General features: G+C 43.1%; 6 protein-coding genes and 1 pseudogene across 16 annotated transcripts; 5 read left to right on the forward strand and 2 right to left on the reverse strand.

The window, feature by feature from the left end:
- Positions 1-237: 237 nt before the first annotated feature.
- LOC115108225 (retinal homeobox protein Rx1-like) lies at positions 238-11,028 on the forward strand. The gene is made up of 4 exons (XM_029632321.2): positions 238-558; positions 2,460-2,852; positions 5,938-6,191; positions 7,422-11,028. The coding sequence occupies exons 2-4, from the start codon at positions 2,579-2,581 to the stop codon at positions 7,860-7,862; spliced, it is 969 nt and encodes a 322-aa protein (XP_029488181.1). The 5' UTR covers positions 238-558; positions 2,460-2,578; the 3' UTR covers positions 7,863-11,028.
- A 9,183-nt stretch (positions 11,029-20,211) lies between these two features.
- Positions 20,212-34,693, forward strand: LOC115108226 (calcium homeostasis endoplasmic reticulum protein-like). Its single transcript, XM_029632323.2, is given in 20 exon segments — positions 20,212-20,390; positions 24,270-24,443; positions 24,713-24,751; positions 25,449-25,612; positions 25,868-26,005; positions 26,230-26,381; positions 26,574-26,685; positions 28,674-28,763; positions 28,997-29,183; positions 29,452-29,612; positions 31,382-31,459; positions 31,462-31,837; positions 32,051-32,115; positions 32,118-32,300; positions 32,424-32,557; positions 32,685-32,771; positions 33,011-33,148; positions 33,351-33,506; positions 33,734-34,014; positions 34,148-34,693. Coding segments are annotated over 20 exon segments (2,778 nt in total). The 5' UTR covers positions 20,212-20,365; the 3' UTR covers positions 34,186-34,693.
- A 913-nt stretch (positions 34,694-35,606) lies between these two features.
- On the reverse strand, positions 35,607-44,073 carry LOC115107382 (uncharacterized; annotated as a pseudogene).
- A 1,059-nt stretch (positions 44,074-45,132) lies between these two features.
- LOC115108229 (calreticulin-like) lies at positions 45,133-49,416 on the forward strand. The gene is made up of 9 exons (XM_029632326.2): positions 45,133-45,332; positions 46,077-46,178; positions 46,471-46,674; positions 46,907-47,001; positions 47,103-47,312; positions 47,652-47,765; positions 48,009-48,152; positions 48,232-48,324; positions 48,468-49,416. The coding sequence occupies exons 1-9, from the start codon at positions 45,146-45,148 to the stop codon at positions 48,645-48,647; spliced, it is 1,329 nt and encodes a 442-aa protein (XP_029488186.1). The 5' UTR covers positions 45,133-45,145; the 3' UTR covers positions 48,648-49,416.
- A 96-nt stretch (positions 49,417-49,512) lies between these two features.
- LOC115108227 (UV excision repair protein RAD23 homolog B-like) lies at positions 49,513-62,293 on the forward strand. Its single transcript, XM_029632325.2, has 10 exons — positions 49,513-50,267; positions 51,790-51,871; positions 51,995-52,074; positions 52,329-52,720; positions 52,812-52,858; positions 52,962-53,089; positions 53,417-53,594; positions 58,991-59,220; positions 59,432-59,578; positions 59,707-62,293. The coding sequence occupies exons 1-10, from the start codon at positions 50,199-50,201 to the stop codon at positions 59,818-59,820; spliced, it is 1,467 nt and encodes a 488-aa protein (XP_029488185.1). The 5' UTR covers positions 49,513-50,198; the 3' UTR covers positions 59,821-62,293.
- A 165-nt stretch (positions 62,294-62,458) lies between these two features.
- LOC115108230 (epidermal growth factor receptor substrate 15-like 1) lies at positions 62,459-98,844 on the forward strand. Of its 11 annotated transcripts, none has more exons than XM_029632333.2 (27): positions 62,459-62,521; positions 63,631-63,672; positions 63,854-63,943; positions 64,624-64,671; positions 64,791-64,886; positions 65,103-65,168; positions 65,354-65,539; positions 65,702-65,947; positions 66,062-66,219; positions 66,291-66,468; positions 67,027-67,089; positions 68,104-68,192; positions 70,421-70,453; positions 70,630-70,702; positions 70,892-71,053; positions 72,672-72,869; positions 74,235-74,399; positions 76,516-76,621; positions 77,405-77,461; positions 78,085-78,242; positions 78,354-78,426; positions 80,062-80,216; positions 80,432-80,525; positions 85,812-85,832; positions 92,495-92,703; positions 94,689-94,705; positions 95,128-98,844. In XM_029632333.2, exons 1-27 carry the CDS (start codon positions 62,495-62,497, stop codon positions 95,195-95,197), a joined length of 2,880 nt encoding a protein of 959 aa, XP_029488193.1. In that variant the 5' UTR covers positions 62,459-62,494; the 3' UTR covers positions 95,198-98,844. The 11 variants fall into 11 exon arrangements, with proteins under 11 accessions (XP_029488193.1, XP_029488191.1, XP_029488187.1 ...); XM_029632331.2 differs by having other exon boundaries at positions 92,495-92,656; XM_029632327.2 differs by lacking the exon at positions 94,689-94,705.
- An 11,370-nt stretch (positions 98,845-110,214) lies between these two features.
- On the reverse strand, positions 110,215-112,138 carry klf2a (Kruppel like factor 2a). The gene is made up of 3 exons (XM_029632338.2): positions 111,762-112,138; positions 110,620-111,544; positions 110,215-110,493 (listed from the first exon to the last, which is right to left on the reverse strand). The coding sequence occupies exons 1-3, from the start codon at positions 111,837-111,839 to the stop codon at positions 110,318-110,320; spliced, it is 1,179 nt and encodes a 392-aa protein (XP_029488198.1). The 5' UTR covers positions 111,840-112,138; the 3' UTR covers positions 110,215-110,317.
- Between the last annotated feature and the right edge of the window lie 32,041 nt (positions 112,139-144,179).

Here is a 144,179-nt window from a genome sequence, read left to right on the forward strand (position 1 = left end):
TATGTAGTCTTTCTCTGGAATAATGAGGGGATTAGTGAAAACTTTCAGTCAGACCTTTGTCTTTAAAACAATAGATTTCTGAAAGAAAGTCTTGTCATGGCTTCATTAGCCCCAGCCTCCTCCTGTGGGGTGAATGTAAGCTACATTTACTGCAATTACTTGACTAGAAAACAACTGTCAATCATTCTTAAAGGGGAAGGATTCCAATTAATAACCTCTTTAATCCGCTCATTTTATTTCCATTCAGCAGCACTAGGCTACTCTCTCTCTGCACTTTGAAAAGACTATAGCCTGCAACAAAACCACATTAGTTGTCAAGCTTGTTTTGTGCACACACGTTTTGTTGTGTTTTTCAGCGTATTATGCACATTGTTTTTGAAGAAAGGCTAGAGAGGATGCAAGGTAAAATAGACAAGAGCTTGAGATTTGCGCGGTTTTGGTGTGCAGCAGCCGGACAAGGGGCGTGAACTACCTCAGTAGTTGAAGTGAAGTGTTGGAGGAAACAGGTGGAATATTGACAGTTCAACTTCATGCGCTCAGCACGTCATTTCTTCAAAGGTAGGTTCAAACCGCTATTACTATTACCACCGCAAATGTTTGTGACATTTAGGCAACTATAAAAGAAAGGTTAACGTTTTATTAGTCTAACATAATGTGTCTATATGACATTTAAATCTGAGGAGATGGACACTGAAAGTGAGAATGTTGTTAGTATTGGAAAACATTTTTGTTTTCCACAAAGTATAGAATTACAGTATCAGTTAAATATAAAATACAAAGATTCTGCATTTTAAGGACTATGCATTGTACTTTGTATATTTTAATACAATAATGATATGCCTAGTGCTTAAACATGTGCTCTTGAATATCATTCAACTATATTATATTGAATATTATAGAATACAACGCAACAGAATACAATACAATACAACTATGCAAATGTATAATATGTAGGGCATAATTGCATTTTGTTAATTTCACATTTGGTCCTTTTAAGTTTATGTATATTTATTCAGTAAAGGGTTTCTTACCTCTACTGTATAAAGCTACGTATTACAATTTCATGGTTAATATTTTATAAATTCATGTTAACCAAGATTTTGCTCCAAAGCAAAGTTTTTTTTTCTGTCAAATGTAACTTTTGCCCTAAACTTCAAGCTGTGGGCCTGTCTATGTCATTATAAACATCTTAAATATAGCTATGTAAATAAGATATTTCAGAAAGCAATTTATCAACTTGTCTTTGATTAACAACAATATCAACAAGGCAGGTCCTACAGGCCCTAGTTTTGTCACACCTGGACTACTGACCAGTCATGTGGTCAGGTCCCACAAAGAGGGACTTGGGAAAATTACAACTGGCCCAGAACAGGGCAGCACGGCTGGCCCTTAAATGTACACGTAGAGCTAACATTAATAATATGCATGTCAATCTCGCAAGGCTCAAGGTGGAGGAGAGATTGACATCATCACTAATTGTTTTTGTGAGAGGTATTGACATGTTGAATGCACCAAGATGTCTGTTTAAACTACTATCACACAGCTTGGACACCCATGCATACCCCACAAGACATGCCACCAGAGGTCTCTTCACAGTCCCCAAGTCCAGAACAGACTTTGGGAGGCACACAGTACTACATAGAGTCATGACTACAAGGAACTCTATTCCACATCAAGTAACTCACGCCAGCAGTAAAACCAGATAAAACAAAACGGATACAAATACACCTTATGGAACAGCAAACACACACATACAAACTCACATACCATACACACTCTACACACACGTACACCTGTATTGTGTATTGTAGTAGAGTAGTGGCTTGAGGGCACACTTAATGGATTGTGAAATCTGTTTTAAAATCTATTTTAACGTTTAACATTTTTATTCTAATGTATTATGCCTTAATTTTTGCTGGCTCCAGGAGCAGCTAATGGTGATCCATAATAAATACAAATACAGCTTGATTTTATGTTAATGCTGTACAATATACTAAAGTCTATCACGTCTATCAATTTCATTGCACTCACTCAATGTGCTTGGTAATGAGTTTATGCAATAGAATAAAGAGGCTCTGTCTTTTATCATCCGCTTTATAATTATATCATGGCTCATTAAAAGATAAACCTCAGTGACAGATCCATGTTCTGATAGACAACACATATACCATAAAACCATTTAACTATTGCTGTATAGCACATTGTGACATCGGCTGATGTAAAAAGGGCTTTAGAAATACATTTGATTGATTGATTGATTTAGCCCCCCAAAATGTTTGCTGATATTTTGTTGATATTGAATAGATGATGTTAATACAATTATTGATGGTATGTTATAGTGGTGGTAGGTAGTACTAGTAGTATATGAGAGTGTTTGAGAATTTTGACGTGGCACTACTAAATGGCAAAGACTCAAGACTGGCTGCTGATCATGTGATGACTGTGACTTTGTTTTGCAGGTGCACAGAACTTGTGGAGGACATCTCTTTAAAACTCATCCTTGGACCTGTTCCTTCACGAAGCCGAGCCAAGTCTACTTTCCCCCGCTAAAGGATAGAGAGAGCGTCCAAACGTTCAAATGCATTTATCACTGGATACCATGAGCATGGTGGACGACAGCTGCCTCTCACCCAGTAACTTCCACGAGATGGTGAAAGGAGGGGGGGCGGCGATGGGGGGCCGCGTCCACAGCATTGATGTCATCCTGGGCTTCAGCAAAGACCAGGACCCCCTGCTCAGCCCATCTGGGGGCCCAGGGCTTCACAAAGTGGGCGTGGATGGCCTGGGAGACCCTGGGAAGCAGGACCCAGCACACCCCTACGGGCACCTCTCAGAGCAGCAGTCCTACCATGGTGAGTCTCTTAGGTGTGAGATAAACACTCCACTGGGCACACTGTAAATCACTGTTCTGATTCTGGGGCATTTATGGCCAGCCCACTCTCTACATGTACAGTATATGTTTGAGGCCAAAACACATTAAGACACGTCGACTAGCGCTTCGCTGGTGTTCATAAGTTATCAATCAAGCCCTCTCACTTCAAGCTTTGCTGCATTTGATAGGAACATACTGCATGTAGGAAGCAGCTAAGATGAGATCAAGGAGACAGAAGATTGATTGTATTAAATTTATTGTATTGATTACCAAGGGGGACATTTTATTGTCACAGTCATACAATAAGGCACATTACAGACTTAAAGTGTGGCATTAAAACACACACAATCACATGGAATCTAGATGGCAGGGGAAGACACCAAACAAATACATGATAATGTGTATTTTTCATTTAATTCTAATTTTGATACCAACATTTAATTTAAGTGGACCACAAAGTGTGTCGGAGGATCCTGTCTATGATGCCTGAACTTGCACACTTCCCTTTGTCTTTATGTGATGTAATGATTAGCAGCTTTACTTAAGTCATTAAGACTTGATTATTTCCATTGCATCAATGCGTTGAGGCGACGATGACCTCAATGGCTGCATTGGTTGTAGCCTTGCAGAGAGTCCGGGTCGTTTCTCAACAGCTCACAGAATGAAATAGAACATTATATTGTATCTCTAGGGGGGGGGCAGTAGATGACATGTGTCTGTACCTTGTAAATACTGTGAAATCATGCTGAGATTGAGAGATAAATCACAAAACAAGACGGTGAGGGGGTTTCATCCCAAATCCCATCCCCTTGTGGAATTCCCCTAATCTTCTCTTGGACACAGATGAGATTTTACAGTGGTGCAGTTTCATTTCATTAACATTTCAACTCTGCATAAAATGTGACGTTTTTTAATCTATGGTAGTTTTCACATTCTGGTTACTATCTATGGGGTCATAAAAACAAAAGGTTTAGTGAAACACATAGCACAAACCAGCATTGGATGACTCATGAAATTACAACGTAATTGGAAGTGTCTTATGACAGTGTTGGTTATTATAAAATATGATCATAAGCACTGTTCAACCAGTGCAACAGCAATGGCTAAATTCTTGTTTGTTTCCACTTAATATTCAGCACTAATTTACATGTCCTTAACACATAACTGACTTGTTAGTCATCCCTGTTCCGTCTGAATGGGCATTTTGTACTACATCGCATCACTTTGTCCCTTCCACATTGAGGTTTTCTGCTGGACTGTAAACATGACAAGGTCTTTAGACGGGCGGTTCCGACAGGCAGGGAGCTGGTCACTGAACCCAGCCTGACCCCTCCATTGTGCCACTATGGGCATTGTCGTAGGCTGTTAATGAGAGATAGATCAATGGACCCCAAAATCCTCCTAGCTGCCCCTGTCTGGGAATTGAAGGTTTTTCTTGGCTTTCTGTCCTGATTCTATCAAGCACTGGTTTGATATAAAGATCCATTTAGCAAGGTTTGGGTTTGTTAGTTCCTACTCGTCATGGGTTGGAACTGGGTTGGGCTAGCCATATTTAGTTTGGTGATTGTGCAATAAGGTTTCTTTCATCAAGTTTTTGCTAAACACTAAAGTAATGGTATCCATAGTTGGGGTCGCGACCTGGTCGCCAAAATTTAAATAATATTTTATTTATTTATAATATAACAAAGAGTACAGATTATTGTATGGGACGATGTACAAACGTTTTTCAGAAAAATAATTTGAAGAAAAAACATGAACAAATCTGAAAATGTAATGAATTGAAAGGTTATTTGTTGATGTAAAAATTGAAATGTACAGATTTTTTAAGATTGTGCTTGGTTGGGGTGAGGTCTCGAGAAATTATTGGGGGAAAAAATGAAATTCTGAAATTCTGGCGAAAAAGTTTGAATACCACTGCTGTAAAGTGAAACACCCAAAGAGTCCCTATCTCTCCATGTGCTATACAGTTATGTGGTCATTGGGAACTGGTCATGAATATCACCCACAATACCAACCCAAACTGGACAACCTTTTACTTTTATGTGAGGGACAAATTACAGAATTGACAAGAGAGTAATGTTACCATTATGAAGTAATATTTCAAATGTGTCAATAAAGGCTGTCCCAATAAAGTGTCCCGATAGATAATGTGTTTACCAACAATGAATTATACCGTACAGGACTAGTGCACAGATCACTGCTATGATGGCAGAAGCGTAGACAACTGATCTGATGGTCATCTTTGTGCCCAATATAATTTGATGACCCTTTTGATAATTCCAATTCAACAACCACGTTGACAGCGTTTTATGGCTTTACCTTGTAATGTTTACAGTATTTTCCTGATTATGGGACTGATACAAATGAAGGTCCTACGTAGATTACAGTTAAGAATACATGGAAGCTATCAGAGGAATTAACAGGCTGCATCTGTTTCCCTCTGAGGATTAGTGGAAACCTGCAGTGAAAGCCTTAGCGAGTCAGCGCTGTGTATGCTGTTCATGTATGCTGCTCATGTATGCTTCGTTACAAGGCAGGAGGACAATCTACATGTCTTTCTACATGCGTAGAGTAAGGCACAACTTCAGCTTTATTTGGCCTACAGTAGCCTATTGTTGCAGGTGTCAAATGTGTCCTGGGACGTTTTCAGAACAAACAAGTTATTAAGGGGTTGTGGAGCTCATTTGAATATTCCATGTTTTCAGCTTTTGTCAACCCCTACAACTCTACAACAGCTAGACCTTTCTTCACTGTCTTTTTCCTCTTTTCCCATTTCAATGATTTTTCATTCACATTGGCCTTTTAATTGTGAAGAATCCCTGTCTAGCGAAGACAGACATGTTGATTAGACATAACATATGGCTATTGATGATAGGAGAGCCTGAAACCAACATTTGTCTCACAAGCTAACGATACTTAACTACGCAAAGCTTGAGAATGAACGACTTACCTTTGCAAAGAAAGCCAAAGAAGCTTGTTTGGTTAAATCAAAATGAGTCCAAGTCACTTTGTTGATGGTTTCATCTAATGTGAATCTCTTCCCTCTCTCGCTATGGGCTCTACAGATTCAGGACTGTACTCGGACAAGTGTGACGGGGAAATTAGTGATCTGAGGAAGAGTGTGGATAGCAATGGAGGGAAAAGTCCGGAGCCCTGCGAGGAAGAGCAGCCCAAGAAGAAGCACCGACGCAACCGCACCACCTTCACCACGTACCAGCTGCACGAGCTGGAGCGTGCCTTCGAGAAGTCTCACTACCCCGACGTGTACAGCCGTGAGGAGCTGGCTATGAAGGTTAACCTGCCTGAAGTCAGAGTTCAGGTAGGTTTGTCCACCACCACTTTTACTGGTACTGTGCTCTGTCCTGGTCAACTCCTCTGACTTTCTTGCCAATCATTGTGACTAGGAGTGGACTCAAATACTAACATCTCTGATCAGGTGCAACCTTGACCCAATGTGAATTCAGCCCCCAGGTAAATTGATTGAAGCTGAATATCAATCATCAATCAAATTTATTTATGAAGCCCTTTTTACATCAGCAGGTGAGTTAAATGGTTAAAGGGCTTGTGTTTTCTAATGAAAAACCTCAGTGGGTCAGAAATACCTTCTCTGAATCTTTAGATGATAATGGTGAGTGACGATAGGACATCTTTACTGTTGGGCCGATTTCTAGATCCTCAGGAGCTTCAAGGTCACTCACAGCAGGCGTTACACTATAAATACAGACAAGTAACAAAGCAAGCTGTGTCCTGCCCACACAAGCTCAGGTCTCTGGTTGTCTGAGGGCAGACATAAGAAGGTTGTCTTAGCAGGGCATAGTGCAGAAAAAAGGGCAAGGTCTTATAGCAGAATCTAAGGGCAAAGTCTTAAAGCACGACAAAATGACACAGTAGGTATGGATGAAGGTCGAAATGATTAAGATTGGTCAATACAACTATAGCTGTTGTTCACGAAGCGCCCAGGGCAATTGATTGGAGTGCATTACAATTGGCAAATTGCTTATTTTTCCAATCCAACAAAATGTAGAAATCCAAAATACTAACCATTCAAGAATACCACTGTTCAATTAGTTGATGATTATTTATTTAGATGGTTTACTTGAATAGAGACGGATGCAGCTAAAACATTGACATTATGGATTTGACCTGCTGAGGGATGACGTTTTACTGTAGGGCCTGAACATGCTCCACATCAGCAGATTATGCCCATAGGTGCTCTGAGACTCCAGTAGGTACCAAACTTTAAATTAAGACAAGTGTCACTGTCCAAACCTAGCTGACAATGGCTCAGGTCCCAGGTTCTCTAGGGACATCCCAACAATTGTGCAAGACAGCAGTGCAAAGGGGGCTAAGTCTTAGAGCAGGTCAAAACACGGACAACACTGAAGGTCTCGGAACAATTCAATTCAATGATTCTTTATTTAGTAGGATACTAAGAAACCAAAATAGGTAGCTTGATCAAGCACGATTCTAAACCCATTTGGTACCAATTGGAACGATCGGTGCTGTAAATACTCTGGACTATAAATCCAAACCCTCTGCCTTCCTCTAGGTGTGGTTCCAGAACCGCAGAGCCAAATGGAGACGCCAGGAGAAGATGGACGCCAGCACCATGAAGCTGCATGACTCGCCCATGCTCTCCTTCAACCGGCCACCCATGCACAGCAACATGGGGCCCATGAGCAACGCCCTCCCCCTGGACCCCTGGCTGACCTCCCCTCTGTCCAGCGCCACCCCAGTCCACAGCATCCCGGGTTTCATGGGCCCAGGACAGGGCCTGCAGGGTGGCTACCCCAGCCACAGCTTCCTCAACAGCCCACCCATGGGCCAGGGGATGCAGTCCATGGCACCACCCCCATACCAGTGTTCCGGTCCTTTCACCGACAAATACCCAATGGAGGACGTGGACCAGAGGAGCTCCAGCATCGCCGCACTGAGGATGAAAGCCAAGGAACACATCCAGTCCATGGACAAAACCTGGCAGCCCATGTGATGGTCTGAGGAGGGCTATTGAAACTGTTTCCAGTCATGATTGGGGTTTTGGGCCATGATAATGGCATTTTTCACACAACAGGATTGCAGTGATGGCACCAACAAATGCTCAGTTACAACTGATGATATTTCTAAGATTTCCAACACCAGTGACATTTTTACCCTTTGTCAGCACTAGAATGGTTCTTGGTCTCTTTTTTGATTTCCATACTAGTGATGTGAAGGATTGGAAGTTGATGCATATTTTGTGTGCCACTATTCAGAAAGGTTTTTAATCTGGATCCTATGACACAGAATGTCAAGAAAGGCCTCGCAAAGGTAACTACACAAACATCCATTTTCCAAAAGGACTGCAAAGACTGCTCAAATTAACAGGTTTATGATAGAATACTTTTTTGTTTTTATGAACTTTTATGAAGCAACTGGAACAAGGATTCCACTGGACACAAATTGCCCTTGATGGCAACTTTTAGATTTTTGATCCTTATCTAATAGTTTGGATTTCATATAAAAGGCAACAAATACTTCCTTCTCAGTAATTCTATAAAAATGCAAACACTGTACACTCTAGTCAGGTTTTGGGCCAGGCCTAATTGTGGCATTAGCTAAAGATCTATAACCATTCTTGCTTATGACAAAGCACAATGCAATGTCTATATAGCTCAGACCACATCTTGTCCAGCCACTGAGCTAATTGACACAGAAAATCCCAAAGAGTATTGGGTATTTTAAGTTTGTAAATGCAGATCACACAGCCTGTCCATGTGTTCATTTTGTTACTCAATAGTCTTTTATTTTTTGCAAGAGTAGTTTGAATGTTTTTGTTCTTTGCTGTTAACCATGAATCTAATAATAAGTATACACCAACTCATGTCCCCTCCAAATCCTTTCATAAAATACATTCTGTAGAGTGCTCACACACGGTCACATTTAACTCTGCAAATTAAGGTTTGTGTATTTTCCTAATTAATCCAATTGTCTAATTTATCATGAATTTTACAGGTCAATTAACCAGTAATTCTCTCAGTATTTGTGAATGGCCATGCCATGTCTCCCATAATAGTAGTTGAAGGTTGCGGCAGTATGAATCGCTATGTCTATGACCCTGAAACACAGAATCATTCATCCAGTTATGATGGTCAGGTTATTTCAACACCTGGAGAAGAAGGATACCACCGCCACCTCGGATGAAGGGGAAACACTACATTTCTGTCTGTCTCGACTGCACTTATAGTGGAGAGCCTCTGTCCACACCGTGGGTTGTGGGGTCATGGTTGAGATATCCTGGCTCAGGCTTTCAGGGAGCTTTCAGCTGGGGATGCGTACAACAATCTGTCATGCTATTTCATTTGAGAAGACATGAACACCTTTTAACACCCAATTAACATCTATGAAAGTGATTTACTCCTAGTCGTCATTGACTTGAGGAAGATTGATGGTTGCCCTGAGGCTAACTTCAGACTGCAAACACACATGTCGATATACACACCATAGACTGCACACACACTGATATCAACACCTTCTTTCACGATCTGGTAGGCCAAACAATGTAAGGCTCTTCTTTCTTGAGAATTGTTCTTGAGGAGTGCTACACATTAAAAGCCAATCTCTGAATTTGATGGCATCCTCAGTGTGTGACATCTGGATTCTCTGAGGAAGCAATAACTGTTTTAGTAATTATTTTGGAGAGCTGCTAAACATGTTTGGGTCAGTCGAAAAGAGTGATCTATGGCGTAAGCCTCCTACAGTGAGAAGGGAAGCCAGGAGACCTCCCTAATCACACGGAAGGGGTGGGAATAGGACAGGGGGACAGAGCGAAAGAGGCCACTGAAGTAACTTTTTTTTTTTTGCCTCAGTGGCTGTTGGAGAAGAAAACGTGTTGGCAGCTTGGCCTTCCGTCACTGTGTGTACGTGCAGAGCAGCAGAAGGAGAACGGTCTGATGTGTCACCCTACATAGTTTCCTCTTTGTTCGGCACAATTGATCCAAGCCATCTTCTTTGTCTAAAGTCCGAGGGGGAAAACGGTCACAGACTGCACTAAATAGGCCTCTGTAGAGAGACCCCGGGAATGAAAAAAAGAGCATGAATAGTCTATTCTGGCATATGTCGAAGAGATACTACATGGGGTGTACGGGTCCATTGTGGCATAATGTTTTGATAATGACTATATGCATATTTCATATGGTTTATGTATGGTAAAAAAGACAATCTTCAACCACGTTGTTAACGTGTCATATCAAGGGCTACATAGGATTCAACATTTCTGATGTAAAATAATTTAGCATTTTGATTTTGACAATACTTTTACCAGGTAAATATTATTCATCCTATTGCAATGTGCAAGGGGTAACATTTAATTACTATTATTTCAGTGATAGTGTGTAGACTATCACAATATGGAGGAAAGAAATTCCATGACACAAAAGTGGAAATGTTGTAGCATTTGTTTTGAAAGAAAACTGAAAATGTCTCTGCTGCCGGACATATGATTAGTTCAGAGTAACAGAGTAGAACGGTTTAAAAAAAGTTTCCACAGAATTGTCAGTTCATCCAACTTACTGTTTGACTGGAGTTTACAAAGTATTAGTTCTGTGTTACTGCAGATATAAATATGTTTCTTTGTCATAGACAGTAAAAGCCCCCATTGGTCAATACACAAAGTAATATTCAGTTGTTTTACTGATGTATTATGGGGATTCTATGCTCACCTCTCACGCTCAACATTGCTGATTTGCTAATTACGTGGGCTGTTCTTTTTTTTCTAATTGAATTGCAGTTGTCTAGTTTTTATGTTATCAGTGCATACTCTTTAGCTGTTAACTCTAGTCAGGTATTTTCAGGACCTCACACCCAACATAGAGACAGGGTTAGTTTGAACATTAAACAATATGTTTAGAAATGTTTGTTCCTCATGTGATACTGGGACCAAGATTAAGCCAAAGTTTAGATATAAAAAAATATTTTAAAAATGCACTAGAAACTTGGGAAGTTTATTTTAGGTTTATATCTGAAAATATACAGGACACTTTTTATATCCCCATATAGACGTCCTATTTGTTATATGTTCTAGTTCTGTTACTGTTTACTTTTATTTTGTCTGAAATGTTGATGTCCATGTTCTAGAAAACTTTAATATCTACTTTAAAAAAATAAACAAATATAGTTTGATAGAATTGTTGTCTTCTGTCTCCTTTATCCTATCTACTCTATAAATCCACTGACTGTGAATATCTATCTACTGTAAATCTCTGAATATAAATGGATGGCTATAGGACGGTATCTGAAGTATATTATTAGGCCTACTGTAGTATGTGAGGAATAGAGATAGGATCTGACACATTGGAGAAGTAGCCTCTCTTCGTCCCAGCCCCTCCTCTCCTCTCCCCTGGTCCCTGGCTGGTGGCATGGTGCCAGCCCGTTAGGAAGATGAGGCTCCAATCAATCAGGCTCCCAGAGGGGGGGCCCGGCCACAGGGCCCGCTGCTCGCTAATTGCCCCTGGGCGCTGCCGCTGCAGCACATGTTCACAGTGGGCTGTACCTGCCGCGCTTGCCTCTCCAGCATGTGAACCACACTCCCGGACAGATGGAAGCCCGGGAGGACCTCTCACCAGGGGCCATCTGGGGCCAAAACGTGAACAGTGAACACAACAGTGTGGGGAATGTAAAAACAAAAACATGATTTTTTAATCTGAATATTATTTTTGGATCTGTGTGTGTTTGTAACTACCTGGTGTTTTTGTGTGGAGGTCATTTAATGACAGATTATAAACTAAACTGTGTTGGAGAAAAGGTTTTGGCAGACAAACAATTAAGCAATCAGCCTTTAACCTTCAGAAAATATTTTCTCTCATCAGTAAAGCACACGTGCTGCTATATTGTTATTGGAGATCCAATCTAAACAGTGTTCTCCCAGAGCCAAACAAACAGCACTCTGTGTGGATTGCCATGGGAGGACATGGACATCCTAATCATGAGGGTGTAGGTGGGTGGGTGGGGGGGGGCAAGAGAGAGGGAGTGTTAGCAATAGAGAGAGAGAGAGAGAGAGAGAGACACAGAGACTAAATGTTAGTGTGGAAGAGAGAGAGAGAGAGAGAGCAAGAGAGAGAGCGAGAGCAGGGTGGGAGTAGTGAGGGTGGGATGGCTGCTCATCAGGGTTAATGATGTAGAAAATCCCCCAATTAGAGCCTTTTCCTGCGGGCCAGGATGAGTTCAGAGCAGGGTCCTCTGACAGCTCAGGGATTAGTGCCTGGGCCAGGCCGGGCCTGAGCAGACACTGACTGCTGGACATCTTGGCCAGGGCCGGGGTAGGCATGCGTTGCGCTGGAGTGAGTGGCACAAAGAAAAGCATGGGAAAAGAGCAGCAGATCAACATAGAAGCTTTTGTTGGGCTCGCTGTGCGAAATCCAACCATCTCCTCCAATTCCATTCTCATTCTGAATCAGGGCCAACACAGTGTGTTTGTGATTTATAGTCAGCATGCTATGTTGTCCACACACGGTGTTGGGAATGCTTCACAAATTGACCCCCAGCAACCCATAAAAACATTGTTTTCATTCTTATTGTCGGCGACAAAACATTTATGAGTTAATGGATTCTTGATAATAGTCTAGTGTAGTCATCAATGTCTAGTATCTTATATATTGACATCGGAAATCTAAAAATGTCTGTCAAAATTATTCTGTCTTTTTCCCAGGATACGGTTTTCTCCAGTCTGCAATATTGATGGTGAATTCTACATTGAATCAGTACATAAAGAATCCTCAAACATCTGGATTTCTTTAAAAAAAAACATCTTGTCCACATGCTTCGCAATGAACAATGAATAAAAAAAGATGTCACGAATGCTTAGAGTCCTGCATCTATCAAGACACACTAACCTGAGATTAATCCTTGACCCTAGTCTCAGCCAGCTGCTAAGAAGATTGAAGCTGAGCATCCCACTGTCTTCTCATGCTAGAGTACACAGTGTTATAATTTTCACCTCCCTTTATCAGGGAAGGGGTTTCATTTGTCAGTGAATAAGCAAAGAAATGGAACCGTAGTCCAATAAGCAGAGACAATGAAAGGACGGCTAGAGATTATTTGTTAAATATGTTAAAGGTCCAATGCAGCCATTTGTTTCTCAATATCAAATCATTTTTGGGTAACAATTAAGTATTTTATTTTTATTAAAATGGTCAACAACAACATAAAATGCTTCTTAGCAAATGTCAATTTCTCAAGCAAGAATTTTACTAGGGCTGTCTGGGAGGGGTCCGAGTGGGGAGGGGAAAACTGAAAATTAGCTGCTATTGGCAGAGAGGTTTGGAACTCTCTTTCTTATTAGTCTATTAACTAATTTAACACCTGGTGATGTAACCATCGAAGGCCAAAACTCCATTCCACCAAAACAGGTTGAAATTTCAGGTGGTCTTTTCAAACAGCTCTTACACTAAAAGGACATTATCATAATTTTCACAATTTCACAGTATTATTTCAACCTCATTGTGTGGAAATATATAGTAAACACAGGAACATCAGATGTTTGACTACACTGGGCCTTTAACAGAGAGGTACTGTATAACAAAGTTGTTTTGTGTGTTTTGGATCCCCTCTCCCTTCACCCTAGTTTTCTCCATCTCTTATGCTCTGTAAACACAAAACAAAACATTTATTTAAAAGGTCAGAGCTACTGCAATGAAATAAAGATGGGAAACCCGAAGGTGGCTGACCAGCAAGATTAGTAGAGCGCAAAAAATAAAAATGGCTTACTCCATGAATCACTCACTCAATTGTCAATTAATACAATAAGTTTGTAAGTAGCAACAACAAAGTCTCTAACGACTAATTCATTGCATAATCTATTATTTTGTTCCCTATTCCGGTGCCTCTAAAGGGGCCGGGCTGGAGTTAACAGGCTGATTGGGAGGACGCGTTCCTCAGTGGGGATAGTAAGGGAAAGGAGCGGAATTAATTGGGTTTGATTAAGAGAGCCTTTCAATGGGACACAGCTTTTTCGCATGACATAATTGGAGGTCAGTGAGAGAGGGGGGTGTGAGTGGAGGATTTGTAGGCTGGCGCCAGTGTTTGGTGTCCTCCCCCCTCACACTTGTAGAGAAATATGGTGTGTGTCTCGTGTTGTAAACCTCCATAGGCTCAATCACCAGAAAAAAATCATTGGGATAGCGTGTCCGAGGGCCTGCTATGCATTCAGTGCACAGGAGGCTGCTGAGGGGAGGACGGCTCATAATAATTGCTGGAACGGAGTGAATGGAAGGATATCAAACACACGGAAACAATATATATATAATATATATATATATATATACACACACACACATACAGTTGAAGTCGGAAGTTTATATACACCTTAGCCAAATACATTTAAACTCAGTTTCACAATTCCTGACATTTAATCCTACAAAAAATTCCCTGTCTTAGGTCAGTTAGGATCACCACTTTATTTTAAGAATGTGAAATGTCAGAATAATACTAGAGAGAATGATTTATTTCAGCTTTTATTTCTTTCATCACATTCCCAGTGGGTCAGAAGTTTACATACACTCATTTAGTATTTGGTAGCATTGCCTATAAATTGTTTAAATTCGGTCAAATGTTTCAGGTAGCCTTCCACAAGCTTCCCACAATAAGTTGGGTGAATTTTGGCCCATTCCTCCTGTCAGAGTTGGTGTAACTGTGTCAGGTGTGTAGGCCTCCTTGCTCACGCACGCTTTTTCAGTTCTGCCTACAACCTTTCTATAGGATTGAGGTCAGGGCTTTGTGATGGCCACTCCAATTCCTTGACTTTGTTGTCCTTAAGCCATTATGCCACAACTTTGGAAGTATGCTTGGGGTTGTCCATTTGGAAAACCCATTTGCGACCAAGCTTTAACTTCCTGACTGATGTCTTGAGAAGTTGCTTCAATATATCTAAATAATTTTCCATCCTCATGATGCCATCTATTTTGTGACATGCACCAGTCCCTCCTGCAGCAAAGCACCTCCACAACATGATGCTGCCACCCCCGTGCTTCACGGTTGGAATGGTGTTCTTCGGCTTGCAAGCCTCCCCCTTTTTCCTCCAAACATAACAATGGTCATTATGGCCAAACAGTTCTATTTTTGTTTAATCCGACCAGAGGACGTTTCTCCAAAATATATGATCTTTGTCCCCATGTGCAGTTGCAAACCGTAGCCTGGATTTTTATATGGCGGTTTTGGAGCAGTGGCTTCTTCCTTGCTGAGCGGCCTTTCAGGTTATGTGGATATAGGACTCGTTTTACTGTGGATTTAGATACTTTGTACCTGTTTCCTCCAGCATCTTCACAAGGTCCTTTGCTGTTGTTCTGGGATTGATTTGCACTTTTCGCACCAAAGTACGTTCATCTCTAGGAGATAGAACGCGTCTCCTTCCTGAGCGATATGACGGCTGTGTGGTTCCATGGTGTTTATACTTGCGTACTATTGTTTGTACAGATGAATGTGGTACCTTCAGGTGTTTAGAAATTACTCCCAAGGATGAACCAGACTTGTGGTCATCTACAATTGTTTTTCTGGGGTCTTGGCTGATTTCTTTTGATTTTCCCATGATGTCAAGCAAAGAGGCACTGAGTTTGAAGGTAGGCCTTGAAATACATCCACAGGTACACCTCCAATTGACTCAAATTATGTAAATTAGCCTAACAGAAGCTAAAGCCATGACATCACTTTCTGGAATATTCCAAGCTGTTTAAAGGCACAGTCAACTTAGTGTATGTAAACTTCTGACCCACTGGAATTGTGATACAGTGAATTATAAGTGAAATAATCTGTCTGTAAACAATTGTTGGAAATATTACTTGTGTCGTGCACAAAGTAGATGTCCCAACCGACTTGCCAAAACTATAGTTTGTTAACAAGAAATTTGTGGAGTGGTTGAAAAATTTGTTTTAATGACTCCAACCTAAGTATATGTAAACTTCCGACTTCATCTGTATATATACACATTATATATATTTACCAAAAATATTTATGGGGGATTGGAAATGATGCAGACAATTACATTGACGGAAGCCAAAATCTATCAGCAATATTAAAGCTAATCTACCCCCCCAAAATAAAAACTGTGTTTGATGAGTTCAATACCATTCCATTCCAGCCATTACTATGAGGGCGGCAGGTAGTCTAAAAGACGCTAGTTCGAATCCCGAGCAGACAAGGTGAAACATCTGTCGATGTGCCCTTGAACAAGGCACTTAACCCTAATTGCTCCGTTGATAATGGCAGACCCTGACTGTGACCCTACTGTCCAAGGGTCTCTCAGGGGAAGTTGGGATATGCAAAAAAAACCATTTCCAATTCACACATGTGTATAATACATACTTGTACATGTGTGAAATAGGACAAATACAAGCACCCACCCAATTATTATTATGATGAGCTTTTCCTCCCCAATTAAGGTGCCACCAACCTCCTGAGATTAGTGACTTCTGTTCTGCTACTTTAAAACCATTATTATAGTGCGTGGACAACACCCTCGATAATCCCAGATCGTTACTAATGTAGATGACGTACACACACGTAAACAATACTTTTCGTGGACATGTCAGCCACACACCGCCATGCAGGAGCTGTTAGGGGAGACACACCTGGTATAATCAGTCTGCTCATTGTGTTTGTATAATCTTGTTACACTATAATCTATCACGGGGTAGGAGCGAGACAAGCCATCCCTACAGTAAATCCCAAAATATAATCCACATGCATTGTCCTCACGTCACATAACTAGATTATCAAAGACCTTATCCTAAATCTGTGCATTTTCCACTTTATCTCCACTTGAATGATTAACATTTGTGAACTATGGCAATTGGCAAGGGTACTTGCTCTGGCCCCAAAAGACTCCTAACGCCACCTATCGTTGGCATTTGAAAACGCATCTCCTACATTCAACTAATTTCCTGAGATTCCCAATATCAATGTATGGACTACAACTAGTCAATACAGACACAAAATGTGCTTACTGTACATTTCTGAAATTGCTTATTCCAGTTACTAATAAGCATGGACCCATTAAGGAAATGACTGTACAAACTTAAATCCCCTTGGATTTCTGAGGAATTTAAACGTTTTATGGTTGTGTGGGATGAGGCAAAATGTATGGCAAATACGTTTGGCAGCACAACCGATTGGAACACATACTGCAAATTGAGAAATCATTTGACTTAACTGAATAAAAATAAGTAGAAACTGTACTATGAAACAAAGATAAATAATATAAAGAATGATAGTAAAAAGCTTTGGAGCACCTTAAATGACATTTTGGGAAAAAAGACAAACTCAGCTCCATCATTCATTGAATCACATGGCTCATTCATCACAAAAGCCACTGATATTGCCAACTACTTCAATAATTTTTTCATTGGCAAGATTAGCAAATTTAGGCATGACATGCCAGCAACAAACACTGACACTACACATCTAAGTATATCCGACTAATTTTAATGTAGAATTCCGTAAAGTGAGTGTGGAAGAGGTGAAAAAATTATGACAATCCACTGGGGTCTGACAACTTGGATGGAAAATTACTGAGGAAAATAGAGACGATATTTCCACTCATATTTGCCATATTTTCAATTAAAGCCGACTAGAAAGTGTGTGCCCCTAGGCTTGGAGGGAAGCAAACGTCTTTCCACTACCTAAGAATAGTAAAATCCCCCTTACTGGCTCAAATAGCCGAACAATCAACCTATTACCAACCCTTAACTAACTTTTGGGAAAAATGACCAGATACAATGCTATTTTACAGTAAACAAATTGACAACAGACTTTCAGCACGCTTATAGGGAAAGACATTCAACAAGCCCACACATACACAAATGACAGAGAGAAATTGATAATAAAAAGATTGTGGGGTCTGTTTTGTTAGACTTCAGTGCGGCTTTTGACATTATCGATCATAGTCTGCTGTTGGAAAAACGTATAGGTTATGGCTTTTACACCCCCTGCTATATTGTGTATAAAGGGTTACCTGTCTAACAGAAAACAGAGTGTGTTCTTAATGGAAGCCTCTCCAACATAATCCAGGTAGAATCAGGAATCCCCCAGAGCAGCTGTCTAGGCCCTTCACATTTGTTTATATTTACTAACAACATGCCACTGGCTTTGAGTAATGTTAGTGTGTTTATGTATGCAGATGACTCAACACTATAGACGTCAGCTACTACAGCGACTGAAACGACAGCAACACTTAACAAAGAGCTGCAGTTAGTTTGAGAATGGGTGGCACGGAATAAGTAAGTCCTATATATTTAAAAAACATAAAGCATTGTATTTGGGACACATCATTCACTAAACCCTTAACCTCAACTAAAACTTGTAATGAATAATGTGGAAATGTAGCAAGTTGAGGTGACTAAACTGCTTGGAGTAACCCTGGATTGTAAACTGTCATGGTAAAAACATATTGATGCAACAGCAGCTAAGATTGGGAGAAGTCTGTCCATAATAAGCGCTGCTCTGCCTTCTTAACAACACTATCAACAAGGCTCTACGGGCCCGTGTGGTCAGGTGCCACAAAGAGGGACTTAGGAAAATTACAATTGGCTCACAACAGGGCAGCATGGCTGGCCCTTAAATGTACACAGGGAGCTAACATATTAAAATATATATATATTTAACCTTTATTTAATTAGGCAAGTCAGTTAAGAACAAATTCTTATTTACAATGACAGCCTACACCGGCCAAACCCGGCCGAAGCAAGGCCAATTGTGCGCCGCCCTAATGGACTCCCAATCACGGCTGGTTGTGATACAGCCTGGATTCAAACCACCATGCCTTAGACCGCTGCGCCACTCGGGAGCCCGAGTATGCATGTCAATCTCGCAAGGCTCAAAGTGGAAGAGATTGACATCATCACTAATTGTTTTTGTAAGAAGTATTGACATGCTGAATGCACAGAGCTGTCTGTTTAAACTACTATCACACAGCTTGGACACCCATACATACCCCACAAGACATGACACCAGAGGTCTCTTCACAATCCCCAAGTCCAAAACAGACTATGGGAGGCGCACAGTACTACATAGAGCAAATCCACAGGATAGTGTGGTAGACTAGTTCCAATCAAATCAAATTGTATTCGTCACATGCGCCGAATACAACACATGTAGACTTTACTGTGAAACGCTTATCAGCCCTTTCCCAAATAATGCCGTTAAAAAGTTAAAAAAATTGAGGCTATACACAAGACTTACCGGTACCGAGTCAATGCACGAGATAGTTATATAATATGTACATGTAGGTAATATCTACATGTAGGTAAAAGTGACTAGGCAATCAGGATAGATAATAAACAGAGTAGCAGCAACATAGGTGAAGAGTGTGAAAGAGTGTGAAAGTGTGTCTATGTGTGAGTGGTGTCAAAATGTATGTGTGAGTGTATGGGTAGAGTACAGTGTGTGCATAGACCCAGTGCAAGAGAGTCAGTACAACCAAAAAAAAGGGGGTCAATGCAAATAGTCCAGGTAGCCATTTGATGAATTGTTCAGCAGTCTAATGGCTTGGGTGTAGAAGCTGTTTAGGAGCCTTTTGGTCACAGACTTGGCGCTCCGGTACTGCTTGCCGTGGGGTAGCAGAGAGAACAATTTATGACTTGGGTGGCTGGAGTCTTTGACAATTTTATTGCCTTCCTCTGACACCGCCCGATATAGAGGTCCTGGATGGTAGGGAGCTCAGTCCCAGTGATGTATTGGGCCATACACACTACCCTCTGTAGTGCTTTATGGTCAGATGCCAAGCAGTTGCCATACCAAGTGGTGATGCAGTAGTTAAGGTGCTCTCAATGGTGCAGCTGTAGAACTTTTTGAGGATCTGAGGGCCCATGTCAAATATTTTAAGCCTCTTGAGGGGGAAGAGGTGTTGTCGCACTCTCTTCATGACTGTGTTGCTGTGTTTGGACCATGATAGGTCCTTAGTGATGTGGACACCGAGGAACTTGAAGCTCTTGACCCACTCCACTTCAGTCCCTTCAATGTGAAATGGTGGCGTGCTCGACCCTCTGTTTCCTGTAGTCCACAATAAGCTACTTTGTCTTGCTGACGTTGAGGGAGAGGTTGTTGTCCTGGCACCACACTGCTAGGTCTCTGACCTCCTCCCTATAGGCATTATCATTATCATCATCTCATTATCATTAGGCTATGCAAGAAATAGTTAAATGTAAATAGGAGTCATCATATTTTGGGAGGGTGAAAAGTAGTGAATCATCATACCTAGTTTTAATGACGCTGAGGTTGGACTTACCTGTGTACTCTTTCAGTCCTCCCAGTTCTTGTTAAGACACTGGGGGACGCTGTAGCATGGTAGCTGCTTTCCTCTGGACAGTGGCGCCCTAAAGTCCTCGAAGTACTTCCGGTACCAAAGTATCTAACATTTTGTAATGCTGCTGTATTTTTTAACCACACAGCTAGGTAGAATTTTCACAAATTAATTCCCTCCGTGGGTCTTTAAGGTTTTTCGGTCTCGCTGTTACTTGATTGAAGACAAACATGGATATTCCTACAGCTCCTGAGGGTTTGTATCTTTCATTTTGATTAGCTATTAATGCTAACGTTACCTTGCTAAATTAGTTAGCATGCAAAAGCCAGCTAGGCATATGATTGCCGTGACTGATTTAGAGTAGTTTTTATTAGTAGCTAGCTTCTTTTATTAACTAATGAATGATTTTAAAATTAGCTCCCTAACCTTCATGGACAGTGTTTTTTTTTTAACTACATAGCTAGGCTGGCGTCTGTAGTATAGTCGCGCATGCGTCGATTTAGCCTGGAGAATCCGACATTGAATTGCATATAATACAGCGTTCAAACCAACTGGGAACTCGGAAATATACGAGGTCAAATCAGGACGTCGGTGATTTTCAGGTCGGAGTTTCCAGTTGTTTTGAATGCGGCATTATTACATTGGATTCAACGTTGTACATGAATTAGCGTTTGTATCAGGAAATATTCCTCTTACGAGATCTTACAAGCCAGAATGTTGAATATAATAAAACATGTGGGCTCCCGAGTGGCGCAGCAGTCTAAGGCACTGCATCTCAGTGCTAGAGGCGTCACTAGTTCGATTCCCGACGGTATCACAACCGGCCGTGTTTGGGAGTCCCATAGGGCAGAGCACAATTGGCCCAGCGTCATCCGGGTTTGGCCAGGTGTGCCTTTATTGTAAATAATAATTGTTCTTAACTGACTTGTTAAATAAAAAAATACACACTTTATTATTTTTTATTAACTTATTCAGGGCAGCCAAATTGAGACCAGGTTCTCATTCCCAATGGTGCCTTGTGGTACAAACGTTTTCTCAAACTGGGAGAAAAAATTACATTACAAATAAAATAAGAAAATGATTTAACACAACAGTTTCAACAAATAAACCACTACAATCAATCGAAGCAACTGCAATCATCAATTAATTAATTCAACACCAGAGTCCTAAACTGTCCTAGCGGCACCAGGGAATCAAGATGCAAGGAATTTTGTAGGTTAAGGAGGATTTACCTAAATTCGTCGAGACCAGAGTGACCAATCCTGTGAGTAGGTTTGGTAGCTCATTCTGTTCTACGTTAGCAACGAAGTTTGATAAGTTGGTAGCTTGTGTAGTAGAGCTTTGTAAACAAAACGGGAATAATGAAGTGATCTATTGGACTTTAATGAGGACCAGCCAACCTTGTGATACATGATGCAGTGATGAGTATTAAAACTTTCACCTGTGATAAAGCGAAGTGCGGCTTCCAAAAGTTTAAGAGTACTTGCTGCTGCAATCTGGTCAAAAGTGTCACCATATTCAAGAACTGGCAGGAAAGTTGGCTGTACAATCTGCTTCCTGCTATTTAGGGAGAGGCAAGATCTATTTCAAAAAAAGAATTCCACTTTATATCTTAGCTTTTTAACAAGCTCATCTATACAAGCTCACACATGCATACATACATACATGAATACATGCATACATGAATACATACATGAATACATACATGAATACATACATGAATACATACATACATACATACATGAATACATACATGCATACATACATGCATGCATGCATACATACAGAAGAGTCAACAGATCATTCTCGAACCACTTGCGAGATGCAGGTTTATTTCAGTCAACCTTTACTGATTGTCTGGGCGGCTGGTCCTTTTGCGTGTAGTAATCTGAGACGATATATCCACAGGAAAGTATAAATACATCAACTTTTCAAAGCGCTGGTAGTGCGTTCAGATTCCCATCACCTGAAACGTGTGCAGAACTGTGTAAACTCGAGCTTGGCAAGTATGCGTGCGTCTCGTGCATGTATTTTCATCTTGTGCACATGCCTCAGGTGATCTACCAGAACGGTCTACCCGTGCTTTGAAAAGTTGATGTAATTATACTTTACTCTAGATATACTGATGGGAGTCTATTAAGCTGGCCCTGTTATGCATAGTTTGCACCGAATGAAGCCATTTGTATTTAACTAGGCAAGTCAGTTAAGAACAAATTCTTATTTACGATGACGGCCTACCCTGGCCAAACCCTAACCCGGACGACACTGGGCCAATTGTGCGACACCCTATGGGACTCCCAATCATGGCCGGTTGTGATACAGCCTGTAATCGAACCAGGGTCTGTAGTGACGCCTCTAGCACTGAGATGCAGTGCCTTAAGACCGACGGGCGCCACTCAGGAGCCCTGAAATTCATGACTAATTATTGACCTTAATTCATCCACCAAGTACAAGGGTGGAGCGGAAACTCGGCCATTTGTGGAATGAGTTCGACATGTGGGGTAGAGGAGTTTAATATATAAACAAATCACAACGCAATGGTGAGGTGAACAGTGTGATGGAATATTTTAAATAAAGGGTTCATTAATCATCGGCTTCCAAATTCAAAGATTTTTTTTATGCATCTAATAAAAAAAAACGTTCATCAATGATCACGTTTTCAAATCATTGACGTGTCCACTTCTTGAGCTTTGAATCCATAAACTAAAGGGTCCATCTGAACATATCCACCTGTGCTCAGTGTGTGGTGTGTGCCGTTGTTACCATCTAACCATGCAGATTGACCCCATTCCATACACACACCTTTCAAGCAGGATGTACAAAAGCTTGTGCTTAGCATCAAAACAGTGCAGGGCCCTAACAAACAGTAAAGGCTCCTTTCCTCTCCCCATTCCCCTTCCTAACCCGACCCCCCACACGTGTGCATTCACATCACTGAAAGGAAGGACCAATTTAATCTACAAAGGGACAGGAGTACAGAGCAGGGGAAAGGAAGGACATACAAACATAATACAACAAACCTCTCTTTCAGTCACAAGCACCGACATGGACTCAAACAGTTAAAACAGTATCAGAGAACAAGAGGGCCGAACCATAGGTACTGTCTGCTTTGTTGCTGTTTGGTGATGAGGGAGAAAGAAGCGGAGAAAGCGTGTGGGGGGGTGACAGTACCTCGGTTCAGTGCTTGGTTTAGGGAGGGGGGCCTCCCGTGCATGAGTCGTCTGGCCCACTAAAGTGATTTGGGTTGGCACACGGAGTAGGATTCAGTGTTTTCACATGCAAAAGTGATTGCTTTTGATAAAAACACTTTAAATGCCTTGCCAATGCAAACCAGTTATATTTTTTGTTGACGTCAACAACCGAGCAGTGCAGATTTTTGTTCGATTTGAGCAAGGCGCTCCGGCCTCACCGGCTTCGCCCGGTCATGTGACGGGCCGTAGGCTTATAGGGTCCCATAGGAAACAATGACCAACACTTTGGTTCCTACCCTGTCACAATAACTCCACCCTGACATTTTCATTCATTGTCATGTCAAACATTGTATTCAAAGTACCCAATATTATATTCCAATTATTTAATTAGACTAGTTTACCCAAGTGTTATGATCTAAATCGCATGTCAAAATGACCTTTTTTTTTGTCCCCACCACATTACCTGTGTAATGGTCAAGCTGTTTAATCATCATCTTGATATGCCACACCTGTCGGATGGATTATCTTGGCAAAAGAGAAATGCTCACTAACAGGAATGTAAACACATTTGTGCACAACATTTTTGAGAAATAAGCTTTTTGTGCATATGGAACAATTCTGGGATATTTTATTTCAGCTCATGAAACATGGGACCAGCATTTTTATATTTTCGTTCAGTGTAGTAAAATACGGTATACCGCCCAGCCCTAGCGTCGATGTTGTCCCTCGTGTACGATTACTTTTCTGCCCACCTTTACACAGTTACCTTGCACAGTACGTAAAGAGGGGTGCCCCAGGTTTCAGGGTCTCATAATAACCTGATCAAGATTGCTTTGCTTTAAATGATGTGCCGAGTTAGCTAACTTAACAATAATATAACCCCTAAATGGATGTCAAGCTGTCAGAAATCATGTGACTCACCAAAAAGTTTCTCTCTCCACAGATCAAGAGCTAAAAAATGTCATTGACAAACTGGCCCAGTTTGTGGCTCGAAATGGCCCCGAGTTTGAGAAGATGACAATGGAGAAACAGAAGGACAATCCCAAGTTCTCTTTTCTGTTTGGTGGGGACTTCTTCACCTATTACCGGTGCAAGCTTGCTATGGAACACCACCAGCGTATGTAGTTCATATAGCTATCAATTCAACTTGTCTCGTCTTAGATTCCAATGCCAACAGTCTTTAAAAAAAAAATGATCCCATTTTGCAGCAGGTTTGGAACACAACCACCACGTGCAGATATCGTAGCCTAACTTGTGACATCTGCTCGCGTTTTCATTCATTGCAGGAAGAAGACCAGACCTGAATGTATTTCTATATAATAGATAGGCTATATCTGTGGCTGTTTGTATGCCACTGTATTGTAATGTGTGCTTCTCCCCACGTAGATCCTACTACCCACGAGTGTGAGGAGTATAAATTGGAAGGTATTTACTGGGATGATAGAAGTCCCAACTTGCACATTTTACTCGACATTCATCTGGTGTTTTTGCATCACCGGTGCTTGAAGGCTTTGTTTTTTTATTGTTTATCATGTTTGTATTTTTCAATCATGATCATTTTAAAATGGAGGATACCCCGACTACTGGTGTAGATCGTATTCCTTCTATTTTCGTTATTGTCTAAAACATTCTCGTTTTAGATTTTTTTCAACCACAGTTCAAGTTTGGACTTTGCAAGGCCTAAGTATGTCAGTTTGCTAAGAGTTTTTGATTTTCTTGATGCTTGTTGATATCAGATGCAGGTTTATGTTTTTGTTCGTTGCGTATGATTCTATGCTGCTGCAAAGTTTGACTTAAAAATCCACATGCTCTCCTGTTACAAAATTAGGTTTCAGAGATACTGCAAAATGCTTCATGGTTTTTCAATCTCAATTCCTTTGAAGTATAAAGCAATTGAGTACAAATGAAGATGAGGACATTCCTTTCATGGAGCTAGTTGCATGTAAAATGCCCTTGTTTTAGTACTAGCTTTTCTTTTGAGGAATTTTATTTCATTGTTTTTTTTAGGCCACCTTGTCAAGTACCTGTGCAAATGACAAAAAGCATCGAGAGTACAATGAAAATGTTTTCTTTATCATGCTTTTTATCCTTTAATCACTGACATTTTGGCCTTATTTTGCAGATCTTTATAATCCACCCGGTAAGGAAGTCCCAGATGTCCCTCCGCCAATCACGATCCTGGCTCCGCCCCCCATTGCCCCTGCCACGCCCTCTCTGGATGAACTCATCCAGCAGAGCCAATGGAATCTGCAGCAGCAAGAACAGCACCTGCTCACTCTCAGACAGGTACGGGTCACCGTACCCCAGGGTCAGTCAGTCTTGATTAGTTGAGTCAGATATGTTAGTGCTGGGCTGGTGCAAAAACCTGCACACACTGGCCCTCCAATGTCACAGACTGACCATCGCTACCATATCCTATATTCTCTGGTCATAAAATGTGCGAGACAGAATACACAAAGTTTCCAAGCAAATACATTTTACAGCTGCTGTTTATTTCCCTAGATGTCCAGACTGAAATGGTTGTCATTTGTTTGATTCCAGGAGCAAGTGACGGCAGCCATAGCTCTGGCCATGGAGCAGCAGACCCAGAAACTGCTAGCGGAGACTCAGCAGGACATCTCTGAATTTGACAACCTGCTGCAGCCCATCATTGACACCTGCACTAAAGACGCCATCTCGGTACGTTCATGAATGTGTCATGACGTTCATGACGACATGAACAATCGATGAACTGGAGAATGCTCTGGTATATTTAGTCAGTTGTATGTTTCTCTCCGGTTCCTTCTGTAGAAAGGTTTGTGGTCATACACACATCTTCATAAACAGGGCTAATAAAGAACACTAGTATAGAACAGCACAGTGTTAAAGTTCCCAATCCGAAACGGGTCTTTATTTCCTCCCAGGCTGGTAAGAACTGGATGTTCAACAACGCCAAGGGCCCGCTGCACTGCGAGCTGATGTGCTCACACCTCCGGAACCGCATCACAGCCGACGCAGCCCACTTCGAACTCCGCCTTCACCTCATCTATCTCACCAATGATGTCCTCCATCACTGGTAGAAGCATGATGAAAATTAGGCTTTGTTTTTACTCTCAGAATGCCACACATACACCGACTGCGCTTCTTTCATATTGTATTTTAAACTCCTCAAACAAAACTAACTTGCTTGCTCTCGATAATGGAAGTAATTATGTCATGCATTGTATTCATGGTTAGTTAAGCAAACCTTGTCTTGTTGTCCTACCAGTCAGAGGAAGCAGCAGAGGGACCTGCTGGCAGCGCTGCAGAAGGTGGTGGTGCCCATCTACTGCACCAGCTTCCTGGCTGTAGAGGAGGACAAGCAGCAGAAGGTTACGCGGGTAAGTGGACTGCCTGTTCAATGGAGACATTGTTCCATATAAACTCAGCAAAAGAAAGAAATGTCCCTTTTTCAGGACCCTGTCTTTCAAAGATAATTCGTAAAAATCCAAAATAACTTCACAGATCTTCATTGTAAAGGGTTTAAACACTGTTTCCCGTGCTTGTTCAATGAACCATAAACAATTAATGAACATGCACCTGTGGAACAGTCGTTAAGACACTAACAGCTTACAGACGGTAGGCAATTAAGGTCACAGTTATGAAAACTTAGGACACTAAAAGAGGCCTTTCTACTGACTATGAAAAACACAGAAAGAAAGATGCTCAGGGTCCCTGCTCATCTGCATGAACATGCTTTAGGCATGCTGCAAGGAGGCATGAGGACTGCAGATATGGCCAGGGCAATAAATTGCAATGTCCGTACTGTGAGATGCCTAAGACAGCGCTACAGGGAGACAGGACGGACAGCTGATTCTCCTTGCAGTGGCAGACCACGTGTAACAACACCTGCACAGGATCGGTACATCCGAACATCACACCTGCGGGACAGGTACAGGATGGCAACAATTGCCTGAGTTACACCAGGAACGCACCAGGAACTTCATCAGAGCTCAGACTGTCCGCAATAAGCTGAGAGAGGCTGGACTGTTGTTGGCTTGTTGTAAGGCAGGTCCTCACCAGACATCACTGGCAACAACATCGCCTATGGGCACAAACCTACCGTCGCTGGACCAGACAGGACTGGCAAAAAGTGCTCTTCACTGACGAGTTGGGGTTTTGTCTCACCAGGGGTGACGGTCGGATTCGTGTTTATCGTCGAAGGAATGAGGAGTCCGTCATGGTCTGGGGCGGTGTGTCACGGCATCATCGGACTGAGCTTGTTGTCATTGCAGGCAATCTCAACGCTGTACGTTACAGGGAAGACATCCTCCTCCCTCATGTGGTACCCTTCCTGCAGGCTCATCCTGACATGACCCTCCAGCATGACAATGTCATCAGCCATACTGCTCATTCTGTGTGTGATTTCCTGCAAGACAGGAATGTCAGTGTTCTGCCATGGCCAGCGACGAGCCCGGATCTCAATCCCATTGACCTGTTGGATCGGAGGGTGAGGGCTAGGGCCGTTCCCCCCGGAAATGTCCGGGAACTTGCAGGTGCCTTGGTGGAAGAGTGGGGTAACTTTTTATTTTATATTACCCCCTTTTTCTCCCCAATTTTGTGGTATCCAATTGTTAGTAGTTAGTCCTGTTTCATCGCTACAACTCCCATAGGGGCTCGGGAGAGACGTAGGTCGATAGTCCGAAACACAACCCAACCAAGCCGCACTGCTTCTTAACACAGCGTGCATCCAACCCGGAAGCCAGCCGCACCAATGTGTCGGAGGAAACACCGTACACCTAGCGACCTGCTCAGCGTGCACTGCGCCTGGCCCGCCACAGGAGTCGCTAGTGTGCGATGAGACAAGGATATCTCTACCGGCCAAACCCTCCTTAACCCGGATGACGCTGGGCCAATTGTGCGTCGCCCCATGCACCTCCCAGTCGCGGCCGGCCACGACAGAGCCTGGGCTCGAACCGAGAGTCTCTGGTGGCACAGCTAGCACTGCGATGCAGTGCCTTAGACTACTGCTCTACCCGGGAGGCCTGTGGGGTAACTTCTTACAGCAAGAAATGGCAAATCTAGTGCAGTCCACGAGGAGGAGATGCACTGCAGTACTTAATGCAGCTGGTGGCCACACCAGATACTGACTGTTACTTTTGATTTTGACCTCCCCTTTGTTCACGGACACATTATTCCATTTCTGTTAGTCAAATGTCTGTGGAACTTGTTCAGTTTGTCTCAGTTGTTGAATCCTGTGTTCATACAAATATTTACACATTTTAAAAGTTTGCTGAAAATAAACACAGTTGACAGTGAGATACCTTTTTTTTTTGCTGAATTTAGATGTTGCCTGTGGTCTGAATGACACCCTCTGTTTCTCTCACAGCTCCTGCAGCTCTGGGAAAAGAATGGCTACTTCGACGAGGTGACGATCCAGCAATTACAGAGTCCAGCTGTGGGCCTGGGCCAGTATCAGGTGAGGACTGAGGCTAGAGGCATAGTAAAGTGAAATACTGCAAGTCGGCTGACCATTAAAAGGATTGGACTTTGAGGTCAACCACATATACACGTCCTACCCCATACCCCTAGTTCCATCAAAATAGAATAACGTTTATTTTTTCGAAATTGAATTGATTTACCACGGCTAGGACAGTCATTACTCGAGTGTTCTCTGTATAACACTAGCGGTGGCCCTCCCCTCTCTCCCAGGCCTCTCTGATTACAGAGTACGCTGCGGTGGTGCAGCCTGTTCAGCTGGCCTTCCAGCAGCAGATCCAGACCCTGAAGACGCAGCACGAGGAGTTTGTGGCCAACCTGACGGTGCAGCAGACTGCAGCAGCAGCGAGCCAGCTAGCTGCAGCAGAGCCCGACGTTAAGGCAGTCACCACTCAGCCTGGTGAGGGGAGAGAGAAACATACTCGCGCACACACCTGCATAAACACTTTAGTTTGCATGTTGATGAGGCTGTTAGTCTGTCAGCAAAACATCACTGTAGAGATGCAGGTGACTGGTTTGATTGGACTTTTTAGTCTGTCTCTCTTGCATACAGACCCACACACACACTAAGCAATTCATGTTATTTCGTTTACATGTTGATTTATATATCTTTAGCCATATTTACCCTTTAACCAAATATCCTTCTCTCTGTGTTGTGGCGTCGACAGGAGAGGTGAAGGCATCCATGTCTGGGCCTCCTGGTGATTATGACGGAGCCCCGCCCAGATCAGACCCCGGTGCTAACAACACTGGCCACTCTGATAACTCCTCCTCCAAACCCTGGTTCGACCCACAACACATGCCTGGAGGCTGGAACCCCAATCAGCCTGTAAGCTGGTCCTACTGTGTTGTTTATATGCACCGTGTCACTCTTCCCTTTTTATAATGTACAACTCTCAAACTGATATAAGGAATAGTCTGTTGATATACAGTGCCAGTCTAAAGTTTGGACACCTACTCATTCCAGGGTTTTTCTTTATTTTTACTATTTCCTACATTGTAGAATAATTGTAAAGACATAAAAACTATGAAATAACACATGGAATTAAATCAAAATGTATTTTATATTTGAGATTGTTCAAAGTAGCCACCCTTTGCCTTGATGACAGCTTCGCACACTCTTGGCATTCTCTCATCCAGCTTTATGAGGTAGTCACCTGGAATGCATTTCAAGTAACAGGTGTGCCTTGTTAAAAGTACTTTTGTGGAATTTCTTTCCTTAATGCGTTTGAGCCAATCAGTTGTGTTGTGTCATGGTAAGGTGGTATACAGAAGATAGCCCTATTTGCTAAAAGATCATTTTCATATTATGGCAAGAACAGCTCAAATAAACAGAGAAACAACAGTCTATAATTACTTTAAGACATGGAGGTCAGTCAATATGGAGATTTTCAAGAACTTAAAAAGTTTCTTCAAGTGCAGTCGCAAGAACCATCAAGCGCTATGATGACACTGGCTCTCATGAAGACCGCCACAGGAAAGGAAGACCCAGAGTTACCTCTGCTGCAGAGGATAAGTTCATTAGTGTTAACTGCACCTCAGATTGCAGCCCAGATAAATGCTTCAGAGTTGAAGTAACAGACGCATCTCAACAACTGTTCAGAGGAGACTGCGTGAATCAGGCCTTCATGGTCAAATTGCTGCAACAACAAAAAAACACCAATAAGAAGAGACTTGCTTGGGCCAAGAAACACGAGCAATGGACAATAGACGGTGGAAATCTGTATTTTGGTCTGATGAGTCCAAATGTGAGATTTTTGATTCCAACCACCGTGTCTTGGTGAGGCACAGAGTACGGTGAACGGATGATCTCTGCATGTGTGGTTCCCACTGTGAAGCATGGAAGAGGTGGTGTAATGTTATTGGGGGTGTTTTACTAGTGACACTGTCTGTGATTCATTTAGAATTCAAGGCACACTTAACCAGCATGGCTACCACAGCATTCTGCAGCGATACGCCATCCCATCTGGTTTGTGCTTAGTGGGACTACATTTGTTTGTCAACAGGACAATGAACCAACACACCTCCAGACTGTGTTAGGGATATTTTACCAAGAAGGAGGGTGATGGAGTGCTGTATCCGATGACCTGGCCTCCACAATTCCCCAACCTCAACCCAATTGAGATGGTTTGGGATGAGTTGGACCCGCAGAGTGAATTGAAATCAGCCAACAAGTGCTCAGCATATGTGGGAACTGTTTGAAGACTGTTGGAAAAGCATTCCAGGTGAAGCTGGTTGAGAGAATGCCAAGAGTGTGCAAAGCTGTCATCAAGGCAAAGGGTGGCTACTTTAAAGAATCTAAAATATATTTTGATTTGTTTAACAACGTTTTGGTTACTACATGATTCCATGTGTTATTTCGTTGTTTTGTGGTCTTCACTATAATTCTACAATGTAGCATCGTTAGGTGTCAACTTTTTACTGGTATTGTATTTACAGGTTTACTGTTTTCATAGGAACTACAGTCAATCTGTTCAACTATCTATCAAATCAGTCCTATGCAAACAAACTGAGTTGATGGATGAGTGAGTGGTGAAGGTACGGTAACATGGAAGATGAGTGTCCGTTTAAACATCCGTTATTTTTGTCCCCTCTCAGCCTCCGTTTGACCCTACCCAGGCGCCCCCGCCTTGCCCGCCCTGGAACAGCCACGAAGGCATGTGGAACGAACAGAGGGGGACCCCAGCTGGAGCGGAGGCCCTCCGAGGGGGGAGGGCGGTCCCTGGAGCGGGGGGGGAGGACAGAACGAGCCCCCTCCCAACTGGAGCGGTCAGTACGACCAGCCCCCCTGGAGCAACCAGGGACCTGACCAGCCCCCCTGGGGCCAGAGAGAGCCCCCATTCCCTCGCATGCAGAGGCCTCCCCACTTCAGAGGGCCCTTCCCGCCCCACCAGCAAGGGCCCCCTCCCTTCAACCAGCCGCCCCCGCCTCCCCACAACTTCGGCCGGTTTCCTCCACGCTTCATGCAGGATGACTTCCCACCCAGACACCACTTTGAGAGGCCACCCTACCCTCCACACCGCTTTGACTACCCACAGGGAGACTTTCCCGGAGGTAAGAATCCAGGACAGGTTCCACCATGGGAGCTCATTATTCACTGTTTAACTTTTCTATGACTTGTATAAGCACCCTTCTGGCTGATTTTCCTGACCACCATCCATAGTGACAGTACACATATCGATTTACATGATCATTTGGGACTGACCGTTCTATCTAAAACATGTCATTTAACTGAGTCGCTCCCCTTGCCCCTGCGTGTTGACCAAGACATGGGCCCCCCGCCCCACCACCACCCCAGCCAGAGGATCCCTCCTCCGGGCATGGGGGAGGAGAGCACCCTCCCTGGGGGGGTAACCAGCACCCTGACTTCGGCCCCCCGCCCCACGGCTTCAACGGACATTCCCCCCATATGAGGCAGCGGCTGTCCCCGGCTCACGTCAACCAGGACGACCCCAGCCTGGTCCCCAACGTCCCTTACTTCGACCTGCCTGCCGGACTCATGGCCCCTCTAGTCAAAGTGAGTAGCACAGGATGAAGATGTCTATTGCTTTTCGAGGCTACATTTTCCACATCTCACTATGTATTTCTCGGGCCCCAGTGATTTAAACGGTTGTTTTTCCACCTGTTTTATATGCGTAAGCTTGAAGACCATGAATACAAAGCCTTGGATCCCAAAGACATCCGCCTTCCTCCCCCCATGCCCCCAAGTGATCGCCTGCTCGCTGCTGTGGAGGCCTTCTACAGCCCTCCATCCCATGATAGACCCAGGAACAGGTAAAACACAAAAATTTTCGCTTCATGTGCTTGAGTGATCAATGCAATGTTTGCTCTATTGATTGCAATGTTTGCTCTATTGATTGCAATGTTTTCTCTATTGATTGCAATGTCTTTTGTCGGTCAGTGAGGGCTGGGAACAGAACGGCCTGTATGAGTTCTTCAGAGCCAAGATGAGAGCCAGGAGGAAAAAGGGCCAGGAGAAACACAACAGGTGAGACCGTTTGCCTGCTAACCAGCCTTATGTCTCGCACGCACACACACACACATTTCATAGACTTATCTGTAGTACAAGGAGACTTTAGGTACCACTTAACCTAAAATAAATGTGCCTTTGAAATCCACAGGCAAAATACAAATGCTTTGTTAGTCTGGCTCTCTGTTTCCCATCTGTAAGTACTATATGAGAGATGAGTGCTCTAACGAAGTGTGTGTTCTCTCTGTCTCTCCCAGTGCCCACGGGGGTAGTCGTTCACACAGCCGTTCTCGTAGTCGGGGCCGCTCCTCATCTCGTTCCAGCTCCAGCTCCTCCAAGTCCTCCCGCTCCTCCTCGCGGTCCCGCTCTCGCTCCTACTCCAGGTCACGCTCCAGGTACACGCAGATGGGATTCTTCCTGATTTAACAGGAATTGCAGATTTCGTCAGGAATACTATCAGATACGCCTGTACGATACAGTGGAGATGTATTGGTAGACCGTTTTCCTCATTTGGTTGGCGGTTAGGTGGTGTTAAGTAACACTGTGGAGTGAACGTCAAGTTTGACGGATCATGTTGTTTTTCTTTCCCCTCCACAGGAGCAGGAGCCGATCCAGGTCGTCCCGCAGTCGCTCTCGTTCCAGGTCTCGCTCCAGATCTCGCTCTCCTGACAAGAGACGGCTTGAGAAGCCCGGACATGCCTCTGCCCCCGCCCCCGCCATCGCCTCCCAGAAGTCCCGTAGCCCCTCCCCTCCGTAAGTCCCTCATCTCGGCGTGCAATGTATCCTGCTCTTAACACATCATATCGCCTCTGGCATATTGCTTACAAATCGGTGCATATCATAGGAATAGGGGCTTGGGGAGGGTCGAGACCGTAACTATGCCATTGACATAATGGAGACCGTCACTATCACATTGAACATTTTAAAGCAGAGCATTGAAGGCTGTAGATTACTGAATGTATTGGTTGTGATCTCCACAGCACTAATTCTGGGCTTGGAGCAGCCCCTTCTATCCTGCCTCCAGACAGCAGGCTGGGAGAGGAGAACAAGGGCCATCAACTGCTCATGAAAATGGGCTGGAGTGGTTCAGGGGGGCTTGGTGCGAAGGAGCAGGGCATCCAGGACCCCATCAAGGGGGGAGAACTCCGGGACAAGTGGGACCAGTATAAAGGAGTGGGGGTGTCACTGGACGACCCTTATGAGAACTACCGCAGGAACAAGAGTTACAATTTTGTAGCTCGCATGAAAGCAAGGGAGGAAGGTAGGAATTTATCAAGTGATCTCTGTAGGTCTTTTTGAAAATATTGCAATGAAATTCTGACATTGTGGACAGGTGTATTTGTAGTTGATATGACAAACTAAAATGTATAATAACCAATGTGTGTTTATTTCAGTGAATCGGGAACCACAGGAGCCCCCTCCCGCTGAATGACGTGCATCGTAAAGCAAGCAACCCCTACCCAGAACACACCTCTTCATAATTAGTTGTTTGTACAGAATAATGGTTTTAACCGTATGTTTCCCTCTATCCGTTTGCAAAATACCAGAAAGTTGGGGTCCTTTTTAGTTTTAATGTTGCTTTTCTTGTGGAACTTGTTCATGTATTCTTCTCATGTTCCAGGATCAAGTCATCAAGACTTGGAGATGGACAGAAATAATATTGTGTTGCTCTTTTGAAACAAAATGAAAATCCCACAAAACATAGGAGTGCACATGGAATCAATGGCATGTCAGCTATAATTGTGAATCAGTTTACCCTGTACTAACCACATTACCTGGCTACCTAAACTCCTTGCTCCGGACAAATGCTCCGCCCACGGTCGTTAGTTTCTTCTCTGCTACGAAGTGTGTAGCTGAACGATAGAGCAGCGGAAGAATGAAGTTTAAGTCATCAGGCAACTAACCACATACTGTAGAGAAATAAAGCATTTTAAATACTTGTTTTGACATTCTGTTTGGATAAATGCACTCACAATTAGTTAACCTCAACCTAGATTTAAAAAAAAGAATTGTCTGAGAAATTTCATAAAACCAATTAATTAAACCAAATTTCAAATGTCTATACATATCCTCATTGATCTGTATAAAATTCGAAACAAGGTCGGATCATGACGTCATTGATCTTCAGGTCATAGCTCTAGAAAGAGGCCGGATTTACTATTCCTAGTTGGATGACCTTTCCCAGTCGGAGCTTGTTTATTCCCGACTTCCCAGCTGTCTTGAACTCACTGAAGTCGCAGTGCCGAGTTAAGTTGTTTTGAGTGCGGCACAAATCATGCTTCAGTGACAGCATGGTTTTAGAATTTTTTACTTGGAAAAGAGCCCCTTAATCACAGATTTGGGACCTCTCTGTCACTGATTCCTTCCAACCCAGTCATTGTTGAATTTGCGATTTCCAACTTGTGTAATGTTGATGTCCAATTGCCGATGAGCACCGATGTTTTATCTATAACTTCTCTTCATATGACAAGGATTAAAAATGATTTGCCAGTAGATTGTTGACTTGATTCATGATGACTGCTGGCCCAGATTACGAAAGTTTGTTGACATGATCAGTCCAATCAAAGCTACTGTACATATAACTTGATATGTCATTTTATCTGTGGCCAATGACCTTAAGCCTTTGTGGATGGGCTCTTTAATGTAACTATGGCAGCACCCAAAGGGCTAGATTTTTCGGGGTCTAGCCTTAGACTTGGTGGTGACATAGCGTCCCTATGAGTGTCAGAACACTGAGCCAATCACAGCGCAAGCTCCGTATTTTCTTCAGGCTTGACCCACCACCACAGAATGCACTGAGCTAGGCTGAAACACCTGCATTTTGGAGCTGCCTTACTCAATAAAACAAGAGACCATGTTTGTATGCGTCTTTATTAACTCAATGATATATATATTTTTTTACATTGTTTGCAAACATATGTGAGACACTATTAATGCCAAAATAACATGCAAAATAGGGGTTCTCAAAATGGGGGTCGCCACTGATACGTCTATAGAAAGTATGACACATTTGAATAGATTGTCCTTTTTGATCTAGGTAATTTCCCAAGCCCCAACACATTAAATGTTTTTTAATAGAGAATGGTAAAGTATCCATATATTCTCAGTGTCAGATGTAGTGGAGCTCCATCATTTCCTGAAGAATCTCCTCCAAGGCCGCCTCCGTGGTCAGTTTGGGAGGCTTGTGACAGCCAATGAACTACAAGTCAATCCCACTACAAATCTAGTCAATTCAGGAAAAGTGGAAAAACTCTGAAAATGTCAATTTTTGTCTTGGATCATGATGACTACAAATGCACAGAAGTGTGAACACAATTGGGTCCACAGCAAATATGGTCGACAGTCCCTCAGATAAGAGTGACAAGGAGCGGCGTTTGACTATCAATTATTCCTTCAGTACTACACGAGTGTGTAGCGATTAATTTATGATTGGGCATTAGAGTAGCCTACCTCCTTGGTGTCCTCCAGAGTGGTGTATGTGTAGTCTGCAGGGAGTGGAGGGGGCGGCTGGTCTGGACAAAGTGTCTGGTGAGAGCCAGCTGCTGCCTCAGCATGTTGAGTGCAAACACAGCAGGGCTGTATGAACTGAGGGCCGGGGATGAGAGAGACAATAGAGGTGTGGCCAGTAGGAGGAAGAGCTGAGCCTTTCCTATTTAGATAAGAGATTATGCTTCAGGCATTGTGTTAAACAATGGTGACAATGAGGTCACCAAAACCAATGATGTATACTGAAAACAAATATAAATGCAACGTGCAACAATTTCTAAGATTTTACTGAGTTACAGATCATATAAGGAAATCAGTCAATTGAAATACATTAATTAGGCCCTAATCTATGGATTTCACATGACTGGGCAGGGGTGCAGCCATAGGTGGGTCTGGGAGTGCATAGGCCAACCCACTGGGGAGCCAGGCCCAGCCAATCAGGATGAGTTTTTCCCCACAAAAGAGCTTTATTAAAGACAGAAATACGCCTCAGCCCCCACCACCCTTAGGTGATCCCGCAGGTGATGAAGCCAGATGTGGAGTTCCTGACCTGACGTGGTTACATGTGGTCTGCAGTTGTGAGGCCAGTTGGATGTACTGCCAAATTCTCTAAAACGACATGGTTACACGTTGTTATGATAGAGAAATTAACATTAAATTCTCTGGCAACAGCTCTGGTGGACATTCCTGCAGTCAACATGCCAAATGCACACTCCCTCAAAACCTGACACATCTGTGGCAATGTGTTGTGACAAAACTGCACATTTTATGCCTTTTATTGTCCCCAGCACAAGGTGCACCTGTGTAATGAGCAAGTTATTTAATCAGCTTCTTGATATGCCACACCTGTCAGGTGGATGGATTATCTTGGTGAAGGAGAAAGGATCACTAACAGAGACCTAAACAAATTTATGCCCAACATTTGAGAGGAATAAGCTTTTTGTGCCTATGGAAAATTTCTGGGATTGTTTTTTTCGTCTCATGTAACATGGGTCCAACAGTTTACATGTTGGATTTATGTTTTTGTTCAGTGTATAGAAACCCTGGATTGCTGATGCTGTGTATTGGCCAATGACGGCCTTTGAAGCCACTGACTCCCCAGAAGGAGATCTCCATAGGAATTATTGGAATTCTATAGTATTTCAATTAAATGTTTCAAGGACAAAATTACATGCATTTATGGAAAATGGTTTATATATTTTTTCATTTTTTATTTTATTTTATTTATTTTTACAGGGACAGTGCACATTAATCAACGTTTCATCAAAAGTGACGGTTTTAGCTCATTTTCAACCGCAGTCCCTGGGCAGGTTATTAAAAACAATTACAATATAGACAATAGCAACATAGGACAAGCAAGACGTATCATACAGACATAGCAACATAGAACAAAAGGCAGAAAGACAAAATTCATAAAAGCAACAGTGTTTCCACACCTCACAAGCTACAGACAACAGATAACATGGAAAGCGGCAACACACAGCTAGGGACCATGTTCGCAAATCTGATTGACCTTTAGCCATGTCTTCAAGCATTTTGTGAAAGTGTGATATGTGGTGCAGTTATGTGTGTCTGATGGCAGTGTATTCCAGGCAGAGAAAACAGATTTACTAAAGGTGCTTTTCCTTAGGGAACTATACAGTCACCTCTCATGGCAGACCTTGTGGATCTGCTGCCATATGTTTGGGTTTTCTGTTTAACAAAAATACTGAGTGGAGGGGGAGCCAGGCCATTTAGAATCTTGAATACAAGACATGCGTCGGTGTATTGCACAAGATTTTCCCAACTCGGGAGCTCATGCTTTCTGAGGATGTAACAGTGATGATGGCTATTGGGCTTCCTATCAAGCACTTTGAGAGCCTGTTTGTAGACAGACTGAATAGGTCTTAATGTTGTACAGCAAGCTTGGGCCCAACTAGTCAAGCAGTATGTTAAGTGGGGGAGTATCATAGATTTGAAGTACAGTTTTGCTACCTCTGTAGTCAAACAATTTCGTATAAATCGGAAATTAGCTAGGTTGAATTTGGTTATTTGAATTACTTTTTTCACATGCTTTTTAAAAGAGGTTGGAATAAAGTATGATGCCAAGGTACTTAAAATCAGATACCACCTGGAGCTTCTCCCATGACACATAGACATCTGGCTCAGTAGCATCTGTTGCCCTCTTTGTGAAGAACATGCAAACAGTTTTTTTCACATTGAGATGCAAACACGAGTCACTGAGCCACTTTGTAACCTGGACCATTACAGTCGTGAGTTCTTGTGCAGCTTGTTGTTTGCTCTTTGCATGCACATATATCACTGTATCATCTGCATACATTTGAATTTCAGACCCAGTACAGACAGAGGGCAGATCATTAATGTACAGGCTGAACAGGAGGGGCCCCAGTATTGACCCTTGGGGCACGCCCACATCATAGCGAAGAGTGGGCGACAGCTCATTCTCACTCTGACTCACTGAGTTCTGCCTTCAAGGTATGATTTCATTCATCTCAAGGCATCAGGGGAAAAGTTGAACTTGGACAATTTTGTGATGAGAATCTCATGGTTAACAGTATCAAAAGCCTTCCTTAGGTCCAGAAACACAACCCCAACAACGCCCCCTTTGTCCATCTTGGACTTGGACACATTTTCCAGAAGAAAGCAGTTGGCCGTATCTGTGGAGAGTTTGCCCTGAAGCCAAACTGCATGGAGTGGAATGTGAAGGGGCTGTTGTTGAGGTGGGCAATCAGTTGTTATGCTACACACTTTTCAAAAACCTTTGACACCACAGGTAGTATACTAATGGGCCTGTAGTTACTCACGTCAGCAGGGTCGCCTGATTTAAAGATGGCCGTTATTATGGCCGACTTCCATACCCTTGGAAACACCCCGAGACCAATAGATGTGTTGGTGACCTTAGTAATGGGGCCAATGAGTGAATCTTTGTACTTTTTAAGAAAGGTAGAGTCCAGCCCAAACACATCTTTGGCTTTAGAGTTCTTTAGTGAGATAATCACCTTGTTCACCTTTGACTCAGAAACCTCCCTTATGATGAAGACAGGTTGAGCATCATTTATACTAGCACTGATCCCAAGATACCAGTGGAGGGGTTCTGTGTCAGTACCCTGACAGAGTCAATAAAGTAGGAATTGAAGGCTATTGCTATTTCGACTGCATCCTGTGTTGGATTGTTATTCACCATGATTTCTAGTCTTTTTGCAGTGTTACTATGGTCTTTCCCTGTTAACTTTTTTAGATTCTCCGAGATCAGTTTAGAATTTCCCTTTGCTTCACCAATTATGTTAATAAAAAGTTTGCCTTGGCCTGTCTGATTTCTTTCAACACCTTATTTCTCAACATGGTAAACCTACGTCTGTCATGCTCTAATTTGGATCTTAGAGCTATTTTTAGAGCATAATATCGTTCTTACAATCAATTTCCTGATTTCTCCATTTAGCCAAGGAAGAGTTCTCTTTTGGCCAGGTTTGGATTTGATTTTCTTTAGGAAACCATTTATTGTAGTCTGGATTGTGGATAGAAAAACTTGACTATCAGCTTCCACGTCTGTATAGGACAAGAGATCATTCCAGTTAATTCCCCTAATTGCGTTTTCAAAATAGCTTAATTCACTCTTAGGTACTCTTAGTTGATCCGGCTTTCTAACAGTAGAGAGGTTAAACCTGCTCTTAGCTTTCTGGCTATAAGTGTCAGATTATGATCAGATAGCCCAGTAACCATATTGAATGATTTATGTTTAGCTCACATAATATAACTTAAAAGTATGCATTAAGGTGTCTGTAATAGTATGCATGTGGCAAAAACAAATGTAGATATTAGATGCATTTCTATAGCTCCCTTTAAAAAAATTACAATGGTGGGGGAGTGCCAAGATGGTATAGGCACAGTGGCTTCAAAACAGCGCCACCTGTCAATCATCTAGTGTATATATAAATCACTGGTTGAAACAGTGCATCAACTACTGTAGCATAAAATCCCAAAACGACTTTAGAAGTTTGAGGCTCAACTGAGGAATTTTATTATATGGGTTTATTGTTGTTTTTTTATGAGCGAGAATTCTGCCTCTATCATCTGAACCGTGGCTGTAAAGACACAACCTCCACGGGCTCTGCACTGACTCGCAATGGGTTAGATCCACATAGGCCATCCCAACCGCTGGCCCTTGGGCTGCCAAACCTACACAGACAGGGGAATGACAGACAGGTAGACATGTATAAATTACACTGACTAAAATGCAAATGTTTTTCTTTGTTGCAAATGTTACTGTACTTAGTTAGTGGACAAACCGGTGGACCAGGTGAAGGCCAGTCCGTCTAGTTGGGTCTGCATCTCGGACAAGGTGAAGGCCAGTCCGTCTGGTTGGGTCTGCATCTCGGACAAGGTGAAGGCCAGTCAGTCTGGTTGGGTCTGCATCTCGGACAAGGTGAAGGCCAGTCCGTCTGGTTGGGTCTGCATCTCGGACAAGGTGAAGGCCAGTCCGTCTGGTTGGGTCTGCATCTCGGACAAGGTGAAGGCCAGTCAGTCTGGTTGGGTCTGCACTGGGGCCTCTCTCACACACCTGGGCGAGTGTCTCTTCAAAACTTGAGACGGCATGATAGTTTCAGCCACAGAGTGGGAGCGAGATGACCTGGAATAGAAAGCCCTGCTGCCACGGAATGAATCAGCGATTTTACTGTTGTCTGTGGTTGATGTGGGACTGATTGTCCTTCTCTGAGACACTGGAGTACTTGTCGCTCCAAGATGTGTCTGAGACGCTGTAGTCCATGACCTCGCAACGCATCTTTGTCCCCGTCTCTGTCTCCCAGGTGCTCGGAGATCTCGCTGACACTACTCCGGTCTGTTTCAGTCTTGATCTCACTCTCTTCTGATGGGATCCTCTCCTCACACCTCCAGTACCACTGGCTGTCATTATCACACACTTTTTTTCTTTTTTTTTTCTCCGACATTCCAAGCGTGACCGGTGCGAGGTCGTCCGGTGTCATAATATTAATGTTGAATTCTGCAGAGAAAACATGACTTCATGAATCAACTGGACTGAGTAAATTATATCAAAAACACTCTCTCTGGTTAACTAGCACTCAAAACATTTTCTTGAAGAAAGTTTCTTATTTCGCATTGCTTTTCACTACAACTCTACAGACATTTGACAAATGACCTGGCTTACCATCAGAGACTCCACTTCTCTCACTGATGGCATCATCGGAGGGCAGGTCCTCAGAGAAGATCTCCGCCAGAGCGTCCAGGGCCTCAGGGAAGAGCTCCACCAGGGAGCACATCTCACTGAGGGGTGACACTGAGGACCGGGAGGGTTTGAGGTGCCTGGCCCGTAGGGATCCCTGACTGCCTGGGGAGGGGGCGTAGGGGGGATAGGGTGATGGAGTGAGGACTACTGAGGCACTGCGGATGGAGAGAAAAGGACTGCGTTGGTCCAGGACTCGGCTGGAGAAGCGACTGGGTGATCCGCTGCACGGAGGAGAGGGTGGAGAGCGGGACTGGGCTCTGACTGAAGATGATCGGTCTGCCAGTGGAGGTGACGGGGAAACCTGGCTGCTTTGGATGAACAACTGTGGAATATAAGAAAAAGGACATATGATTGGTTAGATTACACATTGCTGGTACTAAATTGCTACTATTGTGAGCTACCTTTCTAGTTGTCATCTGTGAAGATTCTCTTGCTTCTTTGTGCAGGCTATACTCTGGCGACTCAAAAGAGCCCCCCAGGAGTTTCCTCATATCCTCCTCATCACTGTCCAGAGTCACACCTCTACCGGCCACCCTTATTGAAGTACCGGGTTTGGAACTACCCTATGGCGTGGCATCAAGATCCAGTCCTTTCTCCTTAGGCGCTACAGCAGGTGATACATGCACTCTCTTCTTCAGGAAGCGTTTCCCCTTCATGCTGAGGTCACTGCTGGACTGGGCAAGCAGGGGCTTCTCCTTCTCCTGGGGGGCTGTTGGTATACGCCTATCAGCCAACAGCGCTGGTCCGTCCCTGGCCTGTTGACGATTTCGGATGCGGTTCTCTATGACAGCCAGTCGGCTCAGGGCCGCGCTCTGTGAGCTCCTCTGTGATGTGGACTTGACTGACTGTCTGAGTCCAGCTCAGGGCTGGACTGGTAGCTGCAGCAGGTGGAGGGCTGGTAGCTGCAGCAGGTGGAGGGAGAACCTGCTCCCCCCAACCCCTCGAAAGCCCTCTGGTGGTGGGTCATCCCTCCCCCAGCTTTTTGTTGATGACGTCATTGGTTTGGTCACTCACCGAGTCCTCTAAGGATAACAATAGGTCTCTCAGGTCCTGGAATGGGGTTTGTCTGGCTTATTGTTATCTTGGGGAGAGAACAATAATGTCAAACATTCTGTGTATACTTTCTGGCCACGATTCTTGGATTTTGGCGTAGGTAGCTAAATTACCAAGCATTGAGTGTATTAAGTGGTGGACTTTTGGTTGTCCTTTTGGCCACATTTGAATCAAATAAAATCGTATTTGTCACATGCGCCGAATACAACAGCTGTAGATCTGACTTTTTTACAGAACTGAAAAAGCTTGTGCGGGAGGAATGGGACAAAATTCACCCAAATTATTGTGGGAAGCTTGTGGAAGGAAACCCAAAACGTTTGACCCAAGTTAAAAAATGTAAAGGCAATGCTACCCAATACTAATTGAGTGTATGTAAACCTCTGACGCACTGGGAATGTGATGAAAGAAATAAAAGCTGAAATAAATCATTCAAAAAAACAAACAAAAATTCTCTATACTATTATTCTGACATTTCACATTCTTAAAGTACAGTGGTGATCCTTACTGACCTAAGACAGGGAATTCTTACTAGGATTAAATGTCAGGAATTGTGAAAAACTGAGTTTAAATGTATTTGGCTAAGGTGTATGTAAACTTCCGACTTCAACTGTATATATATACGTATACCCGGTTCTACTAGCTAACTATTCAATAATACATTTAGTCTGCTAATCATTTTAGTTGTTGTTCGTCGTTTTGATCATATAATAAATGCATGAGTCGAGAGTTTTGGAAACAGCAAAGCTATGCTTATCGTGGCAGTTAAAAAAATAATCCAGTAAATGAGCTACTTAGCCTACTAAGAAGCCTAAAATGTACAGTACACTGGTCAGCTAGAGCGCTCTGCTTTGCAAAGTCATGTAGACTACAACACGTACACAATTGCGCACAGTTACAATGTATCCACCTGATTAGATGTATCCGTTTTGAGATTAACCTTGTAGCAATTACACTGTGTCCAACTTCACCGTAAACGGAGACCCTCATACCCATGGGACTAGTCGTGGTTTATCAGAGGGATAATTGGGCCCAAAATCTGTCTTCTCCAGCAGGTGGCGATTTTTGTATGGAGGTCAAAGAGTGTCGAATTTGGTTAATAAAACATGGAATGTATTATTTCCTAAGTGTGGCTTATTTGATCGAATATAAGTTTCGTAATGATTCGGTTGTTACGAGTGCACTGATATAAGTAGGACACATTACATCCGGGCAACTTTGAGAAATAACACTTTATATCGGAGTTGGGCCTGGTCGTCACTAGTTACCACGGCCATAAAGTCATAAACACGCCAGTTTCTATCGTTTCTCTTCTTAAAATTTGATTTTAAACCTAACCTTAACCACAGTGCTAAACTTATGCCTAACCTTAAATCAAAACCAAAAACCACATTTTTGTTTTCATTCATTTTTACGATAGGCCAAGCCAATTTTGACTTTGTGGCTGTGGAAACTGTTGTGCCTGTTGTTTACACGCGTGTCTTCCCTCTCCTTGGCTGGAATGGTGCCACCTGATATTGCCTCCTCCCGACTGCCTTCCATTTTTTAATACATTATTTCATATACATTTCATTGTTAGAGCGGCCCCTAGAGTATCTGGTCAAAATAACGGGTCATCTGTACGCGTCGACACGTTCTACGGAAACCTGCATGGAAAACGTCATCTTTGAGAAACGGAGGTTAATTTTTCTTAATTATTATTTATTTATTTATTAACAGTAACATGCAAAACATAAACATAACAGCCAGAGGGATTCCACAAAGAAATGAGAAAAATTTAAAATAAATACAACTAATCCATATTATATCAATTCAAATACAGACATATAGCGAATACATTTTTTTTTACATTTTGTTTTGTATACGTTTTAAGGACTCTAAATCGTTTTCCAAATCAGATTTTTTAAAATTAATAAAAGGGTATTTTTCTTCATAAATTGCGTGCGTTCTTTCTCCTCGCCTCGCCCATTAGAGGGAAAGGTTAGAGGGGCGGGACCTCTGACTTTTGGGTTTAAGAAGGGGGCGAGGAGAGAGGATACGAGGAGGATGCAATTGAGATTATCCCTATGGATAATGACGTCTGAGTTTTATGGTTAGTGACCAAGAAAGCCTATTGTGTTACATGATTTCGTGGTGTGTGTCAACCTTGAGCAAGGGTGTATGATGATCAATTTACTTAATTGCGGTGTGGAAAGTTGTGTTTTATTAGGATTTTAGGGAAACATTTGGACATAATGCACATTTGAATAATCACACTTGGTTCCAAAAATAAATTAATGTTCATCCACAATCTTACAAATTTCCACAACATAAAACAATATTTTCTGTCCACAATCATTGCTCCTCGCAAATTCAGAGATATTATTTCAAATATGGCCCGCTCTTCGATGTGGAGGAGTTTTAGAATTTGCCTCTAACCGCTGGTCCAGGGTCAGCGGTTAGTTAAAACTTTGGGATTGGGCAATCTGATGCCAGACCTGTGGTGAGGGACTACTTCGGCCTCGAGCCGATGTGTAATCCGAGTACTTCCGAAAGATAAATCGTGGTCTCATTTCATTGGACAAGATCTCGTCCAATGAGCCACGGCCATCTGTGCAGGAATAGGGAGTTAGAAATGATCATATTACCTGTTTCCTTCAGCGTTTATAACCGACTTTCAGTGAAAAGCAGCACACACAGTTTACCTGTACAGCGGGACGGTAAAACCATGAGGGTCGCAGTGGCAATATTAGCAGTTTTTGCATCGGTAGCTGTCACCATTGACGCTACTGTATACTTCAAGGAACAATTTCAGGATGGAGGTAAACGTGCCTTTTGTTTTTCTGATCATTCTTAAAATGTTTCTATATGATAGATAATGGTTTGGGGATCAAGGGCCCATACGTACCTCTTTTCTAGGTCAATTTTTAATCAACCATTTATGTTCTTTATACCTGGAATAGTCAATATCCAGATTATGGACTCCATTATGTAATTTCTATTGTTGAAACAACTTTTCTGTAATGTGGAACATGAGCTCTACACCCTGTTCGCCATGTCCATTTTAAATGAGTGCATCTTTAAAGTGAATGGATGTCATAAAATATCATTATGGTCAGCCTTTTTACACTGATCACTGTGTAGAAAACACCTTTTTTATTTATTTAGAAAAATACATTTTGTAATAGTATCAAAGGGAAATAAATTGTTCCCCCCCCTCAAAATATATAATTCAGCAGTGCTCTGATCATAAGAAGTTCTTTCACTTGGCTTCTTTGACAGCCTGCAGTATTTATTCAATCATGTGATCTTTATTTAACTAGGCAAGTCAGTTAAAAAAATATTCTTATTTACAATGACGGCCAAACCCTCCCCTAACCCAGACGATGCTGGGCCAATTGTGCGCCGCCCTATGGGACTCCTGATCACGGCCAGTTGTGGTACAGCCCGGGAACGAACCAGGGCCTGTAGTGACTCCTCTAGCACTGAGATGCAGTGCCTTAGACCGCTGCGCCACTCGAGATACTTCCCTAGATCCGGACTGAGATTGTAAATGTTGTTTTCAGATGCATGGAAGAGTCGGTGGCTTGTATCAGAGCACAAGTCAGACTATGGCGAGTGGAAACTGACTGCTGGGAAGTTTTATGGTGACGCTGAGGCCGATAAAGGTGAGCTGAATGGGAATATATTGTAGTTTGATCACGGCAAGATGTTTCATTATGGAGATTTTGCCAGATCCTTCACTAAGTCTGAGTTTGCATATGCCAAATGGTTGCAAATGGCTCCTTAGATTGTGGATTGTTTGAAATGCAAATATATAAAATGTGTTCTCTGGTCTCCAACCCTAATCAAAATGTAATCCACATGACACAGTACAGTATCACTATGCATCACTCACCTCCTATACCTGGGTTCAATTAAACCTACTGATGCTAATGTGTCTTCTTACCTGTCTTCCAGGTCTCCAGACCAGCCAGGATGCCCGTTTCTATGCTCTCTCCAGCCGCTTTGAACCCTTCAGCAACGAGGGAAAGTCCCTGGTGGTCCAGTTCACTGTCAAACACGAGCAGAAGATTGACTGTGGGGGCGGATATGTCAAAATCTTCCCAGCAGACCTAGACCAGGCAGCTATGCACGGGGACTCGCAGTATTACATCATGTTTGGTGAGTGTGTGCAGAGCACCACTAAGTTTTTCTGACTGAGGAGTGACTTTTAGTCAGAGATGAATCCCTCTCTGTTATTTTCGTGACCCTCGGTCATTTACATTTTTGTCATTTAGCAGAGGCATTCATTCAGTGAGACATTTTTTAGAAATGCCTGGATTTTACTGGTAGATTCTGTATTTTATTGACCTAACAATCAATAGGTTAAATTATTTAACCATCCATCCCACAGGGCCTGACATCTGTGGCTACAGCACCAAGAAGGTTCATGTCATCTTCAACTACAAAGGCAAGAACCACCTCATCAAGAAAGAAATCAAATGCAAGGTATGCCATTTTAAAATCCCTCAGCATTGCATTCCTTTACTGCATATTACCTGCCAGGTCTGACCTCTAACCTCTGCTGTTCTCCCCTTTTGTCTTTTCAGGATGACGAGCTGACACATCTGTACACTCTGATCCTGAACCCGGACCAGACATACGAGGTGAAGATCAACAATGAGAAGGTGGAGTCAGGCACTCTGGAGGATGACTGGGACATTTTGCCCCCAAAGACTGTCAAGGACCCCGAGGCCAAGAAGCCAGAGGACTGGGACGACAGGGCCAAAATCGACGACCCTACCGACACCAAGCCAGAGGTGAGCCTCTTTGAATGAAGAGATTTGATCGAACATAAGCCAGGATGGATATAAGTCCTATCAGAATCAGGTTTGAGAAATGTTATGCAAAGTCTACAGTAACATATAAGGAGAGGTACTGCTACTGGGAATGACAAAGCAATGAAGAGGTACTTTTTTGGACCCATTGTGTTTAACAAATGGTCTTTCTTCCTGCATTTAACAGTAAATGGACTAAGGCCAATGAGCACAAGCTTTATTTGGTCCTGGTTTAGTTTCAGGAGTGATCTCTTTTGTCAAAGCACATTGTTTAGTTTTGTCACTGACCAAGTTGTAACTAATATTGAACATTCTCACTAGGACTGGGAGAAGCCTGAGAACATCCCTGACCCTGATGCTAAGATCCCCGAGGACTGGGATGTGGACATGGATGGCGAGTGGGAGCCTCCTATGATCCCCAACCCAGAGTACCAGGTACAGACTGAGTTTGTACCAGTTGCTGATAACACTTAAATATAACTTTCATGAATAAGTTATAAATGCTTATAAAACTTTTATGTTAGTACATTCTAGAATACGCATGTATGCATAGCATATACTTATAACTTATTAATAAGAATTAAACTATTTTTTTCAGTGTTTTCCTTCCATGATTTAAATCTGCATTATACAGCTAGTGCACCACAGGTAGTCTTATAACTGGCCTTATCTTTCCAGGGAGAGTGGAAGGCAAAGCAGATTGACAACCCTGACTACAAAGGTGCCTGGGTGCACCCTGAGATCGATAACCCTGAGTACACAGCCGATGCCGCCATCTACAAGTTTGGCAACATTGGAGTGTTGGGTCTGGACCTGTGGCAGGTATGTTAGACCTCAGACAGTGAATGTTGTTGTTGAAGGGTCATTATGAGCTTGATGTTAAAGTTGCCTCTTTTTATAGGTGAAGTCTGGCACCATCTTTGACAACTTCCTGATTGGTGATGATATAAAAGAGGCGGAGGAGTTTGGAAACGAGACATGGGGAGCTACAAAGGTAGGATTTTGTTATTATCATAATACGTTTCTGTTTTTCATAACTTAGTATGAGTTCAGTTTGATATTAATTTTCAAATGTAAGACAAAAATATACCACTCCCACAGCACTCTCTCAATGACCCGTTTTCCTTTGCAAAACAGGCACCAGAAAAGAAAATGAAGGATGCACAGGAGGAGGAGGAGAGGAAAGCAAGAGAGGAGGAGGAGGAGAAGAGCAAGAAGGACACTGCTGATGATGAGGGGGATGAAGATGAGGATGACGACGATGACAGCCCAACGGAAGAGGAGGAAGGGGACGATCCCAAGAAGGATGAGTTGTAAATGAAACCGGATAGAGGACGTGTCTGTCCTGCCCGATCTCCTCGCCGATGGAGTGACTGCTGTGCATCATCACATTGAGTAATACCCTATGGACTTGGCACTCCTGTGAAAACCTATTTTTCAGATGTAGGGGTGGGAAAGGGGCAGGCAATGTTTGCCTTTTTTAAGAGGTTCACTTTTTTTTGGAAAGAGTTGAGGGTTGAAGAACTGGGTTTAAGTTTTTAGTTTCCGTCAGTTTAATTTAAGATGTTTTCCCCTTTGTTCAGAATGTGGTCTATCATGTCCATGTGTCCTACAGTTGCTCTAGGTGCTGCTGCCACCGTCTCCCTTGCTTTTATCATCAGTTCATCCCTTCAGTGGCAAAGAAAATAATTATTTCCCCATATTTGTCATCAATCTTACCAGATGTTGTCTATGTTGGGAAACAAATCAGGGGCATATCAGTTGCCGTTTCTTTATACTTTTTCTCTAAATGATTTCTTTTTATACAGTTGTATGCATTACTGTATTATACATTATTATTAACATCTGTTTTAATTTATTCCCACAATCATCCTCTATGTCCAACCATTCCCATGCTCTGTGTTGTACATGTTGCCCCACAGGCCTTGCTTTAGTTGTATGGCAGCTGCAGAGATGACTGTATGAGACTTATTAAGGATCTAAACTGTGACTGTTTTTTTTTTTTTTTTTTTCTCAAAACATGCGACTGTCCCCATGGCACACTGTCTTTTGAGTTTCAGTAAATAAATGAAGCTTTTTCTTTCAATAGTACTGTTAAGTATTTCTAGTGAAGTTAGCTCCTGATTTTGTGATATGGGTTGGTCTTAGCATTTCTAAAATGGGGTTGAAGACCTACCGTAGACACGCTGTCAAACAATATCGAAGTGGAAGTCTCTAAACGTGTCTTGCGATGCTGATCTGGACAGTTACCTTGAAGGCTGAGATACTACTAAGGCAAATCGAGTTGACACAGTAGAAAAACCTTTACATGAGTAGAGACACTCTTGACCATGCTTGGGTGTGTTTTCCCATCCTGAGGACACTCCGAAGGCGATGGGCCTTTTCGCCTAAACTGTATTCTGGGACAATCCATACACGGATACTTAAATGCATGCAATTTTGACATTACTCAACATATATATAACTCGTTGTTTCCATTATAAGTTTACAATTCCTTGACTGATACTTTTATGAATGAATATTTCTGTCAGTCATGTTTTAAATGCTATTTTAAATCCCCCAAAATAATTTACTAACTCATTTTGTTTTAAAAGGTGAGACTAGACGGCATTTGATATTGGGTAAACCATGACATGCACGTGCCATCGATTAATTTAGATCCACGAGGTACAGTATACCCCCTAGCCCCTAGCAGTATGTCTTGTCTCAGGCCGCAAGTAGATGGCGTCTGACTACACTACAACACAACCAATACAGCGAGATAGCTGAGTCACAGAACTAGGTAGGCTACTGTGGAAAAAGCAACACAGAAACGGGTGTGAACACGGTTATAGAAGCACCTGGCAATTATCGGGAATCGTCTTGAAGATGTTGTCCATAACGTTGAAGACTCTTCAGCAGCAAACGTTTAAAATCGAAATAGATCCAGAACTAACCGTGAGTACTGAGTAGTGGAAGTTAGTGACTCTGGTAAATACGCTTGAGGCCGGGGGAGAGGGGCTTGGAGCAACCAGGGCCTTGGCCAATGCGATCTAATCAGGAGAGGGGGGGTGCTATTTTATATCATGTTTTCCTTGTTCATGTCACATTGTAACTGTTGGGTGTTGGTGTCAAATCGCGATTTTCGTTGCGCTTGAGAGATTACTTGGCTGTATCCTCATGAATGACGATGCAAGATTTCACGAGCCTGGTATAGGTACCACGGAGGCGCACTCGTGTACCCCTTTTTCTGGACTGTAGGAATTGGGTGGAGGGGGGCGTTCTGTACATTTGTTATGCCATATGTGTGTATTTGTTTATACACTTTAGGCCTACATCGAATTTGTGTTTAGTATAAAAGAGGCTGTTAAATTACCCCCCTCTAGCAATAACAGTAAATGAAAATGAGTAGACTAATAATAATAATATTAGAATAATAATGATAATAATAATGAATAAAAATATGCATTTGATATCATCTACATTACAGCTATTCATGTTCTCTATAGAAATAACGCCATACCCTATTAGTGGGCTATCGATTATTACAATTAATTTTTTAAAAAAGAAGATAATTACACCATATAATGACTGATTGCTGTTTTCAATACTTTTCTAGTGTCAACACATAGTCTGCTTTGCATATTCATCTGCTCTATATATCTGGCTTAATTTACAGGTGATGTTTCCCCTTTAGAAGGCAACTACCAGAATACCTCACATCGCAGTAACCTCTAGGGTTCTACCTTAAGAGTTGCGTTCTACTATAGTACTGCTGTCAACGAGAATGCTTTCCCTGTCAACTCACCTGGTAAAAAGGTGTAGCTACATACACCTGATTAGCAAGACCCTGATTTGTTTAATCGGGTGTGTTAGCAGTAGCACAGGTCTTGAACAAAAGCCTGCATACCCCGAGGCTCCACGGGACCAGAATTGAGCAACGCTGCATTAGTGTAACCTTTAGATGTAAATAGTAGTACTGAAAGTGCCCACTAAAGGCCTTAAGTATGACTGCACAAGCAATGGTATCTGTTTTATAAACTCTTTCTCTGGGCCTATAGTGCTGGTTACATTACTGGCAAAAACACTGTGGTTAGCAACTCCACAGCTCCGTTTTAAAACGGGAACGTTTATTACTGTATCATTAACTCCGTGTAGTGAGTGTCAACTTTAAAAATACATTAATGGCTTATCACATAAGGGAATGTAGATCGATTGAAATGCATCTGTCTATAAGTGTATCTGTATACTTCGAACGAACTCACAACAAGGTGAAGTAATGACTGAATGTGAATGACAATTTTTTTCACTCCAAATCCCATAATTCTCAAGGATTCTGCTTTATGACTGAGAGGAGACATATCATGTGTCACCATGTTACGTTCCGGAGAGATGATCAGAATGTCCTGCCCATAGAGATACAACTAAATGGGCTATATCTCTAGTCCTGTTTAACAGTTTGTCATTCTGTTATTGGCAGGTAAAAGCCCTGAAGGAGAAGATTGAGGTTGAGAAAGGGAAGGTTGGCTATCCAGCCGCAGGGCAAAAGCTCATCTATGCAGGTAAGCGAGGCATTTTATCTCTAACTGCATTGTTGGAGTAATCTTGACTATCAATCCGACACATCTGGAATGTTGTAGCCTATATATTTATTTTAACAGGTTCTTCTTGTTGGGTTATTATAGGCAAAATCTTGAATGATGACATACCTTTAAAAGACTACAAAATTGATGAGAAAAACTTTGTGGTTGTCATGGTTACAAAGGTAAGATTTCAACACTGTTTTAATGAATTGGTTGGTAACCATTCATATGTGAGGATAATATGGAAATGATTCCTTTATAGTAAAACTTGAATAAAGGACAAACAGGACAGCCATTAATGTGATAATAATACTGTCATTACAGCGTTAATGATAGTAGAAGCAGGAGTTTATCATTTGTATTATCTAAAGAGGAGATAGGTGTTTGTCGTCACTGTGGTCATCTCTGGGCAGTCCTTTCTATTGTCTCCCTACAGCCCAAACCTCCAGCTCCTCAACAGATTTCTCCTCAGGCAACCCCAGCCCCAGCCTCTAGCCCTGCTCCCGCCCCTGCGCCTCCTGTTGTTTCTGGGCTGTCCCTGTCAGACATGACCTGTTCTACTTCTCCTGCCCCCATGGAGAACTCAACCCTCTCCCCTACACCCACACCCGCCCCTGCCTCAAACCCCACAAAATCAGTGGAGCCCTCCACACCCCCATCCCCTGCACCAGCCCCTGCTTCTATTCCCCCTGAAGCTCTGGGGGCCAATGCAGCCCCAGCTCCTGCCGCAGCAGCATGCCGCGTCCCTGTCTCACCCTCAGAGGACAAGCCTCACGGGGAGCACCCCGAACTGCCCCTCGCCACTACGCCAGCCCTCTCCTCCTCTAGGTATTGACATATGATAACATATTTTGGATGGCTACCATATTTTTTGTTCATAACTGTGTCTGTTTTAATCTATGTTTTTCTCTCTCAACAGCCTTGTTGATGACTTAAGTCTCTTGGAAGAAGCAGCATCGATACTGGGTAACGAAGAGTCTAGTCTAATCTTTCACATCACAATATCATGCTTCGTCTTCCCGTTGATTTATGACCCTGTATCCTATTCCCCTTTCTCGCTGCGAGCCAGTGACAGGACAAGCGTATGAGAATCTGGTGTCTGAAATCATGTCTATGGGATATGAAAGGGAGCAGGTTATTGCAGCGCTGCGAGCCAGTTACAACAACCCAGACAGAGCCGTGGAGTACCTGCTAATGGTGAATTTCTATCCTATCAGTGATTTAATGGTAAATTAGTGTAATATTACCTGTAAGCAGTGGAGACAATTCCAACGTTACATTTGAAAACTCAGTGCCAGACTCTGCCAGTACTGCCAGTACTGACAATCTGAAAGCAGTATGCACACATAATACAAAAGGATTTTCAGTCCCAAAGCTGTACACAGTTCACGGTATGTTTATCCATCTATGTGCCTTACAATGAGAAGCTCTTTGATCACTTGCAAAAGAGCAATATAAATGCACTTCATTAGTATTACTTCATTTTCCTGAGGGTTCATCAATTCTTCTCTCCACATCCTCCAGGGGATTCCGTCCGAGGCTGATCTTCAGCCAGTGGAAGCGCTCCAACACAGAGTTCTGGCCAACCTCAATCCCACTGCCGCAGTTCCTGCCCCAGCCTCTGCTCCAGCCTCTGCTCCAGCCTCTGCTCCAGCTTCAGATCCAGCCACAGATATAGCCCAGCACCCACCAGCAGCCACCAGTGAGACCTCCCCCCCCCACACACACTCTTCTGTTGCTCTTTTACCAGGCCTATGTCGCTCTCATACCAACCAATCATTTCTCTGGACACACACTGCCAGGCCCGTGTCCTGGCTGTTCTGCCACCTTAGGCGATACGAAAGAGGTAATGCCCTCCTTTCCCCGCAAAAATAGAATAGTGTAGCTTACGGTGTCGGCCCACAATGCAATTTTCTGAAAGCCCATCCATGTCGTACCGTTTGTAAAACAGGCAGTTGCATTTACTTTATTTAGCCTAGTCCTGATTCCTGATCAAGGCTTAATAAAAACCCATCATTTTGTCTATTTAAGATCAGCATATCATCTACCCAAGTTTATCAGGAGTTATTTTGCACTTTACACAGAGGGAAACGCAGAAGTATTTTCTTCGCTATGATCAGCTCGAATAGGCCTACAGTTGAAATGACTGATTCGTTACAATTTAGCCCACGGAGTGAAACTCTCGGACAGCAGTCGTGAATAGCTTCATTTTATTCCATATTGTCCATTTTATTTTGACCTGATCTGTTTTTAGGATGTGGTGTTTGTTAACCTTTTACTGCAGGGGGCTAAATCAGGGTCATACATAGTGTTTCTCGGTAGTCGTAAACAAATCGACTTTGAAACAAAAGTATTCACCTCACACACATGGTTATGGGCTTAAAAAAAGAAGACACCTGTACCATGTCAGATATAGAGTTGAAATGTATTACATTTTGAGTTTGCATCCCGATATTACACTTTATATACATCACAGAAGACTGAAAAAAACAGTAATGATTTATTAATGATAAAATTATGAAAATTATGAATAATATTCCACCCATGAGACCAAAGAGGGCGCTTTTGGTCATTGACTGCAGGAAAGGGCTACCATGCAAAGTAATGTTCAAACCCCCCCCCCCCCATTTTCTTTTGATAGGGCACCATTTAGACTATTTGACCGGAGACGTGCATGATGTAAAAAAAGGTCTGTCCCATAACTTTTTCATGAATATGGTCTCCAGTTTGTAGGCTACAAGTAAGCATTTCACTGTTAGTCTAGTCTAGCGACTCCTGTGCTGGGCCGGGTGCAGTGCCCGCTGACACGGTCGCCAGGTGTACAGTTTTTCCTCCGACTCATTGGTGCGGCTGGCTTCCGGGTTAAGTGGACATTGTGTCAAGAAGCAGTGCGGCTTGGTTGGGTTCTGTTTCGGAGGACACACAGCTTTCGACCTTTATCTCTCCTGAGTCCGTACGGGAGTTGCAGCGATGAGACAGGACTGTAACTACCAATTGGATACCACAAAATTGGGGAGAAAAAGGGGTAGATTTTTTTAAATGTTTACTAATTTATTACAAATGAAAAGTTGAAATGGCTTGAGTCAATAAGTATTTATCGCCTTTGTTATGGCAAACTTAAATAAGCTCAGGAGTAAAATTAGCTTAACAAGTCACAAAATAAGTTGGATGGACTCACTCTGTGTGCAATAATAGTGTTTAACATGATTTTTGATTGACTACACATTATCTATAAGGTCTCTCAATCAAATTTCAAACAAAGATTCAACCACAAAGACCGGGGAGTTTTTCCAATGCCTTGCAAGGAAGGGCACCTATAGGTAGATGGGTAAAAAAACATTGACATTGAATATCCCTTTGAGTATGGTGAAGTTATTAATTACACTTTGGATGGTGTATCAATACACCCAGTCACTACAAAGTTACAGGTGTCCTCCCTTACTCAGTTGCCGGAGAGGAAGGAAAACACTCAGGGATTTCACCACGTGGCCAATGGTGACTTTAAAACAGTTACAGAGTTTAATGGCTGTGATAGGAGAAAACTGAGGATGGATCGAAAACATTGTAGTTACTCCACAATCTAACCTAATTGACAGAGTAAAAAGAAGGAAGATTGTACAGTACATAAATATTACAAAACATGCAAAATATTACAAAACAAGGCACTGAAGTAATACTGCAAGAAATGTGGCTAAGCAATTAACATTTTGTCCTGAATACGTGTTTTGTTTGGGGCAAATCCAATACAACACATTACTGAGTAGCCACTCCATATTTTAGAGCATAGTGGTGGCTGCATCATGTTATGGGTATGCTTGTAATCGTTAAGGACTCGGGAGTTTTTCAGGATAAAAAATAAATGGAATCGAGCTAAGCACATGTAAAATCCTAGAGTAAAACCTGGTTCGATCCGCTTTCCACCATACACTGGGAGTTGAATGCATCTTTAAGCAGCATAATAACCTAAAACACAAGGCCAAATCTACATTGGAGTTGCTTACCGATAACAAAGTGAATGTTCCTGAGTTGCTGAGTTTTGACTTAAATCAACTTGACATTTTTTAAAATGTTTATTTGATTTATTTCACCTTTATTTAACCAGGTAGGCTAGTTGAGAACAAGTTCTCATTTGCAACTGCGACCTGGCCAAGATAGAGCATAGCAGTGTGAACAGACAACACAGAGTTACACATGGAGTAAACAATTAACAAGTCAATAACACAATAGAAAAAAAAGAGTCTATATACATTGTGTGCAAAAGGCATGAGGAGGTAGGCGAATAATTACAATTTTGCAGATTAACACTGGAGTGATAAATGATCAGATGGTCATGTACAGGTAGAGATATTGGTGTGCAAAAGAGCAGAAAAGTAAATAAATAAAAACAGTATGGGGATGAGGTAGGTAAAATTGGGTGGGCTATTTACCGATAGACTATGTACAGCTGCAGCGAACGGTTAGCTGCTCAGATAGCAGATGTTTGAAATTGGTGAGGGAGATAAAAGTCTCCAACTTCAGAGATTTTTGCAATTAGTTCCAGTCACAGGCAGCAGAGAACTGGAACGAAAGGCGGCCAAATGAGGTGTTGGCTTTAGGGATGATCAGTGAGATACACCTGCTGGAGCGCGTGCTACGGGTGGGTGTTGCCATCGTGACCAGTGAACTGAGATAAGGCGGAGCTTTACCTAGCCTGGACTTGTAGATGACCTGGAGCCAGTGGGTGTGGCGACGAATATGTAGCGAGGGCCAGCCGACTAGAGCATACAGGTCGCAGTGGTGGGTGGTATAAGGTGCTTTAGTAACAAAACGGATGGCATTGTGATAAACTGCATCCAGTTTGCTGAGTAGAGTGTTGGAAGCTATTTTGTAGATGACATCGCCGAAGTCGAGGGTCGGTAGGATAGTCAGTACTAGGGTAAGTTTGGCGGTGTGAGTGAAGGAGGCTTTGTTGCGGAATAGAAAGCCGACTCTAGATTTGATTTTCGATTGGAGATGTTTGATGTGATGCTGGATGGAGAGTTTACAGTCTAGCCAGACACCTAGGTACTTATAGATGTCCACATATTTTAGGTCGGAACCATCCAGGGTGGTGATGCTAGTCGGGCGTGCGGGTACAGGCAGCGAACGGTTGAAAAGCATGCATTTGGTTTTACTAGCGTTTAAGAGCAGTTGGAGGCCACGGAAGGAGTGTTGTATGGCATTGAAGCTTGTTTGGAGGTTAGATAGCACAGTGTCCAAGGACGGGCCGGAAGTATACAGAATGGTGTCGTCTGCGTAGAGGTGGGTCAGGGAATCGCCCGCAGCAAGAGCAACATCATTGATATATACAGAGAAGAGAGTCGGCCCGAGAATTGAACCCTGTGGCACCCCCATAGAGACTGCCAGAGGACCGGACAGCATGCCCTCCGATTTGACACACTGAACTCTGTCTGCAAAGTAGTTGGTGAACCAGGCAAGGCAGTCATCAGAAAAACCGAGGCTACTGAGTCTGCCGATAAGAATATGGTGATTGACAGAGTCGAAAGCCTTGGCAAGGTCGATGAAGACGGCTGCACAGTACTGTCTTTTGAGCGTGGCTGAGGTGCACCTGTGACCAGCTCGGAAACCAGATTGCACAGCGGAGAAGGTACGGTGGGATTCGAGATGGTCAGTGACCTGTTTGTTGACCTGGCTTTCGAAGACCTTAGATAGGCAAGGCAGGATGGATATAGGTCTGTAACAGTTTTGGTCCAGGGTGTCTCCCCCTTTGAAGAGGGGGATGACTGCGGCAGCTTTTCAACCCTTGGGGATCTCAGACGATATGAAAGAGAGGTTGAACAGGCTGGTAATAGGGGTTGCGACAATGGCGGCGGATAGTTTCAGAAATAGAGGGTCCAGATTGTCAAGCCCAGCTGATTTGTACGGGTCCAGGTTATGCAGCTCTTTCAGAACATCTGCTATCTGGATTTGGGTAAAGGAGAACCTGGAGAGGCTTGGGCGAGTAGCTGCGGGGGGCTGTTGGCCGAGGTTGGAGTAGCCAGGAGGAAGGCATGGCCAGCCGTTGAGAAATGCTTGTTGAAGTTTTCGATAATCATGGATTTATCGATGGTGACCGTGTTACCTAGCCTCAGTGCAGTGGGCAGCTGGGAGGAGGGGCTCTTGTTCTCCATGGACTTCACAGTGTCCCAGAACTTTTTGGAGTTAGAGCTACAGGATGCAAATTTCTGCCTGAAAAAGCTGGCCTTTGCTTTCCTGACTGACTGCGTGTATTGGTTCCTGACTTCCCTGAACAGTTGCATATCGCGGGGACTATTTGATGCTATTGCAGTCCCCCACAGGATGTTTTTGGGCTGGTCGAGGGCAGTCAGGTCTGGAGTGAACCAAGGGCTATATCTGTTCTTAGTTCTGCATTTTTTGAACGGAGCATGCTTATCTAAAATGGTGAGGAAGTTACTTTTAAAGAATGACCAGGCATCCTCAACTGACGGGATGAGGTCAATATCCTTCCAGGATACCAGAAAGGCCTGCTCACAGAAGTGTTTCTATGGCAAGACCTGAAAATGGTTGTCTAGCAATGATCAACAACCAATTTGACAGAGCTTGAAGAATTTTGAAAATAATAATGGGCAAATGTTTCACAATCTAGGTGTGGAAAGCGCTTAGAGACTTACCTAGAAAAACTCACAGTTGTAACCGCTGCCAAAGGTAATTCTACAACTTATTGACTCAGAGGTGTGAATACTTATGCAAAGGTAGATATTTTTATATATATTTCATTTTCAATGCATTTGCATAAATGTCTAAAAATATGTTTTTACTTTGTCATTATGGGGTATTATGTATAGATGGGTAAAACAAAAAGTACTCCATTTTGAATTCAGGCTGTAACACAATTTTGGGGGAAATAAGTCAAGGGGTATGAATACTTTCTGAAGGCACCATATATACGTTTTCATTGTTTTTAGGCAGAATTATGTATGGTGTTATGTGTTGTTGGAGGTGTGTCTTGGTCAGTTTAGTTTGGAAAATGCAGCACTCGTCAATCTACCGCCCTAGGCTGCTCATTACTCTGTTTCATAGAAGTTTTTGAACTTTGTGCCCATTCTTGTTTTGGAACAGGCGCAGTGTCTTCAACCCAGCAGCCCCCCTCGTCTGGTGGGCTGACTGGTGGGCTAACTGGTGGGCTTACTGGTGGGCTTACTGGTGGAGGTACTGGGGGTGGGAACCCTCTGGAGTTCCTGAGGAACCAGCCACAATTCCAGCAGATGAGACAGATCATCCAGCAGAACCCAACTCTTCTTCCTGCCCTGCTCCAGCAGCTGGGCAGAGATAACCCCCAGTTGCTGCAGGTTAGTGGGGAGACCGGACATCCCAGTGTCTGCATGCTGTCTCTCTCCATCCACGTAGCCCTGCTTATCAGCTTGGCTTTCCAGACACAAGCTGGACTGATGGAAGGCTGGCGATATTCTGTGGTTTAGATTCTGTTTTGTTTTAGCCTACTAAAAAGGAAATCCTATTTCTATTCGTAAGGGGTAGTAGGGAGATGTTCTTTCTTTGCAGCAAATTACCCAGCACCAGGAGAGGTTTGTGCAGATGCTGAATGAGCCTCAAGGAGGAGAGATGGTAGAGGAGGGAGCTGAGGCCCAGGGGGCGCCACAGACTAACTACATCCAGGTCACCCCACAGGAGAAGGAGGCCATCGAGAGGGTAGGAGTATTTATGGTTACTAATTATGATTTAACTCATTAAATATTACGTTATCTATTGGTATGCTCCCTGTGTGTTATTGGTTATGTGTTTCTGAGCTGACTGTTGCCAATGTGTTTTCGTTACAGTTGAAAGCCTTGGGATTTCCAGAGGGACTTGTCATTCAAGCATATTTTGCATGTGAGAAGAACGAGAATCTAGCTGCCAATTTTCTGCTCCAACAAACATTTGATGACGAGTGAACGTGCCTGCCTTGGCATGAAGGGGAAGAATGGAGGGCTAGAGAATGAGTAATAGTGCTCCAGAATGTGCTTTTGGAAGGAGTGGAAAAAGTTACCCAAAGTGACTGATCTTCCCGGATGCTTTTCATTGGACAAAGACGTGATGTGTTGTTACTGTCAGCTAGACCTTCTCCATTCTGAGTGTTAGATCTCCATGGGCTCTCTCTCTCTCTCTCTCTCTCTCTCTCTCTCTCTCTCTCTCTCTCTCTCTCTCTCTCTCTCTCTCTCTCTCACTGCTGCTATACCTGCTCCTTGTGCCGTGTCCATCTATAGAGTTACAGTGGGCAGCTTGCCCTCACCATATATTGCTTTTCAATCCCTCGCAAATAAAACCCCAAGCATACATTAGCTGGTTGATTCATATTTGTTATGTAAACCTCATCTCCTGGGAAAATATACTTGAGTGTCCTGTGATAAAATGACAAAACCAGCAAAATGGCCACGGAACTCAAATGTGTTGTTTGTTTTCTAGGCCGAGGCTGCGAATCCGACATTTCTCGACCCTCCGTTCTGACAGCTAAAGGTCCCGAAGCTTCTGCGCATGTGTGTGATTCTCTACTCACAGTCTCTGCTCTTCTAATACAGAACCCCCCTTCACCTTTCTCACTGTCCATCGTGAATGATAATTCTTTCATTTGTACCGGTGAAATGCCCATGCAGAATCTGCATACCAACCTTTGTGATCTCAATCAGTTTCATGGGGATATGCATTTAGATCTTCTTATACCGTGTTGTTTAGAAATAGCCTACAGTGTTGTTTAGAATTATGTACAGTGTTGTTTAGAATTATGTACAGTGATTGAATTTTAGAGCAGACGGTACTTAGTTTCAATCAAAGCAAAATATTATTTACATTTACATTTAAGTCATTTAGCAGACGCTCTTATCCAGAGCGATTATGCCTAGTGGAGCAGACTTGTGTTTTGGCCACATGAGAGAAAAATCCAACCCTTCACACAATCATCTTTAAAATCTCATACGGAATTAGGTGTTTCTTTGTTGTCTTACAGTAACGTTATACTATGCTATTATATTTGGTCCTGTTATGTTGAACACTATCATTATGTGATGTTGCAGACATTGATTCAGCTTTGATCTAACTTTAGTAATAAAGCCCCGTTCGTTCACCAGAGCAGAGAGTAAGTAGCCTGTTCTCTATGAGTAGAGCGGAGACTGTACGTAAAAGTAGAGAGTTCCGCACATATACAGAAGTTTCGGGACCTTTAGCTGTTGGGAAGAGGGGTCCAGAATCCGCAGCCACTCCGTTGTTTTATTATTTGTCTCCACAACGCTTCTTATTTCTCTCAGCTGATCATTACTGTCCAACCTTTCCAATATGTTTGGGATATTTTGCCAATGAAGTGTCCTATTAATGTTGGAGAGTTGCTTTGTCACTTTATTTGACTGTTACAAAGGGAACATTTCTTTGTAGAAGAGAAGGATGTTCTGTGATTGATGTGTCATCGTATTAAAATATTATAACACTGTAAAATGAGACATGGTAGATGGTAGGGAATACTGGATTTGGTTCCAGATGTGCCCCAGTGTATTTTCACTGTAAGGTACCAAATGATTTTACAAAAGGAAGTTTTAGCCACATTGTTTTTTTTCTCTTTTTTTTTCTCGATATCATTGCTCAACAGTTGAAGACTAGTTGAAGCTGAAAGTCAATTGAGCCATGTCCTTAATATTATTTTAGAATCACTTTAAGCATATAACAAGATTCTGCTCTCTCTGGACACTTTTTTGTGTGTGTTTTGATTGCCCCTGATCCTTAATGTATTATATCAAAAGAAATCATGCTGCAAGTTTTTTAACCATGTAATTGCTCTTTCATGCCCCGTGGTTTGTCTCATTTTGTTGAAGAGTAATTGTTTGTTTGTGCAAAGTCATGTACAGCTTTCAAAGGTCTATCGTTAGTCGATATGTATTTTTGTTTTTGCATAGATGAGTCCTATAGGATTTACGTTGCCTATCAAAAGTAAACACCCATCTCATAAAATGTGCTAGAGTGAAGGTAAGTCCTGGAAGTCCTATAAGCCAAAAGAAAACAAGTAAACATCCCACAAAACTGGCCTTGGCTTTTCATTTTTCTCTTGTGTGTAGATGGGAAAGATTGACCCAGCAGAGTTTCTGACTGTACATGGAGTTGATTTATGCTTTTGCAAAAGGAAGCACTTTAATGTGAAGACTGTTGCTCTGAGATATGTAAGGTTGGTTAATTGCATGAGTGTATAACAGAGGCTCTAGCTGAGCTATGGCATGCTGTGGAACCACAGGAGTGATGATTTCAGCATCTAAGTTTTCGTTTTGTTGTTTTGTTTTCTTTGAAACTACAATAAAGCAAAAGGGTTTTAGACTTAAATGCACCACTTGAAGGTTTATTTAAGGTTATTATTTCAGCGTTATGTCAAATAAATAGCTTTTTACAGAGCTTTAAAATTGTGTCATTGATTACAAAAGGCCTTTGTATCTGGAAACAATATGACAATTTCCACACATTGAATGAGACTGTCATGTCAATTAATTCACGTCGTTCATCGGGGCCTTGCACGTTGCAAGCGTGTCCACTAGGTGGTGGTGTTGTCTGCGAGCTGGAGGGTGTACTGTGTGCGTTCCCGCAGCAACAGGGAAGATGGCTGCACTCGCATCTCTCACCCAGGTAATGTAGGCAGGAATTAAGTAAATATGCGGAGGACATTCAGTCAAGCTGTTGTGCATGCCGATGAATGAGCTGCAGTTTTTAATGGTGTGCTTTTAATCTAATTTGAAAGGAAGAAGGGGGTGTTTAGCTAGCTTGCTACTAGAGTATTAGCTGGATGGGACAAGGCCTTATCAGTAACGATAAGCTGGCAGATAGTACCGTTGACTAGCCAGCTGGCTAGTGGGCTAGCTACCGCTAGCTTGCTTGCAAAATGAACAAGTTAGCTAGCTAGCTAATGATCGTTAGATGAAATATAATTATAGGAATTTTTAATTAACATTTCAATTTTGACACCAGACAAAGGCGCAAGAGTTATGCAACCAGGAAAGACCAACGTATTGTAACGGTAGTGCTAAACAAAACTAGCTAGCTAAACGGTCTGACTACTAGGGCATCAGTGTAATAACACAGTCACACGGAACAGTTCATGTAATACCATTGTAGCTATATAAGAATGTACTAAAAGGCGATAGGTGTGTAAACGTTAGTGAGTAGTGAAACCAGGTGGCTAGGGTATAACGTGGTTATGTGATGATGGATGATGACTGATCAGGTTGTGTGCTTATGGTGCTGGCTACATTGGCTGTTTTTTTGCTTCAGTAAGATGCCGCAATGTATTGTCCTAACTTGTAGATCGTTTTTCAGAACACAAGCTATGTGTTGTTTCAGACAATTTTGGGAATCACAATCTCAAGAGTTTGCACCAGGAGTCACAGAGGACCAATTTTGGTTCAATCACATTAGCTACATGATGCTTCTAGTTTTTCATCTAATGACAAAGATAGGCTTTTTGCCAACTTACAAGTTACATTATGCTTTAAAGAGCTCCTCAAAAGGTACTCAAAAGATTTAAAGCCTATTAGATGACATTAATATTTGATGACATGGGACAGGAAATCCCTCTCTGGCTTTTGGTTGTGATAAACCCTTAAGTGGATTTTTAAAGGGGAAGTCCAGATGTCAGTAATAGGTTTTGTGGGGTGTGTCACGCTATTTGACTCAAGACAATGGTTACCAGCAGCTATTTGAAATGATATGACTAATCTGAAAAACCTTTTCCCAATCAGCTGTCAAGTGGGCACCCTGTGTACGAGAACTTTTATAGACAGGTAAAACACATGTTATAGTTTGGTTATTACATAGGCTAGTCATATCAACATAGATTGAGGAGAATTGAACTTCTTTATTGTTCAATGGCTGCATTAGACAACACTAAACACATTCAACAGTACAGTGGAGGTGTAGATAGAAACATGTTAACAGTTTGATTTGCTGTGTGGTTTTTGCAAGGTGGACCCAGGAAACACGGGGAGAGTAGGGCCCACGGAAGCTGCGTTGTTCCTGAAGAAATCGGGTCTTCCTGATGTCACGTTGGGAAAGGTGGGTACTGTGTGGTGCTGCTGGCCACTGAAAGCTTTGGGCAAGCGGCATACCCAAGGGAACAGTCCCTGACACTTTAGACTGATAAACTGCTCTGAAAGCAGCCGACAGTGACCAGCAGGAAATCATGTTTATTAGAGTTGTCTATGTCATCGAGGAGTAATACGACCATCGACATACATGCGCGCATTGCTTCATTCAGTACCCCCAGAGGAATATTACTGGAATAGATGTCCACATCTTACGTCATTGCCTGGTCTGATCAGATCAATGTCTTTTATATATCAGAACCTTTGGGGAGTGCAGTTGTTTCAGCTCCGTTTGTATCCAGATGTTGTATGGTTACCTTTTGTTTTGTCATTCTAGCTCTGCTTTGATCCAGATGTTGTATTGTTACCTTTTGTTTGTCATTCTAGCTCTGCTTTGATCCAGATGTTGTATTGTTACCTTTTGTTTGTCATTCTAGCTCTGCTTTGATCCAGATGTTGTATTGTTACCTTTTGTTTGTCATTCTAGCTCTGCTTTGGTCCACATTTATGCAGCTGGTTCACTGGGAATTTTATGCAGATTGCTTGTTATTTCCTTTGTACACTTTCCCTAATGATTATTGCACATTGAGGCTTTACCTGATGTTTTCTAAGTTAGGCCTAATCCTCTTGTTTGTGTTTGTCTCCCCTCAGATCTGGGATTTGGCAGACCCAGATGGGAAAGGGTTCTTGGACAAACGGGTAGAAAATGAATAATTTCCTCTATGTGTGCGACGCCTTTGATACTGGGACCCTTGAGGGGAATCGAGCTGCTATTTGTACACCCATAAACAATGCCGTTGTCCCGTCTTCTCTTATAGGGGTTCTATGTAGCTCTGCGGTTGGTGGCCTGTGCACAGAGCGGACAAGACGTCAGCCTCTCGAGTTTGAACCTCACTATCCCTCCCCCCAAATTTGTGAGTACAATCCTCACTACACCCAGGTTTCGTGATAGTTTTACGATGAGGGGATTTATGCTAGGAACACAAGCATTTAGCTACACCCTCAATAACATCTGCTGAACATGTGTATGAGACCAATAGCATTTGATTGGATTTGATTGATATGTTTGGTTGGGAGATTGTGAAGTAAGTGTTAAAGTTGAAGGTTGTTTTTTGGTTGTTGGGGTACAGAAGGACACTAGCAGCCCATCTCTCAGCACATCATCCGTCTCTAGTGAACCCCACTGGGCTGTGAGGGTGAGTCATGTAGAAATCACCCTGGACCATGTGTTTGTTTGATGAGAGCATACTAAAATGAGTTTTTGTATATTAGAACAATTGTATTTTATTGTGCAAAAACACAGAACAGAATTAAGAGAATCATGAGTTTACCTTTGCTTGTCAATGGCTTATTGTTATTTTTGGTTCATTTCCTATTCCAGCCTGAAGAAAAGGGCAAATTCGACGGCATATTTGAAAGCCTTGCACCAGTCAGTGGACTCCTCTCTGGTGACAAAGTAAAACCAGTTCTAACCAACTCAAAACTACCTCTGGACGTGTTAGGAAAGGTTTGGGATCTCAGTGACATTGATAAAGATGGACATCTGGATCGAGATGAATTTGCGGTGGTAAGGTTTACGCCAGTAAATCGTGGAATGATTGTGGAATGAATAGATCTGAATAAACAAATGTTTCACAGCTCATATTTGCCTGTGTGTGAGATCGTAACGCCTCTTATCACTAGTAATAAGTGTAACTTCCATCCCCATCTTTTGCCTTCTGTTCTCCAGGCCATGCACCTGGTCTACCGGGCCTTGGAGAAGGAACCGGTCCCCTCTGTTCTCCCCTCCTCTCTCATCCCTCCAAACAAGAGAAAGAAGTCATTGGTGGGCTCCCTTCCTGGCATGGTGCCCATGTTGCCCGCCAGCCCCCCGCCCCCCAAGGACAGCCTGCGCTCAACCCCTTCCCACGGTAGCATGAACTCCCTCAACAGCGCCGGCAGTCTCTCCCCCAAATATTCTCTCAAATCTGCACAGGTAAACACACACATACGTTGAGCAAGCTATCTTGATTGGCGACAAAGCAATCTCTTAACTTGTTAGTGTGTAATGTGTTTTAACATATGTCATTTCCCTCCCCGTGAACGTCAGCACTCAGTGAACTGGGTAGTCCCGGTGACAGACAGAGGGCGCTATGATGACATCTTCCTGAAGACAGACTTGGATGTAGATGGCTTTGTCAGCGGCATGGAAGTCAAGGACATCTTCATGCACTCAGGGCTGCCCCAGAATCTACTGGCACACATATGGTAGGAGAGACTGACTGATTCCCTGACTGAAGTTGACTGTATTACTCATGTTGTTGTTATTGTGTGTCCAGGGCCCTGGCAGACACCAGGCAGATGGGGAAGCTGACGCGGGAGCAGTTTGCTCTGGCCATGCACTTCATCCAGCAGAAAGTCAGCAAAGGCATGGACCCTCCTCAGGCCCTGTCCCCTGACATGATCCCCCCTTCAGAGAGGGGCACTCCCGTGCCAGTGTGTACCACTCCCTCCCATGTACGCATGCACGCACCTCACACATGTACAAGAACACACACACACACACACACACACAGAGCTTTTATATGAATTTTCAAGACTTTTTGGGGAATAAACATTTAGTTCCATTCCAAATCCTATTTTCCCTTAACCTAATCAACAACAAAAAAAAATCCTCTGACACGAATCTTAACCCTAAACCTAACCATTAAACCTAACCTAACATTCGAACAAATACAGAACACGGATTATTATTGTTTTTCTACCTTATCGGAACATTTTGGTCCTGATAATGTAAGAAAACACACACACACACACTTTCTATTTTCGTGCGCAGACACACTTAAAGTGCTTGTATTTCCGCTTTGTGACGGCAGTTATCAGGTTTACCTGTTCAATTGTTGGGAGCAAATATAGAGTACAACTTCCTTTCTGTTCATACACTTTGAGACAAATGACAGTTTAGGGAGATCTAATCGTGTGTTAATGTCTGGGATTGACACTCAGTGTGTCTCATGGCTAGGAATCATTCTTGTGCTCAGTAGTAACTCTTCATCCCCTTGTCTCTATCCACAGAGTATGTCTGGGTACATGACTCCCGTGGGCTCTGAGGTGGCCGCTCTGTCTGAGATGAGGCGGGTGAGTCCCATATTTAGCTTGTTGAAAATGCGTCGGAATTTCCAATGGTCCTGCTTACAGGTGCTGGGTTTGAAAGATGGAAGGGACAATACAGTTGTAGGATCTTCATTTGATCATCACCCTGTTGCAGGAGAACTTTCCTTGCAATGCAGGACATTTAAAACGTCGTAAAAAGGCTTCTGAACTTTGTGATTTCCACTTTGGAATCTCGGCCTTAACGAGAAATGTATCGACCCCTACAAAAAAGGTACAATAATTATGATCCACATAATAATTCACAATTCCTGTTGCTGCAGGATGATTATCCTGCTGTAGCACACCGGCTCAAATTAAGATCCTACATCTGAGACACTCTGATAACAAAGTGTTGTGCTGTGGAGAGAGTATCTTCTTGATGGACAATAACTATTAATTGATTGATTTGGTATGAAAGTATATTTACGTGGTTTGTATGTGGTTTGCAACCTGGAGCTCTGTGAAGTGATGTGCTCTGTGTGTTTTGGAGGCCCCTAAACCTCATTGATTGCTGCTGTCCTGCTCTAGTCTGGTGCTTAGACCCCACCAAGCGCTTACCGCACACTGTTTTCTTCTTTACCCAAACCTAAACGCTGCTGAATGCCGCTTTCTGGGTTATGTCTCTGTATCAGCAAATAATGTTCAAGTTCTGGGTAGGTAACTGGCGAAAAAACCCGACAAATGCTTTCGATGGCTCGCTAGACAGAATCTCAAAGAGATGCAAAGCATTTGTGAGAACTCAGTGACTGTGAACGGTGGTGTGACTTGACCTCCTGAGTTTTCTGACCGTGGCGGCGGTGAACAACTCCCCCTTTTCACCCTCGCCCTGTCACCTGTCCCTCTGTGGTGCTTCCTTCCCTGTTGTCTCCGTCTCTTTACCATGGTTTGGTCTGGATGGTTTGGTGTCGTGGCAACTCTGGCTCTCTCTCAGGTCAGCTGAAGAAAGGGGCTCACTTTCTTTCTCTTCTTCTATTTCTCTTTCTGTCTGTTCATCCACAGGATAGCTCCAGTTCTGTGGGGTCAGGGTCAGAGTTCACTGGAATCAAGGAGCTGGACGACATCAGTCAAGAGATCGCTCAGCTGCAGAGGTGATTCACAACACAAATTTTCTTTCAAAGTGATCACAAGATGGTTTTGGTTTAACTTATTCACTGTTGTTTGTGCTACTGACAAAGATGTTGCAAATCCAGAATCTTAAAACACACAATATCACAGAGAGTCTTAAAGGATGTGGTTTTCCAGATGTCTAGTCATTTTTCTTTGTCAACTTTTTCTAGCTTATATCACCCTGTATGAGTTCCACCTTTCATTTCCTTGTTCGTCAATCATCACTCAACAACTTGATTAAGTCAGTGCAGTTTTAGCAATAGTTTAACCTAAATGGAATAAACAGAGCAACTATACTCTATAAATAAATGTATAAATAAATTTAATCTACTAAACAGATTAAAGTAAGCATTCCATTTGAAACAGGCACAGTATAGATATTAGGTTCGTCATGATGCCAGTCATTTTACTAACGATACGATAGCAGGCCAAGTACTGTATCACGGTAGTATTGCGGTACCACGCCAGTGTCCTAGCGTCCGGTTCGCCCCCGGCCCCGTTTTCCAAACATTATGTGCATGTTCTATACAGAAAACCTGTCATGGATATTCACACTTCATAAAGGCCTGACTGTGATTTGGCTGGAGGACTGGGAGGAAGGGATATACATGCATAATGATCTGCATGTCATTGTGGCAGTGAGGGAAAAACACTGCATGAAACCTTTACTCTTCAGCTAACACGCATACACACCCTCCATCCCTCCCTCACACACTCTCTCCCTCCCTCACACATTCTCTCCCTCCCTCACACACTCTCTGTTTCCTTCACACACTCTCTGTCTCCCTCATACACTCTCTCCCTCCCTTACACACTCTCCCTCCCTCACACACTCTCTGTTTCCTTCACACACTCTCTGTCTCCCTCACACACACTCTGTCTCCCTCACACTCTCCCTCCCTCACGCACTCTCCCTCTCTCCCTCACACACTCTCTGTCTGTCTGTCTCTCCCTCACACACTCTCCCTCTCTCCCTCACACATTCTCTCCCTCACACTCTCTCCCTCCCTCACACACTCTCCCTCCCTCACACACTCTCTGTTTCCTTCACACACTCTCTGTCTCCCTCACACACACTCTGTCTCCCGCACACTCTCCCTCCCTCACGCACTCTCCCTCTCTCCCTCACACACTCTCTGTCTGTCTCTCCCTCACACACTCTCCCTCTCTCCCTCACACATTCTCTGTCTGTCTCTCCCTCACACACTCTCCCTCTCTCCCTCACACACTCTCTGTCTGTCTCTCCCTCACACACTCTCTGCCTGTGAAATGATATCAAAATGCTCGCCCTATCGCAGTGGATGGAAAAAAAGGTAGCTTTAGTAATATGAGTCATATTCTTTTTGAAGCGTTTGAGCTGCATCCCTGCTCGCCACCACGCCAAAATTATATTTAAAAAACTGATGGAGGAACAGATGTGCAGGGAGAGTGGATGCAGAGAAGCAGGTGAGTGATGGCTGGAAGGGGATGAGGCTGGCTGATTACAGTTGCCACACGTGACATGCACATGAATGTGAAGTAGACGTTATTGAACCTGCGCATACAAGAGACTAGTTGCTGTTGCTTGTGTAACAGTATAGCTTCCGTACCTCTCCTCGCCCCAACCTGGCCTCGAACCAGGGACCCTCTGCACACATCAACAACTGACACCCACGAAGCATCGTTACCCATCGCTCCACAAAATCCGCGGCCCTTGCAGAGCAAGGGGAACCACTACTTCAAGGTCTCAGAGCGAGTGACGTCACCGGATGAAACGCTATTAGCGCGCACCACCGCTAACTAGCTAGCCATTTCACATCGGTTACACTTGCATTTTTTTAAACAGAATTTGTCAACCAAACGGACTTTATAAACATTTTATAACAGGCACAAGCGGGTTCTTTAGATCTGTATGGCCGAGAAATGATAGGCTCACACGAAACGGGGTTCTAAAACGTTTTGCATAAGTATCGTGGCGTTTTTGTACCGTGATATTACCGTGGTACCGGTATACCGTGCAACACTAGTAGATACTCCATGTGGAACACAGTAGAGTAGGTGATCAAATTGACATTTCAAAAGGAGAAGAATGGTAACAGCCGGGTGTGGATGAGTCCTTCCCTCTCAACCTCATCCCGCCTCATCCCCCACTCCAACCCTTTTTAAAAAAAAAAATGTGTGTATTTGATCAATCTTTTGTTTTCACCACTTACTCTTCATGCTGCGTCAGCACTCTTGCTTTTACACACTGGAGTGCCCTCAGGTAACCCTCTCTTGGCTGTCCCAGTCTGTCCTTTTTCTTTTGTCGTCATTTTGTGTCTGGAGGGAGAGAGGGGTGAGGAAGAGGAGAGGGAGGTGGAGGAGGAGGGGGGCGGCTGGCTTTTTCTCCCCTGTGGCGCTGTGTGTTGATGGGGGGGGGGGTGTTTCCCTCTCTCTCAGGGAGAAGTATACCTTGGAGCAGGACATCAGAGAGACAGAGGAGGCCATCAGACACAAGTCCTCGGAGGTGCAGGTCAGCAGGCGTACCATTTCCTCATGGAAAAAGGGGATTGGCGGTTTTTGACACACCATGTGTTTTTTAATGCTCTATACTGCTACTCTAAATGGAACGAGGTAGTGCAGCACCGTGTCCAGAGTTCCCTTCTCTTTTCCCAGATTGTCATTGTTGTGCTGATTACATGTGTGTCTGCGTGTTCGTCAGGAGATGCAGAACGACCTGGACAGAGAGACGTGCAGCTTGCAGGAGCTGGAGGCCCAGAAGCAGGAGGCCCAGGAGCGGCTGGAGGAGATGGACCAGCAGAAGGCCAAGCTGGAGGACATGCTCAACGACGTCCGGATCAAGTGCAATGAGGAGTCCCAGATGGTGAGAGTAAGGGATAATGGGAAGCAGAGGAGTTTGACAGTGGTCTGGTAGTAATCATGGAAGCAATATAGCTATCGTGCTTGTAGAAAAATTCTAGAGTTCAAAAAAACACATGAATAGATTGCTTTTGATGAATAATGTTTTGTTGTTGGATTTAACTGCCGAAAATGCTGTTATAGAGGCCATTTCCTTAGTAGGTGACATCAAGAGGTCAGCATGTGGGAGAAGTGGGTGCTCAGGATGATAGACGAGTTTCCCACTAGTAATTACCAGTTTGAGGGCCGGTCAAGAGGATTTCTCCCAGTCGTATGTGGTAAAATCCCATTTCCATGTCACCGCCTCCTTCAATACCAGATGCGCACTAGTGACTATCATAAAGGGGGCACATCTCCCGCTCTGGGGTGATGTGATGGGATGTCACTGTTAATTAGTAAGCACGACATTCATTTGAAACTTGGCCTTTGGCTTGCTCATATAGAGCGGCTGCTACCTGTTTGCTGAAAAGGGTGCAAGAGGGAAGTTCGTAAACGCGGCTCGAGGACTTTCATAAGGCGCTGCCTGAAACCAACTATCATCAACCACAGAGAATGGGCACATAGAAACAAAAGACTGTACAAAATATCAACGTAGCCTAGCTTACCGCTCTTGTCATTTCTTTGGCCCGAATGCAGAGGGGAGACGTGGTCGTGTTAGCTTAGCGCTTCCCGCTTGTTACGGCATACTGGGACGATGTCGATGTAAACGTGTCAACGTATTTGAGATGTTGGCAGCTGCGTAGGCTATTGTCATTGAGCGTGGCATCATACCGTTACTGTTTGATCCACAACTCTCTGTCCATCGCCGTTGTTGGAACCTACAGGGAAGCCATAACGTTGCCAAACGGAAGATTTCAACTGTGATTAGAGGATCCTCCAATTCTGGTTTATCGCCATCGTACAGAACTATTCTGAATCAAAAATATAAACGCGGCATGTGAAGTGTTGGTCCCATTTATCATGAGCTGAAAGAAAAGATCCCAGAAAATGTTAATACGCACAAAAAGCTTATTTCTCTCAAATTTTGTGCACAAAGCCCTTTTATTGGGGGAAAAAACATTCTGGTTGGCTGGGCCAGGCTCCCCAGTGGGTGGGCCTATACCCTCCCAGACCCACCCATGGCTGTGCCCCTGCCCAGTCACGTGAAATCCATAGATCAGAGCCTCATTTATTTATTTCTATTGACTGATTTCATTATATGAACTGTAACTCAGTCAAATCTATGAAATGGTTGCATGTTGCGGTTCTATTTTTGTTCAGTGGTAGTTCCCGGGCTTCGACCTCACAAAAGAACAGTTTGAAGTGCCCCGATTAGGAGTTGAATTTTGATTGCAATGTTCGCATCCATTTGTTTGAACGGAATAGCCCGAGAGAAAGAATTCAGCTCAGATTTACTCAAGAGGCATAGCCTACAATGCAGTGTAGACATAGGCTGTAGGCCTACTGTTACATATGTTTATGTGTTGTACCGTTACAGCCCTACAGCCTACACTATCAATCTGGTAGGCATCGCATTCATCCTCCACTTTCTCCCACCCCCCCTCCCCACTGTCTCTTGCTGTCAATCTCTTTCTCTACCCCAGATTTCATCCCTGCAGAATCAGATCCACTCCCAGGAGACTGACCTGCACAGCCAAGAAGAGGAGCTGAGTCGAGCTAAGGCAGACCTGAACCAGCTGCAGCTGGAGGAGAGCCAGCTGGAACAGAGCCTAACGGCTGGCAAGTTCCAACTGGAGACCATCATCAAGTCCCTCAAAGCCACCCAGGACGAGATCAACCAGGTAGAGGGAGAGGAGAGGTCCCAGACACCTGTTGCGGTTAGGGTTAGGTACAGTGACTCATCACATCTGATTCACGCTATAAGGCCAACCCGAGCTATCCTGGCATTTGATATTTTATTGTCACATTGTCCATTCCAGCATGGTTCCAGCACAGCTATGGTGGATGCATAACCAAGCCAGCCCAATTCAGCTCAGCATGGCTCAGTTTTGTCCTATAGTGAGTGTGAATCAGGGATGTGTCTGGGATGTGACAGGACCTGTTGCAAGACACTTCCTAGTGTGACCACCAGGGGGAGTTTTTGTGTCACGAATTGACGAAAATGACCAGATTCAATATGTGCTTGGTCTTCTCTTCTGGGAGATATTCAGCACAGACTGGGACATGAAGAAGTACTTAATACATTTTTAGTGAAATTCTAGTGAAGTTGTTTTTAAAGTGCATGTCGTCATCGTTAACCCCTCATCTGGAGATATCTGCCCTCCGTCAGATTTGGGTGTGGCAGTTTCAGTGTCAAATGTACTACCTCCGCTTTCTGCACCACACTAATCATCATATCTGACATGACTTCCACAGCCCACACCTCCGATCTCACATCACACTCTCACATCACCCTGAGAAAGGATGCTGAGACATAGATGGCTGTGTTCTCTTTTATAGGGTGGGGGGGGGGGGGGGGGTAAGTGAGAGAAAATCCATTCCGATCTACTCTCATTATGAACAAATAGCAGCGCTTAGCTACTTCCATAACCTGCAGCGCCAAATCATGTTCACTAATATCCTCATTCATCACTCTTCTCTCATTGAATTCAAACCATACTGAGATTACAGTATTGTAGTCCAAGACCACCATCTACGAGGAGCTATGGGGAATACCCGCAATCAGCTGTAGCCACTGCAATGTGAACGGAACCATGTGACGCCTGCGCTGAGACTCTCCTCCCAGGGTGCCCTGCACGAGGCCATAGTGTGAGAGGGTTTCTCTTCACAAATGACTGGTCCCATTCAGGCCTTGTCGGAGCCGTGCGTTCTGTCTTAAGAAACACCGCGGTCAAAAGGCCATTGAGTGGTCGTAGAGCCACGCTGGTTGATCATTTCCTCGGCCATCACCTGCAATAATATGCACTCACTCTCCGTTCCTTAGAAAAGCTATTCGGCCACTATATTGAACGGAAAGAGATCCTTTTGGGAGGGTGGCTCATTTTGATGGAATCTCTCAAAGACACATTCAAATGAAAGTCATCACAACCTGATGTGCAAACACATGCGGTCACATATAACTGTTGTTCCCCTAACAGCCCTAATATCCTCTGTGTTGACTGAAACCCTACATTAACCTACTGTGCTGTGCTGCTCTGTTCCTCCAGGCTCGCAGTAAGCTGTCTCAGATCCAGGACAGCCAGCAGGAGATGACTAAGAGCATTGAGCAGTACAACAGCAACCTGAACGGGACCCACGGAGGCAGCATGACCAACCTGGCTGACATGAGCGAGGGATTCCACGACCGCGAGAATGGAGGTTTCGGAGCCATGGTGAGGAGACCACATTGCTCAGGAGGTTGAACTCTGGGCCCTGTAACTACGACCCAGAGTTTTTCCTAAGCATGTAGAGGTAATACACTGCGTGGCCAAAAGTATGTGGACACCTGCTCGTCTAACATCTCATTCCAAAATCATGGGCATTAATATGGAGTTTGTTCCCCCTTTGCTGCTATAACAGCCTCCACTCTTCTGAGAAGGCTTTCCACTAGATGTTGGAACATTGCTGCTGGGACTTCCATTCGGCCACAAGAACATTAGTGAGGTTGGGCACTGATGTTGGTCGATTAGGCCTGGCTCGCAGTCAGCGTTCCAATTCATCCCAAAGGAGTTAGATGGGGTTGAGGTCAGGACCCAATGGCGGCAAGCTCTACACCACGCTTGGCATTGCGCCTGATGATCTTAGGCTTGTGTGCGGCTGCTCGGCCATGGAAACCCATTTCATGAAGCTCCCGACGGACAGTCCTTGTGTTGACGTTGCTTCCAGAGGAAGTTTGGAACTCGGTAGTGTTGCAACCGAGCACAGAGGACGTTTACCCGTTGCTCGCTTCAGCACTCGGCAGTCCCGTTTTGTGAGCTTGTGTGGCCTACCATTTCCGCGGCTGAGCCGTTGTTGCTCCTAGACGTTTCCACTTCATAATAACAGCTCTTATAGTTGACCGGGGCAGCTCTAAGCAGGGTCTAAATTTTACGAACTGACTTGTTGTGAAGGTAGCATCCTATGACGTGCCACGTTGAACATCACTGAGCTTTTCAGTACGGGCCATTCTACTGCCAATGTTTGTCTATGGAGATTGAATGCCTGTGTGCTCGATTTTATACACCTGTCAGTAATGAGTGTGGCTGAAATAGCCAAATCCAGTCATTTTGAAGGGGTGTCCACATACTTTTGCCCACGTGGTGTATTTAAAAGTGGTCAATTGAGGTTGAATGCTTGGTGTCTAGTGGAGACCTGGTTCAACCTAGAAAGGCAGTACTCTACTGAACACATCTGGTACATTTGGACTTGAACAACGGATGGCAGCTAAGGTGTAGTTCATTTCAGCCACATCTGCAGATCATGGTAACATGATGAGTCATTGTCGGCCGCTGGCCTGGGTGTGAAATTGACCTGTGTGTCACCGGAGATGATCAGATAAAGAGAAAAGATAAGTGGCATATGCTAAACCTTTGCCTGTAAAGAAAAGAGGTATCACTTCCCTAGTTTAGTGTCAGAAATGTTTCGTTCAAACGAGCGGGTCCGGGTCATGCAGCATCTTAAGTGGTTTATATTAATCCCATAGTTTGGTTATATCTTGTTTAATGTGATTATCTCTGCTTAAATACTCTGTTATTTTACCTGGCAGCCCTCTCTGTTGTTCCGTCTTAAGCTTTATTACCTGTGCGTTTTGAAAGGGCTCGGACACTTAGCGCTTATTCTTGGCCCTAATTCTGGGCGGCGTTGGATGTCATGGCGGAGTGAACACAGGGATCACGGTCAGGCCTCTTATTGAAACGAGGAGAAGTCCTGCTAATGAAACATAACAAGTTAGCGTTTTCATAGCCAGGGCTCGCCTGGCACGTGAAGGCAGGTTTTCTAGAGAAACCAGAGACCCTGAAGAATGTGGGGCCTAACAGATGGTTGTTTCCTACCGACTCTGGGGGCTTTTTTCATTGGGACCAGCTGAGTGCAGTGGGGCGCAGCAGACACAGAATGGGCAAATTGCAGAAGAATGAAAATTCCCTTTGTGTTATTAAAGTGAAACTCAAGCCCCGGGCGCTCTCTGGTCTGGTCAAGTCTGGAAGCAGCAACAGTGGAGGCTTTTCTTCAGGCTCACATTCCTCTCTCGTCGAGGTCTCTGTTAGTGTTGTTGAACCCACATTCCTCCACTTGAACCTGAGTGGGCCCTTATTGAAATATGAAGTATTTTGATTTGATAGCTGTCGTGTTTGACAGCTCGGCAAGACTTATCGGCCGACTGAATAAACAATCGAGTCGGCGTGCGTTGGTTTTTCTCCTTAATGCCTGTCTGAGGGGAAAATGGTTGGAGATGGTGGCACAGTTGTAAGTGTAAATAAACCAAGGCTCTCCAGAACCAAACAGACAGATATGTTTTTCTCCCATTCTCAGGAGGACCCATTTAAGGTGAAGACATCTGGGTTCTGTAGCGTCCCTCAGGAGATGCACACAGACCCCTTCCACTCTGAAGACCCCTTCAAGACAGACCCGTTCAAAGGTGCCGATTCTCCTCCCTTTCCTCTCACTCTCTCCCTTTCCTCTCACTCTCTCCCTTTCCTCTCCTTCTCTCCCTTTCCTCTCACTCTCTCCCTTTCCTCTCACTCTCTCCCTTTCCTCTCACTCTCTCCCTTTCCTCTCACTCTCTCCCTTTCCTCTCACTCTCTCTCCCTTTCCTCTCACTCTCTCCCTTTCCTCTCACTCTCTCCCTTTCCTCTCACTCTCTCCCTTTCCTCTCACTCTCTCCCTTTCCTCTCCTTCTCTCCCTTTCCTCTCACTCTCTCCCTTTCCTCTCACTCTCTCCCTTTCCTCTCACTCTCTCCCTTTCCTCTCACTCTCTCCCTTTCCTCTCACTCTCCCTTTCCTCTCACTCTCTCCCTTTCCTCTCACTCTCTCCCTTTCCTCTCACTCTCTCCCTTTCCTCTCCTTCTCTTTCAGCGACCTCTGCAATCGCTCATCTCTCCCCGTTATCCCTCTGTCCTCTCCTCAGATAGTCCTGCTTGAGTTTCCTCTCCTCCTCACTCAAATGTTCCCACAGGGCTCTCATCCTCCCTATCCCGACATGATTTGTAGTTTCACCAGAAGCAATGTGGACTCCTCTGCAGCTTGGCTAAGACGTTGTTTTTGCAGTTCTGCCTTTGTTTTCCTTAAGTGTGCTCTATAATTTGTTTTTTATCCTTCTGTGTTTAGATTCCCCCTTCCAACGTTTTAGCTGTTGTCCTCTGTGCCATAGCCTCTGATTGTCTTCTCCCCCTCATCCCTCATCTCAACTCCTCTCCTGTAGGTGACCCCTTCCAAAACGACCCTTTTGCAAAGCAGCCATCACTACCAGCGCCTGCAGGTATTTATTTATTCATAACCAGAAAGAGCCATACACAATTAAACGAATACATGAACTTCCATACAATGCCATCCTCCTGTTAAGTTGATGACATTCTGGAACTTTGAAAAACAGGGTCCAACCGGGCTTGCTTCAACGTCCCACTTCTCTCTCTTTGTAATATACGACATACATTCCATAGAAAATATTTGCTGGCTGTTGAATGTTTATCTTTAATGGTGATTGAGTTCTTGCATTTGTCTGCCGTAGTGGAGAATGCCTACGTTCTCAATGTTGACAATAGCAAAGCCACGGACAGTTGAACACCCAGCGTTTTTAAAACTGATTAAAAGAATATGCATCGTTTCCTAACAGTTTCCTTACCAACAATAAATGGAACTGTCATAAGGGGAATGAACATTGAACATAGTGACTAACTGGGTGATATGATTCCTACTGAAGAGGTTAACCAAATTGCACTCGCATTATCTCAGCTACTACATGGCTTACGGTCCGGATGCTCCAGTCCACAGTGAACCTAATTCACATCGCGTCCCTGTGCGAAGGATAGGGTACCGTCAGACTAGCCTATGTGAAGGGAAGGTCAAGTCTGATCCACAGCCTGCTACACTGAGCTGTCCTAGATCTCTCTCACCATCCAGACCCCTTTGGGGGGGACCCATTCAAAGAGACGGACCCCTTCAAAGCTACGTCGGAAGACTTCTTCAGGAAGACCACCGTCAAGGCAGACCCCTTCAGCACCCCCGACCCCTTCAGTAAAAGTGCCACGCTCCCCACCAAGGTACTGTGGCACTTTCTGACCCTTGGAATGTGTTTGTATATATTTATATTAAACTCAGTTTATATATGGGTGTATATGTATGTAACTGTTTCTTTCTGCTTGTTCTTGAAGACAAGTCACTTTACAACCAGCGCAGACCCTTTCATATCCATTAGCCCAAAACCCACCAGAGGCCCAGGACCAGGTACTTGCTCAGATGTCTTTCTCCTATTCTTCTACCCCCCCATCTCCCTTTTCTCAGGCATGACTTGTAAAAGTCAGATTTTTGTATTCAGAGAGAACAGGTTGTTTCAGTTGCACAATGCATTTGTTTTCTTTTCACACCTTTTTGCCCAAGCCTGCTGTTTTGACTATATCGGCCTATAGGCCTGTGGGCTGGTGAGCAGGTGTCAAATAGCTGTGAAAAGAGTTCCCATGTTTAACATCCATTTTCAATCATTGAATCCTTGTTTTTCTCACATTTTTAGTTGTAGACCTCAGTAAAAAAAAAAAAAATCTCCCATAATGCCAGGAAAGTGTGGTGGTTAACAAATATCAGTTTTCAAAGACATCAATGCCTCAGATATAATTTGTATGGATAAGATGGGTCAAATAATGACCCTAAACGGTTTTAAGATTGGGAAACAGTTGAGGTTCTTGTGATGTTATATATATATTTTTTTTTTTACGAAGGTTCCCATTCTAAGCAGCACATGGATCACTTAAAATTCACTTGAAACAGTCCCAGTAAAAACAGGAGATGCATTGTGGCTTGGGCCCAGAGGATGGCTTGTGGCATCTGAAATAGCCTAGAGAGGCCTTGGACAAAGCAATCTTTAACTGTGTAAGTTAGTAAGTACTGTAGCTTAGAGATGCCTTGGACAGGGCAATCTGCAACTGTGTAAGGGTGGAAAAACTGTAGCCTAGAGAGGCCTTGGACAGGGCAACCTGCAACTGTAAGTGTGTACGTCCCACTCTCAATCAACTCTTCATTTCTACTGGGTTGCACAAGAAAGTCCTCTCTTTATTTTCCCTAGGAAATTGCTGTAGTCCATATAAACACATTACGCCATGCAGTGTTGAAGTCCCATAGCCATGCTAGAACACTGGGTTGACTGTGGCAGTTGGATGTTTGGGCTCCCGAGTGGCGCAGCGGTCTAAGGCACTGCATCTCAGTGCAAGAGGCGTCACTACAGTCCCTGGTTCGATTCCAGGCTGTATCACATCCAGATGTGATTGGGAGTCCCATAGGGCAGCGCACAATTGGCCCAGCGTTGGCCGGGGTAGAATTGGTTCTTAACTGACTTGCCTAGTTAAATAAAGTTTAAATGTAAAAACAATGTACATGTAGTAGGATCAGGTTTTCATGTTAGTTTGCTTATTGCTTATTACAATTACAACAATTCTCTCTTTTTTTCACCAGCTCATTTTATCTAGCCTATTTTCAAGCTTCTCCTTTTTCTTGACTGAAACTGTACAGGGTTTATATACACTCAGGAGTCAAACCACAGTGTGCCAACCTTTGAGCAATTTAATTTTTACCTTTATTTAACCAGGCAAGTCAGTTAAGAACAAATTCTTATTTTCAATGACGGCCTAGGAACAGTGGGTTAACTGCCTGTTCAGGGGCAGAACAACAGATTAGTACCTTGTCAGCTCGGGGGTTTGAACTTGCAACCTTCCGGTTCCTAGTCCAACTCTCTAACCACTAGGATACCCTGCCGCCCCAATGACTCTGGAAGCACAGCTCATATCAGTCATGTATCATGGAGAATCCTTTTGAATATTTGTTCTCGATAACCTACACATCCTTGAATGTTTCATGTTGACATTTTCTCAGATCTCTTTGGCACGCTCGACCCCTTTGGAAGCAGTACTGCCTTTGGAAGCAGTAACAGCTCATTTGGCAGTAACAGTGGGTTCGCAGACTTCAGCCAAATGTCAAAGGTCAGAGACCCGATGGAAGGAAGAGGAGGCTTTCCAGAATACCAGCAGGTACTTCTACCAAGGACTATGAACTGTATAGCATCTATTTGTTCATTTCCTACCCAGGGGTGCACAAAGAACCGTTTGTGTATTTTTACTAATTTCCTGATTCATCGTCTTCAATGCACATACATCAGTCTTGTTATGAGTTGGCACTTGACAGTTGTGAAATGTCTGTCTGTCTCTCCCTCTCTCTCCCGCCGTCCTTTCCTCCCCCTCTCCAGTGTGGGTTCGTAGACGACCCCTTCAGTAGGAAGCAGGACGGCCCAGCTCTGCCGCCCAAGAAGAGCATTCCACCCAGACCCAAACCACCCAGTGGTGAGTAAGGCCTGAGGGAAAACAGGGAGAAGTGGAGGGGGGGAGTAAGTGGGAGAATAGAGATGGAGAGTGATTGTACAAGAAAGAGAGAGAGAGAGAGAGACGAAGAGAATTGTTGTGCCACAGAGAGACAGAGAACGAGAAACAGAGAGAGGGAAAGGATACTTTTTTTTTTAATGAGGGGGAGGTAGTGGGTTAACCAAGGACATATAATGCCACCAACCTAGGTTTCACTATGAATAATACAACGCCCTGCACCACTGGGTGATTCAGCTATCACTTTCACTGTGCCATGTCATCATATAGATTAATTTACTATTTTACATGAATTATTGTAGCAGCATTACTCTTTGCAATATAGGTCCATTTAATTTTACAGATGTAGGATTTTAATTTGAGCCAGTTTGCTACATCAGAATAATAATCCTGCAGTAAAAAAATATATATATATATTATGTGAATTATAATGAAAGGGAATGGAAACACTAGGCTAACTGTAACTCGCCATATTGGCATTGTTGCATCATCGGTGGGAGAGTTTTAGAATTTCTGAATTTACTGAGATGAATGCCTCTGCACACATTAATGAGCATACTTTGCAGGTTTCAAACCATATACATGTATGAAAACATGGTACATATTTTGAAAGATAAGAAATGGCCCTTTCAAATGATATCTCATTCAATAGAACCACATCAATCAATCAAATCGTAATCAGTCAAGAAAAAACACCTGTTAAGATGTGTATCATAAATGTGTTTTTTTTGTCACGTGTATGCTAAGAATCGGGAAGCAAGTTCAGGGAGTAAATTTAATGAAAAAATAAACACGTAACAAAACAAGAAACACGAATACAGACATGAAACATATAAACAGAAACAGAGTCAATAACGCCTGAGGAAAGAACCAAGGAGAGTGACAGATACAGGGGAGGTAATCAGGAAGGTGATGGAGTCCAGGTGCGTGTCATGAGGCACAGGTGCACGTAATGATGGTGGCAGGTGTGCGTAATGATGAGACAGCTGGCGACGTTGAGCGCCGGAGTGGGGGGGTGGGTGTAAACGTGACATTTTTCTCAAACAACTGCCATTTACACAACTTCCTAATGAAGATCGAGAACAACTTAGAGCATATTGAGTTTTCCTTATTTTATAAGGATTGATCATCTGAGATCAGAATAGTAAAACCTTTTACTGTGAATGAGTTACAGCCATTTTAGTCACCGGAAGTATTTTTCTAGAATTCTATGGAATGTTCTGTGATCGGACACGTTCTCATCTGGATAGTATATTTAACACATATATGCACAAAAACATATTACAAATAGCATTTAGTCTTACATTTGTTAAGGAAAGACATGCAGAAGTTATATAATATCAATAAATCAATAACTTTATTGAAAGAATAAGGTTAGGATAATACATTGTCTCATTCAAGCCTGAAAAAGGTGCAAGTTACATCATACTCTCACATTCCACTAGGCCTATAGCCTAATACACAAAGAGTCAGGATGGGAACCAATTAAAAGCATGCAAGGAAGGGGAAATGACCAGTGACACTCTGATCTACTTGGTGAGGACATAGAGACCCATTACTAGTACTTACAGTTGAAGTCAGAGGTTTACATACACCTTAGCCAAATACATTTAAACTCTGTTTAAACTCAATTCCTTACATTTAATCTTAGTAAAAATTCCCTGTCTTAGGTCAGTTAGGATCACCACTTTATTTTAAGAATGTGAAATGTCAGAATAATAGTAGAGAGAATGATTTATTTCAGCTTTTATTTCTTTCATCACATTCCCAGTAGGTCAGAAGTTTACAACACTCAATTAGTATTTGGTAGCATTGCCTTTAAATTGTTTAACTTGGATCAAATGTTTTGTGTAGCCTTCCACAAGCTTCCCACAATAAGTTGGATGAATTTTGGCCCATTCTTCCTGACAGAGCTGGTGTAACTGAGTCAGGTTTGTAAGCCTCCTTGCTCACACACGCTTTTTCAGTTCTGCCAACAAATGTTCTATAGGATTGAGGCCAGGGCTTTGTGATGGCAATTCCAATACCTTGACCTTGTTGTCCTTAAGCCATTTTGCCACAACTTTGGAAGTATGCTTGGGGTCATTGTCCATTTGGAAGACCCATTTGCGACCAAGCTTTAACTCCCTGACTGATGTCTTGAGATGTTGCTTCAATATATCCACATAATTGTCCTTCCTTGTGATGCCATCTATTTTGTGACGTGCACCAGTCCCTCCTGCAGCAAAGCACCCCCACAACATGATGCTGCCACTCCCGTGCTTCACGGTTGAGATGGTGTTCTTCGGCTTGCAAGCCACCCCCTTTTTCCTACATACATAACAATGGTCATTAATGGCCAAACAGTTCTATTTTTGTTTCATCAGATCAGAGAACATTTCTCCAAAAAGTATGATCTTTGTCCCCATGTGCAGTTGCGAACCATAGTCTGGCTTTTTTATGGCGGTTTTGGAGCAGTGGCTTCTTCCTTGCTGAGCGGCCTTTCAGGTTATGTCCATATAGGACTCGTTTTACTGTGGACTTTCGATAATTTTCCTCCAGAATCTTCACAGGGTCCTTTGCTGTTGTCTGGGATTGATTTGCACTTTTCGCACCAAAATACGTTCATCTCTAGGAGACAGAACGAGTCTCCTTCCTGAGCGGTATGACGGCTGTGTGGTCCCATGGTGTTTATACTTGCATACTATTGTTTGTACAGATGAAAGTGGTACCTTCAGGCGTTTGGAAATTGCTCCCAAGGATGAATCAGACTTGTGGAGATCTACAAAAAAAATTGAGGTCTTGGCTGATTTCTTTTGATTTTCCCATGATGTCAAGCAAAGAGGCACTGAGTTTTAAGGAAAACCTTGAAATACATCCACAGGTACACAACTCCAATTAACTCAAATTATGTCAATTAGCCTATCAGAAGCTTCTAAAGCCATGACATAATTTTATGTAATTTTCCAAGCTGTTTAAAGGCACAGTCAAGTTAATGTATGTAAACGTCTGACCCACTGGAATTGTGATACTGTGAATTATAAGTGAAATCTGTCTGTAAACCATGGGTGATGGTCAGGGGTGATGGTCAGATTCGGGTTTATCGTCGAAGGAATGAGCGTTACACCGAGGCCTGTACTCTGGAGCGGGATCGATTTGAAGGTGGAGGGTCCGTCATGGTCTGGGGTGGTGTGTCACAGCATCATCGGACTGAGCTTGTCGTCATTGCAGGCAATCTCCTCCCTCATGTGGTACCCTTCCTGCAGCCTCATCCTGACATGACCCTCCAGCATGACAATGCCATCAGCCATACTGCTGGTTCTGTGCGTGATTTCCTGCAAGACACGAATTTCAGTTTTCTGCCATGGCCAGCGAAGAGCCCAGACCTCAATCCAATTGAGCACGTTCGGGACCTGTTGGGTCTGAGGGTTAGGGCCATTCCCCTCAGAAATGTCCGGGAATTTGCAGGTGCCTTGGTGGAAGTGTGGGGTAACATCTCACAGCAAGAACTGGCAAATCTGGTGCAGTCCACGAGGAGGAGATGCACTGCAGTACTTCATGCAGCTGGTGGCCACACCAGATACTGACTGTTACTTTTGATTTTGTCCCCCTCTTTGTTCAGGGACACATTATTCCATTTCTGTTAGTCACATGTCTGTGGAACTCGTTCAGTTTATGTCTCAGTTGTTGAATCTTCTTATGTTCATACAAATATTTACACACGTTAAGTTTGTTGGAAATAAACGCAGTTGACAATGAGAGGACACTTCTGTTTTTTGCTGAGTTTATGTGTCATGTGAGGATGATGGTGTGATTTCCCCGCAGCCGTGTTTGCAGCCACCGTGGTGGCAGCTATTGACTGCCTGGTGCACAGGTGACAATCTTCTCAAAAAGGTCTGAGCACTGACAGTCCACCACAGTGTCCTGCAAACAGAGACGGAGAGAGGGAGAGTATTTAAAATATCTAATTTATAGGCCTATTAGTACATAACAGTAATACATAATTGACAGTTAACTTCCAGTCAAAAAGCTTGGTTGAGAGGCAGCAGCATCACGTGGTGGCTCCAAATTCCTCTGGCTCCTCCATTTCAATGTCATCCTCTTTGTCCTTGTCTTCCCCAAGTAGCGATGAACCTTCAGCAAATAATAAAGGGTGTCATGACTGGAAGGGAATTGTACAAGTTATCAATCGGCTTGCAAGGTGACAAAGTTATATCTTATTATCCAAAGGTTTCCACTCACATTTGAGAAAATGTCAAATAACTGAAATAATATTATAATGTATGCCTGTAAGTAGCAAAGAACCCGGATAATTTACCAAGCCCACTACCAGTCTGAGCTTTCAAAAGTTATTAAAGCTAGCTATGGGGTTAGGCTTCAGGCTTAGGTACATTCATTCTTGCAATCAACAGCCAGAAGGCTTTCTATTTTTAGGAATCATAGCTATCACAGATATAAAGACTCATAATATATCAAAGATACCTAGCTATGTAGTTAGCTAGCTAGCTAATAATTACTGTAGCTACCTAGCTATATGGGGATCGTAGCTCCTGCAGCAGCCCTCTCTTCTGCCTGGCTGGCTAGCTAATGCTAATCCCTAGCCAGTTTGTTTTAGCTAGGTCTAGCTCATACCAAATGATAAATGCTATTCTATTTTATGTTGTACAGTTATCAATGAAAACATTTACATCAAAAAGACAAGAGAAGAGCTAAATCAAGTAGGCTAGCTAGTTACCTTGCCTCGTTTTGGCCTCCCGGTGGCAGCATTCACTTTCAGTCTCCATGACAAAACTCAATTTGCTCACTTCTAGTAACGGTCGTTACTATGGCAATTCAAGATGGAGCTACCCATACCTCTAATAAACATTGTTCAGATCAAATTACTTTAAAATAAAGATGTTTCTATGTTACAAGCATGTTTGTTATTAGTGGATTGAATACATCACTTTGCTCAGCTTAACTTCCAGAAGTGTTTCCATTCCGCTTTAATTGACATTTTTGTAGGGGTTGATACATTTTCCGTTAGGGCAAATCAAGTCTGAAATTTCTAAGTGGGAATTACAAACGTTAGAATCATTTTTATAACTAAAATACACTACAAGTTTGTATTTCCTGTTGTGTAGGAAAATTCTCAGCAACAAATGAGTGATCAAATTATGATCCGACATCTGTGTTATAGAATTGTATGGTTTACTATCCCTTTGTCTTTCCCCCTCTGTGGTCTTTGTCACCTCACTGTAAGTGTTCCCCTCTTTTGTTTTGTTCTTCTAGTAAAACACACAGAAGAACGTTGTGAGTATGCATGGCATGGCTTATCATCACATACAGTGCATTCGGAAAGTTTTCAGGCCCCTTGACTTTTTCCACATTTGTTTCGTTACAGCTTTATTCTAAAACGGATTAAATAGTTTTTCCCCTCATCAGTCTACACTAGAGGTCGACCGATTATGATTTTTCAACGCCGATACCGGTTATTGGAGTACAAAAAAATCAGATGCCTATTAATCGGCCGATTTAAAAAAATACATAATACTTTTGTAATAATGACAATTACAACAATACTGAAGGAACACTTTTCTATTACCTTAATATAATACATCAATGAAATCAATTTAGCCTCAAATAAATCATGAAACATGTTCAATTTGGTTTAAATAATGCAAAAGCAAAGTGTTGGAGAAGAAAGTAAAAGTGCAATATGTGCCATGTAAAAAAGCTAGCGTTTAAGTTCCTTGCTCAGAACATGAGAACATATGAAAGCTGGTGGTTCCTTTTAACATGAGTTTTCAATATTCCCAAGTAAGAAGTTTTAGGTTGTAGTTATTATAGGAATTATAGGACTATTTCTCTCCATACCACTTGTATTTCATATACCTTTGACCATTGGATGTTCTTAAGGCACTTTAGTATTGCCAGTGTAACAGTATAGCTTCCGTCCCTCTCCTCGCCTCTACCTGGGCTCGAACCAGGAACACATCAACAACAGCCACCCTCGAAGCATCGTTACCCATCGCTCCACAAAAGCCGCGGCCCTTGCAGAGCAAGGGGAACTACTACTCCAAGTCTCAGAGCGAGTGACATCACCGATTGAAACGCTATTAGCGTGCACCCCGCTAACTTGCTAGCCATTACACATCGGTTACACCATCCTAATTTCGGGAGTTCATAGGCTTGAAGTCATAAACAGCTCAATGCTTGAAGCATTGCGAAGAGCTGCTGGCAAATTCACTAAAGTGCTGTTTGAATGAATGCTTACGAGCCTGCTGCTGCCTACCATCGCTCAGTCAGATTGCTCTATCAAATATCAAATCATAGACTTAATTATAACATAATAACACACAGAAATACGAGCCTTTGGTCATTGATATGGTCGAATCCGGAAATTATAATTTCGAAAACAAAACGTTTATTCTTTCAGTGAAATACGGAACCGTTCCGTATTTTATCTAATGGGTGGCATCCCTAAGTCTAAATATTGCTGTTAGATTGTACAACCTTCAATGTTATGTAATAATTATGTACAATTCTGGCAAATTAATTACGGCCTTTGTTAGGAATAAATGGACTTCACATAGTTCGCAACGAGCCAGGCGGCCCAAACTGCTGCATATACCCTGGCTGCTTGCACGGAACGCAAGAGAAGTGACACAATTTCCCTAATTATAAGAAATTCATGTTAACAGGCAATATTAACTAAATATGCAGGTTTAAAAATATATGCTTGTGTATTGATTTTAAAGAAAGGCATTGATGTTTATGGTTAGGTTTGGTGCAACGACAGTGCTAAATCATCACCCGTTTGGCGAAGTAGGCTGTGATTCGATGAGAAATTAACAGGCACCGCATCGATATATGCAACACAGGACACGCTAGATAAACTAGTAATATCAACCATGTGTAGTTAACTAGTGATTATGTTAAGATTGATTGTTTTTTATAAGATAAGTTTAATGCTAGCTAGCAACTTACCTTGGCTTCTTGCTGCCCTCGCGTAACAGGTAGTCATCCTGCCATGCAGGCTCCTCGTGTAGTGCAATGTAAGGCAGGTGGTTAGACTAGTAACCAAAAGGTTGCAAAAACAAATCCCCAAGCTGACAATGTAAAAATCTGTCGTTCTGCCCCTGAACAAGGCAGTTAACTTCTTGGCGCACCCATCCCGTTAGCGGAATCATTTTCGTCAACATCCGCTGAGTTGCAGAGCGCCAAATTCAAATTAAATTACTAACAATATTACATTTTCATGAAATCACAAGTGCAATATAGCAAAACACAGCTAAGATTGTTGTTAATTCACCTGGTGTGTCAGATTTCAAAAAAAGCTTTACGGTGAAAGCAAACCAATCGTTTATGTAAGGACATCTCTCTCATCAGACAAAACATTACAAACAGCTAGCAGCAAAGTAGATTGGTCACGAAAGTCAGAAAAGCAATAAAATAAATCGCTTACCTTTGATGATCTTCGGATGTTTGCACTCACAAGACTCCCAGTTACACAATAAATGTTCCTTTTGTTCCATAAAATTATTTTTATATCCAAAATACCTCCATTTGGTTGGCGCGTTATGTTCAGTAATCCACAGGCTCGAGCGATCACGACGGGGCAGACGAAAATTCCAAATAGTATCCGTAAAGTTCGTAGAAACATGTCAAACATTTTTTATAATCAATCCTCAGGTTGTTTTTACAATAAATAATCGATAATATTTCAACCGGACCATAGCTTTTTCAATAGGAGACAGAGAGAAAATGTCTGCTCCGCTCCAAGCTGTTGGCGCATGCAAAACTCTGCTGGCACCCAGCCATCCACTGACGCGATGTGATCGTTCTCGCTCATTGTTCAGAATATAAAGCTGAAACTATGTCTAAAGACTGTTCACACCATGTAGAAGCAATAGGGAAAGGAATCTGGTTGATATCCCTTTAAATGGAGGGAAGGCATGCAATGGAACAGGGAGGTTTCAAAATAAGAGGCACTTCCTAGTTGGATTTTCCTCGTGTTTTGCCTGCAATATCAGTTCTGTTATACTCACAGACAATATTTTGACAGTTTTGGAAACTTTAGAGTGTTTTCTATCATAATCTGACAATTATATGCATATTCTAGCCTCTGGGCCTGAGAAATAGGCAGTTTCATTTGGGTACGTTTTTCATCCAAACATCAAAATACTGCCCCCTACACTCAACAGGTTAACCCACCGTTCCTAGGCCTTCATTGAAAATAAGAATGTGTTCGTAACTGACTTGCTTAGTTAAATAAAGGTGTAAAAAACAAATGGTGTCCAAAAATACCGATTTCCGATTGTTATGAAAACTTGAAATCGGCCCTAATTAATCAGCCATTCCGATTAACTGGTCAACCTCTAGTCTAAACACAGTACCCCATAATGACAATGCAAAAACAAGTATATGACATTTACATAAGTATTCAGACCCTTTACTCAGTACTTTGTTGAAGCACCTTTGGCAGCGATTATAGCCTTGAGTCTTCTTGGGTATAACGCCACAAGCTTGACGCACCTGTTATTGGGGAGTTAATCTCATTCTTCTCTGCAGATCCTCTCAAACTCTGTCAGGTTGGATGGGGAGCATCGCTGCACAGCTATTTTCAGGTCTCTCCAGAGATGTTTGATCGGGTTCATGTCCGGGCTCTGGCTGGCCCACTCAAGGACATTCCGAGACTATGTCCCGAAGCTACTCCCGTGTTGTCTTGGCTGTGTGCTTAGGGTCGTTGTCCTGTTGGAAGGTGAACCTTCGCCCCAGTCCGAGGTCCTGTGCGCTCTGGATCAGGTTTTCCTCAAGGATCTCTCTGTACTTTCTGCTCCGTTCATCTTTCCCTCAATCTTGACTAGTCTCCCAGTCCCTGCCGCTAAAAAACATCCCATCTTGGTTTCATCAGACCAGAGAATCTTGCTTTGCATGGTCTGAGAGTCCTTCAGGTGCTTTTTGGCAAACTCCAAGCGGGCTGTCATGAGCCTGTTACTGAGGAGTGGCTTCCGCCTGGCCGCTCTACCATGAAGGCCTGATTGGTGGAGTGCTACGGAGATGGTTGTCCTTCTGGAAGGTTCTCCCATCTCCACACAGAAACTCTGGAGCTCTGTCAGAGTGACCATCGGGTTCTTGGGCGGCCAGCTCTAGGAAGAGTCTTGGTGGTTCCAAACTTCTTCCATTTAAGAATGATGGAGGCTACTGTGTTCTTGGGGACCTTCAATGCTGCAGAAGGTTTTTGGTACCCTTCCCCAGATCTGTGCCTCGACACAATCCTGTCTCGGAGCTCTACGGACAATTCCTTCGACTTTTTTGCTTGGTTCTTTGTGCTGACATGCACTGTCAACTGTGGGACCTTATATAGACAGTTGTGTGCCTTTCCAAATCATGTTCAATCAATTGAATTTACCACAGGTGGACTCCAATCAAGGATGATTAATGGAAACAGGATACACCTGAGCTGAATTTCAAGTCTCATAGCAAAGGGTCTGAATAATTATGTAAATAAGGTATTTCAGTTTTGTATTTGTAATACATTTGCAAACATTTCTAAAAACCTGTTGTTGCCTTGTCATTATGGGTTATTTTGTCTAGATTGATGACGAAAACGTTGTATTTAATCCATTTTATAATAAGGCTGTAACGTAACAAAATGTGGAAAAATGGGTCTGAATACTGTATCTTCTGACTGTTAGAACATAGTTCACTAGAAGCTTTTGTAAGGGACCTGTATAATCTTTGAAGCCTCAACTCAGCTGGTGTTGCCTTCTTACCTCTGCATGATAAAAGTAGAATATGCTCGTCATAGATCAAACAGCAATGCTCGCTGCAGCTCAGAAACATTGTTTTTGACTGGCCTGAAAACCCCTTTTTTTTCTCCACCGTGAGCTCTACTAGGTTGTAAACAGGAAAAGCACTTCATGGGTACAGATACGTTCATCATCTCTGCCAAACAAGTGTCCTTTTCATTCTCCTTTTGAAGATTGAATCAACAGAACAGTTTTGCAGTTGCCTATGCGGTAACTCTGCTCCACATAGAAGCGACTCAATGTGCTTTTTAGCCATAAAGTTACTGAGTGAAAGTCTTATTTCACCATTTAAACCTCACAAAGGAAGTCGAATGGGCCACGCTAATCAAGATTTCACCACCTATCATTATTAAAGGTGCCCTGCTTTATGGTTAAACCATGTATGCAAGATGCAGTGTAATTTCACTGTAGCCTAGGTACACTGTACACATTATAGCATAGTATTCGCAACTTTGATCCATTAGATTTAAAAAATATATATATAATAATAATAATGAATTGTCGCTAATCATCCCCTATCTGTAAAATCCTTGCCTGAGATTAGTGTTTGATGAGTAGGACTGTATGACTGTATGACTGTTGCTTGAGAGCTCAACCCTGATGCCAGGTTGCAGTGAGAACACAGAGCAACATGCCCCAGGAATACACAGATGATCTGTGGTTGGCCATGCTGACACCAGATCGCCCGATGTTCTCAGCTCCACCCTTCCCCACTTCCTCTGTTTCCACTGTGTGCACACACTCGGGTGAGCAGTGTGGCTTCTCTGGCGACCTCTTGCCCGACTCTGGTCACACTCTGTGCCCTGGCCAATGCCATATCTAAACTGCTTTCACACCTGGGTTTATGTATCCAAATTAGAGGGGTTGAGCAGAATTTGCAACAAGTGAAAGGTCACGACATAGAATGATAGTTTGATGTAGATATCTCTCGTTTTTCTAGGTAGTTTCTGAATTCATTACGTAGCAATACTTTAAATTTGTGCTGCGAGATACAGTCAATCATGAATAGGACATACGATATATGTTGTGAGAATAATATAATAAACGTTATTTGTGGGGCTCTGAGATGTGCCTTGTGCATCACATTGATAGACAGCATTGATAATGTGCTGGTATTTTGGAGCAGGGTGGAGCTGACGGTTTGTGGTGAAGAGTATGTGCCATTTACTGAAAGAGAGAAACTGATTGCCTGGCTGTTCAGTGGGCCTGTGAACTGCTAACCTTGGCAGGCCTGGTATAAATAACAGCTCGATTGACAACGTGGTTAACACCTTCAGAAGCAACAACAACCAGTAAGTACTACATTCCCACGGCCCACAGACTCTGCCAGCAATGACTGCCCTACAGAGAAACAGCTTGGAAACATCTCTACCATGTTAACATGGGCTTATTTTAGAGTAGTCACGGTTCAGTTAAATAATTTAGGTATTTAAGCGATGTGGAAATTAAGATAGAGAATACAATGAGTTGGCATAACTAAGGCCAGGAGTTTTTCCTGACAAACAGGTATAACTCTGGGCCATAGTTAGTTGTTCTTGGGCAGGTCATGTGGTCATTAAAAACTCCTGGCCCTAGGCATGTAGCAACTCGGTCTGACAAAAACTCTAAAATCACCCACTGAGGAGAGATCTGATGAACTTGTGAACTGAATCCTGTGTTGGTTAAGTGGGCATGAACTCTACCCATCTGCTCACCATAAAACCCAACATAAAAGAGAAAATAGCTCTCGCCATTTTTTTGATATGGGCTTTATGCAGTATATTGGCCCATGTCATTAAATGCATGTTTAATTCATACCATGCTGGCATGTTGTTTCAGCACACTTTTGTATCTGCATTGTTTGTGTGCGCTCTATTTTGTTTAAGTTGAGCTGCGTGTGGTTTTGGTGCACCACGAGTGTAGCTGAAACTGCTGTGGTTTTCAAAGCTTTTCATAATAGAATGCTCTATTTCTCGTGAGACGAGAAGTGGAGGGAGGGGGGGCAGCATTTGTGGGGGTTGGAAGGCTGTTGCGAGCAAACGTTGATAAGGAAAAACGTCAAATTTCCATGGTGAAAGTGATCAAACCATCACCTAATAATTGTAGTTGACTTCATAACCACACACACTGTGGTCTCTTCTGCAGGGGAAATGACTGTCCTTACTGTCTTAATGTCCTTAGGTAAAAGCACCCCCGTCAACATGCCTGGAGGAGCGGGCGACCCGACCAAGCCCTGCGACCCCTTCCAGCCGTTTGGCAGTGACGGCATCGACCCCTTTCAGAGTAAAAAGGGGGTCGGAGACCCGTTTAGTGGCAAAGATCCTTTTGCTCCATCTGCCTCAAGTAAAGCCTCTAAAGACTGTTCCTTGGGTTTTGCAGACTTCAGTTCTGTAAGTTGAGCTCAGTGATACTCTGTCTCTGTCCAGACCAGTCTTTATATACCTAGCCAATACCTCTGCTTAAGTTCCCACAATGTTAACTGAAGGATCTAGAGCGGAGGCCCTGGCTGTTTATCAACTCATCTTTCTGTGTCCTGGCCTCCCTTCACTGTGCAGACATCTATGTTAATCAATGACCTACCATCACTCCACACAAAGACCAGAGCCAGGCATCTTCCCGCTCAGACCCATGGCAAATTAACCACCATGTAGGCTAACTGTTGACTATGGCATAATCACTAGCAATAACTGCTGTTCATGATCATCTGATCATCACTTTAATTAATTGTGTGATCCAACCCTACCTCATATCTAAGAGGATGACTGAACTCCCACACATTTTTGCCGTCTAGCTGTTTTCTGAGTGTAAGCCTGTCAAAGGTTCAACAAGACTCACTTATCTATACTGTGCTATGATTTTGGTTGGGGGGGTTCTCAACCTATGCTTTGTAGTTGGTTGCACACCACCTACAATGCATTCGGTATTGTGCAGTAAAGTGCAGAGCTGCATTGCAGAAGTGGTCCCCGGTGCTCGTGCAGGAAAGGGTGTCGGCCCTTTTTGTGGTTTAATGTGTACGCCGCGATTGGAACATAAAAAAAATCTATATCTATATTTTGCCATGTTGGTTGTTGTTGTGTAGAATGCTAGAGGCTTCCCAAAACAAGCACAAATGAGAAGTAATTATTTCCATCACCTCTTTAGCAGTCCAATAAGTGGATTCTGGCAGTGTGAAGTATTATTCAACTAGCCAGTCGGCACTTTAAGGTTAGGGTTGAATAATCCAGCCAGTGCGGTGCTATGGCCTGGGCTGTCTGTCTAAACCAACCAATGGGTGTCTCACACAGTGTAGCTATAATCCAGGATGTATTCAGGATCTTCTTATCTGAATATTGACCTTTTCCATCTCAGCTCCCGGCATCAGTCAGTCAGCCAGTCAGACAGTCAGTCACTCAGTAAGGCGGTCAGCCAGTCACTCAATCTGTGCGTACCCAAGGCCAGGCTAGGCCGTAAAGGGGAGCCCATCCTGTGTGGTTTAGTGACTGACAGCTCCAAGCCACTGGTCTGGCTGTGGGATCTGTTGACACGGGAAGCAGTAGTATCACTACTCAGCTCTCAGTCCTGAGTTCTTACCCTTCAGGTCTATGTTGTGTTTCAGTCATGTATGTCCTACTAGTGTTTAGATACAGTATTAGTGTGTATTTGTGTTTTGTCTTTTCTTTAGGCTTAGTTTGCTCAATCTGTTTAGTGTTGGTCTGCCGCATGACATCGGTAGCATAGATCCTGCTTTACCATCTCTGACTTGTACCAAACTACTCCCAAAGTTGCCAAATCTATTTTAACAGAGTCAACTGCTCATACTTTATTTAAACTAAAGAGGTATTATGTTCCACATTGAAGATATTATCTAGAAAAATACCAGATGAACTTGGACCCTGAATTGAATTATAAATATTTCAAGGAAACAAATATAGCTATTAAATGCCTCAATGGACTCTGTTCCATATTTATTTTGGTCAGCATGATTCCAAGAATTGAATGGCCTCATTTGACCCTGACATTTGAATCAGATCTAAGGATGGCAAAGCAATATCTTAGAATGTGTGTGCGTTCTGATATGCATGGGAGAGTTCCTAGCTATACTTGACTTAGGTTAGATCTCATACTATCACTTTAACAGAGAATCAAAAATGGTCATTTCTGTCCTTCCCATTTTCTCTCTACATGTCATCTTTGCATGTTGTTCAACTATGCTTTTAGTTGCTCATTCATTTTCATTTGGGAAACGAACTGAAACGGTCCTCCATGTCGCCTTCTCATAGTTAGTTGTATCTTGTGGTGATGCTGTTTCGTAATGTGCTCGGTGTAAAATGGATGGTGTGATACACGATTAGTGAATTGTTTGTTTGGTGTTTTGTAATTCATTTTTCTCTCGCAGGGCCAGAAAAAGTTAAGGTAAGAAAGTTTAATAACGCGGTCAAATTGAAAAGTGCTTTGTTTTTGTATTTCGCTCATGTACTTTAGGCTCGGAGCACAACCACTCAGGTTTAACAATAAAGAAGCACCTTTCCTTCAACCGCAGAACATACATAAATTGAACATTAAAGTACCGATAGGGATAGGGTCAGTTAGATTGTCTGTGTAGTGGGTATATTTTGTGTGTGTGTTGATGCTTTTGTGAATGTACATGATTTAGTCATAATAGTAAACTACAGTCATCTATGTCCTCTTACGGTAGCCAGGCAGAAATGGAAGTTTACTCTTAATGTACAGGATAAGGTTAATTGAAATCGAAGTACTCTGACAAAACACCTCCTAATGTGTGTTTTGGACATGGTGTGACGGAAGAAATGCCTCTTCTCCTCTTCTCTCTGCAGTTTGGAAATGAGGCCCAGCAACTGGAGTGGGCGAAGCGAGAGAGTGAGCGAGCGGAGCGGGAGCGGCTGAAGAGGCTCCGGCAGCAGGAGCAAGAGGACTTAGAGCTGGCCATCGCTCTCAGCAAGGCCGAGATGTCCCACGGGTGACCTGGACTGGACACACACAGACACACATACATAGAGATATGCACAAATAGACAAACGCATACATAGACAAACTCTTACTAGCGTTACTAGTTCAGACACACACACACACACACACACGCATAACACATTCGTATACAACTCAGAAACCATACCCCACACACTGTGAATCACACATAGCTGGCCATTTTCCTCAGGGCCGATGTGCCCAAGACATGACCGCTTCCTCAACCACACACACAGGCATACGCATGCAGACACAGACCACCGCTACAACACACATACACACGCCACCTGATACGCACACACAGATACACACACCTCGCCACACATTCCCCAGACCGACAAACTCTCAAAGCAAAACAATAGCAAAACAGAACTTTTGGGGTCGGCCTGGACCCTATGTGGAAACGGAACTGGATTTTACTTTACGGTGGGAGGTTGGAGTGGAGGGTGGGAGCCAGCAATCACAATCTCTCTTACTGTTTTTAATTGATAGGTGTGGAGGGGAACGGATGATGGCCCATGGTTTGTGAAGGAGGTGATGCGCTGTTTAAATGCACTATAGAGGCTGGCTTAACCTGTAAAGATGAGCAGAATATGTGTCTGTCTGGTGAGGGAACATGGATCCCCTCACTTGACCGACTAGAGCCCTGACAGATGTGAAGAAGGGAATAGCTAAAGGTTATGGCGGGATGCTTTTGAAGATCGAGACATTATTTTAGTATTGGTTTATTATGTGAATGTGGTGAGCCATGGGAGGAGTGCTGGAGGCTTCCCTGACTGGTTACTGCAAGTGTTGTGTGAGAGAGAGGTCTGTTTGGACCAGAACAAATTGTACAGATATATTTTCTTTCTCGCCGAGTGTGAGATAGTAGATGCATTGTTTTTTACAATATTTCAGTGCTTCTTCAGCGAACATAGGGAGAAGGAATGGATACTTAGTTGTGCCTCTTCTGACAGTTTAAGTAAGTGCAAAAGGCTGTGATTTACACCAAACAACCACAAAAAAAAGACTAGATGAGGGAAATTCTTTAAAGTTTTACTATTGTTTTATTATAGAGGGTTTAATTGCAGATTTGTACGATTTTTATTTAATTTAATTATGTGGTAAGTGTTATTTTATTATTTGATGTAGTATTTGTTAAAGGACTGAAACAATATTGTTAATTACAATTCTAGTTGTAAGAACTGCAAAAATGGATAAACCTGCAAGCACACGCTGCAGAGAGGTCAAAGAAAGTAAGGAATGGCCTGTGGTTTTCTTCGGGCTAACCATCAATGATATGCAAATTCATTAGGTCACGTAAGTTTCACAGCTATAACGTGAATATTCAACGGTTTGCGTTACAGTGTGTCATAGTTTGTTACAACTTTTATTTTATTTTAGCCGCCATTGTCTTTTTACTTGATTTTCTTGCTGATGGTACTGCCTAGCACATTAAACCTGTGGTTCTTACTTCACTTTCAAACTCAAAGGGCAATTCCACCACTTTTCAATCTCATTTTCATTATCAACAGCGCAATACCAGTGTTTACATGTGTAAAAACGGCACTACAGATGAAATAAGTCACGATGAACTTCGCAGGGTGGTGAAAGTGCACGCCACGGTGATCTCGATGCTCCTTTCCAATAAATATCGAGGGTCTTATTCTGGTGACATGATGATCGATGCTTGTCTGCCGTTTGACAAGTAAAAAATATTCTCGCTGTTGTCCATAATAATGTCATCATGTCAACTAGCCTACCCACACTGTATCTGCGAGCTGTTGGCTAGAGCTCTCGTGCCAAGACCAGAGTGGGAAAATGTGCTATTGAACGCAACAGTTTTTGTGACAAAACTATCGGAAGAGTTGAAAATGCGATGGAAACACATTCAACTGTAGATTTTTATTCAGTACACTTAAAACGAAAAATGACATTTTATGTGACCACAACAAGTCCATTTGGTGGAAACACACCCCTAGTGGGAAAATGCGCATATTTTCTTTATGCAGATTTTTGAGTATTCGCATTAAAATCGGTCGCCAATTGGATGGAAACCTAACTACAGAGAAGCATTTTTTAGGACCTTTCTTCTTATCTTTTTAACCACAGATCATAGAAACGCGTCCTTTTCACATATGTAGACAATGGTATGGTGCTGGTCATAATGAATATGAGGTTGAAAAGTGGCAGAATTGCCCTTTAAGCTTTGAATTGAACTGAATAGAGATGATGATAATAGTAGCTCATATGAAAATGACAGTTGCACTCATTTCCCCTTTGTTTTATGTTCTCCTGTTGTATTGAACTATATGTGTCCTACTGTACATGTGTCCATTACCTTTAATAAGCTTCCATGTAATGCCATTGTTGTCCCCTACTATTGGAGTAGTCTGAGAGAAAAGACCTATCCTGAGCCATATGTTGTGAAAATGTATTATTAAAGCTACGTTCTCCTTTGGGTTGGGGAAGGACATGATTTAAGTTACAATTCTGTGGTATGGACCATTAACACTGCCACTAGGTGGAAATTGCAACCATCTCTCCCTGATATTTATTTGTTTATGTTTACATATCAATCTTCTTTGCTGTAGTGGTTACAACAGTGTAATAATTTTCTATGAGAAGAACCTGTTCTGGTACAGATCTGACCTTTAATCGGGCTGCTGTTTATAGCTGAGGTAACCTGTGGTCGTCTGCATTCAGCCCTGTGGTGTTTTAATCACAGGTCAGACACCGAAGCTTGGAATGCCAACACTCCCGCCCTTACCCAGAATGCTCTGTGTCAGAACCCCTGTAATGTGTCCTCGGGTTAGGGGAAATCCACAGTGAGTGTGCTTGGTTGGCCGTAGACCAGGCCACAGCTCTCTGTTCATTGGTCACTTCATGCCCCTTTTTATACCTTAAACATCCATCCATCCTTTCTTACTCCATTCTTTGAAGTTATCATTGATCTGTCACTATTGGATTGGTGAAAGAAAGGGTTCCATGATGTATCCCAATCACCCATCTAATCATGTCAGATTAGGGAGGCAGGATGGAAGGATGCATTTTGAGACTATTGAAACAGGGCCCAAGTGTTCTCTCATCCACTACCTAGTGTTCTCTACGTACTTACCACTCATGCTGTATTTTGTCTTTGATACCACCATTGTGCAATAGATTTTATTTCTTATTTTCTCGTTGTTCGGGTGTTCGAGTTTGATCATGTGTATAGGGATACATGCAGAGGCCTGTATATCTATTGTACAAGCCAAACAGATTGTAGAGGACTTTTCTTTTGGTTTTCTGGTTTTCTGACAACTGATCTGACTTCTATAGCTTGGTGCATTCCTTTTCCATTTGGCCTGCCTTTGACTCTCCCTCTATAGATGAAAATAAGAAATAATCCAGCTGTCTTTCTGCATTGTATAAGATGTACACAAACTGTATATTATGTCCGTTAATATTTGTTTCATGAGAAGTGGAAAAATGTGTGTAACTTGAAACAGGATATATGCAAAAATACAAACGCTTGGATTTATTTGAAATGCTAATCCCCTGTACATGGTCATTGTTTACTAGAATAAACATTTCAGTTAAATTGATAGGTCTCTGGGTTTTTTTTTCTTCTCTTAATTCCATTGATTTGACTTTTGTACTTATATTAGGACATCGCATTTAATTTCACATGTTTTATAGATTATATCATATGATTCATAGTCTTAATACAAATGCACAAACCCCTGTCTGTCTAGGCTGTGTTTAAAATCTCCTTTGTGTTCATTTGAACCGGTATACATAGCATACAGGCAGTGGAAATTGTGTTTTTTCTTTAGTATGAATCTTAAGGATTCCATCAGTGCTGCAAGTGTAGTGATTCCTATGTTGTTGAATCTTTGTTGGTCCATGGTGTGTAATGAGGAGCAAAGAGATGCTGCACTTGACACATTTATGAAATTACTTATTCCAGTTACTTATAAAACATACAACCATTAAGAAAATGACTGTAAAAACGGTTAAATCCCCGTGGATTGATGAGGAATTGAAAAATTGTATGGTTGAGAGGGATGAGGCAATAGGAATGGCAAATAAGTCTGGCTGCACAACCGATTGGCAAACGTATTGTAAATTGAGAATTCATGTGACTAAACTGAATAAAAAGAAGAAGAAACTACACTATGAAACAAAGATAAATGACATAAAGAATAATAGTGAAAAGCTTTGTAGCATCTTAAATTACATTTTGGTAAAAAAGGCAAACTCAGGTCCATCACTCATTGAATCAGGTGGCTCATTCGTCACAAGACCAACTGATATTGCCAACTACTACTATGATTTTTTCATTGGTAAGACTAGCAAACTTAAGCATGACATGCCAGCAACAAACGCCGACACTACACATCCAAGTCTATCTGACCAAATTATGAAAGACAAGCATTGTCATTTCGAATTCCGTAAAGTGAGTGTGGAAGAGGTGAACAAATTATTGTTGTCTATCAACAATGACAAGCCACCGGGGTCTGACAACTTGGATGGAAAATTAATGAGGATAAATCGGTGTCACGGCTTTCTTCCTGGGAAGGAGAGGCGGACCAAAACGCAGCGTGGTTATAGTTCATGGTTCTTTAATAAGAAAACTCAAACATGAACAAACTACAAAACAATAAACTTGAAAACCGTAACAGTCCTAACTGGTGCATAAAACACAAAGACAGGAAACAATCACCCACAAAATACCCAAAGAATATGGCTGCCTAAATATGGTTCCCAATCAGAAACAACAATAAACACCTGCCTCTGATTGAGAACCAATCTAGGCAACCATAGACTTACCTAGACACCTAAACTGAACACAACCCCATTAATCTACAAAAAACCCTAGACAAGTAAAAACACATAAATCACCCATATCACACCCTGGCCTAACCAAAATAATAAAGAAAACAAAGATAACTAATGCCAGGGCGTGACAGTACCCCCCCAAAGGTGCGGACTCCTGGCCGCACACCTAAACCCATAGGGGAGGGTTTGGGTGGGCGTCTGTCCACGGTGGCGGCTTTGGCACGGGACGTGGACCCCACTCCACCATAGTCTTTGTCCGCTTTTTTAGCGTCCTTTGAGTGGCGACCCTCGCCGCCAACCTTGGCCTAGTAACCCTAACAAAGGGCCCACCTGGACTGAGGGGTGCCTCATTACTGAGGAAGCTCAGGACTGAGGGGTAGCTCAGGACTAAGAGGTAGCTCAGGCAGGTTGACGGCTCTGGCAGATCCTGGCTGAATGGCGGCTCTGGCGGATCCTGGCTGACCGGCGGCTCTGGTGGATCCTGGCTGACCGGCGGCTCTGGCGGATCCTGGCTGACCGGCGGCTCTGGCGGATCCTGGCTGACCGGCGACTCTGGCGGATCCGGCTGACCGGCGGCTCTGGAAGATCCTGGCTGACCGGCGGCTGGCTCTGGAAGATCCCGGCTGACCGGCGGCTTTGGAAGATCCCGGCTGACTGGCGGCTCTGGAGGATCCCGGCAGCTCTGGCGGCGCCATGCTGACCGGCGGCTCTGGCGGCTCCATGACAGACGGGAGACTCTGGCGGCTCATGACAGACGGGAGACTCTGGCGGCTCTGGACAGACGGGAGACTCTGGCGGCTCTGGACAGATGGGAGACTCTAGCGGCTCTGGACAGACGGGAGACTCTAGCGGCTCTGGACAGACAGGAGACTCTAGCGGCTCTGGACAGACGGGAGACTCTAGCGGCTCTGGACAGACGGGAGACTCTGGCGGCTCTGGACAGACGGGAGACTCTAGCGGCTCTGGACAGACGGGAGACTCTAGCGGCTCTGGACAGATGGGAGACTCTAGCGGCTCTGGACAGACGGGAGACTCTAGCGGCTCTGGACAGACGGGAGACTCTAACAGCTCTGGACAGACGGGAGCCTCTAGAGGCTCTGGACAGACGGGAGACTCTAGCAGCTCTAGACAGACGGGAGACTGTAGCAGCTCTGGACAGCCAGGAGACTCTAGCAGATCTGGACAGACGAGGCGCACTGTAAGGCCTGGTGCGTGGTGCCGGCGCTGGTGGTACTGGGCCGAGGACACGCACCTCAGGTCGAGTGCGGGGAGGAGGAACAGGGAATATTGGGCTCTGGACACGCACAGGAAGCCTGGTGCGGGGGGGCTGCCACCGGAGGGATGGTGCGTGGAGGTTGCACTGGATAGACCGGACCGTGCAGGCTCACTGGAGCTCTTGAGCACCGAGCCTGGCCAACCTTACCGGTCACCTTGCCAGTGCAGCGAGGTGGAATAGCCCGCACTGGGCTGTGCAGGCGAACCGGGGACACCATGCGTAAGGCTGGTGCCATGTACGCCGGCCCAAGGAGACGCACTGGAGACCAGATGCGTAGAGCCGGCTTCATGGCACTTGGCTCGATGCCCACTCTAGCCCGGCCGATACGAGGAGCTGGTATGTACCGCACCGGGCTATGCACCCGCACTGGGGACACCGTGCGCTCCAAAGCATAACACGGTGCCTGCTCTCCGGTAACGGAGTTGGCGCAGGTCTCCTACCTGGCTTTGCCATACTCCCCCCCAATACATTTTAGGGGCTGACTCTCGGGCTTCCTACCTCGCCGCCGTGCTCGTTTCTCCAACTCCATTCTCCTATAACCCTCCTCGCACTGCTCCAGCGAATTCCAGGCAGGCTCCGGCACTCTCCCTGGGTCGACCGCCCACTTGTCTATCTCTTCCCAAGTCGTATTGTCCAGATTCTGCTCCCAAGTCCAATAATCCTGACATCGCTGCTCCTCCTGCCGCTGCCTGTAAACCACGCCGCTTGGTCCTGTTGTGGTGGGTGATTTTGTTACTGCTTTCTTCCTGGGAAGGAGAGGCGGACCAAAACGCAGCGTGGTTATAGTTCATGGTTCTTTAATAAGAAAACTCAAACATGAACAAACTACAAAGCAATAAACGTGAAAACCGTAACAGTCCTAACTGGTGCATAAAACACAAAGACAGGAAACAATCACCCACAAAATACCCAAAGAATATGGCTGCCTAAATATGGTTCCCAATCAGAAACAACAATAAACACCTGCCTCTGATTGAGAACCAATCTAGGCAACCATAGACTTACCTAGACACCTAAACTGAACACAACCCCATAAATCTACAAAAACCCCTAGACAAGACAAAACACATAAATCACCCATATCACACCCTGGCCTAACCAAAATAATAAAGAAAACAAAGATAACTAAGGCCAGGGCGTGACAATCGGACGATATTGCCACTCATATTTGCCATATCTTCATATCTGGTCACCCCCAAAACCAATTCTTCCTTTGGCAGCCTCTCCTTCCAGTTCTCTGCTGCCAATGACTGGAATGAACTACAAAAATCTCTGAAACTGGAAACACTTATCTCCCTCACTAGCTTTAAGCACCAGCTGTCAGAGCAGCTCACAGGTTACAGCACCTGTACATAGCCCATCTATAATTTAGCCCAAACAACTACCTCTCCCCCTACTGTATTTATTTATTTACTTTGCTCCTTTGCACCCCATTATTTATATCTTTACTTTGCACATTCTTCCACTGCAAATCTACCATTCCAGTGTTTTACTTGCTATATTGTATTTACTTCGCCACCATGGCCTTTTTTTGCCTTTACCTCCCTTATCTCACCTCATTTGCTCACATTGTATATAGACTTATTTTTCTACTGTATTATTGACTGTATGTTTGTTTTACTCCATGTGTAACTCTGTGTTGTTGTATGTGTCAAACTGCTTTGCTTTATCTTGGCCAGGTCGCAATTGTAAATGAGAACTTGTTCTCAACTTGCCTACCTGGTTAAATAAAGGTGAAATTAAAAAATGTAAAATATTCAATTTAAGTGTACTAGAAAGTGTGTGCCCCCAGGCTTGGAGGAACGCAAAAGTAATTCCGCTACCTAAGAATAATTTAAACAACTTTACTGTCTCAAATAGCCGACCAATCAGCCTGTTACCAAGCCTTAGTAAACTTTTGGAAAAAAAAGGTGTTTGACCAGATACAATACTATTTTACTGTAAACAAATTGACAACAAACTTTCAGCACGCTTATAGGGAAAGACATTCAACAAGCACAGCACATACACAAATGACTGATGATTGGCTGAGAGAAATTGATCATAAAAATATTCTAGGGGCTGTTTTGTTAGACTTCAGTGCAGTTTTTGACATTATCGATCATAGTCTGCTGCTGGAAAAATGTATGTGTTATGGCTTTACACCCCTGCTAAATTGTGGATAAAGAGTTACCTGTCTAACAGAACACAGAGGGTGTTCTTTAATGGAGGCCTCTCCAACATAATTCAGGTACAATCAGGAAATCCCCATGGCAGCTGTCTAGGCCCCTTGCTTTTTTCAATCTTTACTAAGGACATACCACTGGCTTTGAGTAAATGTATGCGGATGACTCAGCACTATATATGCCAGCTACTACAGTGACTGAAATGACCCTTAACACGTAACAAAAATCTGCAGTTAGTTTCAGAGTAGATGGCAAGGAATAAGTTAGTCAGGTGCCAATAAAATGGACTTAGGAAAATTGCAATTGGCTCAGAACAGGGCAGCCCGGCTGGCCCTTGGATGTACACAGAGAGCTAACATTAATAATTTGCATGTCAATCGCTCCTGGCTCAAAGTGGAGGAGAGATAGACTTCATCACTACTTGTATTTATGAGAGGTATTGACATGTTGAATCGACCGAGGTGTTTGTTTGAACTACTGGCACACAGCTCGGACACTGATGAATACCCCACAAGACATGCCACCAGAGGTCTCGTCACAGTCCCCAAGTCCAGAACAGACTATGGGAGGTGCACAGTACTACATAGAGCCATGACTACATGGGACTCATTTCACATCAAGTAACTGATGCAAGGAGTAAAGTTTAATTTAAATAACAGATAAAAATACACCTTATGGAACAGTGGGGACACAAACATGGTCACAGACACATAAATACACATACATGATGTTGTTTTATTTCTTTACTTACCTACACACACACACACACACACACATACTTTTTTTCCTCCGCACTATTGGTTAGAGCCTGTAAGTAAGCATTTCACTGTAAGATCTACCTACACCCGTTGTATTCGGCGCACGTGACAAATAAACGTTGATTTGATTTGATGATACATACGCACTATATATAGACGTACACATGGATTTTGTACTGTAGATCTGTGGTAGTAGTAGAGTAGGGGCACACAGTGTGTTGTGAAATCTGTGGATGTATTGTAATGTTTTTAAAATGGTATAAACTGCCTTAATTTTGCTGGACCCCAGGAAGAGTAGCTGCTGCCTTGGCAACAGCTAATGGGGATCCATAATAAATAATAATAGCCTTAAATATGACTCCAATGGTTGCTGTTTCATGTCAACCGCAGTCTGCTATGATCTAGTACCAGTATGTACAGTAAATCTACATAAACAAACGAAAGGTTCATAGACTTTATTTACCCCCCCAGGTGTGTTGGTTCATACTTCCTGACCTTTTGAATTAAGACTCCCTCAAACGACTAAATACTACATCTGAAGCTCCAGACAAGATGCTCATTGATGGTCCCCCAAACGCCAGACCTGCCAAAAAGCAACACCAGGCAGTAAAATGTGCAGTGAATTACAGTCGTCTATATTTCAAGGATACAGCTGCAAGTGTGAAAATAATTCTCCGTCGACAGACTACATTTTTGGACATATTACTTGAAACCTAAGCAAGTCCTGTGTTCGGAATGTTAACTGTGTCCGTATGAAATAACAGGAAATTCCTAGGTACGTTTTTATTTACCTTATGTTAATGGTAGTGTGGAAATGAAATGGCCATTGCTTTTAAGGAGGAAAATGGGTCATGGAGACTTATTGAAGATATGATCGCCTCACAAATTGTCCCTTCAGTGTTTGTATCCATATTTGTGCGTTCTTTTTCGGGTATTTACTAGTGTTGACATTTACTTTTACCAAGAGAGTGACTGAACTGACATGTTTTCTTAGCAAGCACTTGACATTTTATGAGCAGAAAGGTTGCACATTTAGTCATGTTGTCACTAGCAGCATATTTCAACACAAGTGTTTTCACCAGGCAAATAGTGGCACCACACCCCCCTTTTTAAAGAGATTTCGGGGAAATAATAGGATATTCCTTCCCAGCTGTGGAGGAGCTTGGGGTGCTAGTTTAATGCCTCATGATGTTGGAGAATGTTTACACTCCACATGTGCACACACACACACACACACACACACACACCCTTAGGGGAGTTGGGGGTCCTTAGCTGTCAGAGGTATCTGTAAGAGGACCTTCACCCTGCTGGGGCTGATACACGGAGACCCCAACTCTCTGACAGCTAGCTAGCTGGTGGCCATAGTGTTTCTCGGCCTCAGCTCCAAGAACTCGGAATGGCTAGGAAAACAATTAAGAGAACCACCCCTCCTGTAACCAATCTGCTATAGTTAATACATAATTAGCCCTGGTCCTCAGGAGCAGCAGTTCCAGTCCCCTTAGCCCAGTCTATTTAATCAGCTGTTGTGAGGGAGAGTGGGGCTTGCTGCTCCAGAGCAGGGCTGCCCCAGGGATGTTGTGGAAAAAAACAAACTCAATAGGACTGACTGTCAGGGGAGGAATGCTGGCTAAAACAGTCCAGATTGACCCTCTGAGTACTCTCTCACTCCATGTAATTCATAGTCTGACGCTTATCTTTGAGAAATCTATCTTTTGGTCTATGCACTGAAGCAATACTAGACCTACATGCAGCTGGCGAGGGGAGATGATTACCATTTAACTAAGCTGATGTTGGTATGTATGTTTTTATGTAATGTGTCCTTAATTTATACATTTCTATCAAATGAACCGAGACATTAACATATATCAACGAATATAAACATACTGTATACATCAAGTGCCTTGCAAACGGAATTGTGTATTTCCGACCTCAAGCTCATAATGATCCTCAGGAAAGGTGACCCATCATGTCATGTGTCTGTTGGGAAAAGACCCAACTCCTTCACTCTACATGTAGTATCACTCTACAAAGGCCTGTCTTTAGCCAGTGCCAAAGTTAATCCATGTTGTTCCTCCATAGACCGGATGAGTGTCTTCCACCGAGGAGCTTCCAAACAGCTCCAGTAGGTGGTGTACTCATCCCATGACATTCCCACTTTTCCCCACGTGGTAAATGGCCCTTGGCTGCCGTGAAGTCTAGGAATCCAAGGGAGATAAACTCTTTCCTGGTATGATTGATGTTGTACATTTGACTCAGACAGGATGTCAATATGAGATGTCGGGTCTTCACATTGACTATGGAGGCCAGGACTATCGTGCTCGGAGTCTTGGTGAATATACTGTCGATCGTCATTACTGGAAACTGAAATGTGTGTGTGCTTGGTTGCCCATTGGAGGCCAGCTGTGATAGTGATCTCTACACACTCACTCACTCACTCACTCAAGGGCCCGTAAGTATTTCACTGTTAGTCTACCCCTTGTTGTTTTAAGAAGCATGTGACAAATAACATATTATTTGACTCACTCACTCACTCACCCTTCATTTTCAGCACTCAATGCTCTTTCCCCCTTTCCAAGCTTTAATATAAAACTCAAACATATGTCTATAGCTTGTGCTGTAGAGCTTTAGAAAGCTGCCTTCTCCATGTCCTCTCTATGGACTTACTACTTTGTTGACCTTTTTTTATGGAACCATCCCCTGTAGAATTGTATACAATTATGCTGTTGCTTGTGAATATACTCTGTGTAAAGCAGCATATATGCATGATAAACTGCAGCTAAATGCAGCCAACCATGTTTATGGATAGTTTCTCTGACCTGGCAGAAATTCTGAAAGTGCTCACTTCAGACTAAAGTATACCTAATATAAAACAACTTTAAATAGGCCTACATACAGGTACCTGCCAAAATAATGGAAACACTTGTGATACTAAGTATATTGAAAGCAGGTGCTTCCACACAGGTGTGGTTCCTGATATAATTAAGCAATTAACATCCCATCATGCTTAGGGTTGTGTATAACAATGCTGGGCAGGCCATTATTTTGGCCACCATGGCTATGCCCCCCATCCACAGGGCACAAGTGGTCATTGAATGGTTTGATGAGAATGAAAACGATGTAAACCATATGTCATGGCCGTCTCAGTCACCAGTTCTCAACCCAATTGAACACTTATGGGATATTCTGAAGCGGTGCCTGAGACAGAGTTTTTCCACCACCAATGATGGAATTTCTTGTGGAAGAATGGCATCGCATCCCTCCAATAGAGTTCCAGATATTTGTAGAATCTATGCCAAGGTGCATTGAAACTGTTCTGGCTCGTGGTGTCCCAAGATTCTTTATGTTGGTGTTTCCTTTATTTTGGCAGTTACCTGTACATCTGCACATAAGGATGGTAACATTAGGAGATAGTCCTAAAACTATGACAATCACCTACTTTGACCTTTTAGAACAGTACTTATCACTAGAGGAACAGCTCTGATACACCAACCCTAAATTCAACAACAAAGTAGGCATAACAGCATTCGTGCCTCTTGGCTCTGTAAATGTTCTTTGATTTTGATCTCGAGCATGAGTTTCAGGTGTGCCATGGCAAAGAGCCAGTGAACACTGTGTGTTATGAATGGTTTCGTACTAAGAGATACAGATACATTTTCGGCTGAATCTGGAGCAGAGTAACTTGAGTGTTATTGTGGCGAAAGGAGTTTCAAAAGCAAGGCATGCACTTTCGAAAACACCATCCGTTAGATCAGATTCAGAGATAATTCTGAATGACAATGATGTGCTGTATATGTGATGTGGAATAGATGTAAACATATTGTAATGAAGGAAATTCCTTTTTGTAAGCCTGTAATTTGAGCCATCTAAAGGGGAAACCAGATAGCAATGAAAGCCTGTGGAATACACACTCTTTTCTTGTTTGTTTATAGATAGACAGCTTGCATGGATGACCGAATGCATTAACCATATGGATACATGACCTCTGTCTCCTAACTCACACTTCAATCTTCCCACACTCGCTTCTAGCTGTTATTATTACACTGAGCAAAAAGTGAAATGAGAATGTTTGATTTTTCACTTGAGTAAATTGGCTAATCATAGTGGCACTCCTACTTCCTCTTTTCTCTAAACTGGCACGGGCACCCAGACGATGATTCGGTCCCTAAAAAGTTGTAACACTTGAAGAAAAAGTTGTCTCTTATGCTTCCCCATCGAGCCAATGTAGAGACATTGTTGTGAGCTTGTCAGTTCACAAAGGTTGCCCATTTCTCTTCTCTCTCTATCTCTCTCTCTCTCTCTCTCTCTCTCTCTCTCTCTCTCTCTCTCTCTCTCTCTCGTTCTGCCTGTTTTTATACATAGCCAAAGTACATAATTAGGCCCATAACACAGTAAAGAAGCGTTTATTCTGAAGGCACCTAACTACACCTGACTTATTGTGCAGGAATGTTGTCATGTGACCCAAATACACAGGCTGAAGGCCCCTGATTAAGAGATGGATCATGGGTAAAATGTTGTTGTACTCTGGGCCACTTCATGTGATTTTAACTCCTTGCTCCTTCCAGAGTGGAGGTGCTTTGTTTTTTGGATAGCATACCAACTTAAAAATGCACTTTGAAGAATGTGCAACCATGTTTAAGTGATAGCTGCTCATTACTGTTTCATGCTTTATCAACATTGATATAAGACAATGGAGCCTAACTCAGAGGCTACTTGAAGTGAAAGGTTTGATTCCATGGAATATTTAAGGAACAAGTACATTCATTGTGAGACTCAAATCCAGGCTAACAGATGCATAACCTTCGTGTCACTCTCTTCTAAGCCCCACTGAACTTTCCACCTCGTCCCATTGGTTCTTCTCATTGAGGCAGGGACTAGGGTTCCTTTCTCTTTCAGTGCGGCGTGCCCCTGTGCCCAGACCCAGAGAGGGGACATCTATATTAAGTCTCTGTAATTATGTAAATGTAACGTTTGTATTTATAGGCTGTATGAGCCACAAGACTCTGGCAGTGGCCCTGTGACAGATGGAAAACATTGCACTCACATTTATATTGTAAACTGCTCAGGCCTGAACTGGCCTATAGGAGAGCTGGCAAGCCATTCACACAGGGACAACTATAGCTTATGGTTGATGTAAAGATGCAGGAAGTATGGTTGACTGGTGTGATGTTACAGTATGGTGTGATGATGATACACAGATGTCAGGGCTGTTCCGTTTTCCTTTGTCAGGATAATAGACAGAAAGCCACAAGTAATTTCACTCAAAGTCAAGAATAATGTTGTTCAATTAGTTTAATATGTACATTAGAATAAACTATTTACATTATATAAAAATGTATTTACATGGCATTAATACATTTACTCAGAAAACCAAACAGAACAGTTTTAAGTCACAAGACGTTTAGCCCTTTGTCATGTTGAGATGGACAACTATTTCCATAGTTTTAAAGACCCTGACATCAAATGTTATTCAACAGATAAATGCACACACAGAACATTCAATTCTAGCCTCTGAAGACTGGAAGGCAGTTTTAGATCAAAACATTGTCTTAAAGCTTATTTCATGTTCTGTTTACAGTTATAACACTCACATAAACGTTGTTTTTTTTGCCATGAGAAAATATGGCACTCGTAGGATGCATATAGATAATCGAAGGCACTATCGTGACTATCAAAACACATCATGTTAAACAATGTAATTGTCAGATTCCAGTTGCGTCAGAGGTGTATAGGGCCAGCCTCATATGTTGACTTGAATTCACAAATGCAAACATCGTGTAATGCATGTTTAAAGCCTTTTATAGAAATATTATTCGATAAAAAATAACAAAGTAGTACCAGCTACATATTTCAAAAATAGTATTTGTATATAGAATTCGTTAATTGGTCAAGTCGGACCACGTTTTATGTTCTCATGCTGTTTTCCTATTACCCCCCTCCAAATTTAAATAAACTAAAATACGAAATACATATTTTGGAGACATCTTTCTTGATGTTGTTCTTGGTTAATTTGGCATAGTCCTCAATCGTATGTGGTTTCTCACATGTGTCGCTTCATGTGCAGCGCGAGGTGGTCGGACCTGGAGAAGGCGCGCTCACACAGGTGGCACTGGAACGGCCTGTGGCCAGTGTGCTTACGGAAATGGCGTGTCAGCTCGTCGGAGCGGGCGAACTTCCAGCCACAACCCTCCCAACTGCAATGGTATGGTTTTTCACCTGTTGAATTACACAATGGAAAAGACCATAAGTATACTGACATACAACGCAGTTCTTTGCAACACATAGAGCCAAGTAGTTCAAGTTTGCAATAAGCATAAAGAGAAAATGAGGAATATTCCTTACCGGTGTGCGTTCTGTGGTGCGCTTTCAAGTGCGAGCTCTTGGTGTAGGTTTTCCCGCATCCAGCGAAAGTGCATGTGTGAGACGCTGTGCGCTTCCTTGGCCAGGAGCGCCGACCCCTCTTTGGCTTTGAGTCCATCATCTCCAGCGGGGAGGACGGTGGAGTGAGTAGCACTCTCTGGTTGGTGGGCTGCATACCCATTCCGTCTTCATACATCCCGAACTGGTGTGCGCTCTGGTACGGGAGCTGCATCTGTTGGGACGGGTGAGAGTGAGGGTATCCCGCTGCGGAGCGGTAGCTCTGGGGGAAAGTCATGGAGTGGCACATCTGGGGCTGACACTCGGAGCTCATCAGGTCGTCTGGGCTGAGAGGCGGTGTCATGTTCCCCGCAGCCTGTGGAGAGTTGGCTAGTCTCGGCTGCTCGAAGGACATCATGCACGAAACGTTCCCCTCCTGCTTGATCTTTGGGCAGCTCTGTGGCACCATGCCCATAAGCGGTCCGTAACTGTCCATGGACGGCTCGACCTTGATGTTGTCTACAAAGTCCTGATTTGGGAAGGCAGAGGAACTGACTAGAAATCTCCCATGGATGCTGTTGCCGGAAAGCTGGTGGCAGAAGCTGCTGTCAAGCTCAGTGCGCAGGAGCTCAGCCATCAGGCTGTTGTAAGGTGGAGGTGGGCTGCTCATCTCGGGCAGCGGGTAGGTAGACTGCATCCCGGAGTGATACATGTTGTTCTGCTCTCCTAGCCTGTACTCCGTCCCGGAGGATGGAGTGTTGCTGTCTGTGCCCGTGGAGTTAGAGAGAATAAACTCCAGATCCAGGAATTTATCGAGCTCTTCTTCGTCTTTTCTGCCCATGCAGTTGTCCATGCTCTCCACCACAGCACAGCTGGAATGCACAGGCCTGTCCATCTCTCCCTTCCACCTCTGAAATAATAAAGGATACCATTAGTGAAATTATAATATAACAAAATAAAACTCTCTATAGATTTCGGCCAACTGTTTAATTGCTAAACTTCACCAACAAATATGTGTTGATTCTACATCTGGACTGAAATGCTATTTCTTTATTGTTACATAAATTGACCAACAACATGTAAAACAACCAACAAACATCTCTAAATTGATCATCCAATATACTTACATTTTCCCAGCATTTTTCCTTTTGGTTCGCAAATGTAGCGATGGATGGTAAAATGGTCCCGGTTAAGGCCATTTCCATACGTTGTAATTTTCTTGAATAAAAAACGTTATTTCTGTCTAAGAATATTAGCAAACGCGATGTAGACTGGAGTCCACACGAGAAACTATTTGTAGTAGTATAAACCACTACTTCTCACTTCAAGTACTGTTTCAGAGTCATGTGAAAGTTTGATTGGTAGGAGTTCCTATACCTTATAAATATTGTAGCTGAAAAGCTGGACCAATTGTACGAAGCGGCGGAAACACGCACTACACGTCCCTAAATTTAGCCCTATATAAAGCCAGTGAGCCCAGTGAGCGCTTGTAGTCTCTTTGCTTTTCCTCTTGCGCTCGTGCGAGCTTTAAAGACACCTCTATACAAGCCCCTCCTGCACAGAAACTAGTTTAACAAGTATAACCGTAATGCTGCGCCTGGCAAAGTCCGCCCCCTTGAAAAAAGAAGAGTAAGCAATTAACACCTTACGAATAGGGTAACGATACCGAAAGATGCACGCACGGTACGAGAGTCAAAGTTACGCATTTTGAATGAAATATTACGCAAATATTACGCGTTGTATTTCAATATAGGCTAATATTAGTACATCCCAATGCATTACATACCTTCTCCTTCAACCCGATAAAATCCTCATACACAAAAAACAAAACACACGTTTTTATCTCCAAACACATGAAAGACATGTCCAAGGCGCATGCAGGGTAGTTCTCCGAGCAGCATAGAGCATAACGCACTCCGTGTTGAAAGAGATATACTGCAGCATAGGTTATGGAGACGTTGGAAACAGTGCGTTGTCCTCTCAATTGTAGACCAATGGAGTGTGATTACAGGATAGGCTATATGGAGAGTTGGTATATGGAAAAGTTGTTATATGATTACACTTCGTGTAAAACATCTCAAAATACATATATATATAAATATATATAAAGATAACCACATATTCCTTTTATCATAGACCTTCATACACCTTTCATTTGGCAGATCAGTTGGCTCTCCCATCACCTGACCAACTCATCTCTCTCCTCCTCAGCTCATTTGCGTATCATCAGCTTGTGAGAAACCCAGTCACCCAGCGCAGCAGGCTTTAAACAACGCTGCAGCCACCAGGCGCCAAGTATGCCTACATCTGAATATTTTCACTCTTTCAAACTCTCCCGTAAACACGCGCCAAAAAAGCGTTTAGCCTCTAGGAAGCCCCATTCAGGTGCAAATAATGAGGCTGAATGAGCGGCTGCTGAGCCTGCTTTGTCCAGCGAGGTATTCACGCTGGTATCGGGGTCACTTGCGCCAGTTTCACTAACAGCCTTCAGTTAAGGATAAGGCAAACTGCAAATATCATCCTCAAATGGCATGCACTGAGTAGGATGTGGACATTCATTTTGTTATCCAAATGTCCTAGTCCTCACTGCTTGTCATTTGATACTGCCAATGTTGTTACATTCATAATAGTGCACTGCTAGTTGCAGGTGCACCCGAAGGATACCTTTCTTTTCTGACAATGGAACTGAAGTGTTTTGTTTCTTATTTCTGTGAAGTGTCAACTGTGTGCATGTGTCAAAACCATTCTCACTTTCTATCTGTTTGTGTGTTTACATAGTAGTTGGGGAAGGGCAGTACATGAATAGGCTTACCTTATCATCCACCTTACATAATTCATATCCCTCTGGGTCTTAACCATAAAGGCCATGTAATGATTCATCTGAGCTTCCCTAGTCAGCCAACCAAATATGGTCATTCCGATGCCATGAAGTCTACAAGCAGTAACCACCGCCATTAATGTTTTATTTGCCTGTTTATCTGTTGAACCTCAATTAAATTGCCAAAGCACTGGTACTAATTTTGGTTCCTTTGTGCCAGTACAACTTGGCTAACCGGTTGGCATTTCACAGTTGGGCTCTGGCAAATGTCTGACTATATTCATATTTATTTGAGAGAGTTCACAACTAACCAGTTACCCAAACATGCACGTTACCACTGCTGTTCCTCAGTTGAAATAACCCTAAATACAGCCGACCGTGGATGATCTGTCAACAAATGAGAAAAGTGATTAAAAGCCATATGGATCTGATCTGATGGTCGGATACAACTGTATCCCACAGCATGAAAGGAGCAGCAGTTACATAAGTAATTATATTGCGAACAACCACCGTGGATCTAAAGAAACATGGGTGTGTCTTTAATCTGCACTTTTTACAACCTGTTCTTTCCTCAGGCCATCTTACCTTCTGTGTATTAATTATAGGTTGGAGATCTGGGATGATGTGGTTTACACACGCTGCTCGTACATGTGTGACATGCCAACATAATTAGACAATATTTTGCACCTACTGTGACTTTCTATCAAGTCAGGTGTCGCAACAAGGTTCTAAAATAGACTGGATTCAACTAGAATTGGTGTGTTTCCTTTATTTGTACCTGCCTAACATTGTATGATCAGGAAAAACTCAAGGCCCCTGTCTGGACCCAATTCATAGTCGTGGCTTAATAATTGAGCTTCGGCGAGATTCTAGAAACATTGTTCTGCTCATCTTAACGTTTGTAGGACATTTTTTTAAAGGCTCTCGGTGGGTCACAGCACAGAAAGGTATCGGAGTCCGTGTCTTACAGGAACTCTAGGCCTAATGGATGAACATCGTCCCCAGTGGACCTGCAGCTATTTACACATCTACCTCCCCTCTCTACACTCTACACTTTCAGCCCCCCCCCCTCCCGCATTAGTAAGAGTGCATTGAAGAATATCCTTATCCTATTTCCCCTTGTTTGATGATTCAGAGCGGTTATGCAAGGGAAGCGGTTTGTTCGACGGCCAGACATTGTTTCCAGTGTATGAGAGGGTTGGTGAAAACTGCACGTCTCCCGGGTCACCTCAACCTTTTGATTGGTTTAGTGGTTAGATTGATGTGAAACATCAGTGATGTGAAGTCATATTACTGACTCGCAGAGTCCAGACATCTCTATGACAATAGAATATTGCAGTAAATAGGCTACTCGGAATGTTGCCCTTTTTTTATGTCTATCCATGAAAGTTACTATAGGAGCTCATAGATGGATATCATCCATTTTGTTGATAGCTAACAGGTACAGGTACCAGCTTTTCCCAACGGTTTCCACTGTAGTTTCCTTTAGCTTCCTTAGAATGATGTCCAGTCAGACCATTTTATCTCTGAACACCTGTTTAGGTTATAAGGAATTTCAGTGTTGCAGATCACAGAGCCAATCCCGATAGGCTGCAGTCCACTCGTATGACTACAGGGGAACGGTGTGATTCAGCAGCACTTACATAGTAGTATCAGACAGCAGGTATGAACTATTCACTGCCCCTGTGGGTCAACCCCTGATAGATGACCTAAACAGAGGCCACAACTGTTGCTGATTAGGTGGTTAGGTGGAATTCAATACTCAGTGGTTATGTGTGAGTAGTGCGATATTAACGCAGGCTCATAACTTTCAGAGGGAAGGCTCCTTGAGTGGTTCTAAATATTTAATTCAAGTGCCATCCTAAGTTAATGTATCTGTAGTCATGGAGGATACATTTAGCTAGCTAATTATTTGCTTCGCTTTGGCACAACTGAACAGAACTTAACATACTCTGGTGAGTACTTTTATGTACCGCCACTACCCAGGCAATAAAAAGTACATTCCCATGTACAGTAATTCACTTCCCAGACGCTGCCTTTTGTATTAGTTATTAATGGATAGCATGTTGAACACTATTTCCCAGTTGGTCGCCATATGAATGTGAGGTTATAGCATGTGCTTTACAACTCTGGCATGGAGGCAGTTTCCTGGCACGTCATAGTACGATCAATGTGGAAGACATATATCTTCCTAAATAGTGAGTCCCATCTCCTCTGTCCTCCGTGTTTTGTTTCCAAACGATGTGGTTCATTAAAGTGAAATAGTGTATAACCACCTGCATCTGTCCACATAGCCCTCACTGATGATCGTGTACATACTTTCGGGCACTTTAGTGTCCCAAGGCAGCAGCACCACTCATCCCTTCATGGCCAACAATTTTGACTGAGTGTGTTTTTGCGTGATGTCACTTTGTGTCAGTGTTGATATCCATGTTTTAATAAAGGGTTGCCTCTTAAGGCTAGATAGTTTACACATGTGATAATCAGTGTCCATGCCATAGTTTTGACAAGGATTTACAACTCTGGAGTTGTAGCCCTCAGGTCTACTATCTTAGCTGCTGTACATCTTCAGCTTTTATTTGTAGGCTACAAAGTAAAAGAGATCAATGTGAAAGCATTTTTCTAAGAGGCTTATCTGAATCATGTTATCTGGTTCCTTATTTCTTATTTGAAACAGCTCTGAATTTCTCCCTGTCTGAGAGTTATGAATGCCTGGTTTGGATAAAGTGGGCCTCCACATTGCATATTTTATGTCTTTGTTAAACTTCTTGGAAACACCTGCTCCCCTTCTCCTCTTCCCTCCGCACGGCAGGAAGGCTGTCCCGTTTTCCGTGTGTGCTTTCGGGAGAGGGAGACGGAGAGCGCTGGACAGAGAAAGAGCGCCAGAGAGCCCCTGCCGGTGCCGAAGAGAGCGAGTGAGAGTTCTGAGAGTGTGTGGGCTCCTGCTCGCCTCTTATATAGGCGGGTTATTTTTAAACACACACCCCTTGCTTATTACAGCGTTTCCTCTCCGGGCCACGCAGGAAGCCCGCTTGGCTCCATATCCTGCTCACACGCGGGCCGATTCAAAGGGAATCAGGGAACGATAGCGCTGAGACGGCCAGGCTCCGAGGGGGAAAAAAGAAAAAAGGGGGGATTAATTTTCTTCTCCAAAATTCTGGCACATGTACAGAGTCTGAGAGAGTGGGTCTCAGCGGCCGGCTGGGGCCTCTTCCAGGCCTTGTTAAAGATCACCTCTCTCGGAGTATCTCAGTCTGAAACAGTGGCACTGATAAGTGCGAGACTGGCTGCTCCTGTTTACATTTTTATGTCCCTGGGGGAATCCGTCATGCTCTGGGGTTCCGACCTGCCAGCAGAGAGACAGAGAGAGAAACATTCCTCTTCTGTGACTGAGGCAGGCTGGAGACCGTGTGCCTGTGTCAAAACACAGAATAGCATAATGGGAGTGAGAGATGGAGAGGGGAGAGAGAATTCCATGCATACTAGTGCTTTACACTGGATGGGTGGGTTCATTACCGTTATACAGTGCTGTATTCATGGTTTTATAGAATATGTATGGTCCATTCTGAGAACAGGTTGGAAATGAATCAGCCAATGTCTTTTCTACTCTATTATTGTCACCACAGGCAACTATTCTCTGTTAGCCTGAGTTGAGTGAGTGGTTTCATATGTGAAATTGGTCAAAAACAACATATGGTCTGTTCGAAAAGTCCCTCATGTAATCTTTTATAGTGTTTAACTCTGGGATGTTTTTAAGGATGTTCATGTCTGTTAGCAATTTAATGCTATTACGTTTTTAAAGGGGATATATATATATATATATATATATATATATATTTTTTTACTGGATTAAGCCACTCAACGTAGTGAGTAGGTGTGAGGACATTTATAAAAGGCTCAGATAATTTGACAGTGTACCGTAGGAGGGTTTACATAGTCAACAGGAGGCTTGGCCATTTAACAACACGTCTGAATGAGCAGAAACGTGTATCTGGTTGGAACTTGAGTGAAACACTGGGGCATTTTTATAAACATTACCCGCTGGGCACAGACGCCTATTCCACGTTGATTCAACGTAATTTCATTGAAATAATGTGGAAACAACGTTGATTCAACCAGTGTTTGCCCAGTGGGTACAGTGTAGGTCTGTTTTTGCTGCACACTAAAGAGACCTCCTCCTCTTAATAAACAGAACGTGCCAGAACAACACGAAAGGCCTTATTCCATGTTTGGCATGTTTTACGGAGTCCATATGGGTCTAATTGATTTGGTTATTCACTGGGGAGAATAAGGCAATTCATTAGCTGTTAACACTTCAAATCATACAGGTCTTGTTGCACCACAGATACATACCGTAATCCTGGCTGTTGGAAATGTTTTTTTTTTCTCGTGTGGTGAAAACGGGCCTTCTATTGAAGTGATGAAAACAGACAGACTTACTCTTTTTCAGTTTTCCTTATGTTTGCTCTCAGAGTCGCGTGTCAACAATGTACAAGTTCTGTATGAACTTTTTCAGGCCCAGTTCAAGACATCTTGCCATCATGCCTGGGGGCCGTGTTGCTGATGTGTTTGGCTGAGTCAGTCAGTTTCTCTGTGTGACCTCCTCCCATAGTGATGATCACGCCATGCTATGGTGTTACTGCAAACACATGAAATTGGGGATCCTCTTATGATCCTTTCCATGATGCTGAGTTCAAGGCCGGAGAGAGAACTGAGATCCAGTCAAAAGGCAATATCTTCATCACTTTGTTTTGGACAGGCATTGCAGCAATACCGTGTTGTGGACCTGGGTATTTATTGTACAAAGAGAAGCAAGGAATCTGAAAGCAAAAGGGTTTCAACCATTAGAATAGGAAATCATAAGCCTAGGTTGAGATGTTTTGGAGTTGAACCTGGCAGTGTTCGTGTAATTTTAACGTTCTAGATTCCCCTCCGTTCTAAGTCTCGAAACCACAGGATTGCTGGAGGATCTGCCAAAAACAGTCTTTCCTTTTTATTTAGGAGCGGGAATTACAGAGCGACTTGTTACAATGCAGAGTTGAGTTTCTAAAGCAGAGGCAGGCCACAGGGTTTTTATACACAACTCAGACCGCAAACTCGCACACACTCGAACATGTCGCCTTAAACTGTGCCAGCTGTATAAATATTATAGCCTGGTCTCAAACACAGGTTATTTTTTTATTCCCACTTTGAACTCACCATTGTATGATTACTGCTTTGTAATGTAATGCACTATGGCATTTCTGTACCTAAAAAACTGATGTTACCAATCCACAAATTTAAGGAGACATTCCTTGGCACAGAGGAGGAGGAATTTTTCGACACTCCTTGATTCTTTTAGTGGGATACTCCTCCAAATGCTACTTGAGAGATCCTTTGATATTACAATATTTTCCTACTTTGTCATCCCTATCATCGTCAAGGTATTCATACGTGTCAAAACGCCACAAGTCAAGAGCAAGTCATAACAAGGATGTTCATTGTGGTTTACTGTACTATATATATATATATATATATTTTTTCAAATAGATCTTTATTTCACAATGTATTATTTTACCTCGTGTATATTAAGTCTCTTTTTTTTTCCACATGTTGGCCAACATTAACCTCTGTCAAAGATGTATCACTGTAGTCAGCACTAAGCAGGTTTCACTAGAAGGGTATTGTTTCCTGTTGCCATGGAAAGCACTCACACATTTACATTTCTTTGCACCATCCATGTCATAAAGCTCAATTGAGCAATATCTGTGAACCGTGTCACTTCAAAATGGTATGCTTTAATACCTTATATCATAGCTTGTGTCCACTCCATTTAAACTCCAGCCAATACATATTTTCCCCCTCAGTTTATGTCATTTAAGGCCGAAGTGAGGTATCATAACGGATTCAAATGCCCAAATTTGAATCTGAGGATTTATAACGGCTGAATTGAATTGGAACCTTGGTGACATAGAGACAGAATCAGGGAATCGGATGAGAAACCATAAGTACAAGCCAATGGAACAACCCTTACCACCTGACCCCATCAAATGAGTTATTCCATGTCTTTCAGGTGGGTCTCTGGGAGTATACTCTGCTTGGAGGGCATCATGGGAAAAATCTACGCTCATGGTGTTCTTCATCCTTACTGGGATCAGATAGGTGTGCTTTTTCCAGAGTTAAGTATTTTTAAAGGTCAGACACACTTCTGTTGGACACATGTGGATGAGCCATAGAGCCTCCCATCTCTTTGTGAGGCACCCCCATGTTATTCTTTCCTTCACAAACACAGCTACTGTACCTTGTGAAGAGGAAACTGTTGTTAAAGCCTGGAGATCTCTGATGATGCCTCTGGTATTGGTATGCATCGCCTCCAGATGAAGGTTTATAAACCAAAACGTATTGACTTTTAATAGCAATTTAGTACTCAAAGAAATGTTACTTCTATTTTCCTCCAAGAATGGTTGAATAACTCTTCTAAAGTACATTCAGTTTGTTCTCCAATGTGTGCAGCATGGTGATTGTTGTTTAAGTTATGAATGAGACACTTTTCAGTTTGACGTACCAGAGGTAGGCCTATCACACTTTGACTCTTGTTTTAACTCCACTTTTAATGGTGTTAAGCAGGGCTGTCAAACTCATTCCATGGAGGGTCTAGTGTCTGTGGATTTTTGTTTTTTCCTTTCAATTAAGACCTAGACAACCAGGTAAGGGGAGTTCTTTACTAATTAGTGACCTTAATTGCTCAACACCAAAGGAGGAGTGAAAACCTGCAGACACTCGGCCCTCTGTGGAATATGTTTGACACGTGGTGTTAAGAATGAACAAGAATTTCAGGAGAGAGGACCAGACTTGAACGCAACACTTTAACTAGTTCCCTTGAACGCAGCTCCCTAGCAACTCAACAAGCACCAGCTGCTACTAATTGCCAATCAGCTTCTACTCCTGTTGCAACACTTTTAACTAGTTGCCTTGAACGCAGCTCCTCAACAAGCGTCAGCTGTAACTCATTGCTAATGAGCCTCCACACCTGTTCCCACTCTCCTTAATCACCACTGCCATCCTACTAAAATCTTACCATCTCCTCCTCCTCTTGTGCTGCATGACGCTGTGTGTTACTAGACTTAACACAGTTTGCGGCCTTCGCCAACTTCTATCTATACTTAGCTACAACAAGTTATTTCACTTCTAATATACACTTACTGGACAGTTTATTAGGTACATTTCCCCCTGTCCAAGAAAATGGAGCACTCCTAGACAGTGAGTCATGTGGCCATGGATTGCTATATAAAGCAGGTAGACAGGCATCCAGTTACTGTTGAACGTTAACATGGGCTAAACGAGTGACGTTGAGCGTGGTGTGGTCATTGTTGCCAGGTGCGCCGGATCCAGTATCTCAGAGACATCCATCCTCCCGGGCTTTTCACACACGACAGCGTCTAGGGTTTACCGAGAATGTTGTGACAAACAAAAAACATCCAGTCATCCCTGTGGGCGAAAACAGCTCTTTGATGAGAGGTCAAAGGAGAACGGCAAGAATCATGCCAGCTAACAGCTGGGCTACAAACAGACAAATAACTGCGCAGAACGGCATCTCAGAACGTACAACTCGTCGATCCTTGTCACGGATGAGCTATTGCAGCAGACGACCACACCGGGTTGCACTCCTATCAGCTAAAAACAAGAAGAAGAGGCTCCACTGGGCACTCGATCACCAACACTGGACAATTGAGGAGTGGAAAAATAATTGACTGATTTCCTTATATGAACTGTAACTCAGTAAAATCTTTGAAATTGTTTGTTGTGTTTTATTTTAGATCAGTGTAGGTCCTAAATGATATCACCATCGATAAGAGACATTACTGTGCAGCCGTATTCATAGACCTGGCTAAGGCTTTCGAATATCAATCACAACATTCTTATTGGCAGACTCAACAGCCTTGGATTCTCAAATTATTGCCTCGCTTGGTTCACCAACTACTTCTCCGATAGAGTTCAGTATGTCAAATCGGAGGGCCTGTTGTCCGGACCTCTGGCAGTCTCTATGGGGGTGCCACAGGGTTAAATTCTCAAGCCGACTCTCTTCTCTGTATACATCCAAGATGTCGCTCTCGCTGCTGGTGATTCTTTGTTCCACCTCTACGCAGACGACACCATTCTGTATACCTCTGGCCCTTCGTTGGACACTGTGTTAACTAACCTCCAGATGAGCTTCCATGCCATACAACTCTCCTTCTGTGGCCTCCAACTGCTCTTAAATGCAAGTAAAACTAAATGCATACTCTTCAACGGTCGCTGCCCACACCTGCCCGCCCGTCCAGCATCACTACTCTGGATGGTTCTGACTTAGAATATGTGGACAACTACAAATACCTAGGTGTCTGGTTAGACTGTAAACTCTCCTTCCAGACTCACATCAAACATCTCCAATCTCCAATCTAGAATCGGCTTCCTATTTCGCAACAAAGCATCCTTCACTCATGCTGCCAAACATACCCTCGTAAAACTGACCATCCTACCGATCCTCAACTTCGGCGATGTCATTTACAAAATAGCCTCCAACTCTCTACTCAACAAATTGGATGCAGTCTATCACAGTGCCACCTGTTTTGTCACCAAAGCCCCATATACTACCCACCACTGCGACCTGTACGCTCTCGTTGGCTGGCCCTCGCTTCCTACTCATCGCCAAACCCACTGGCTCCAGGTCATCTGCAAGTCTCTGCTAGGTAAAGCCCCGCCATATCTCAGCTCACTGGTCACCATAGCAGCACCCACCCGTAGCAGGTGCTCCAGCAGGTATATCTCACTGGTCACCCCCAAAGCCATTTCTTCCTTTGGCCGCCTCTCCTTCCAGTTCTTTGCTGACAAAGACTGGAACGAACTGCAAAAATCTCTGAAGCTGGAGACTCTTACCTGCCTCGCTACCTTTAGGCACCAGCTGTCAGAGCAGCTCACAGATCACTGCACCTGTACATAGCTCATCTGTAAATATCCCATCCAATCTACCTCATCCCCATACTGTATTTATTCGTTTATTTATTTATCTTTCTCCTTTGCTCCCCAGTATCTCTACTTGCACATTCATCTTCTGCACATCCTACCATTCCAGTGTTTAATTGCTATATTGTAATCACTTTGCCACCATGGCCTATTTATTGCCTTATCTCCCTTATCTTACCTCATTTGCACATGTTGTATATAGATTTTTCTACTGTATTATTGATTGTATGTTTGTTTATTCCATGTGTAACTCGGTGTTGTTGTATGTGTCGAACTGCTTTGCTTTATCTTGGCCAGGTCGCAGTTGCAAATGAGAACTTGTTCTCAACTGGCCTACCTGGTTAAATAAAGGTGAAATAAATAAATAAAAATAAAGTTGCAAAGTAGTTAAAAAGTAGTAAGTAGTCCTTGATGTGATTCAAAAATGAAAATGGTTTCTAGTCCCACCTATCCTCCCTGACCAACCTCCCATTTTTGGCCTAAGTAACCTTCTGTCTTATGTAACCATACCAAACGTAACATGTCATATTAATAGGAATGTAACAGATTCAAATGGATGATGTTACATCTAATATTTCAAGCCAGATTGTAGCCAACTATCCATGTAAATGTATTTATCATGAGCATACTACGCGCTTAGAAAAAAGGGTTCCAAAAGGGTTCTTCGGCTGTCCCCATAGGAGATCCCTTTTCGGTTCCAGAAAGAACCCTTTTGAGTTTCATGTAGAGCTCTCTGTGGAAAGGGTTCTATATGGAACCCAAAAGGGTTCTACCTGAAACTAAAAGGGTTCTACCTGGAACCAAACGGGTTATCCTATGGGGACAGTCAAAGAACCCTTTTCGGATCTAGATAGCACCTCAAAAGGCAAACAGAGTCTGTGGAGACATGCTGTGTCATCCAAAACAGTTGAACGGTGCAACAAAAAAAAGGGACTAATCTTGTTTGGCGTTCCGTTGGAACCAACTAAGAAAATGAAACTGTGACAGAGGCTCGCTTGTTAAACCTGTGCCTTTCACTGTGAGTGGTGATTCCAGATGCCTCTGCGGTTGAGCTCTGCTCGGTCAGACCAAGCAACCTCTGGTATCATCGTTTCACACTTCTTCACGGCACACAACAGTGTTTCGAACAGCGATTTGAGCGACCTGGTTTGCAGTGTAGCTGCAGATACAGGATGTGTGGTCTGTCAAACCACGAAAGGGTTTCACAACTAGGCTCCTTTTCTTGGTGGGCAGGCTTTCTGGCTTTCTGACACACGCCCAACGCTTCACACTCCGTGCACATAGATGCTTACCAGATAATTCACACATGTGCACTGTTAAGAAGGAAACCACCATGAACACCTTTACATTTTTGCATCATTTGAATGTTCTTTAAAGCAGAATTTTCAGTACACCAATGGTTGAGTTGGTGCACATGGTGTATTCTATTCCCACAAACCCACACTCACCACCATTGAGAGAGCATTGTATGCTATGCTAGTGGTTTTGAGACAAAACGTAGAAGAAATTATGCTATCTAGAACCTAAAAGGGTCTTTGGCTATCCCCATAGGATAACCCTTTGAATAATACTTTTTAGTTCCAGGTAGAACCCTTTCCACAGAGGGTTCTACACGGAACCCAAAAGAGTTCCAACTGGAACCAAAAAGGGTTCTCCTGTGGAGACATCCAAAAACCTGTTTTTGAACCCTTTTTTTACAAGAGTGTATAGGACCTAGGTGAGAATGCAAAGACCATCTTGGTACTTCATGCAATTTACTGCTTGGAGGGTATCCGAGTCCATAGCCACAGGTCAGGAAACGTCCAATGTCGTGGTAATGTAACAATGTAAATGGAGATTTTTCCAGGGTGGTCTCACAGTCCAAACACAGGGAGCATATGGGATAAAAACAGACTGAGCTGCAGGTGGGTGGCTTTAGGGCTTCAAACACACACATAATGGCATGTTATTGTTTTTGAGCCATGGAACATTTGGACCTGGTATAATAGTGGGTAGGAGCAGTGCTACATGACAACCTGGGAACTGTAAAGCACCAGTTAGTCTGTCTGTGTTTGTCTCTTTTGGTAAGAAAAAGGAAAGCATCTCTTTTTGTGGGGCAGGATGCTTGGTTGTCTTTCTCCTAAAAGATTCTCTTCTTCCTTCTCTTCTTTCTCTGGTCAATAGGTTTATCCAACATGCCAACAAAAAAAAACAGTGTGGTAAAGAACCGAGAATGAGCTGGAAAGTTGAAATATTGAGTATGGACGTTATATTTCGTATTGATTTTAAATACATTTGTGGGTGAGAACCAGATTTAGACATGCTTTGGTGTTGATAGAACAGATGTATGCTGGTACTTGCAGATCTGGAGCTATTAGTGTTTGATGTGTCAATCTATAGATCATGCTTAAAAACACTGCCTAGTCATATTTAGAAATCGAGATTTCACACACTTCACACACAAATTTCCCCTGAATTCAGATCTCGTCTAGTCTGTTTCAACTGAAACCGTGGCTCAGCAAAGAGGATATGGAGGTTGCAGACAAAGTCAAAGTATAGAGGTGGAAGGTCCAAATAACATGCCTGCCAATGGTGGACGTAGAAATTAGGAATGCAAAATGAATGCTCAGGACATGCCACACGTTTGTGCACGCACACACACACACACACACACACACACACACACACACACACACACACACACACACACACACACACACACACACACACACACACACACACACACAAACTGGTGTCACTACAGTAGCAGCGCTGTTTAAAGTGGTGGGTGTTCCTCGGAGCAATTCATTAGGCGTCCGTGTTGCCTTCATGCCGCCAGTAGACAGCCAGTTTTATTAGTGGGGGTAATTACGCAGTCTCTAGATGGGGGGGCCGGACGGCAGCCGCTCAGCTTCTGCAGTCGAACCTCAGCCTCACATTACTGCTCACATCAACGTCATCATTTGATGACTTCAAACAGCCAAACATGCTCTTTTCCCTGCTTCTGGGGGCTTTCATAGCTCTGGTCTCCTCTTTCATCTAGAACGCATCAGTATTTTCCTGTTGCAGAGCCCGTCCCAGATCAGTGATTAGGGGATAATTTACTGTCTAGATGACGGGACAGGGGACAGTACTGTACACAGAGGAGGAGAGGAGAGACGTTGTCTTAATGGTGTTACTGTAACTTCACTAAGATCTACTCAATCAACCTGTCTGGCGAAGTGGTAGTTGCATGTCTGGCGGCCACCGTGATGTGTGTGTTTTGGTCGTGAAGTTAAAAAGTCAAAACACACCAGAGATGAAAGTGAGTAGCCTACACCCGTCCTGTCATGCTTACTGGTGTAACTGACATTTGTTATGACTATAAAGCCCCCAAATTGGCCTGTAATGTCAGGGCCTTATAAGGTGAATGAGATGAAATCAAAACGAGGCAGGAGACATGTTAAACAGTTGGCCTTGCTCGCTGACTCATGACACACTCAGTTTTATCCTGTATGCGAGAGAACAAGAATCCAGTCCCAATACTTTCTTGATTCTTATTACATTTTGATCACTTTATTAGGGGGTCAAATCAAAGTTGATTCTTATCTAATGTGATATTTTTTGGAGTTATGAAACAGCCACTAAAGTTCCTCTCGTTGGCGTGGGAAATTCAGCAAACCTACACATTTTCTTATGCACGGTGCACCTCTTCCATAAACTAGCTTCAAGGAGTGTGGCTTTGAACACCATAGGAGGTTATGAAACCATCAATGTTTCCTTTCTGAAATATTCACAGATAGGAGATTATTTTCCTTCTTTGATAGAAAGCAGGGAGGCCTTTTTTCTTCCCTGCATGCTTAATCTGCCTCACCTTGGCAAACAAGCAATGACTTAACTCCTCTTGATCGAGTGTTGAATCGCCACAGTTCTCTCTCAGGCACAGAGGGCCATTGCTGTATGTTTGTGCATTTTTTGGCTTAGTCGCTAAGCTAGTGTCTGGCTGTGTGTTATCTTGGATCAGTGTTGTGCAGCCTGTCCCGTCTTGTTCCAGCATTGATCTAAAATGGTTAAAGGTATTTGGCCCCATCTCTCGCTGTTTATATGGTATCAAATGTCCTTCACTGTAGGATCTTAACCTCTGACATCATCAATCCACAGTCTTGTATTCATTATGCTGTGATGTTAGTACCTCAAGTACCTCTGCGATATAACCATGGTATGTTAACCATGATATAATCACGGGACGCTCTCCTTGTGTGTGTGCAGGGGAACGTTTTTCTCATTTCGAAAGCTGGGAGCTTGGCAACAGCACGCACCGCTATAGGACATAGTTCACAGGTCTCATCGGTCTTTTGTAGCCATCGATCACATGGTCTTGGTCGGTTAACCTTTGCTGTGAGGATCTGGAAAGGGACACTATCACAGCTACAAGACCTTAATGGCTTCTGCTGTCCACCTCCCTCAAGCCTTCACAGATTCTGTTCCACTAGTCGTGTCAGTCTTTAGATGCTTGTCATAATGTAGTGGAGTCACAACTGGCCTGCCCATTTCCACCAAGTCTGACTGGGACTGACTGTAATGGCTATTGATAATATGCCTACTGAAAACAATGGACATTTTAAAACGTGTAGTGTATTTGAGGTTTATGAAGGCTTCCGAAGTTTGAAGCTAGTTTCCACTTTGACATTTCGGACTTGATTTTCCCCTGCAGAAAATGTGTCAACCCCTACAAAAATGTCCATGAATTATAATCCACGTAATAATTCATATTTCCTGTTGCTGCAGGATTATTTTATTCTGTAGCAAACTGGTATAAATGAAGATCCTACTTCTGTATAATACGTGATAGACAGTTATCAAAAATCCCTGTACAATCAGTAGTCATAATCACACCTTAAGTCCCAACTGTAGTTCTTGTTGAAACGCCTTTTAACCTCTTTCAAAATGAGTTAACAAGCTCCAGATTTGTCAGTGAAACGGTTTCAAAAGTGCAACCAAGCAAATTGTCACACCCAGTGTTTGGCTGTCTGAGATTTATTTTGAGTGCCTAGGATTTGATATGTACCTTATTCCAGTCAAGTCATAGTATTGGTGCTGTTTTTGTACAACAGTAAAGTAGCTTGAGTTTAGAGTCAAAGTCAGGTCTGATAAGACACTACTAAGACTTGTAATCTAACTGGTTGCACAACTCAACATTTGTTTTCTTTCAAAGGTGAAAAGTTTTTTAAAAATGAGTCTATGGTGTTTTCCTCTTGTACTACACAACCACTTCCTTCTCAACGATTCTTCTGTACATGAATCGTGTTTGACTGCAGGAGCACAACTGTTTTTACTGTTCTCTTCTCAATATTGTTACACCCAGCCCCTCAACAACACCCAAAAAACCTCACCCTTTAACCCAGAATGAGTAATCCAAGTCCCCTTGCATGATACAATTGTGATGTGTTGTCTCATTTAGCTAATTTATGATGATTTGTTTTATTGTTTTATTTAACCAGGCAAGTTAGTTCAAAACAAATTCTTATTTACGATGACGGCCTAAGAACAGTGGGTTAACTGCCGTGTTCATGGGCAGAACGACAGATTTTTGCCTTGTCAGCTCAGGGATTTGATCGAGCAATCTTTCGGTTACTGGCCCAACGCTCTAACCACTAACCACCTGCCGCCCCTATGAATGGATAAGAACGTCTGCTAAATTACTAAAATGTAATGATGTCTCTTTTGCAGACAAAACCAGGAGGTCCCAGCATATATAACATGCTTGTGGTCCAGCAGAACGAGGGATTCAAGTCCATCTGTTTGTTAAAATGGAATAAATAAAACATTATCCATCACATTCCTAGTTCTCTGTTTTTGTCTTCTGGCCTTTTGTTTTCCTATGATGCTAGGATGTGTAGACCAATGAATGGACTCTGTGACTTAGTGAAGTGTTGTAATGCCCTAGAGCCAGAGCTGTGGCCAGGCTGCTGTCCACAGTCATGCAGAAAAACAAGCATGTTTGACAGAGGTTCCTTTTTAGGACTGTTCTACCAGCCTTCTTCGCCACTAATTCATTGTTATTCCTCCTCTCACTGGCTCCTGTTTAGCCCTACCACCCATCCATTCACTGCACTGCTTTAACTTATCAACTCCACACAGTCAGCACAATGGAATCTCTAGGTGCCGTTGAAGAGAGAATCAAAAAGAGAGAGAAGAGGGGAAAAGCAACGTGACTTTGAGGTTGTGCATAGACCCAGTCTTACTCATGGTGTGAGTAAACAGACAGCAGGAACGCTGCTTTGTGGGCGACACTGAGAGAAAGAGAGAGCAGCCACACAGAAAACAGTTGAGCTGAGTTGTAAAGCCTGTTCAAATGAGTCAAATATCTCTCTGGTTTAGAAGAAGTGGAACATATTTTATTGCAAAGTGCTGATTAGTGGTTTGGGACTAGCCAGTAGCACCTGTTGTTTTGTTTGGAGCTGGTCTCCCAAGAGGAAGTGTGAGGGATCCAAACCCCCCTTCTGCTAAAGCCCCAGTCTTTACAGGCAGCCATTACCCAGTGTACTCCACCACAGACAGGGCCCAGGGACAGGGCCAACTGTAGTCACCCTGTGGATGCCAGCTATCTGGAATGGAACCTGCTGGGATAGGAGTGGGGCTGTTGTGTTGGAGACCTGCAGTGGGCTTGCGGTCAAGTCCATTTGTCAGGTGAATTGAAATCATTCAAATTAGTTAAATTATTGAAGAGTGCCATTTCATTTCATTTGATCAGGATTAGTTCTTTCTTGAATTGGAATTTTGATTACAGCTCAACTGTTTTCTGCAACCCTGTTGCGCAGTTATGCTCGGCATCCTCGGCCAGGAACTATTTTGTTTGTTTTTGAAAATGTCGTACTTACCCTAACCTGCTACAACACATTTTTCACACTTTCATCTCAGCTTGGTAGAACTGTTGGACAACACCAGTTATCTCCTGAACAAGTCTTTCTTTGGGGCGATAGGTGCACCAAAAGACTATTCTATAAAGATCCTTCCAGAGGCTGGAATAACACAGGCTAGCCGTAGTCATCTCTGCTCCTCTCAGCTTGTTTCTCTAGTTATCAACCGTTCTGTAACAAGGAAAGTCATTTAAAAACATGTTCACATTCACAGTAACGGCCTGGCCAATAGGCCAAAACAGCTGAAGAATTCAAATCGAAGAGTAGCTTGGTAACAGCATGGGAAAGGATGACAAGTAGAAAGACGACCTGTAGTCACTGAGGCAGTGTTTACTGTTGTGTGGAACAGCTGGTGGTTATGCAAGCACTGAGAAGTGGAGGCTTCCACAGGCTGGTACAGAGAGAGGATCTGCACCGTGGCTGTATGGGCGCAGCGCGCAGAGCCTTCTCCCTCCCCCAGGCTTCACATATGGTTGGTTAGAGGACTGACTGTGTTTTCAACTGGCACTCAACCATATTGTGAAAGTTTAAAGGGTCACGTAAGAGTTGTTTTGCTTGGTTCAAGTCAAACAAGGCCTTGATGTGCCAAAAGGGAGCAACAGGTGCGCTTCTCTGGGTTGTACGCCTTGGTTGGGTGCTCTGCCTTCAGTATTTCCCAGTACCTGTGGCTAACCTTACAGAGACCTCCTGGTAGGGACTTCAGTGTTCCCCTATACTTTCCCCCTGGGTGGGGCATATACTATAGGCCCGAAAACAACTTCCTGGGTTGCACAGTAAGGTTTTCAACTGAAACCACTAGTAATGTGGTCAGGGGCAACTGAACTAGGTGGGACTGGGGGTTGGTAGTGGGGCATGGCATCCTGCCCAAGTCATGGTTGGAGAAACACTGCATGTATACAGGTGTTTTTAGTCATTTACAAATGTATATGGAAGTATGTATATGTGAGTGTGTTTTGGATGTGTAAACACGTGTATGTTTGTGACTGTATTGTACACGTGTTTACAGTACGAGAGTGAAAGCATCTGGCTGTATAGCATTTAAACACAACTGAATCCGGGGCTCATTGGCCTAGCAAGCAAAGCCTGGGATTGGCATCCCACAGAGAGCTAAGAGGGGAGAAGGGAGTAGAGGGTTGGGGAGAGAAGAGCAGCAGGAGTAGAATGGGGATTGCTCCATCCTGGCTGTCAGCTGTTGGTTCCACATCTGCAGCTCAATAGGGCCCCTCGCATGATGAAACTAGTGAGGGCCTGCCATTGCCCCCCCCTTCCTCAGAGCCAATCGTCAGCCAGGAGCCTGGAGGAGACCCCCCACCCCCCACACACACACACACACACACACACACACACACACATACACACACACACACACACACACACACACACTTTACTCACTTGTTAACAGCTGTGTGGGTTTCCCCCTCTGTAACCATGACGACCCATATCCTCACAAAACAAACCCCCACTTGCGCCTCCCTTACTCATCTGGCCCTCCTCACTCTCACCATTCTTTTTCTTGCTCTTTCCTCCCAGAATGTTACATCATACTTTATCTGTGTGAGCATCTCTTGACGTCCCAGTGAAGTCACTCCACATAGTTAACAGACAGATGGCGGTGAGCTCCACATGACCACCTCCATGTAACACTGCTCACTTCTACCACATCATATACGTAGTAACATATGTATTTGCTCATTTGATAGAGTTTGTGAACCATGAGCTGCCCAGACATATCAAGCACGACATGTCTCTGGTAGGAATGTAGACTTCTTTCATTTGGTTATTTACCAAAGTCAACTGAACTGATGTTGGTTGGAAGATCCATTCATACAAAATGCCTTTAACCATTAGTACCTCACAAATCACAGTCATTTGTTTTGAGACGAGATACTACAGTACAAATCAGTGTTTGGAACTGAAGGTAGATGTGTGAGGTTTTTGCTGCAGGGGTGCTGTTTCTTAGAAATCTGTTGATCCTCACCATGCAGCCGGAGTACAGAGAAGCTGAGAGTTGGGTGTGTGCAGGGTGTGTTGATGGGCCCATCTGCACAGTATTCTGTACACCACACTGGTAGGCCACACCTGCCACAACCCAGAACAACAGGGTGACCTAGCCTGCCTGCCTTCAAAGTGAAGCTCCACTGTGGTTTGTAAAGTTGAAGAAATGGGGACGTGAATCTGTGCACTTGCGGTTATACAAACCTGTGCCAAAGCACTTTTGTTTGTGTAGTGTCTTCATTACCAAAGATGAGAAAAACAGCAAATATTATAAGGAACCCCTGTTGTGACATGTTGAACTATATTTTTTGTTGGTCTTCATGAGTAATGATTTATCAATACTATCAGTTCCCTTTCTGAGGAACATTGGGGCTTGGCTGCAACACAGTTTTGCCCTCCAGTTAAACTTTAGGATGAGTAACTGGACTTCCCCATTAAAATGTATGCCATGTTGTGTGTCTCTACGATGCCTAATGCAGACGGATGTCTCTGGTAACAGGTTGGCTGACAGTGAAGATGACACTTGGTGATGGACAGAGAGTGATTTTGATGGTCAAATGTAAGGGTCATCCAGTTTAAGGCCTGCCCAATCACAGTTATTGCACAGCTTGTGGCTTGTCTGCTGTCAGTGCTTCAGAGTGAGATCTAATATTGGAGTGATAGACAAAGTGTTACCTTTCCTGGAACATACACTGAGTGGAAAAACATGGCTCTTTCCATGAGATACAGTGTCTGTACATACAGTGCACTCGGAAAGAATTCAGACCCCTTGACTTGTCCCCCATTTTGTTGCATTACAGCCTTATTCTAAAAACGTATTAAATCGTTTTTTCCCCCCTCACCAATCTACACACAATACCCCATAAAACAAAAACAGAAATACCTTATTTACAAACGTAATCAGATCCTTTGCTATGAGACTCGAAATTGAGCTCAGGTGCATCCTGTTTCCATTGATCATCCCTTGAGATGTTTCTACAATGTTTCCACCTGTGGTAAATTCAATTGATTGGACATGATTTGGAAAGGCACACACCTGTTTATATAAAGTCCGACAGTTGACAGTGCATGTCAGAGCAAAAACCAAGCCATGAGGTTGAAGGAATTGTCTGTAGAGCTCCGAGACAGGATTGTGTCGAGTCACTGATCTGGGGAAGGGTACCAAGTAACTACTGCAGCATTGAAGGTCCCCAAGAACACAGAGGCCTCCATCATTCTTAAATTGAAGAAGTTTAGAACCACCAAGGCTCTTCGTAGAGCTGGTTGCCCGGCCAAACTGAGCAATCGGCAGAGAACGGCCTTGGTCAGGGAGGTGACCAAGAACCCAATGGTCACTCTGACAGAGCTCCAGAGTTCCTCTGTGGAGATGGGAGAACCTTCCAGAAGGACAACCATCTCATCAGCACTCCACCAATCAGGTCTTTATGATAGAGTGGCCAGATGGAAGCCATTTCACAGTAAAAGGCACATGGCAGCCCGCTTGGAGTTTGCCAAAAGGCACCTAAAGTACTCTCAGACCATGAGAAACAAGATCGAACTCTTTGGCCTGAATGCCAGAGTCACGTCTGGAGGAAACCTGGCACCAACCCTATGGTGAAGCATGGTGGTGGCAGTATTATGCTGTGGGGATGTTTTTCAGTGGCAGGGACTGGGGGACTAGTCAGGATCGAAGGAAAGATGAACAGCACCAAGTACAGAAAGATCCTTGATGAAAACCTCCTCCGGAGTGCTCAGGACCTCTGACAGGGGTGAAGGTTCATCTTCCAACATGACAACAACCCTAAGCACAAAGCCAAGACAATGCAGAAGTGGCTTGTCCTTGAATGGCCCAGCCACAGGTCAGACTTGAACCCGATCTAACATCTCTGGAGAGACCTGAAAATAGCTGTGCAGCGACGCTCCCCATCCAACCTGACAGAGCTTGAGAGGATCTGCAGAGTAGAATGGGAGAAATTCCCCAAATACAGGTGTACCAAGCTTGTAGCATCATACCCAAGAAGACTCAAGGCTGTAATCGCTGCCAAAGGTGCTTCAACAAAGTACTGAGGAAAGATCTGAATACTTATGTAAATGTGATATATAAACATTTCTAAAACCTGTTTTTGCTTTGTAATTATGGGGTATTGTGTGTAGATTGATGAGCAAAAAAAACAATGTAATCAATTTTATAATAAGGCTGTAATGTAACAAAACTTGAAAAAGTCATGGGGTGAATACATTCCCGAATGAACTGTATACTGACCAGGTGAATCCAGGGGAAAGCTATGATCCCTTATTGATGTCACCTGTTAAATCCACTTCAATCAGTGTAGATGAAGGGCAGAAGGCAGGGTAAAGAAAGATTTTCAAGCCTTGAGACAGTTTGGATTGGATTATGGATGGATTGTGTATGTGTGCCATTCAGAGGGTGAATGAGCAAGGCAAAATATTTAAGTGCCTTTGGAACGGGGTATGGTAGTAGGTGCCAGGCGCACCGGTTTGTGTCAAGAACTGCAACGCGGCTGTGTTTTTCAAGCTCAACAGTTTCCTGTGTGTATCAAGAATGATCCACCACCCAAAGGACATCCAGCCAACTTGACACAACTGTGGGAAGCATCGGAGTCAACATGGGCCAGCATCCCTGTGGAATACTTTCGACACCTTGCAGAGTCCATGCCCCAACGAATTGATGTTGTTCTGAATGCAAAAGGAGGCCTTCTCAATATTAGGAAGGTGTTCCTAATGTTTTGGACACTCAGTACGTTCTTAAACTTTCTTGTGTGTAAGTATCAGAGAGAAAAACCTGACCTTGTAATATCAAGGATTGCTTTGGTCCTAGTCTGTGACTTTTCACAACCTCTGTAAGGACCAATTTGTATGTAAGTGTTGACCACAACGAGTGTGTGCACATGTTATACAGGCATGTAAATGGGCTCATGTGCCCATTTAATTTAGCATATCCTCATTATATAAATTATAATTATAACCTCAGTTGTTAAAACGGTACGAGATGACATACAGGAACAGCCCCTCCGGCTCATCTCTCTCACCTGTTGCCTCTGCCAGAAAACATCCAAACATGCCACATAAAGCTGCTGGGAACACATTGTCTGCCTCAATGACGTAGCCTGAATGGGGCCTCGTTCTCTTGTTAGATGCTCAATAACGGAGCCTGAATGGGGCCTTGCTCTCTTGTTAGATGCTGTCATTTTCACTAAAGCACATTCATCACCTTAACCTTGAGGCCTAGTCAGAGATCTGCTGGGGCAATGGCCACACCACCAGAGAGTGTGGAGGGAATCGCGTGCCAGAAGAGTTGGCAGCGCTCCAGACATCGCGCATGGACTACTGCCAAACACTGAGACAAGGGAAACGCTGTGGACACACACACACACACACACACACACACACACACACACACACACACACACACACACACACACACACACACACACACACACACGCACAGGAAAGTGTGCACTCATACACACATACGCAGTGAAGCACAACCTGGGTCAATGTTTTACATTTGACATGTTTTACACACTTTGTTCAGGGACAGGGGTCGGCAAAGATTCGTCAGTGCAGTAAAAATTCCTGGGTCCAGTTGTAGGTCAATATAGTGGGATGCAAAGTCCCAGTAGCCCGCGCTGCTTTCCACTCAACCAAGGCAACCGCCACATCCCTTAGGAGGGTTGTTCCAACTATTCTGACAACCCCAGACTGACAGGCGTCAAACCTGGACTTCATACTGTATTCTCTTGTACCTCCATATCATCCTGACTGTACTTAAAGCATATATCTGTGTTTTATCCTCTGTATTGGCATATCAGGATTTTTAAACCTGGAACATAATTTTGTACCCAGATGGTCTCTTCTCCATATGAGGTATGCTTTGAGTAAAAATTGTATTTCAGAGGATGCTACTGTGTGTGCGTGTGTGTTATTGTGTGGGCTAATGTCATGTGTGTTTGTGCTTTTGGGTACATCTATAAATATGGGTATCTTTAGCTTTCCTCTGAATAAAAAATGGAGCTACGGTCTCTTATGCTTTCATCTTTGTTTACTTTCTTAATTTTGGAAGTCCGCTTGTAAAAATACTGTATAAATAGTAAAGGAACCAAGTGTATTTCAGGTCCACCCACAGACAACTAATATATATTTTAGGGCACACGTATTTTTGGTTCTTGAGAGACTCATCTAAAAACCTTTGGGAATTTGACCCTGGAGTCATTATTGAGAAGGTTCACATCCTATTCGTATTAGTACACCTATTCAATAGCATCATTGAGACTACATAGAGACTTGATATCTCTTTTGGAAGTATTTCCTGTCCAATATCACATATGAGAGAAAAGTAAAATCATTTCCACGTTAGTCTTTTAAAAAAACAGAGCCCAATCTTGTAGCAAATCGGAAAAAGCCTGCAATGGTCCCCACCCACTATCACTCATTCCATGAAGACGAAAAAAAACAAAAACATATCAAAACAAGACAAAACACTGAGCCTCTAATGCACCCAATAAATCAAGGCAATTCTGATTAAACAAATGAAGCCAGGGCCTAACCACAATCTGAGCGTGTATGTGTTTAGATTGTGTTTATCTGGTCATTACTGTAAGTACTGGGTATGCTTTGGGCCTGGATGCCTACTTCAGTGTGTTTTACAGACCGGGAGGCTGCGAGCTGAGCAGGACGCAGCAGGGAAGGCAGCCACGTCTTGATTACGGAACGCTCAGTGATTGTTATTATGAACAGTGCTTTTCTTGGAATGTTCGCGCACGTTGTGATTGTTTCGTGTCCGTCGTCTTCCGAGTCCCTTAGTCTCTTGGCAGCGTCTCTTGCTAATTGGGGGAACTTCGTCAGAGCCCCCCTTTATACCCTCTGGCACTTTTGTAATCTGTCACTTGCATTTTTTTGGCAGCGTCGGGGTGCTTTTCCACTCAAGGTTTGGATGGTGAGGCTGGCAAAACAGAATAATAAAACAGCGCTTGGATTTCCCCCTTTGATAAAGAGTTTTCGCTGTTGCCATGGGGTGTAGTTACAGTGGGATGAAGTGATTTCTAAGTAGTTTGGCAGATTACTGATCATAGTTCTGCTTGTGTTGAAAGACTTGTGTATACAAATCTAACTCTGACGCCTGCAGCTTTTAACAGGCTCCGAGACAGCGTGCGTTTGATTTATCCGATCCTTCTTCGGTTTTCATTGGGGTCTCCAAATTAAATGTGGATTAGCACCATACATACCCTCTCTGAAATGACAGTATACAGCAAGAAGTTGTTATAGTCAGTGATAGTGTAGTTACAGTCCTATTGTTGCTCTGGGTAATATAAGGCCTAGCATAGATTTGACTATAGTTGTTAAATACCATAATCGTTACTGACTTTTGAATGTTATCATGTGAAGACTTCAATGGACCTTGATAATTGCCAGCTGTTAAGCAGATCATGCTACCACCATGTTCAGAGAGGGTCACAAGGTCCATCTCTTTGGGCTTTAAGGAAGAGCCTTGTAATGTATTGGAATTATGACCAGATAAAGCCACTCACCAGTCAAATACCAGTGGTATGCACATCTGCTTGCATTGTATGAAGTTATAGAGTCCGATTGGAGTGCAGAAAGCTATTTTGTGGATTTCTGTGAAATTAAACCATACTATAGTGATGCCTAACATATCTTTCTTGGCTTTTGGAACTATTTTTGAGAAACATTGTATTAGAGTGACTAAGCTACCAGCAGACTCTTTCGTTTCCTTAAACACAGGCAATGGAGAAACAGTACATTAGCCGAGAGATTTGCAGAGGGACAACTTGGAATGACTGTATACAATGAGTATGCTCTCTCCTTTTATACCCCTTAAAATAGCTGCTCTCCCATTGGCTGAAAGAAGGTTCTCACTGAATCACACGGGGCCCAATTAGAGAGTAGCACTTCCTGTTCTGTGAAAGATGTTTCCTGTTGATAGTTAAGTGCCAGGGGACCACACATTGGTGAGCTGGCAGTGTTTTCATGACCTTTGTGAGCCCTACGGAAACGTTGACGGCGATAGCACTGTGCGGTGTGTATCGACACATGGCCTGTGGGGCCGCATGAGAATCTGTGTTTTGGTCCCGAAAGTAAACACGTTGTAGCAATGTGCCCTCAGCCCAAGCCCACGTGTCGAGCACTGCACTCTAATAGCACAGACACAAGGCCCATATCTTTCGCTATTGTTGGACGTTCTTGGTGGCTCTTCCAAGCAGGTCTCCACAGTTCTGATTGTGTTCAGCTAAAACAGTGCAGGCCAAGAACCTAGAGAGGAGATGTGGTGTGCGCACACCCCAACCTCGACTTCCATCTTGCCCCTAAAAAAGAATCGGCTACCTCGAAGACCCCAGCCAGCACTTAGCCTATGAGCAACTATAACTCTTCCAGGTCAGATTTATTGGCTACAGAGATGCAGAATCTTCATTCCATGCACATTGCCACCCTGTCCACTAGCAGCTGTTGTCTATGTTTAGAATAATTTTATCTGTGTGCACTGTGTTCAGGAAGTGAAAGAAAAACATTACTGTAATGTTTTATAAATGATTGTCCAGCTTACCATATTGTTCCATGGTGTCGTGAACATTACCAAGTACCAGGATATTTTTGCCAAAATACCTGGTTTCCTCTGCCATGAGGCTGAAACATGGCCTTCCAGCAAGACAATAACTCCAAGCACACATCAAAATCCACTAAGAAATGACTAGTTGCCTACAAAATCAACATTTTGCAATGGCCATCTCAGTCTCTGGACTTGAAATCCATTGAAAACGTGGTTTGAATTGACGAGGGCAGTCGATAAGAGCAGATGAAGGACATCAAGGATCTGGAAGGATTCTGTATGGAGGAATGGTCTAAGATCTCCCCCAATGTGTTCTCCAACTCATAAAACAGCTCAGTGTTGTTATCGCCGTAAGGGGAGGGTGTTGGAGTATTGAAAACCGGGGATCCAATCATTTTGACCCCCATCTTTTTCGAGATTTATTTGTATTACTTGTTAAAATAACATAATATAAGGTAAAAAATAAATACATTTAAAGCATAAAATGCAGTGCAGTATTTTATATTATTATAGCGCAGTTATTTATATTTACTAAGTTTGTCATTAATGATGTGTTTAGCTATCGTCTGGGAGTGTATGCTGTGGTTGGATCATATTTGATCTGTTCGTCCACATAGAGTCAACCTTTATGGGGAGTGAGTTGTTGTTGTGTGGTAGAACTGAGGTGGGTGTTACAGGAACCAAGACCACAGAACAATCTGTGAAATGATCAGCCGTGTGTGTGTGTGTGTGTGTGTGTGTGTGTGTGTGTGTGTGTGTGTGTGTGTGTGTGCGTGCGTGCGTGTGTGTGTGCGTGTGTGTGTCAAATCAAATCAAATTTTAGTGTGAGTGTGCGTGCGTGCTCGAAACGTCTTGGCTTACAGTCTCCAATGAAACACAAGAGTTCAGAACCCCTTATACACCTCCTCTGTGTACCTTTTGACTTGTGCACCTTTCTGCTATACATACTCAGGGTCTGCCCATAAAACTGGAATGCGTTAGAAGCCTAAAAGAATCGCTGCGATTTATCCTGTAACCCAAAGTTGACAGGAAGCCCTGGAATCAGGAAACGGTTGAATTCTGTTTCCTGTGTGTGGCTCAAGCCACTCAAACAAACCGGTGAGCAATGCAGCAGGTCTCCCAACACAGGATCCCCTGTGTTCAGCATCTCAGTCAGCCTAACATGGCTCCTCTGGCCCTGGTTCTTCTTGATAGCAGAAAGAGACTACTGTAGTGTGAAGGCTGCCTTTGTATTTCAGGAAATTATTTGCTATGAGCCCTTTAAAGGTACAATACTTAGAAAATGTATACTGTTCTTCACTATGGTGGGTTGCATTCTGTGGATGATTTTTTTAAACCTTTATTTAAATAGGCAAGTGAGTTAAGAACAAATTCTTATTTACAATGACGGCCTACCCCGGCCAAACCCGGACGATGCTGGACCAATTGTGCACCGCCCTATGGGACTCCCAATCACGGCCGGATGTGATACAGCCTGGATTCAAACCAGGGGCTGTAGTGATGCCTCTTGCGCTGAGATGCAGTGCCTTAGACCGCTGCGCCACTGATGATAACTGATTAAAATGTGTCTGAATTAAAATGATTGATCACATGTTAATGTGCACTAAATATTCCATTTGTATTATTCATATAATTATTCATATTAAATTGTTAACTGTTAGTAATAAATGGGTCACTAATACTTCATAGTTCATACCCACGACTTGCAAGCTTATATTTTTAAGATATTACCAAATGAATTAATTGATCATGTTTATGGATAATATGGCATCTATCAGGTGTTGTTCCGGTGAGTTCCGACTCTTACGGAGACGGGATTGTAAAGACACATGGGCTGCGTTTAGACAGGCAGCCCAATTCTAATCTTTTTTTCACTTTTGACCAATCAGATCAGCTCTGAAAAAGATACGATGAGAAAAGATTTGATGTGATTGTTCAATTAGTGGAGAAGAATACAACCATGGCCTCTGGTTAGTGACTAGCCTCAGATAGACTGATGTGTATTTACACTAATGTGACAGGGTTACTCACACTCTCACCCTGCTCAGAGTGAACCCTGTTTGGCCTCTCATGTTGGATCATCATCAAGAGTCATTCATAGTTTACCACTGGTCTGATCCCACATCGCACACTACTGCTGTTTCTCAATGTAATTCAGTTCAAAAAGCTTTGTTGCTCATCAAATTGACATGATATGGAAAAGGCTATTTGACAAATGGCTCATAGCACACAACACATTCAAAACAACAACAACTTGACTTTGAGACATGTAGCACATCGTGAACTTGTATCTCGACCTCACTGACCCTGCTCCCTATTGCAGCCTATGGCTGTGACTTACTATGGCAACTACTGTATTAATTGCAAGGCTGAGTCCCATGATAGTAAGTCCTCACACATAGTCAAAGCCATTATTATCACTACATGCACACAGAAGTTGCAGTATTTCACCTGATGACCTACAGCAGGGGTGTCAAACTCATTCCATGGAAGGCCTAGTGTCTGCAGGTTTTTCTTTTTTACTTTAAATTAAGACCTAGACAACCAGGTGAGGGGAGTTCCTTACATCAATCAAGTCCAAGGGAGGCCCTTGTTGGAATGAGTTTGACATGTGACCTAAAGGGTATGATGTCAGGGAATGGTAAACACAACAGTTGGCTTGAGCTCGAAAACATCAGTAACCGATATTAATGATAGAAACATGCAGGTGAAGCATCAGTGTCAAGCCTGGGGTTACAATGGGGTTACAATGCTTTGCCCTGCCTCAGGTTTTCTGTATTTCTTGCTGTTTGGGAGTTTTAGGCTTGGTTTCTGTATTGCTTTGCTGATGTAAAAAGGGCTTTATAAATACATTTGATTTGATTTGATTATGTTGCCAATACCAACATTTGCACAGTATCACATGGACAATCCCTCTACTTGGATGGTTTCCTTGTAAAACATACACTCTTGGAAAAAAGGTTTCTGAACGGGATCTTCGGCTGTCTCGATAGTATAACCCTTTTGGGTTCCATGTAGAACCAATAAGGCTTCTACCTGCAACCAAAAAGGGTTATTTAAAGGGTTCTGCTATGGGGACAACCCGAAGAACCCTTTTAGGTTCTAGATAGCACCTTTTTCCCCCGAAGAGTGTAGTAACATAGTGAAAGGGTAACTCTTGTAGAATATGGTTACTATAGCATAACGTAAACGATTCCTGTTTATAGTCCTGTTATATTTGATCATATAGCCACTTGTGCTAAGAATCGGTTGATTCAATTTAGTCTGGTGTTTTATCCATTATATACTGTTACACTTTTGGCTCATTTTTCAACTACACTGCAGTTATGTAGTATAAAGCTAGTGTGTATGGTATTGAGTTCAGTCCACTGTTCTTCACTCCCAAGTGTGTCAAAGGAGTGCAGTAAGTGTGCGGATAATTACAACTTGTTTTTTTACTTTTGATTTTCTAAGTTACTGCCCATAAAGCCCAAGTTGTAAAATACCAGCTAATTCACATTTTTCCTTAATATTTGTGGTTTTGCCTCTTCCGCCGACATTCCACAGTCCTGTGCTGTTAGTTTCTCAGGTGGCTTCAAGTTCCCCACTTTATAAGTAGAAACCACAGAAGACACCTCATTCCTGGCTGAATATGAGTCCTTGTTCTGTGTTTTGCTTCTGCCACCAACCATACACTGTTTTTCTCTCTGGACCTGTTTTTTTTATGCACCTTTGATGGCAGACAGACGTGTAGTTTGCATTCACACAGCCCTTGTGGAAAAAACCATGACAGCTCACATGCTTATAGGAGTGCCTTTTTTTGGACTGAAATTACTATGACAACTACAAAGGAGCTGTGAGGCCTCAAGGCCTGCATTGAAGAAGTGCTCAAGCTAAGCATTTATTCTCTATTTCAAACATGTATACACTGAGAATACCAAACATTAGGAATACCTTCCTTATATTGAGATGCACCCCCCCCCACCCTTTTGACCATTCTTGAAACACACTGGAAACTGTTGAGTGTGAAAAACCCATCAGTACCTGGCACTTACTACCATACCCCGTTCAAAGGCACTTATATCTTTTGACTTGCCCATTCACCTTCTGAATGGAACACCTACACAATTCATGTCTCAATTGTCTCAAGGCTTAAAAATCCTTCTTTAACCTGACTCCTCCCCTTCCTCTACACTGATTGAAGTGGATTTAACAAGTGACATCAATAAGTGATCATAACTTTCACCTGGATTCACCTGGTCAGTCTTTGTCATGGAAAGAGCAGGTGTCCTTTAATTATTTAAAAAAAAAATGTATTTAACCTTTATTTAACTAGGCAAGTCAGTTAAGAACAAATTCTTATTTTCAATGACGGCCTAGGAACAGTGGGTTAACTGCCTGTTCAGGGGGCAGAATGACAGATTTGTACCTTGTCAGCTCGGGGGTTTGAACTTACAACCTTGCGGTTACTAGACCAAAGCTCTAACCACTAGGCTACCCTGCCGTTTGTGTACACTCAGTGTATTTTCAATGCCGGATGCAAATTAATTATACTTCATCCATATTTTGTCGTTTTCCCTCCACATGTTCTCATACATTATTGAGTGTCCAAAATCGAATCAGGTTTCCCTTGCTGAACTGCATTCTTCTCTAGGGGTTCTGACTCATTGTGTTGTCTGAGTTCATTGGTCTAAAAGTGGGCCACGGATGAATGAAGCGCATTACTTTAGCGGACGGTTCACACAGGCTGGTCATAGTGTGTGGAGGTGACGTCTTCCCAGTTGTTTTTTCTTCTTCTTCAGAATAGCAATGAGCTCAGGCCGAAGTAACGCTCTCCGCTCGCTGTGGGGGCAGATTTATTTAAAAAAAAGCCTTGCTTGAAATACAATGACACTTCCGTCTAGGTTTGTTCTCAGGAATGTAGCCTATAGAGGGACCTTTTCCTTTGACTTTTTTTTTCAGGGCTTTAACAATAGTTGATTGCTCCAGCACCAGCTCCGTCCACAACCTTGGCTCGGTTCCTAGGCATTGTGTGTATGTCTTCTCATAGTGTGTGTGTGTGTGTGTGTGTGTGTGTGTGTGTGTGTGTGTGTGTGTGTGTGTGTGTGTGTGTGTGTGTGTGTGTGTGTGTGTGTGTGTGTGTGTGCGTGTGTGTGTGTGTGTGCAGATCAAAGACACTGAGGTAATATTCTATACACTGCTGTGTGTTTGATATGTTTACTCAGCATCACAATGAAGTGTGCATTGAAAACACACGTTATGACGCTAAAAATAACAATGTAGGGCCAGTTCTTCTGGTCTAAATACACATTGAAAACATGCTGAAAGGCAGCTAACGGCCAAGGTAAATAACATCTGCACATCTCTCTTGTCCTGCAAGAAATCCATCAAAGGCCTTTATCTATCGGGGCATTGATGTCAACAGCCACTTTACTGTTCGATTTTCCAAACCTGTGTGGCTCTCACTGGCTTTTCACGCTTATGTTTGCCTTTCTCCAAGAAATAGGCTTTTACTACACAGAACAAAAATATGAACGCAACAGACAACAATTTCAAAGATTTTACTGAGTTACAGTTCATAATGTAGCAGACTCAAGGGTGTGGGGTTTCCACGTCACCAAGTTCAATGCTACCAAGTTCAATGCTATGCTATTTCACAGTAAACAAATTGACAACAGAATTTCAACATGTTTATAGGGAAGGACACTCAACAAGCACGGCACTTACACAAATGACTGATGATTGGCTGATAGAAATTGATGATAAAATTATTGTGGGGGCTGTCTTGTTAGACTTCAGTGCAGCTTTTGACATTATCGATCATGGTCTGCTGTTGTAAAGACTTGTGTTATGGCTTTACCCCCCCTGCTATAATGTGGATAAAGAGTTACTTGTCTAACAGAACATAGAGGGTGTTATTTAATGGAAGCATCTCAAATATAATCCAGTTAGAATCAGGAATTCCCCAGGGTAGCTGTTTAGGCCCCTTGCTTCTTTCAATTTTTACTAACGACATGCCATTGACTTTGAGTAAAACCAGAGTGTCTATGTATGCAGATGACTCAACAATATACAAGTCAGCTACTACAGCGACTGAAATGACAGCAACAATCAGAGCTGCAGTTAGTTTCAGAGTGGGTGGCAAGGAATAAGTTAGCCCTAAATATTTCTAAAACTAAAAGCATTGTATTTGGGAAAAACACTCACTAAACCCTAAACCTCAAATACATCTTGTCACAAATAATGTGGAAATTGAGCAAGTTGAGATGACTAAACTGCTTGGAGTAACCCCAGATTGTAAACTGTCATGGTCAAAACATATTGATGC

Source organism: Oncorhynchus nerka, linkage group LG24, assembly GCF_034236695.1.
Source record: "Oncorhynchus nerka isolate Pitt River linkage group LG24, Oner_Uvic_2.0, whole genome shotgun sequence".
In the NCBI taxonomy this organism is placed as follows: domain Eukaryota; kingdom Metazoa; phylum Chordata; class Actinopteri; order Salmoniformes; family Salmonidae; genus Oncorhynchus; species Oncorhynchus nerka.

Excerpts from the sequence above, each read along its gene's own strand:
- LOC115108225 (XM_029632321.2), top strand. The coding sequence starts at position 2,579 with ATGCATTTATCACTGGATACCATGAGCATGGTGGACGACAGCTGCCTC. Across the intron at positions 2,853-5,937 it reads AGAGCAGCAGTCCTACCATG|ATTCAGGACTGTACTCGGAC; the intron begins GTGAGTCTCTTA and ends TGGGCTCTACAG. Across the intron at positions 6,192-7,421 it reads TGCCTGAAGTCAGAGTTCAG|GTGTGGTTCCAGAACCGCAG; the intron begins GTAGGTTTGTCC and ends GCCTTCCTCTAG.
- LOC115108229 (XM_029632326.2), top strand. The coding sequence starts at position 45,146 with ATGATCATATTACCTGTTTCCTTCAGCGTTTATAACCGACTTTCAGTG. Across the intron at positions 46,675-46,906 it reads GCAGTATTACATCATGTTTG|GGCCTGACATCTGTGGCTAC; the intron begins GTGAGTGTGTGC and ends TCCATCCCACAG. Across the intron at positions 48,325-48,467 it reads AGACATGGGGAGCTACAAAG|GCACCAGAAAAGAAAATGAA; the intron begins GTAGGATTTTGT and ends TTTGCAAAACAG.
- LOC115108227 (XM_029632325.2), top strand. The coding sequence starts at position 50,199 with ATGTTGTCCATAACGTTGAAGACTCTTCAGCAGCAAACGTTTAAAATC. Across the intron at positions 50,268-51,789 it reads AAATAGATCCAGAACTAACC|GTAAAAGCCCTGAAGGAGAA; the intron begins GTGAGTACTGAG and ends TGTTATTGGCAG. Across the intron at positions 53,090-53,416 it reads CCGTGGAGTACCTGCTAATG|GGGATTCCGTCCGAGGCTGA; the intron begins GTGAATTTCTAT and ends CACATCCTCCAG.
- LOC115108230 (XM_029632327.2), top strand. The coding sequence starts at position 62,495 with ATGGCTGCACTCGCATCTCTCACCCAG. Across the intron at positions 66,220-66,290 it reads AATCTACTGGCACACATATG|GGCCCTGGCAGACACCAGGC; the intron begins GTAGGAGAGACT and ends TTGTGTGTCCAG. Across the intron at positions 92,704-95,127 it reads GTTTTGCAGACTTCAGTTCT|TTTGGAAATGAGGCCCAGCA; the intron begins GTAAGTTGAGCT and ends TTCTCTCTGCAG.
- klf2a (XM_029632338.2), bottom strand. The coding sequence starts at position 111,839 with ATGGAAATGGCCTTAACCGGGACCATTTTACCATCCATCGCTACATTT. Across the intron at positions 111,545-111,761 it reads AGGAAAAATGCTGGGAAAAT|AGGTGGAAGGGAGAGATGGA; the intron begins GTAAGTATATTG and ends TTATTATTTCAG. Across the intron at positions 110,494-110,619 it reads GCACCACAGAACGCACACCG|GTGAAAAACCATACCATTGC; the intron begins GTAAGGAATATT and ends GTAATTCAACAG.